This window comes from Narcine bancroftii, chromosome 1, assembly GCF_036971445.1.
Source record: "Narcine bancroftii isolate sNarBan1 chromosome 1, sNarBan1.hap1, whole genome shotgun sequence".
Taxonomy (NCBI): Eukaryota; Metazoa; Chordata; class Chondrichthyes; order Torpediniformes; family Narcinidae; genus Narcine; species Narcine bancroftii.
In genome coordinates this window covers 262,308,016-262,452,194 of record NC_091469.1, presented here as the reverse complement: position 1 = coordinate 262,452,194, position 144,179 = coordinate 262,308,016, and the positions used below count along the sequence as shown (strand labels likewise).

The 144,179-nt window shown below is 47.3% G+C and overlaps 1 long non-coding RNA gene across 1 annotated transcript; it reads right to left on the bottom strand.

Annotated features, from left to right (window-relative positions):
- Window positions 1-43,038: 43,038 nt before the first annotated feature.
- On the bottom strand, window positions 43,039-100,981 carry LOC138742555 (uncharacterized). Its single transcript, XR_011344259.1, has 2 exons — window positions 100,915-100,981; window positions 43,039-44,085 (listed from the first exon to the last, which is right to left on the bottom strand). It is a non-coding gene; the product is annotated as an uncharacterized lncRNA (long non-coding RNA).
- Between the last annotated feature and the right edge of the window lie 43,198 nt (window positions 100,982-144,179).

Sequence of the window (144,179 nt, the reverse complement as noted above, 5' to 3'; positions counted from 1 at the left end):
CTTTTATGTACTGAAGTTAGTTTGCATATTACACAATTTAGACACATTTGGACAAATTCCAAAACTGATGCACCTGAAATGTTTAAAAAAGCTCTCCAAAAAGCTAAATGTCTCGTTTCTAGGCAAATGAACTTTTCGATAAAATAGAAGGAAATATTTACATTTACATTAAATATTTACATTCTTGAAAAAAAGTTCAGAAATATTTGTCCAATTTAACAGTTCATATTGATGGAAGTATTGCTAAACTTAACAGAAGTAGTCAAAGGATATAAGGTTCACAGGGAATGACAGATTTAAGACAGCATAAACAAGGTGATGTTCATTTAGTTATTAGACTTTATTGCACTCCTACCCAGATGATAAGAGCAGCTTGTAAATTTTTCAAAGATCCTTTAGATTGACAGCAGAGTACAGAAATTTACAAAGACAATGTTTACCAGCCTTGCATCAACATCGAAGGCAAACCTTCATTTCTATAAAACCTTAATGGAAAAAAAATTCAAAGAAAATTTAACATTTAGGCAAAACGAATATTCCTGTGTTAAGCAACATCTTTAAGGTGCTTAATTGTGTGTGTGTGTGTGTGTGTGTGTGTGTGTGTGTGTGTGTGTGTGTGTGTGTGCGTGTGTGTGTGTGTGTGTGTGTGTGTTTCTGTGTGTATATGCATGTGTGTGTGTGTCTGTGTGTGTGTGTGTCTGTGTGTATATGTATGTGTGTGTCTGTGTGTGTGTCTGTGTGTGTGTCTGTGTGTGTGTCTGTGTGTGTGTGTCTGTGTGTATATGTATGTGTGTATATGTATGTGTGTGTGTGTCTGTATGTGTGTGTGTATATGTATGTGTGTGTGTGTCTGTATGTGTGTGTGTGTCTGTGTGTGTGTCTGTATGTGTGTGTGTGTGTGTGTATATGCATGTGTATGTGTGTGTGTTTGTGTGTGTCTGTGTCTGTGTGTATATGTATGTGTGTGTGTGTCACTTTTGGAGAAATCAACAGAGAAAAAAAAGAATGGGGCACAAAGAGAAAAAGAAAGGTGGAGATATTTCGGGAGACAATTCCAGAGTTCAGGACCAAGACAGCCAAAAGTACATTATCAAGATAATTAACCCTTCTAGATGAGCAATCCGCAACACCCCAACTTTTCACAGATTCTTTTACAAATTTCCAGAAACATTTAAAAACAATTAAAATTAAAGAACTGCTTAAATCTAGAAATGGTGAAGATGCTTAAAAATACTTCAATCCAATCTTATAACTCATTTTTTTCCTGAAGTGCAATGTGGGAATATTGGAAATTTCTGTCAAAATATTCCCTTTAATACTTGAAACCAACAGGTGATACTCCACATGAAGAATGTATATTGGCATCCATAATTTCACATGGGAAATGTTCCCAATGTGGACCGTACGACAGTTCAGCTAAAGCTCAAACAGAAGGAGAGAGGGAGAGAACAACAAAGCCCACAACTTAATATCAATCCCTTCTAAAAATGGTTTTCTCCTGGCCTCGTATCGTTCTTGGACAAGTGACAATTTTTGCTCCCAGTCCAGGTCTCCTCTTCAAACTCTACGCCAAGCAACAGTCAGGTTTGTGGGTGGACCTATTGAGACCTGGACTGAAAATGATTGAATTTACACAATGAACATGTGGTTAAAGAAGACTTTCACTCAGTGCTAGATTAAGGTATTGTGGGGCTGTAGCACATATTTTAAAGCAGCTCTGATGCATGCATGGTGGTGGGGGGGGGGGGGGGGGGGGAAGCACCTACACTGAAATTACACCCCTCCTCTCCTTCCCCTCCCCTCCCCTCAACAAGCTGCCGGAAATAGTCTGTGTTAATCACCCCGATTAAATTTAAGGTTAGTTGATTTTAGCCAATTATCACCTTTAATCAGACTATCAGTGTGGTTTCATCGCTGCTGGGGCCTGCACAAATTACAACACACCCACAGACTGTATTAATAACCCTGATAAAGGTGATAATTGGCTAAGATCGTTAATCTAAATTTAATTGGGGTGATTAGCCAATTATCACCTTTAAATAGTAACACAGACTATCAGTGGAATCTGATAGCCGCTGCACAAAGATGAAAACGAAAATGTTTCTCATGATTCACAGTACATAAACACGGGGCCCTTGAAATTACGGGGCCCCGTAGTATTTGCTACTCTCACTACCTCGTTGATCCAGTCCTGCTTTCACTGAGGCACCTGGTCTACATTGAAATAAAACAATCAGAGATAACAGCCTTTGTGCCTGACTCTACCATCCCACCCTATAAGCTTTCATTTTAAAAGCAAATATTCAGTCTAGTTTTTTTCCTCTTTCTCTATAATACTCCTTTCACAATGGGGAGAAAAGAACAATTCACTGGAGTAGATTTAAATTACTGTGATCTGCTTGAAAACAAGGAAACAACAAACCTCAATTAAATTTTCTTGTCTGGGTTCCTGTGATAATTTATTTACCATTGATTTAATAGGATTGTGAGTTCTCAGTGTGCTAATGGATTCTGCTGCATTAAAGTTTCATGAATTGAAGTGATCAGTATATCGGAGCGCAAATCGGAAGCTCTTTACATTAAACTCCTTTTGAAAAGTGGGTTTTGTTTCAGCATCTGCTTTGAGAGACCTTTATCTATTTCTTTAAACAATACTCATGGGCCATTGGGGTGTGAACTAGTTTTCCTGTGAATGTGAACTGATTCAATAGCGTTTTGTGGTAGATGTTGGCCTTCTTTGGCATGGCTTCGCGGACGAAGATTTATGGAGGGGTAAATGTCCACGTCAGCTGCAGGCTCGTTTGTGGCTGACAAGTCCAATGCGGGACAGGCAGACAGGGTTGCAGCGGTTGCAAAGGAAAATTGGTGGGTTAGGGTTGGGTGTTGGGTTTTTCCTCCTTTGCCTTTTGTCAGTGAGGTGGGCTCTGCGGTCTTCTTCAAAGGAGGTTGCTGCCCGCCGAACTGTGAGGTGCCAAGATGCACGGTTTGAGGCGATATCAGCCCACTGGCGGTGGTCAATGTGGCAGGCACCAAGAGATTTCTTTAGGCAGTCCTTGTACCTCTTCTTTGGTGCACCTCTGTCACGGTGGCCAGTGTTGGCCTAGTATAAGAGGAAATGGATAGATCCCGACTTAAATAAAATGTTCATTGAAATCCTCAAACAGATAACAGGCAATGAAAGGAAATGTCTGTATTATTTAGCCATCCAGGTGCACATTTTAGTCTTGAAATTAGATCCATTAGTTGCTATTCATTCACAAGTAGATCACTAACCTCAAATAAATTATGAGGCCAATCATTTCTGATTGAAATCACACCCATCAGGAAATTTGCCCAGGCATATCCAGTACAAGCCATCTTAACATGGATGTTGCTTTACAGCATCAGCCTTGTATTTCATGACATCACAGGTTCAGCACCACATGCTTGCTGTCCTAACTTGGAGCTTTTGGATGCAACCCATGAACTCAGAGCGACCAGGTCGTTAAGTCACGAGTCAGATTGCCAGTTAAAGTGTCTGCGCTCTGACATCAATGTCCTGCACTTGGTCTCTGCCAGTCTCTTCATATTTCCACATTTCCTTATTTTCAGCCTATCAGTCCATTTGAAGACCTATCAACTTCACCTATTCATTTCCCCTGCAACTTATTATTCCATCATCTCCCCCAGATGCTACCTCCAATTTATGTCCCAGATATAATATGCAGTGGCAAATTAATTGCCCCACGTCTTTGGGATCTGGGAGGAAACCTGAGCATCAGTTAGTTACAGGGAGAACGTCTAAACTCCATTCTACAGCAGCAAAGATCTGAAATGAATCCAGGTGTAGCAGAACCAGGTGTAACAGAACAGCTTTTCAAATTGCACCATTTGTGCCCCATTTTCAATGCTGGAAGGACAGTGGTTGGCACAACACCTTTACAGTGCCAACGATCGGGACCAGGGTTCGAATCCCATGCTCTCTGGAAGGAGTTGTATTTTCTCCCCGTATCTGCATGGGTTTTCCCCTGGGCCTTTGGTTTCCTCCCACCATTCAAAACATATGAGGGGGCTGAATGTTAATTAGGTATCAATTACTGGGCGACACAGACTCATGGGCTGAAATGACCTGTCACCCATGCTGCATGTCTAAATCTAAAATTTAAATACTTAAAATCTTCTCACTGGCTCTTCCATCAATAATTGCAGGTAGTTTTACCTTCTGTGTATCGAGATTCACGCTGAGATCCCTGCCTCCTCATGGAATGAGGAGGAAGGGGCACACATGCAACAGGGCTCAGTCAGGGCAGTCTATCAGCTAAGAAGTGGGCACACTGTATATACACACACACACATCACTATATAATGTTTTTCTTTCACCTTTGTCTGTGCAGCAGCTCTACAGCTAATAATGAAGAGAATTTCACCAGTGTCTGACCCTTTTCTCAGTACTCAGTGGAGCTAAGACATGCAATTGGAAGCTTTCCATGCAGCTCCCATTAGGAACCACACAGGCCCTGTAATAATACTTCATAATGGGTGTAAACCACGGCTTTTAATGTATTTTTGGCCAACCATGATTTTTTGCAGGGATCTAATTGGGCCTTCGTGCTATATGGAACACATGTTTAGCACATAAAACAACATAAAAAGTAATTTCTAGGCATTTATCCTTTAAATGCAGATGTGAGCGAGCTGGGGAACAGTTAACTCATGTTGAACTTCCGCTGACATCCACAATGCCGTTTCATTTCAGATAATAAAGGAGGACAGGAATTTGTGGCACTGCAATTCATGGTGCAATGCTGCTGTTTAAGTAGGGTGCCAGCACAACCCTTAAGACATAGCTCACAGGCAAGTCAGGCAACCCATCAAAGTCTGGCATCAGAAATGTGACTGCAAAACTGTCCAGGAGATAATGCAAAGCTGAAAGGAAATGCCTTCTATGTGCATGGTTTTTAGTTTATGATGGAAATTCCTTTTTTTAAACCTTTGTTCGTACTTAAAACATTTTTATTGCTGTGTACTTTTGCATAACTTTACCTGGATTATCAACGCATTATGAGTTTAAAATCTTATTTTTAAACAAAGCTTTGGGCATGTGTAATTACTTTCTGCGTTCTTTCTCTGCAGTTACAGGTCCTGAACTGATCTTTTTAGGACATTTATCAGGATTTTTTGGTGTTTTAATGCATATTTATAAAGCTTCCAAGATTTTGTTTTGATCATACTGTTTGTTGGAACTATACAGCATCAATATCTTCTTCTCTTATTTTCTTTAGCAATCGAACTTTCGGTCAAATTATTGTGGGTGAATCAATAGTGTGTTTTAACTATTTGTTTTCAGAATATTTAATTAAATATTAAAAAATATTGAACGGAGTTCACTGTTAATAATATACATATCATCCAGAGGATACATCTCACAAATGCATCGTTAGATTTGTATTCTTTGAACACATAAAAGTTACGTTATTTCTCTGTACGGACAATGCTTAACTATCTTTGCATATTTTGCTTTAAAGCTAGAAAAGCACCTTGGTCTTCCCTAAAACTGTTAGCAATCATAGCAATCCAAAAGCTTCTACATCATTATAAATAAGACAAGTCTTCTAACAGTGAAATCGTTCCAGCTGTCCTTCCGCTAAAGGTTCCTTTGTTTCTAAAGTTCATTATGAAACTCTTACTCACTGTTAATGGTTCAGATGAAGCCTCCTTTGTCAATTAATTCCTGTTCTCTTTGTGGAATGGTTGCTCTCTGATCATTTTCAGCACACAGCATTAACTTTACTTCTAGAATAGCAGCACCTTGAGCAGAACTATATTTGCTCACACAGTATAGTCCAGTGTGCATCCCACTATACTGTAACATCTGGGAAGGCGCTTTAGAAGACTATTAGAATTACAGGGAGGGAGCTGCCCAGCCTTGAAGACATTTTTGCACAGCCAATTGCTGCGCACCTTCATAAGCAGTAAAACCAATCCCCAAATATTGCTCGCATTTCCTATTTCCTGAGGAATAAAGATATATTGACCAAACATAAATAAGTGGATTTAGAATGATAACAAGAGACTCCTTGTGATGCTGAACTAGATTGTGTGGAGAAATATGGGGCAGAACATTGCAAAGGCAAAGTGGGTAAAAGGAGTGAAGAGATTGAAAGCTGATGCAGTGCAAAGTGAGGCAGAATATACTGAATGTTCAATCAGCTATCAAAAACAGTATAAAGGAGGAAGTACTGAAAGAGAGCAAGGAGGTGATCACTCCAGTAATAAACCAGAACTGATGGATTCCCCATGAAAAGCCGAAAGCAACAGGCTCCATTGAAAAAAGGTGGATATGGAGCTCCAAGAGAAGAACCAGAACAGATGGATTTCATTGAAGAGCTAGAGGGATGATCTTTAGTGAATGTGTGAAAGCAAAGGGCTATAGAACAGAGGGAAAAGCAATGGAATCAAGTGTATAACAGACGTAATGTGATCAGATGAAGAGGCAATGGGACCCAATTAAGAACTAGAAGGAATGGGATCTGGTCATGAACCAGAAGGAATAGATTTCAGTAAAGAGCAGGAATGGTTGGGCTCCAGTGGAGCAAGAAGGAAATGTCTTGAATGAAGAGGCAGGAAAATGAGAATTCTGATGAAGAGCAGGAATCAATGCTCTTCAATTGCAGAAGCTACGGTATCCAATGAACAGCCAAAAGCAACAGGCTTCAGTGATTAGCCAGAAGGGATGGATGCCACAGGTGTTCTCCTGGGGATATTTAGTGATGGGTTCACTATAGTAGTGATGGACTGCAATGGATACAATATGCTCCAGAGAAGAAAAAGTAGGCTTCAGTGAAATTGCTTCCAGCGGACATAGTAAGTTCCAGTTCACAGCAGGCAACAATAGGTCTTCTTCCCATTGGAGTGCTGAAAGGCACCAAATTCTTTGGAACTGCGGCTGCAGATAACGTTATTCAATCCATAGCCTCTGATGGGGAAGTCGGTGAAAAGAGTCAATCTATTTAAAATTAGTACTTGGTAAGTGAGGAAAGAGACTGAGAAATATCCTTAAGCTCAGTTGCTAAAACATGGAATGTTCTTGCCATAACAAACAATAATGATAAAACCTATTATTTAATTTTAGAAATTAATGGATTCAGATCTCAAGCAGCAATAATTGTGGGTTTATGGGAAGAGTGTAAGGATTATTCCTCCATTAATCAGTAAAAAGCAGGCATGGTTTTAGGGCACAGATTAGGACATCAAACCTTAAAATAATCTGAGTGAAAGTCTGAAAAAGATTTGAAGACAAATGACATTTTGGGAACTTGTATAAAGGTGAGACTCTGGATATTTTTGTTAACCTTTAAAGTTTTAGACATACAGCATGATAACAGGCCCTTCTGGCCCATGATCCCATGCTGCCCAATTACACCCAATTGAGCTACAACCCCTGTTTGTTTTTGGAGGAAGAGAGGAAACCGGAGCACCCGGAGGAAACCCACGCTGGGCAGACATGGGGAAAACATACAAACTCCTCACAGACAACGCCGAATTTGAACCCTGTCACTGGCGATATAACAGCATTGCTCTAACTGCTATCCATTTGCAAAGGCAAAATGTTAGTCTAAGAACTATTTTGTGATGATCTCAGTGAGTCAAGTGTTCTGGACTCATCATATGGTAATACACTAAGCCTTGCCAAGGTATTTAATCATAAAGAATCAAACATTGCAATACCAACGCTCCTCTATAATGAATATCTACCAAGTTGCAATAACATATAGAGTCACTCAAAAGTGACTGAAAATACCAGTTCCAAATTATACTTACACATATTCCTTGCTTCATTTGTATTACACAAGCACAAGCATGATCAAGTATACCTGGCTACGATGTCATGACACAAGTCATGTTGTCAAATCAGAATAAGCCTTCCCCATGCCTCTCACCCAGTAGAAATATGCCTCGGAATGATGAGTTGAACAAACATCCATCTCCTTTGCAGCTGCTTAAATCTTTGGTTAGGCCGCATTTGGAGAACTGTGGGCCGTCAGGTCACCACATTACAGGAAGGGCCTGAGGGCTATGGGGAGGGTGAAGAAGAGGATGCTCAGAATGGTTCCCAGATTAAAGAGTGTTAGCTAGAAGGAGAACTCGGACAAACTTGGATTGTTTTCCCCGGAGCACCAGAGGCTGAAGGACAACCTGATAGAAGATCAGATAGAATCATGAGAGGGCTAACTGTTGTTGGAAGTTGAATTCCAGAACCCCAGTGGTATCCAAGATCCACTGTGGGATACCGTGCAATCAGGGACAAAGAGCAGAAAAGATGAAGAAAAAGTGGAGAAAATTTTTTTGGAAAGGACCTTGTTGCGACATCTGTAAGAGCTGTCATTCTTACCTTCTGCAAATGCTTGTTGGCTGCAAGTTAAAAGGAAGAGCAGAAAACCGACCCTGACTGCAGAATGGACGTGCACTCTTCCCGGCTCCCAAGGGGCAGATCAAAGGGCGACAGAGAGAGAACTCCCAGCAGCTGCTTTTCCACCATGGAACATCTCCTTCTTAAAGCTGCACCAACCAATTCTTAAAGTAAAATTAAAATGGAAAAGGCAGTGCAAAGTTTCCTAATCGCGAACCAGCGGAGAGTAAAAGTGTCAATACATGGAAGCTCGAGTAATGCAAAATAATTTCATGCGAGAAGAAGCCTGGCAATTTCAAAAAGCATTTCTGGGAGGACATTTGCAAAATACGTGAATCTTCCTTTGAGAGGATGGAGAAACTTTTTAACAACAAATAATTTTCTTGAGTTAGAAGAGAGTATTAAATATTCAGAGTGATATTAGAATAATGACAAATATCAGAAAAATAATTTCTAAAGTATTTGCAAGCTCATAACCTTAGGAATTCTGCAGTAAGCTACAAATATCTCTTTTATAAATGTAATTTGGAGATTGGAAGAATACATCAACCTACAACTAACTCTTTGAGAAGAATGACAGCTATTAATGCAGCATATTCGATTTAAACTTACACAAAAGTACAAACGATTATGGCTCTCGGATGTATTGAAGTATTGAAACTTCGGTGACCTGAATTGTGCAAGGACGAGTTCATGCGTACCTTAGGAGATGAAAAATATCCATTTTTAGGTATTTTAAAAAAACGTGTTTGTTTAAGCATGTAAGCTTGCAGGTTCAATAGAATTGGCAACTAGGAATACCAGGGACCTATTGTCTTGTGCCAGTCACAATGAAACGATACACACAAAGGTCAACTTCAAGCGGTTTTGTCCCAAAACAAAAGCCCCCGTGAAATATGTGGATGTATGGACAAGCATCCATTCTTTTAGAGAGCCCAAACACTCCTCACATCAGAAGGAAAGACACATCAAAGCACCGTGTAAAATGATACACAAAACAACTTGAATTTTCCTTCCTGATGATGCATTCGTAATTTCAAATACACCATCAGCAAGAGAGAACAAGTTTGTTCGGGTAAGACAAGGGAATCTGCACAGTATTATCACCACAGCAGAGAAGTTACAGCCCTGAGTGATAAGAAGTCTTCTGAGAAGCAGACCGACACAACTGCAGACTGTTCCATGAAGGGCATAGATCTAGTCTTTTTTCGAGGGTAGGAAAGTGTCAAACTAGTGGGCACAGATTTAATGTGAGGAGGGAGAAATGTAAAGGAGATACGAGGGGCAAGTCTATTTGATTATATGAAACAAGCTGCCAGAGGAAATAATACTGATGGGTACAATTACAATATTTAAAAGTCTTTTGAACAGGAAATGGGGTTTGAAAGAAATAGAGGGATATAACTTAATGCAGGCAACTGGGATTTATATTTTGATATGCATTACTGGTAGGATAGATCAGATGGGGTGAAGGGTCCACTCCATGAGTTTGTAACATGAAGTATCTTCTCCATGTCCACCTGGTCAAGATTCTGTGGGATCTTACTTGCAGGCAAAGTGCATGCTTGATAATGCTTACTTTAGCACAGTTTACTCCAACCCAACTTCCAAATGGAAGTTTTTTTTAAATTATTTATGGTAACTGGATCAGGAGATTCTTTTCAGAAGTTACAATCATCTTCAAAGCTCAGGCAAGTAATTCTCTCCCTCCTCATTTTGGATGGACTCCAATGGACAAATCAAATCTGGATTACACAACTGAAGTACAGGAGGAACTGACAAATTGTTGAAACGCACTAATTAGAAGATTTCGGGTCAGGAATGGCAAGAAATTAAAAGTGGCACCTCTGGGAGTAAATAAGTATTTAAGCTGGAATGCAAAGAAAAACCCTGCAGATGCTGGCAAGCTGAAACAGAAACTAGAACATTGGAATCATTCATTGTTTGGAAAATGGAGTGGAAGCAACTTAGGGTTTCAGGCTGAGGATTAAATTAATTTAAGTCTACAAATTCTTAGCTACAAATTTGGAATTATTTCTCATCTTAATCCATTGAAAGACAATTAAAGTGCTTATTTAAAATCAGTGTGCTGCTCAGACTTCTGATAATTAAAGGTTACTTTCCACAATCAGCCTCTCTTTCTATTTAACCGAGCTGTACTTAAGCTCATACATTAATTTAATCTTAATGACGCAGGACAGTAGCAGTCCCTTCCAGCCCATGGAACCGATGACGCCCAATTACACCTAATGATCCTCCCAACTCCATATGTTTTGGAGGGTGGGAGAAAACCGGAGCACCTGGATAAAACCCATACAGGTAACAGGGAGAACATACAACCCGCATACAGAGAGTGCCGGATTCAAACCCGGAGGCTGGCATTGTAATAGCTCTAACCACCACACTAACTGCGTCGCCCAATGTGACATAAATTTAATAGTGCTTATTTTATGGTGTTCACGCTTTTGATGTCACTTCATAAGTCTAACTATTCTCACCCTTTTTGGGAACACAAGAAAAACGTTTTGAGTTTTAGTCTGTTGAGTTTGGTCCACCATTCAACATAACTGGCCCATTTAGGAACTCTAGCATCTCAACTTTGTTCCATGTCTCCTATTACCAGCACGTAAGAAAAACCATTCTCAGCTTTAAAATGTCCAGCTGACGTATCCTCAACATCCTTGTGGGTGAGAGAATTTCAGATTTTAATATGCTTTGTTTCAAACTGCCAGTTTTGATTAATCCCCCATTGTTTACTTCAGCATTACCTCTTAGAACCTGATTATGTCACATAATCCTTCAAATTTAAGAATATAAAAAGCCCCTTCAGTTTGTGATGGGTTTGCGGAATCTGCAGTAGAAGTTATTCAGAGATTTAGTTATTCAGTTATCCATCTTTCAGCATTGAGAATTAACTAGTATTTGTTTTAATCAGTGATCACAAGTATTAGCTAACAGCCAGGTACAATTTCCCTCCGAACCACTGTAATTTACCCAAGCAGCTGATGACTTTGGGAATGGGGATGCCCAGTACCAGAGTGGCTGACCTTGCCAGAAAACAGTTAACATGCAGGATGATTGCCCTCTACTCCAAATTTGCTGCTCCTAGTTCTTTTCTTTTACATCAACGATAAGATCACTGATAAGAATGAGAGACATCATTGTAATTGGGTGTCACAGAAGGTAAGGAGGGCAAAAGTCTTGCATCTTGAGGAGGATCTCCCCATTGCCATTTTTTTGTTCTGTTTATTTCCACTATTATTAAGTTGCCTGTCTTCAGCCCTGCCGAGTCCACCAGCTGCTGGATCGCTCATTAATGCGTTCCTCGCATTCTTATGGGAGAATCTAAACCCAGGTGTCATTATTTAAAGATAAAGCGTTATCCATTCAAGACGGATTCTTGGCATAACAGGACTGACATATGAAGAAATACTGGATTTGCTAAATTTCCATTCATAGTAATATGGAAAAATGAGAAGGGATTTGCTGAGACATAAAATTCTGACAAGTTAGATGCAAGAAGAATGTTCCCAGTTGGGGAAGTCCAGAACAAGGGATCACTGTCCAACGATAAGGTGTAAGCTATTTAGGGCAGAGATGAATGAGAAAAATCTTCACTCGGACAATTGTGAACTACACATAAAGTTGCTGAGGCCAGTTCATTGGATATATTCAAAGGGGAGTTGGATGTGGCCTTTGTGGCTCAAGGGATCATGGGAATGGAAAGAAAGCTGGACAAGGGTGCAGTATGGTGGACGGTGGTGCAGCTCAAAGGGCTGAATGATCCTGCATCTATTTTCTATGAGGCAATATTTTTTTTTTCTCCATCAGAATGTTATTGGTCTTTGGAACTCTTTCCTCAAAGGATGTTAAAGCAAGAGAGATAAATACTTGATAAACAATGGGTCAAAAGTTATGGATGGAGATGGATATACAAATTTAAAGGTTTGTTATGATTTTATTACATGGTGGAGCAGTGGGGGTTGTGCTGCAGGCTATTTCTGGTCTTAACTCAAATGTTTTACATATTGGATTACATCTCACTCACCCCATGACTGGCTCCCTCTCTTCTCTCCTGTGGTAGATGTGCCTCAAGGTGCTAAACATAAGGTCATCCAAAATGGTGTTTTCTATGTTCAAGCTCACAGTAAGTCCCTTCCTCGCAAGATAGCTATCTTCCAATTTTAAAATTTTAAAATTTAGACTTGCAGCATGGTAACAGGCCATTTCAGCCCACGAGTTCGTGCCACCCAATTTATACCCAATTAACCTACAACCCCAGTACGATTTGAACAACAGGAGGAAACCGGAGTCCCACACAGACACAATGAGAACATACAAACTCCTTACAGACAGCACGGGACTCGAACCCCTGTGTGGTCCCAATTGCTGGCACTGCAAAGAAGTTTCGCTAACCATGCCGCCCCTCATTCTGATCTTGGCATCTACTGTAAATATCTATATGGTCTGAGCCTCCCAATTTTTAACTCTGTCAATTCCTACAATCCTCTGAGAAATCTTTATCCCTGACATTCATATTTTACCATGGACAGGTGTGCCCATTAGCTGTGGAATACTCTTCTGAAACCTGACAAACTCTCCAAGTTTTTTTTCCAACTTAAAGACACTCCTTAAAGACTCATCCTGATGAAAAATATGCTCATGGATCTCAACAATACAAAATGAGCAGGGATAGGATTGTTTGCTTTTCATTTGATGACACTCCCCTGAGTGTATTTGTACATTGTTGTCCTGGTCAGAACACCATTCAGATGAAAACCATCAAAAATATTTTTTAAATACCTGCTTAAATCTGAAATGAAAAAGAATTTGCTGAAAACACAGCAGGACAGGCACCTTCTGTGGAGAAAGAGTTAATATTTCATTGCCGTTGATTGCTAAAATGTTTTCAGCTGAAACCCAGAAATTTATGGCAAAAAAGAGGGCATCAGCCATTTATATGTGATCTGAAAATTAACTTTAAATTAATGACATTTTCTAACACTTAGTCCATTGCCTTACAGTGTGTGGCTCTTTACATACTAATACAGAAGCATTTTTAAAATGGTGAGAATGCACTAGATGTAGAGTAATGGGAGCCCCATCCAGATGTGGAACCATCCCCAGAATCCTCAGTTAGATGGGTTGTTGCGAGATATGGGGTTATTAGACCTCTTGACAATCCATTCAGTTTTAATCAGTAAACCATGATTGTATTCATTTCCTTAAAGATGGAGCAAACATTGCCCTGTCCACTAATTAATGATGCATCAAAAGTTTCCTGAGAATTAGCCTTCATCAATGGAGACTGGCTCTGAACAGCACCCCCACATCTTGTGACCATCCACCCCGAGCCCCATTCTGCTTCACTTCACAGTGGTTCTGGTTTTCTCTACACAGCCACCAAGGTTTTGTCATTGTGTCGCACACAGTAGTGCAGTGGTTAAGTTATTGGCTGAGTTCAGGACCATCGATTTAGAAGGCGAGTTTGAATTCATCATGGCAGCTGGAAAATTTCAATTGAAGGAGCTAAATAAAACAGGAATAAAAGTCTGCGACAGTAACCGTGAAATTACCAGATTGTCAGGGGAAGAAAAAAACCCTCTAGTTTACTAATGTTCTTCAAGGAAGGGTATTTGCTATATTGTCCTGTTCTGGCCTGCGTGGTACCTCGGTTCAGTGTAATTATGGATGGTCAATAAATTCCAGTATTGCCAATGACACAAATGAATAAATATGTGGGAAACAAAACCTTTCACTGAAGGAAATACCAGAACGCACAACTTGTCTTTCTCAAGTAATGCATAATGGTGAACACATGGAATAGTAATTGTGAGCTCTCAAGTTACAAACCAGACCATTTAACTTGTTGAGTTTTCGTGACTTAAGATGCTCATTCACATTGGTACCTATATCAGTGTTTTCCTGCACCGGAGAACAGGAATAATCTTATCAAATGCAGGCAAGTGGACATTCGCTGTGATTCCCTAACCATCTGACAATGCAATATGGATTCTTTTTATTCAACCCTCCTATTTTCTCTCCCCTTCTCTTCATAATGCGGACTCTGCCAAGTAGTTTCCTTGGCTACAAATGGCACTTCAGTCCTTTGCTGGACTGCCCAGTAATAAAACCTTCTTTTCAAGCGCTCTTTCAGGTTTGAAGATGTCTTGTGAACTCTTACATGCTTGTCAACCACCTCCAATTCAAACAACATCTGATCTTGCTGTTAAAAGTCAGTGTGGTGATACACCACCGGCCTACTGCAAGGGGCAACACCTGTAGCCTGCAGGAGTGTACAGCCAGCCTACTGCAGGGGGTAACCTCTGTACCTGCAGGAGTGAAAGGGGACAGGACAACACCTGGCCGGCTGTCAATCAGTCGGACTGAAAGGATCAAGCCCCACCCGGTCGAGTGTCAATCACCCTCCGGGATATAAGCCTGCATCAGTCTCCCGAAGCTCACTTAGAGTTACTGCAGCTACAGCCAGCTTGGCTCTGAAAAATCTTTGTGGATTAAAGCCTGTTTTACAGTCTTTACCTTGTGTGTGTCTGATTCTGGCTAAAAGCGCACCACAGTCAGCGGAGATTTCCACTTCCCACTTGCGTACTCCATGAGCTTGCCCACTTCATTTTACTTTGGATGCGTTTAAACCATGCAAGGGCAAGAGAGACATGGACATTTGGATCTTTGGGGATGTGGATGGACCCTCACGGTAGTGGTTGGCTGGCTATTGACTGGATAAACTCACTGAGCCTCATTTTGGTCAGTGTTATCATATTCCTGTTTGATGTTTCCTTGCACCCTTGAAGAAGGAAAAGCTTGCACAAAGAATCTCTGCCAGAAAGGAAATGACCACTTAGCATAATTTTAAATTCTTTCCATTTATTTCTCCTGAGTTGGAATAAAACCTTGTGAAAATGGGAATGTGAATGAAATCCGGCAGCTAATAACAATATCGTGTTGACTGGACTGGAGCAGGAATTTATCATACTAGAACAAGGAAAACCATTTCAAGTGAAATTCAGCCAGCATTTGAGCACCTTTCTTGGTCCTGTGGGAAACCTGTGGGGCTGCAGGATAGTGGAGCTCCAGCAGCCAGATTCAATGCTACCCCAGGTGCTGTCTCTGTAGAGATTGTACACCCTCCCAGTCTTCATGCACTCTCATTTTAATCCCACTTCCCAAACATGCTCTGCTTGTTAGATTAATCAGAAATATGAAACCAATAGATGCAGAGTGTTTTGATGGATTATTTTAAAGTTCGCCTACCCCTTACAACCACCATGGTGTGGTACATTATTATTGAGCTCTCATACTCTGCCCTCTTATTCCTAGGGTAACATTCCCCAGGCCAACTCACTTTGCAGGTAAATCCAACCTTGCCATCTATGCACCTTGGCACCTCCTCAGCTGCCCACACACAACTGGCTGCTTTACGCAATGTTTAATGGATCGAGTTTCACTTCTGGGAACTCATTCTAATTACTTAAAAGTTCCACTTTCATACACATTTGTGGTTTTTATTTTTACCAATAGAGGGTAATGTGAGTAGCAATGGGGGAGCAGTGGTAGTGGGGAGGATTGGAATGGAAAACACAGCTGCTTTGTCGACTGATTTTTGTTAGTGTTAGAGAGCAAGGAAAGAGTGTGGCATCTCAATATCAGATGGCTGTACTGACAGAGATGAACCTTGCACCAATTGAGGCAGCAATTCATGCCAATCCTGCAAACATTCTTCCTCCTTCTCTCATTCTCCTGCATGTCTTTCACCCAACCTCCTTGTTCCCAGAGAGGGAACCTTGAGTAGGTCCAAAGCTTTCTGCAGCAAAATATTGTATGAAGCCCCACTTGCCAACACACTCCTGAGCATCCTGCCTAGAATGTTCTAATGATTCCCTGTACATTCTTCAGGAACAATTCTAAACATTCTTATAACATGCCAGATAATCACATCAGGTGCTACTGCTTAAACATTTGAGCTTTGTTTGGACTGTTAGATATGTTTTCAGGGGGTATTGCTTGATCCCAGTCAACACAAGTCTGCATGAAGACATCAAGTAGGTAAAGATGCCACAGAACAAAGGCATCAGACCAGGCACTTAAAGAACTAACTTTCTGTGTTACAAACCAGGTGGCTATTGACAGAGAGGAACACCGTTGCGTGACTAGTGGATGTGTTGCTATCCACATGTGTATGGTCATTAATACCCAACATCAATGGGAGCCACAAAGCTCTGTGCCCATTCAATCCAAATGGCCTCTCAACAAGCAACATGAACATTATTGTTTGCCTTGTTCAACACTTTATCAATCCAGTCTCTTGCTAGATTGAGAGATCTGACAAATAATTCCTGAATGTAGATGGCTGCCGGCTCCTCAATAGGCACAAGTAAACCATCATTTCTAGACCTAGCAGTACAGGCCTTCTTCCAGTAGTGTTCTCATTCTCTCTCTCCCATTCGTTCTCTCTCTCTCTCTCTCTCTCTCTCTCTCATTCTCTCTCATATAAAAATAGTTATTTAAAAGGCATTGATTGTACGGGAGGCTGTTACTCTGCAGTGCTGTACAGTAAGCAATGGGTACCTCAAATCTAGAAGGTGTATAACAAAATTTATAACTTCAATAAACTTTTCTTTAAAGTTTGTTGAACAATCTCCCCAACAATTTACTTCAAGAAAACTTTGATTACTAAAATCACCAGCTGTGAGGCTGTAGTGTTTACCAACAGATTAGCCTATATATTTTAGACCAAACACAATCGCTCAACATGGTTTGTGGGAAGGGGGGAGGGAGGAAAGGGGGGAGAAAAGGGGGAAAATGTCACTGTGTATATTTAATGAGAAACGTCTGTGCATATTTTGGTTGATATGGTTCATAGTGTGATAAATAAAAAAAAACATGGTTTCATTGGTTAAGTTCAGGAAACATGTACACTTAAAAGTTCCAAACTCCTATTAATGCTGTTCTTAATGAGCAATGACAACACTGAAGTTGCCAACCCATCATTCCTAAGGGGATCTCCTGCATGCCACCTGACATGCTCAGGTTAAGTGTGTAAGTCAGGTGTTTGTCACTGAATTTCCAAAGCATTGCCTCTTCATAGCTTTACCACCCCTTCAAGCTCAACTGCCATTTGAACTGTCCTACCTTCCCCTACTATCCATTTAACTTAAAATTTGGAGGAGAGCTTGAACTTTACACCTTCTGGTACCAAGGCAGGAACCAGGAAAGAATGGATTTCCATTGAAAGGAGCCACTCAGAAATACCCACATCATATACAGTATTCAAGCTCCCTCCGTATTCTGGAGCACTTGTTATTATCACTCCCCAATGAAGCAACATTGCCTGACCATATTCCCAGTTGGAACATTGAATTTTGCTGTTTGTGTATGACAGCATACACTAAGAAAAGCAAGTCTGTCAGCTTCCAACAGATGTTAAGAACACTGCAGAAGTATTATTGAACATACTGAGATCACTGATTTAGCTTTCTGTAAGTGTCAATGTTCTGGAAAGCAAATCGCACTCAAATCCTCGAGATATTTTGTAGCTATTGATTTCTTCATTAATCTCTCAACCTTAACTGGATATATTTCAAATTGCTAAGAAAACTACATGGACAAGTCTGGACAATACTAAAGTGTTGAATGCTACATATTGTGAACATATTGTGAGCACATTAAAAATGTAAGAGATTGACCGGCTTTATTTATTTTCTCAACTCAGTGAAATTACCCATCCATACCAACCAACCTGCCTCTCTCCCAATTTTTATGAACCACCCAATGAAGTTAATACAAAGGGAAATTCAGCTAGAAATTTCATCAGGAAGTTCCTGTTCAGTAAACAATGACTTACTGGAAGAAGTCAGTGGGTAAGGCAGCATCCATGGGTAGAAATGGTTGGTCAACATGGGGTCGGGGCACTTTAAGACTAAAAGCAAAATGGGGGTCATATGATGTAACTGAAGGGGGAAAGAAGCTGGGGAGGGGTCAAGAGGTGAGAAGGTTCGAGGCAGAATGTGGAAGAGATAGAGAAAGAGGGAGACACTACAAGGGGGGGGGGAAAGATAGAGAGAAAAGAAAGATCAAGATCAGGTAAAGAAGAAATAGAAATAGTGGAACCAAATAGAGGTAGGAGTTACCTAAAATAGAACTTAGAATGACTGTTCAGAGTCTGTCACCAGTTAGCTGGCTGATAGTAAAAGTTAAACTGCACCTCTTAATGCAAACTGATGCCAGACATATTGTGATAGTACAGATCTATCACCAATGTATATAGGGTATATAGTTACTATATCTAGACTGTGCTTACAGCGATTGGCTGAGAGCTAAGCCACGCCTACTGTCTGGGCCTTAAAGGGTTGTGTCCCTAGCCAGGTCGGATCATTCCGGACTGGTCGGCCACCTGTGAAGAGCTCCTGTCTTTTGCTAATAAAAGCCTTGGTTTGGATCAACAAGTCTTTGGTTCTTTCAACGAGCTCTACACATATATTGTCCATTTGCCGGACAAGCACATATTTCTTTAGAGAATATATTTACTTGTTCATTAGCACCCTCTTTTGGTTTACGCTATCTTCTCTTTCTATCTTTCTATCAATCCCACTTGGAATTCTCTGGCTTTCTAAAAGCTGCTTCTTCCTGATCTTCTTCCAGCTTGTTGTCCTGAAAGAATAAAAAGGTGATCTTATTGAAACACAACATTCTGTGGGGGGCCTTGTCAAGTGAGATGCTCCAAAGAAAGAAGGAATCTAGAACTGGGGGGGGGGGGGGGAGGTGGTGGGGGAAGAAATTCCCGATGAGGGGTTGGCTAATTAAATCAGAGTTGAGGAGCAAATTTCCTCTCAGAGAATGATGATCTACAAACCTACCAAGCACTTCTTGCATTTTTGACTTTCATTTGTTCAGCAGCTACCTATTGAGTGAATCACACTGAAGTGATCAGCTTCAGTGGAAACCTGCAGATGTCGGTAAACTGAAGCAGCACACTAAATGCTGGAGGATCTCATCGGGTCCGGCAGCATCCATAGTTGGCAATGGGCAGTCAATGCCTCAACCCCCAAATATTTATCGTCTATTTCCTTCCATGGATACTGCCTGACGCTGCTGATTTCCTCCAGTCTTTTGGGTGCCCAACTGCTTTCCTCCTGGTATTTTGTACGGAAACCATGTAGCAAAATATTGCTTCTTGTTTCTCCACCATGTCGTTAACAAATTTCACTGTAGTGCACTCAGTCCCACCATCACATTTCTTTTTTAAAAATTTTTTTACTTTTCACACTATGAACCAGTTTAATCAAAATACACATAAACATTTCCCTCTTGAATATTCAGTATCATTTTCTCCCATTTTCCCCCTCCCCTCCCTCCCTCCTTCCCACCCCCCTCCAAACCCATTAAACATTCAACATATACAATACAATAGAGCCATTAAACAATGTCATCACACAATGAATATAAACAAGAAAATTGTGTCATCTACTTTTACACACTGGGTCAGTTCATTTTGTCTTCTTCTCATTCTAGCAATTTAGGGGATGAAGGTCCACGGTAGGACTTCTCTGTTGTGTTCCATGTACGGTTCGCAAATTTGTTCAAATAATGTGACTTTGGGGGCGTGGCAAGATGGCGTAAGGATCAGACGTGCCTTCCAGTCCTCTCCTGACTCTATCTTATTGTTTTGTCTAGAAATGCCCGTTAAAATTCTTTAAAAGTTTAGATAACTTCAGTGGTGTTAATTTAACTTCTGATGGTACAATTGGTGAAAAAGAGCAAAATAATGTGACTTTATTTTTTAAATTATATGTTATTTTTTCCAATGGAATACATTTATTCAATTCCATGTACCATTGCTGTACTCTTAGGCTCTCTTCTGATTTCCAAGTTGACATTATACATTTTTTTGGTACAGCTAAGGCTCTCATAATAAACCTTTCTTGCGCTTCATCCAGTTTGAGGCCTAATTTTTTTCTTCTTATATTACTTAGAGGAAAGATCTCTGGAATTTTTGGTATGTTGCTTTTTGTGATTTTATTTAATACCTGATTTAGATCTTCCCAAAACTTTTCCACTTTCTCACATGCCCAAATTGCATGTACTGTTGTTCCCATTTCCTTCTTACAGCGAAAACATCTATCTGACACTGTTGGGTCCCATTTATTTAATTTTTGGGGTGTGATATATAGCCTGTGTAACCAATTATATTATATCATGCGTAACCTCGTGTTTATTGTATTTCTCATAGTTCTGGAGCATAGCTTTTCCCAGATTTCATTTTTTATCTTTAATGCTTGTAAGTTCATTAACTTAATCCATGCAGTACAAGGAAATAAGACGCCAACAGTGGCTGTTGCTTTAGACACAGAGAAAGCCTTTGACAGGGTAGAATGGAATTATTTATTCAAAGTACTACAGAGGTTCAACCTACCAGATAAATATATTAATTGGATTAAAGCATTATATAAGGCTCCAATGGCAAAGATGACAGTAAATGGGTATATATCAAACCAATTTAAATTAAGCAGGTCAACTAGGCAGGGATGTCCACTATCTCCCTCACTGTTTGCAATAGAACCACTGGCAGAACTGATAAGAACAGAAATAAAATAAAATGGATAAAAATAAAAGAGAGGGAATATAAAATCAGTTTATTTGCAGATGACATCTTAGTATACTTAACAGAACCAGAATTACCAAATAAAAGAATTACATAAGAAATTGAAGGAATATGGAAATAAAAGTGAAGCGATGCCAATGAATAATGCGGATTTCACAAAGTTTACAAAAGAATCACCGTTTAAATGGCAAACACAAGCAATCCAATACCTAGGTATTAGACTAGATAATAATCTAGGCCATCTATATAAATTAAATTATCAGCCATTAATGAAGAAATTACAAGATGACTTAGAACATTGGAAAGATTTACCATTAACACTGATAGGAAGGGTAAATTGCATTAAAATGAATATCTTCCCAAGGATACAATACCTATTTCAATCGTTACCAATTCCCTTAACAGAGAAATTCTTCAATGAGCTAAAGAAAATAATAAGGAAATTCTTATGGAAAGTGGGGGAACAGAGATAGTGCTAAATAAATTTACAGAATGGTACAAACAAGGTGGTTTGGAGCAACCAAACTTTAAGAATTATTATTATATCTATCAGATTTTTATCAAACAAGGGAAAAACCAGATTGGACCAGGATAGAGCTAGATAAAATAGGGGAGAAGGTACCAGAATATATATTTATAAGTGGGATGAGAAACTGGTGCAATATGGAAGTTCACCAGTACTGCACCATCTGCTCAACATTTGGAAGAAGATTCACATAGAAAGGAAAAAAACAAATTACCAACTACCAAAATTATTATTGACGCAAAATCAACTAATCCCTTTCACATAACCTTTCCTTTAGAGAATGGGAGAGAAAAGGGATTAAAAGAATAGAAAATAGTTTTTTTGGGAAATAATTTATTATCATTTGAACAAATAAAGTACAAATATGGAATAACTCACGGTACAATGTTTGCATTCCATCAACTGAAAACTCACTTGAAGGACAAATTGGGAAGCAGACTGAGGTTACCAGAAGGAAGTAGCTTTGAATATGTGATTACAGACACAATGATAATTAAAAGATTTATAACAAACATGTACATCAAGCTGCAAGAGAAAGAAAACGATAAAATAAGCTGTAAACCCAAACAAAAGTGGAAACAAGACCATCACATTTCTTGATGTAGCTTCTGTCTGAGCGCCAAAATGGATCCATTTCAATCACTTATTATAGCAACAGGTCTACTGCAAATGCCATCTCATTGGCTCTACACAAAAGCCCTGGAACATCTGGAATGTATCAATGCATGCATCAGGATGTTCTTTTTTGACTACATTTCTGCATTTAACATCACCATCCCCTCAAAATTGATCAGCAAACTCCAAGATCTGGGACTGAACACCCCACTGTGTTCTTCTATCCTGGATTCCCTCCCCTGCAGACTACAGAGAGTGAGAATTGATAAGAACATCTCCTTCACAATCTCCATCAGTACCTGAGCACCACAGGGCTGTGATCTTAGCCCCCTGCTCTACTTCCCATACACCTGTGACTGTGTGGCTCTGTTCGACAACATCACCATCTACAAATTTGCTGATAATACCACGGTGGTGGGTTGTGTAAAAAGGGGCAATGAGTCAGAGTACAGGAGGGAGATTGAAAACCTGGTTGAATGGTGCACCCCAACAACCTCACCTTCAATGTCACCAAAACCAAGGAGCTGATTGTTGACTTCAGGAAGAGAAAAGCAGAGGTGTACGACCCAGTGATCATTGGGGAAATCAGAGGTAGAGAGGGTGAGCAAATTTAACTATTTTTTGGGGGGGTCACTATCTCGGACAATCTTTCCTGGACCCAACACATGAATGTTACATGAAGAAAGCACGTCAGCACCTCTACTTCTTCAGGAGTTTGTAGAGATTTGATACGACATCAGGAACCCTGGCAGATTTCAACCGATGTGTGGTAGAAATTGCCCTGGCCAGCTGCATCATGATCTGGTATGAGGTTATCAATACTCCTGAGCATATAGCCCTGCAAAAGGTAGTGGACAAAGTCCAGGGTATCATGGGTAATACCCTCCCCACTATTTAGCACATCAACAGGGAGCGTTGCTGTCAGAAAGCCGCAATGATCATCAAGGATCCACAACACCCAGCACACACTCTGTCCTAGTTACTGTGATCAGTAAAGAGGTATGGGTGCCACAAGTCTTGCACCACCAGGTTTAGGGACAGCTGCTACCCCTCCACCCTCAGAAACAAACTTAATCGAGGACTTTTACTTTTGCACTTTATTTTTTTTCCTCTCTGTATTGCACCGCCAGTTTGCTTACATTTCTTTATTTGTTACACGCACATGCTGAGTACAGTTTTTTTTTCCACTACCAGTAAGTAGTAATTCTGCTTCGCCCACAGGAAAAAGAATCTCAGGGCTATATGTGATGTCAGGCCGCAAACATTGGTTCTATACCATTGCTTCCTATGATGTTGCAATGACCTGTTGAGTTTCTGCAGCATTTTTGTGTGTTGCTCTATAATCAGAGCATCTGCACACTTTCCTGCTTAACTCCAAATGAGATACTGCTTTATTAAGAATGGGCAAATTAAATAATATCCATAAAACTACTACAGATAATAGAAACACAAGATATTTGAGTTGCAAGAAACAGCTGAAAATTATGACAAAATACTACAAAACTCTGTGCACTAATCCGACCTCCAACAACCTTATTCACCTTTCACTTTAAATGCATCTGTGACTTTGACTCACTCATTCTGATTCTGACCACAACTCATTCCAGCAATTATTCAAAGAAATCCGTTTTCATCTGTACAGAGGATCACGCTTGCAAGCTGCCCTTTAAATATTCTTCATCTTTCCATTTCCTTTTAACTCTAGAAGATTTTAAATGCAACTTATTCCTGTGATCACTTGAAGGAACCTACACCAAAAGGTAAAGGAAATTAATTTTGTTCACAGCTACCTTGCAAATTCTAAAAGGTTTGCTCTGATACCCTCCATCTTATACAATAAAACGTTCCTACCCATGACAGTGTGATTCATTCGATTGTGCCATCTTCATCTTGCTTCTTTCTCACCCCTGCATCTGCAAATTAGTCTGATTCCCTCGCAGAAATGTCTCCTTTTTTTGATATCTTGATGATTATCACTTAATGAGGAAAGCTTTTGGTTTACTGGAGGATGAATCTGGTTCACCTCAGCCACAAATTAAAATGGCTTTTGAGGATGAAGCCGGAATTGTTGGAGTCGATAATTTCCTATGGATTGTAAATGATGGTCATTCATCAGAGGATGGAGCTCTCAGCTCTCAGACTCCATGCTGACCATTAAGTACCCATTTTACTCTATTCCTATCCAGACTCATTTTATTCCATATTCCATCACACATGACACACCTATGTATCGCAAACAATTGACCTCCCAAATTGTGCATTTTTTGAAGGAAACTCATGTAGTCACAGGCAGAGCATGCAAACTCCACACAGACTGTATCAGAGGTCAGGATTGAATCCTGGTCACCGTGGTAGTGAGGTGGCAGCTCCACGCATACCCATTGAGGGCAGGGCCGGATGAGGTAGTGAAAGTAGTGTATGCTAAGGGTCCCATAATTTCAAGGGTCCCCGCATTTATGTACTATGAATTATGAGAAACTTTTTCATTTTCATCTTTGTAAGTAAGTATTTTATTGTCATTGTGTAAGAAGATGCATCGAAATTTAAAAACTCAACTGCGGTACTCATAATACAATATACAAAATATAAAACTAAAAACTAAAAAGAAAAAAAACACTGCATTAAAACAATACAAAATTCAAATACACTAATTGGCGGAGTTTAATTCGCATATGGCTTTGGGAAAGAAACTGCTCGAGTCTGTTTGTCCATGATTTAATGGACCTATATCGTCTACCCGAAGGCAATACATCAAATAATGATAGCCCAGGTGAGTGGAGTCCTTAAAAATATTGGCTGCCTTCCCAATACAGCAAGATCAAAATAAAATCCCCCAAAGGGGACAAGGAGTACCCCATGATCTTCTGGGCCATATTGATAACCCTATCTGTTGCTGTCCAGCTGGCAAACAATGCAGCAAGTCAACACGTTTTCATTAGAGCAGCAAGAACACCAATAATTTTTGTAGATTAATTTTCCTAAGGATTCTCAGGAAATGGAGATGTTGATGTGTCTTCTTGACTATAACAGTGGTATTAATAGTACAAAAAAGATCCTCAGTCAAATATGTTTCCAGAAACTTGAAAGTCGTGTCCCTTTCCACACAATCCCCATTAATATACAATGGAGCTGGGGCCATACTGTTCCTCCTGAAATCCATTACGAGGTCTCTTGTCTTCAAAGAATTCAATACCAAATTGTTTTCTGAGCACCACACTGACAGTCTATGGACTGTAAGCTGACTCATCACCTCTTGAAATGAGCCCAACCTCAGACGTGTCATCCACAAATTTTATGATGGAATTAGAGGAATACTCGGAGACACAATCGTAGGTTTAAAGATAATACAATATTGAGCTCAACATACAGCACTGGGGAACGAGAGCCAAGTGTGAGAGTAGGGGAATAATGAGCGTCTATCTTTACAGTCTGGGAATGGTTTGTTTAAAAAGTCCTTTATCCATAGACAAATTGATCTGGAAAATCCTAAGTCAGCAAGTTTACCAACCAGTCTGCCTGGAATTAAAAGCAGAACTAAAGTCTATAAAAAGCACCTAACTTAATATCCCTGTTGTTCTAAGTGGGTCACTGCTAAGTGAAGTACAGTGGCAACAGCATCCACAGTAGATCTATTAATCCTGTAAGCAAACTGGTGTGGATCGAAGGTGGATGGGAGACTGGCTTGAATGTGCTGCAAAACCAGCCTCTCGAAGCACTTCATAATAACCGATGTTAAAGCAACCAGATGATAGTCGTTGAGGCCCTTGATAACCTTCTTCTTAGGAATGGTTGTAGCAGACTTTAGGCATTGCGCAATGATAGAATTTGACAGGGACCTGTAGAAAATCTTCGTGAAGACCTCAGAGAGATGGCCCACACACTCCTTCAGCACCTTGCCTTACACATCATCGGGGCCAGCTAACCTTTAATTTAGCAAAACTAACCAATTACCACCTTTAATCAATATCTCATAGCTGCTGCGCAAATATGAAAACGAAAATGTAAACGGGAAACGCGCCTTAGCGGAACAAAAAATAATCCTCACCTCAGCCCCTCAGTCAGGTGGCTGCTTTCGTTTGTTTACATGTCAGGGGAAACTGGATGCATCAGATAGCGATGGGAAATGCAAGGCGGTCCCAGCTGCATCGGGGATTATGGGTAATGACGATGGCCACATTGGTCCCGCATTGAGCCAGTGCTACCGTCGCTGTAAATAAGTTTTGTTTTAACTAAATTTTAACGGGGGGGTGGAGGGGAGGGGGAGAATTTCAGTGTAAGTTTAAGTGCAAAATGTGTAAGTAAGTTTTATGGGGGGGGGAGGCGAATGCAATTTCAGTGTTTGCCATAGGCACTATGTTCCTTAGATACACCACTGGTAATCACTGAATATAGAGTGATCTGAGAAAACTAACATCATTGTATGAAGAATAATAAAGACTATTTCAAACTTATCAAAATGGACATACAGGGTCAGCGGCAGAAACTCTCTCGGGGTGGGAGGGGGTGGGGTGGGCCACAGTCACAATACCCCCTCATTGCCCATGCGCCAACCAGTACTCTGTGCGGTGCTGTCACTCTTCCCTCTCACCGTGAATGTGCCAGCAGGCACTATTTCATGCCCCTTTGAAATAAATGCTACCAGCCCCACAACACCTTAATCCGGCACTGGCTGTGAGCAGCCTGAGCATAGAGGTCCCAAAAAGAAAACAAATTCTCCAGCATTTCCTTCAGTTCCCAACCTGCTTTAAAAGCTCATTTAAAAGCCCCTTCGTTCCTGGTGATATGCTGGGATATGAAGCTGAATCGACCTTTGAATGGCCTTTTATAGTGCAGCTGTTTGAATCCTTTACTATTAGTTTATTGTGTTATGTACACTATTTTTCTTCTATTAGATTGTGTGCAGTAACATCTTACCAACATGAAAATTATGCTTATATTCCAACTTTCTGTTTTCTATTTGCTAATCAACCCTCTGCTTGTGCCTAATATATTTCCTGCGATCCCACGAGATCTTACCTGGTGCTTCACCTCCAGTCACAGCTGGAAGCCTTTCTTTCCCTCACTATGAGAGCCAAAGCTTTTAAAATTATTAAAGCAAGCATGATTGGTTTGTTCTTTGAAAAAAATTATTCTCAAAATTAAGTTTCTTGTCATCTGATTGTACAAGTACAACCCAATGAAACAGCTTCAGTGAAAAACACGCAACCAGACTTAACACACATAGACAAACAATATACAAGCAGAACATGTATACATACATACAGACTTGAATAATATTGTTTCGTGATTGTGAGAGTCTCGGATGGTCAGTGTGAGCAGTTTCTTTGGTTGTTCAACATTCTCAGTGCCCGTGGGAAGAAGCTGTTCCTCATCCTGGTGGTGCTGGCTCTGAGACTCCTGTCTCTTTCTTGACAGGAGCAGCTGAAAGAATCTGTGTGGTCAGGGTGGAAGGGGTACTCAATGATTTTGCACGCCCTCTTTAGGCAATGATCTTGATAGACCACATTGATGTAGGCTGGGGGTTGGGGGGGAAGAGGGAGACTCTCCCTGGGGGGTTAATTTATTGAGTGTACACTTAGCACCAAATGTTCAGGTCTTACCTTACATTAGCATTTTTCGGCAACTCAGCCGTCTTCTTCCTGGCCATAATATTGCTTTTTAAAATCTGGTTCATCGATGGAGCTTTTGACCATTACTCCTAATGATCAGTAATCCTGCTAACTGTGTCTGATCAACTCAAAGAGAACGTTCAGGATTCAACTATGTCTATCCAAGGTCCTGTAGATTGACCTCTGATGCATTTCACTGCAGCAACCACATCACACTGTGATGCAGCTGGCCAGGATGCTCTTGATTGAGAGTCCTGTAGAAGGCTGATATAATGGTGGCCGGTAGCCTTACTCAATTCAGTCTTCTCAGGAAGTGCAGTCACTGTGGTGCCTTCCTGACAAGTGAGGAGATGTTGTGCATCCATGAAAGGTCATTAATTAAGTGAACTCCAAGAAACTTGGTGCTCTCCACTACAGAGGTGATGATGTGTAGTGGAGGGTGGACGTTCCTGGTCCTCCTGAAGTCCATGATCATCTCCTTTGTCTTGCCCACTTTGTGGCTCAGGTTGTTACTCTCGCACCACTTCACGAGATTTTCCACCTCTTCCCATTATTTCTGATGAGGCCAATTACTGTTGTGTCATCTGCAAACTCGATGACTGTTGGGAGCTGGATCAGCTGTTGCAGTCATGGGTCAGTAGCGTGAACAGGAGCCGGTTGAGCACCCGGCTGAGCACCAATGCTCAGCGTGATAGTGCTGGACGTTCTGCTACCAACCCAGGCAGACTCGTTTTTTCAGTTAGGAAGTCTAGGATCCAGTGACAGAGGGGTGTTGATTCCCAACGAGGACAGCTTCTCCACCAGCTGTCTTGGGTAAACTTATACCTCTTACTTTGTTCGTTTTAGATTTGTCACAGTGTTCAAGCTACCGAAAGAAAATAGACACACACACCGAGAGCAGTTCAGGTTATACAAGTCTTTATTACTAAATCTAAAGCTGAATTCACACTACAATATGCAAGCCCTTCCCAATTATACTTATCAATGCCTGGACTGGTCCCAACTGCCAAAGTGAGGCGACGACTGCACACTTGTAGTAGGTTGTCTGGGTGCCGGTTAGTAGCTTCTCCACCTCCCCGGACCGGGACGTCGGATTGGAATCTTGAAGTTCTTCTTCTTGCTGAGAGATGTTGCCACCTCTTGGAGAGTCTCAAACTTCAGCAGTGGGACCATGGCTTATATTACCCAAAAGTTGTTTACTTCATATCTTATCTCTTTGAACAAATGATTTAATTATCTTCAAGGTCTCCTGACAGTCTGTGACCAACAAAAGACAACTGCATCTCTTGGCCTCATGGTGGAAGTTGGATAATGTCTACTGATTCATATGTATCCCTGGGCCCCATAGTGTAAATTTAGATAATGTCTTCCTATTCAACTGCATCCTGGGCCCCTTAGTGGAATTTAGGTGTGTCTACTAAATATGCATCCTGGGCCACATAGTGGAATTGAGATTATGTCTTCTGATGCAACTGCATCCCTTCTTTCATAAGCTACTCTAAATCCTCCATTACACCAGCCTCTGGGAAATCATCATATTAAACTTATTAATTCATAGCATATTGTAAAAATATATTAATTCAAATAAAATTTTAGAATAGCATGAACCTTTCCCATTTTTCAGGAAAAGACTCACTTAGACATGAATGTGACCATCCATTCTACCTCAACCCTGATCACTGTAGAAGAGAGAGCAGCTGGAATCCCCAACGGGTCTAGATAGTTGAATGCTGAACGTTCTCTTTGAGTTGATAAAAGGGCTAGCGTAACATCAGAACTTTTAGTGCTAAATATGTGCTCAATAAATTTACACCGCAAAGTGTAAACTCATCATTAGTTACTTCCTTAATGACCTGTCCTAAGTATTCATGAAAAATTATTCTGTGGGGAGAAAAAAAAGTTGTCTACATACTAGTCAAATATAACTACAGGCAGTATGATCGCAGAGCAGATTCGATGGGCCAATTGGCCTACTCTGCTCATATATCTTGTGTGAGGCAGAACAGAAACTTGCAGCCAGGCAGAACACTTCAAGTGCCCTGACACATGACATTGTGGTCAATCAGCGCAACTCCCTCACCTGAGATTATGCCAGAGAGGGTGATGCGTGCGTCCATAATAGAACGGACTCAACATTGATAATCTCAAGGGAGCTTGAACAGAATGACTCAGAACATAAAGGACAAAGGTATGGCTTGTCATCATTTAATGCCATTGGAGAAGGTCACCCTGGACCACTTTACCTCTGCAGCTGGATGTGAAGAGGCTGAATGGTCCAACTTCTTGGTTAAAGTGCCTCCTTCTACCAATGAACCATTCAACATTCATTAATTTGCTGTTTTGGGAATGTTCCTGTGTGGAATGTGACTCAATTAATTTACTAATTGTTGAGCCCTAAATAATGGCAGAAATTTTTTTCATTTTAATATGTACCAATGAGGATGATAAACTTTCATTTAATAATGTTCAATTAAAAATAGTTTGATTTCTTTGCTAGAACCATCACACCAAACAAATCAGTTACATTTTTACATGTGAAGCATACCAATCTGAAATCTGCTTTTAATGCCATCAGTAATGGATAGCAAATCTTGAAGTTATAAGATGCACAGCCACTTAATACATTCATAAATTGCTTCAAAATATCTGAGCAAATGGTGCTTGATAATGCATGAACTATATTTTTTTCTCTCTTTGCTAACTCAGGGAATCACTGCTTATTAAGGAGTTAGCCCATCCAACAGTAATTGTCACACATCGTGTGTGTGACAAGCTAATCTCACCCATGAGAAATGGGTGTTCGAACTTAGGCAGGTTCATACATGTCAGGATCGAGAAAGCAGCTGCAACAGTTTCAATATTTGTGCAGCCACAAAGTTCACAGCTATGGGGATTAAACAAACGTGTAAGTACAAAACTTGACTGCCATACAAAATACTCTTTTAGCTAAGAAGAAAGCAAGGACCCATGTTTTCGGTATTGCTTTCTTTGCGTCTCTCAGGCTGTTCCAAACGTAGACCCATTATTGTGTAGCTTAAATGAACAGCCAACGTTGCACACAAATGAATGAATAACCGGGGAATCCCTGGTTGAAGAAGTAATGTCGGCCAGAAAAACTGCAAGCACATTTTCATTTCTCCTCAGGGAACTATTTCTCTTCCATCTGCATTAATAAAGTAGCCCACATCAGCCCTTTTTTGTGAGATAACAAAGACTTCTTTCAGTCCCTTCTAATCTGTCTCATCTTATCCACCATCCAAAGTGATCTTGAGATTTTTAAAGGGAAGGCTGCAATGACATGACATCTGGGGTCAAAGGAATGAGTGAGAGGCAGCCACGTTGTTAGGCAATGATGTCGTGTGTCCATCTGTGTGCTTCAAACACAGACTCAGTGTAACAAATCTGGAGGAAATGTGTTACCTTTTTGCCTTTGTCTCTCTATGACAAGCTGTCATTTACACAGCAGTCACAGAGTCGTTAAGGCACAACCTTATGGGCCAAATGGTCATGTGGTGTCAGAGAATTAGAAGGCTCCTGACAGGTTTCAACATTGATACACACCACATCACTGAGAACAATGTGCATTTGGCTGGACTCTTCGGCGTACTCCAATAAAAGGCAGTGCTCATTCGTCGGAGGAAGTAAAGAGAGTCGCGAAACCTCAAGAACCACTGATGCTCCAGCATCCCCACACCAATCATCTGCGTGAAGGGAGCTTTTTAAGCTCGGATTGATCTAATCCACAATCTTAGTCTGCATTGCAGCACCAATGACTAGATGTTATGGTTTTACTTAAGAACAAGTGAAAAACAATGTTGGCCTAGAAATTCATCTTTCACTCAGTTGGCTCAGCTTCAAGTTGCACCCTTCCTCTGGAATTCATTCCATTGGGAAAATCCCAGATTTCTGCAAAAAGGTACAACTGAGTTTTATTATTTACATGGCAGCCAGTCATATAACAGATGGTAGGTTTTATAAATATATAGCTGTTGATAAGATAGTGTGGGTGGTGTGGGTAGGATGAGGAGAGTAGGGGCAAGGTTTAACTACCTTACAAATTCTCCGTTAGTTTTCAGCAGTAATTGACACCAGGTGCTTCGGGAACAACTCGACTTGCCTTAAGGTGAACTTTGTTGAAGTAGGCACCAATTCTGCTAGCACAATTCAGCCAATTTGATTTCAGTTCAATCTTGAAATTTGTTTGACAACTTTGCATAAAAGTTGGGATATTTTGTGAGGATCATCTCCCAATGTAATATGTAAGAGTGGATCTCCCTTCAACTCTATTGCTCTCGCAGGGACCTGTGTTCTCATTCAATGAGGTCAAAGTAGACACTCAGCAAAATACTTAGATAAACAGGATATCTGCCTGATGATCTCTGATTTGGAGTCTTAATGCATCAAACCGAGGGTAGATTTTGATCAACTATTTTGACAGCAGAACTAATTTCTCCAGAATCAATTAAAGCCAATTAAGTAGATTGGTAAAGAAAGAAATGCATGGCTGGAAATTAAATCAGAATGTGCAGAGTTTTGTACATAATTAAATTTAATTTCAGTCAAAGAAAATGTTCACAAAGATATGGATTTGTTGTGAGTACCAGCAACTTTGCAATGTTCCTTCCAGGAACACTGAGTTGTCAAATAGACAAGCAGCTGAAGAAACCCAGGCGTGCAGAATGGGAAGCAACATGTATCTGAAGACCAATTTTGCAATTCTCAGACACGTGCAGATGTTTGCAAATTTATGAGGCCTGTTTTGACACAACTTCAACAGGTCCAGTCTCGGTAGGTCCAGTGAAAGGATTTGATCTCAGGTACAGGTACACAATCCTTTATCCAGAACTTCTGGGGGACAGTGTGTTCCAAATTTCAGATTTTTCCAGATTTCAGAAAGACAGATTTAAGCTCACCCTAATTGTGCTGCTGTCTCCCTCCCACCTCGCCTGTCCGACTCGCGCTGCCAGTCTCCCCCTCGCCCGTCTGACTCGCATTGCCAGTCTCTCACCTGCCTGACTCGCACTGCCGGTCTCTCCCCCTCGCCCGCCTGACTCGCGCTACTGTCTCTATCCCCACTGCCAGATTTTGGAGCTTTCCGGATTTTAGATGTCCGGATAAAGGATTGTGTACCTGTAGTTATTTTGAAAATTGGCTATTTAACCTCTTAACATTTTCCCCTACAGAATACCAAGAATCCTCCATTGTGGCCTCCATAAGGTGACAATCATATAACCTAGATCTCACAGTTCTTGCACAACGAACCTGCACCCCTCCAAACAAATCATCTGAAATTAACAAGCCTTCACAACCCGCTCTGCTGTCACTATTATGTGTCACTCAGTTTCTCTTAAGTCTCCACACTAACAAACACATTCTCTTTTCCCTCCACCACTCCTACTCTGCAATTTAGAATACATATGATTTCCACCTTCCCCTCGTCCTGATGAAAGGACATCAGTCTAATATTTCCCTCTCCATAAAAACTGCCTGACCTGCTGAGTATCACATGCATTTTCTGCATTCACTTCTCATTTCCAATGTCTAGAATTTTAGTTGTGCTTTTCTTCTTATGTGGTTCAGATGGAGATGTGTGATAGAGGACATTGTGTCAACCTTGGGCTCCACGGTGAACAGTTGCTTGCGCCAGTGGATACATTAGTGAGCATTGTCCCGGGATTGCTGAGTTATTGGGTGAATAAATTGCTGCCACAGCATTGCACCTCATAATGCTGCTGTGTCACAGTTCTAGCAACCCAGTTCAATCCTAACCTCCAGTAATATCAGTGTGGAGTTTGCATGTTCTTCCCAGATCTGGATGGTTTCCTCTGGGTGATTCATTTTCCTCCAACATTCCAAAGACTGTCAAATGGACAGGCTAATTGGCCTACAGTAAATGTAGTTGAGTGGTAGAATTTGGGGTAGGTTTTACGTGGCGGAGGGGTATTGGAGAATAAAATGGGATTAGTGTTTATGGGTGCCTGGTTGTTAGCTTTAACCGTGGGCTGAAGGGCCTGTTTCCATGCTGCAAATATCTATAACTCTATGGGAAAACAGAACAAACATGGGTGGTGGAAGAGAGGGGCTTTCTGCATTTGGCTGTGTGCATTCAGGAGGTATATGTCCAGCAGACAATTATCCACCTGAATCTCAGTGGAAACAATATGTGAGACAGCTTTGTTTCAATTGAGGCTGGTCTCATTTAAAAAAAAAACTTTATTTTAAATTCAACACACGCACACACAAAAAGAAAATAAAACAAGACCGAAGAAATCTTCGACTACACCCCCCCCCCCACACCCTACAAATGCAAATGTATATATGGAGACCTATAAGAGAAAGGGAGTGTTTGAGATTCATTTAAGTATTAATACCTACACTTTGTAAATAATGGCACCATATTTTTGAATATATATGGTGTTTATCTCTTAAATTATAAGTAATTTTCATAAGTGGAATGCAACTCTGAACTTCTGCATGCCATCTGTCCATTCCCAAGTCAATATCCAACTTCCAAGTTATAGCAATACATTTTCCAGCTATTGCCAAAACAATATAAACAAATTTCACTTGATCCATATTCATTTTTTATTTGAGTTTAACTCCTCTAATATGTACCGGTAAAAATAGCATTGGATCCTGCGCAAATTTACCCCATTATTCATTCTAATAAATTACCTATTTCAAACCAAAAAAAAAGGTTTAATTGTGGACACTTCCAAGTTGAATGCAAGGTCAGTCTCATTGAAACTTGTTCCTGCTTCAGTCTAACCCCATTTTAGAGGAGGTCAAGGGCAAGTTGAGAGCAACAGTGAAATTTTCATACACCTTCCTCAATGGAGCTGAAATATTTGATGCATAAAGCAAAAAAAATGCTTATGATTCATTCACAAGAGGCAGCATCTGTGGAGGGAGAATTAGAGTTAATGTCTTAGATAGATTAGGGATGCAAGAGATTGCAAATATTGGAATCTGGAGCAAAGACAACCTGCTGGAAGATCTCAGTAGTTTGAGCAGCAACAACAGGAGAAAAAAAAGAATTGTCCTTTCTCTTCTTTATTCCCTGTTGACGCTGCTCAACCTGCTGAGCTCCTTCTGCAGGTTGTTTTAATGTTTCAGATTCATGCCCATCCATCGGAACTGCAGCCAGTGATGAATGATCTGTAGTAGTTGCATGTTTCCCCATGGTGCGGAGGACCATGGACCAGATGCAAAGCACTGAGTCAGTCATATTGGAGCCACTCCTGCCATCACAGGAGTAGCTTCTGCTGATTATCTTTTAATTAAAAAAATTATTTACTATTCAGTAGAAGCTAATCCCAGCCATTTGAACTAGTGCTGCCCAATTACTCCCAATTAATTACTGCCCTCTATAAGTTGGAGGGTGGGAGGAAACAAGAAACTCTGAAGAAAACACACGCAGGACACTGAGAGAATGTACAAACTCCATACAGATTCAAGCACGACTTGCTGGGCAAGTAATAGCATTGAACTAACCTGGCACTCATCATACAAACTTGTTACAATGCATATGGCTGGTAAATCTATTACGTAAACCATATACAATTAAAGTGCATGCATGCAACATTCAGTGAGACCCCAGGAACTTTATAAATTGCAATGAAATAGAATATTGATCAGCGGAAAGAACATTCACACTTTATTGGTAGCTCCAGAAGTATCCAACAGTACATGGCAGAATGGGTGTTATTGGAGAAAAGTGCTGGCCACCAACTCTCCAGGTGGACGGGGGAGAAGGATAGAAGGACTCTGAATAGCCTGTTTCTACCTGAGCTGTGTAGAGTGCATCGAAAGAACCAAAGACTTGTTGATCCAAACCAAGGCTTTTATTAACTAAAAGCATATCACAAATAGGTCGACCTGTCCAGAATGACCTGGTCTGGCTAGGAGCAATCCTTTAAGACCTGCCAGTTGGTGTGGCTACGCTCTCAGCCAATCACAGTCATCCTACACTACCATCTGTACATATACACATTGGTGATAGAATTTGTACTATCACAGGCTGTTCATAAAAAAAACATTGATTTGGGTAACCCATAAGACCATTCTCCAACAACCTAAACTCTTAAGCCTCTCCTGTGAAACTCATAGCAGCCATGTTGCAATTGTGCAGAAATAAATCCACCTCAATTCATGACTGGAATGCAGGAAGAGTCACCGTTATTATCCCGGTCCAATCCTATTCTTAGGAAAGATTGTTGGTCTGAAGCTGTAGGTCTGTTTCCATTCTCCTGATTTTTCCAGCATTTTTCCCCCCTTGTTTTCCAACATCTGAAGTTTTTATTTTGTTGTCTTGGAATAATTGCAGCAAAGGGCATAAGAAAATTAAATTGAGAAGTGGAAGGACTTGCAATGTAATGCTGATGGGAGGTGGGTATCTGTAAAAAAAACTCTGTGTGTAGCCTGCTGGGTCAAATGCTTCTGAGCTGTAAATTCCATCCCAGACAAGGCACTTGCTGAGGGACTACCAGGCAGGAGAAAATGGTTGAATTAAGACAGCTGCTGCCTCTTCAGCAGAGAAAATACTGGAATCTATTTTTCAGGAAGTGGTGACAGGCACTTAGAAAATAATAACAGGACTGGGCAAAATCAACATGATTTATGAAAGGGAGATCACGTTGAATAAATCTGTTGGAAATCATCGGAGTTGCAATTAGCAGAATAGATAAGGATTAAACAGCTGATGTGGTGCGTTTCGGAAGGCCTTGGCTAAGATGCCAAGCAGGACATTATTAATTAAATGAAAAGGCATGATTTGGGGGAATAATATGCTGATGTGGATTGACAGGAATAAATCAGGGAATCAATGGGTAAATTTTTGTTTGCTACAAGTGAGGTGCAGGGATTGCAGCTGGGGCCGGACCTGTTCAATGAGCTGCATGAGGGGATCAAGTGAGTTATGACCGGCACTGTGGGGAGAATATATCAGCCTGAGGGAGATGCAGATAGCTTCTTCGAACTGTTAAGGTTATGGCAGATGGAACATTATGTGGCCAAGACTGTGAGGTCGTCAGCTTTGGTGTTCAAAGTAGGAAGGTAAAGTATTTTGTAAATGATGGGAAGCTGGAGAGCATTGGTGTTCTGAGGGACCCGAGTGTCCTTGTTACCAAATCACTGAAAGTTAACAATAGTACTTCAGCAAACAATGTGGAAGGGAAACAATGGGTCGGCCCATTGAAAGAGGATTGTTTATAAGAGGCGCTTGTACTGCAATTACATCGAACCCTGGTGAGACCACATCTGGAATATTGGGTACACTTCTACTTGACCTACCTAAGAAAGGAGATAATTATAATAGTCAGAGTGGAATGGGTTTGGAAGATTTATTTGTGCGAGGACCAGTGTGTCCTATGTCAAGACATTAAGCAGTCTGACTATAGTTGCTTGAGCTGAATAGAGTGAGAAGTATTTGTATTAAAATACACAAAATTCTAATCCTTCTGCTTCTTTTTCTCATGTTCTAGATTTAAAACTTCTACTGCTATTTCCCCACCTTCAACTCAGCTAACAGATGTTGAGTGGGTAGATATGTAGGTCACATCTGTATATTGCTATGCTTCACAAGATGACAAAGTTGAGGACCATGCAGTCTAAAGATAAACAAAATCCCGCATGTGAATGCACAGGAATTCTGAAAATGTGCTTGGTAATGATCCTGGTGCCTCTCTACAATTGACATTCTGCTGTCCATGACTGATCACAATCAAGAAATGGTCATTTAGCTCCTCTAAAGATGACTAGTTTTGAAGTTGTTGCTTCAGTATTGCAGCCAACAGAAGACATCAATATTGTCCATGCCATTAAAGTCTTTATGGAGAAGGGACTTGCAGATGTGATGCCAGAACCCACAGTTCTAATATACCACAATATGTAAACCTATCTACCTTTGTATCACTACAATTTTTAAAACAGATGTTTTATGTAACTTTGATTAAAGTTTGTTTTATGTAACTTTGACCTGTTCTAAACTTCAGATAGCAATAGATTAATTATGAACTCTGTTTAATATTATATAATATTATATTATATAATTTATATATTCAAAATGTTTTTGCTTTAAATGCAATAACTGTTTTAAATTATGGGTTAAAAGGAGCAGCAATGTTAGTATAGTGGTTGGCACAATGCTATTACAATGCCAGTGACTTGAGTTCAAATCCAGTAAGGAGCTCGTACGTTCTCCTAACGTTTGCATGGGTTTCCTCCAGATGTTCCGGTTTCCTCCCATAATCCAAAGATGCAAGGGTCGGGTAAGTTAAAAGGTCAAATGGGTGTATTTGTCAGCACGGGCTTGTGGGCCAGAAGGACCTGTTACCATGTTGTATCTATATAAAAAATTATAAAATGTGCTCCTTTTTCATACATTCAAATAAATAGAGATCTGAGCATTTAAGTTGTGATTTGAATGCAAAATATTGTCTTTGAATAATCAAACAGTTGCAGGATATTCCAGCATTTCCCTGATTTATGCACATGCCACCTAATGGCAATGGACATGGCAAGGGCATAATGTCAAGTTAAAATAATCCAATTAAACCCCTGGTATCCAGCACCTATGGTGATTGTTAGATGCCGGATGAGTGTATTTTCCAGTTGCTTAAGACTTACTCTTGCAATACCCAACGAATACACCTGCGTTAAGAATCAACAATTAAAAAAAAGATAAAAAGACAAAAACACTATACTTTCACTGAAACTTCACTTGCATGTATATATAAACCAGAAAGGATTTTACTTTATTTTAACTCACATTCTTTGAAAATATTTAACTGTCGCTGCATCTGCAGATTCCTCCACGAGGCTGCCCGAAAGACAAACAATAACATTATAAATAATTGAACCCCCTTCCCTCAAGTTTAGAGATAAAGCATCTGATTGGAGAAACTCTTACTTACTAAGCAGGGATAAGGAGACACTTTAAAAGAGTCACCCCAACGGCGAGCAGCATCAACCTGGGCGACACCATTGCTGTTTCACTCAGCTTTATCCAAACAGTTAACTCAAGCAAAGCACGACCAAGGCACTCCGCTGGCAGAATATTTGCTCCCATCTTGAAAGGTTTACGTGCTACCTCAGAGAATATTTACTTTATCTATTTTAAGCATGCATTTTTTTAACCAATTTTATTTGTATTTATTGTAATTTTTAAAATTTATTTTCCTCAACATTTTTCCAGTTGCTTGAGGCTGCAATTTGCTTGAATTCTAGGAACCATGAGTTTTACTGTCATTCCACCCCCACCCCCCACAAAGAAATAACTAAGTAGATGTTTGCCACAGTCCTGTTTAATCCTCACTACCAACAATTTGTAATTACTTACCAAGAGAGACAATGAAAGATGTCACATTCTTAAAGTCAATCAGAACCAGTTGCAGTGTAAGTTGTACAATGAAGGGAGCTTTGATGTGTAGCTGAAAATGAGTCACAAATGAGAAGCGCCAACTGTTTTATCCCCATTCCAAAAATTAAATGAGACACATACCCTTCTTTGGTTGACAGAATTTAGGAAGAGTTTGTTCAAAATCTTAAAAAATAATAATGTTTTTCACTCATAATGATTAAACCCTGGCATGAGTGTCCTTCACTCACAAACATAAACCAGCCTTTTGCACTCCTACAGGAATTAAAATAAAATCCTACCAAAAAAATAAATAATTGAAAATACAGATGGAAGAATTTGCAATATTATCATGCACCATAACGGTCTGAAGTGTTTTAATGACAGTGAGATAATTTTGAACAGTGGGGATCTGTTGGCAAAGGAGCCTGTGATTGGGCCTTTCACTCATTACAACCCCTTCCCTTAGTCCGAGGCTGTGGATCTCTCAGCTGAACCTGCACCAGGTTAGACCTGAGCACGTGCTGTGGGCCCATTAAAATAGTTTGGAGAAATTAGCTGCATCAGAAGGATCAGTGGACATTTTTATTTGATTGAGTTAACTGAAATATCTCCAGCACAAACAATAATGGCTGAAGGATCTCAGCAGATCATAGGGAGAAATTAACAACTGATGTTTCAGGTCAAAAGCCTGTTTCAGGATAATATTTTAAATTGTTTTTAAAACCATAAATGAGTATGTTTTTCATCATCACTGCTATATTTGCTCATTAAAAAAATGGAATTCTGTTCAGCAGATCCATCGATTTTGAATGTTTATGACCATCAAAGAACATTTTATAAGAGCACCAAGTTTGGCAACCATTGACCATGGGGGCAGGGCATCATCAGATAACAAGGCCGCAGTGGCAGCCAGTTACGCTGGGGGTAGCTCTCATCTGCCTGGGGACATGCCCTTGTACCGGGAACTGGGCTGTGCCCCAGACCACATTGGAAGGCACAGTACGATTCCAAGACAGCAACTTGAGTGACAACAGATCTACCCCTACATAAGAAATCCAGGCCCAGAGTAAAAACACAGAAGTGGGGTGGCAGGTGAGGGCAAAGGGAATTCTGTTCTTGTTGCATATGGAAGTGGAGGGGGCCAAGGTAGATGTATGGGTAATGGAGGATAAGCAAGCAAGGACACACCACACTAACAAAAATGAAATCACCTATCCATGTGATTTGGTTGAATGTTAGTTGTTGGCTGAGGCAGCAAGGAGATGTAGAGCCATGGTTTGTTTTACGTTTACCTGAAAAAGACAGATATAAAGGAACCCTTCCATTTTTATTTCATCTTTAAGATTCGTCAGATCCAGTTGGATAGTGATTTGAAATGAAGACGCTGAAGGCAGCAACTCTGTTCACAGCAAGACCTCCATTGAGTAATTCACCTCAAAGATAAAGTATGAAGCATGTAAATGTATACACCCCAAAGCATCCAGGCATTAAATGCTCACTCTACAGGTGAAATGAAGGAGGCAATAAGGTGCAGGAGAAAGGGAAATGGATCCCAAATTCACTCACTGGAGTGATCATGGCAGGACAGTAGAGTTATGAGATCCGCCAATATCACTAGTAAAAGGGGAGTGGAAATCTCTCCGGAAACCTCTTCCAGGTGTGAAAATCGTCGCTCACTCGAAACAAATCACTTCGCCTAGTTGTCAAGGTGAAGGTCACTATAATTTTTAGCATATTGGCTTCAATAATTGATTGCTGTGACGATCAGTGCAGATATTCCTGCAAAGTAGTGATCGGTTAATATAGACTGTTGGTGATTAACTCATCCAACTACAGTTCCACATCACTGTTCCTCATCATCCACTTAACCCCAACACCAGGATAAAGTAAAAAACAAAATAAACATTCCAAATCTGCGTTGTCAATCAAACCACGCTGAATGCTGTGCAGATCTTCACTAATCAGCTTTATGTGCTTCTTTAGATCCTATCTTTCTTTACTAATCCAATGCAGGACTTGCCTTGTGCCTGCAGAATGCCCAGCGAATTGTGTGGACTTGGAGTGGATCGGAGATGGGCCAAAAGGCCTCTCCAAACAGTCTGGGCCAACTGGCTTCCAAGTGACAGTGAAGGTCACTGTATGCAGAGGCTCTGCTACCACCATTACTCCACTCCCTGTTGCTGCTGGACTGCAAGGAGCTTTGCCCACTGGTACAGAGACCCGTAATGACAACAGTCATGGCAGCTTACAGAACTACGGAGAATACTCAGCATACAAATTGGCCATTTGGTCTAAGCAGTATATGTTGCCATTTGCTCCCTCAAGCCTCTTTCCATCCATCCTTCTATAATTATCAGCATGGTCCCCCATCACTTTCTGCCACAGATGATTAACTCCATGAAACTATACAGGACATGGGCAAATATCTAAATCAGGGCCAAATCTAATAGAGCAAAGACAGATCACTTCTGCATGGGCAGCAGTGGCCAAGAATGAAGGGCTCACATGAATACTAACAGAGAAAGAATCCTAATCCAGTTCATAATGATCACATTGGCAGTGGCCAAGTGCATAATGGTTACCTGGAAATCCAACTGCAGCCTAAGCATTGCATGCTGGATTGCAGAAATGTAAAGCTGTGTTTCCCCCAGAGAAAATTTTACAACTTAAGAAAAAGTAAGACTTTTTTGAAAATTTGGCAACCACACTTAAATTCCATAGGAGCACGATTATAGCTTAGACCATAGTGCCTCGCCACCCTACCTTCCCCATCTATCCTTCAATGGATTGGGGTGGGGGGGGGGGTCCATCCCATCCCAACCAGGAAAAGTCAAGAGAAGAAAACAGCCTGAGCAATGGCTGCCGTGATGGGACAAACCCATAAATCCCTGATATATGTCTTGTACCTTTGCTGTGAGTGTCTTGAATGTTGTGTGTAACTGTGGTCAGTTAAGTGTTAAATGTCTAGGGTATTGTGGGGGTGGGGAGAGGAAGGGGAATGGAAAGAGCATGAACTCTGCAGAAAATCTTGTATAGAATAGATAATTATAATTAATGCTGATTCTGTTAACATTGATACTGATAATGTTGATAACTGAGTTTAGATTTGGAAATTCATAAATAAAATATTTTAAAAATACTAATGGAGATGCCCATCATTTCCCAACCGTAAAAAGATGGGCAACAAATGGTGTGGAAAATCCTATGAAAAAGGGGTGCTCACCTCCATAGGCTTTCTCACAGGCCATGAAATGCACCAATCGTATGGCATTGGAAGTTGCCTTCACTGACCTTGACTCTGCCTGTAACAACATTTTGAAGTTCCTCTCACATTTAAGAGGTCCCGGGTGCAATCTTATTCATGTCATTAATGTCTGAAGCTGCAATCAGAGCATTTGACTGGAGGGACTCCTAACTCTCTGTGCATTCAGGCATCTCCAACTTTTCCAGCTCATCCACCAAGCTCTCCAACGCAGCATTCAAGAAGCATGGAGCCTGTAATCAACTGCATTCTCCATTTCATGGCTCTCTAACTGGATGCAGCTGGAGAACTTCTACCTGCACATTTACCCAGTTATGGGCTTGCTTTAAAATAGTGCAGGGCAGCTTTAATTGGTGCTAATCTTTATAATATTGATCCTCTGCTGAGGTTCACAATGTATCTTCTTCTTCTTTGGCTTGGCTTCGCGGACGAAGATTTATGGAGGGGTGTGTCCACGTCTCCTGCAGGCTCGTTGGTGACTGACAAGTCCGATGCGGGACAGGCAGGCACGGTCAGGCAGATTGTGTTTTATGGCTGTTTTAACCAACACTAATAATTTTTGTGGTTTGTACTCACATTACACAGTGTGGATGTGGATTGCACTTTGCAATTTCTGTTCCTGATCAAATTTAGGACCCAAGCATTTCAATCTATACAGATTAGATTAGATTCAACTTTATTGTCATTGTGCCAAGTGAAATACAAAGCATCCAACCAGAAGTTGGAAAATAGTGCTATTGTAGCAAACAAAGACATAGTAGTCGGTGTGAGTTTATAAGCACAACCCCCATAATACTTTGCTACCCCCAGGACCATTGTGACATCAGCCTGGAGGCCTGGCAACGCTCCTAGTGCCTTGGGGCTCTTGGCCCCACACGAGCCTGCACCTCTGTGACGCAGTTCAGTTGTGGATCGGCACAGTTTGCTACACTATATACCAATAACTACGTGCAAATAAAAACAAGTGCATGCAACAAGCAAACAATTATAAAAGTAATGATAATTCAATGTGAGTGCAGGACCACTCAGTGCTGTGATTTATGGTTCAGCAGGGTGTCAGCCTTAGGGAATAAAAGCTCTTCTTGATCCTGCTTGTTCAAGAGTGAAGGTTCCTGTAGCACTTACTAGATGGGAGAAAAGTTAAAAGTTCGGGTAAGATGCATCCTTGAATCTGCTCTTCACCCTGCTGAGACAGTAGTCCTGATGGATGTTCTCAATGGTGGGCAATTGGATGCCTATAATCCACTGGGCATTTTCACCACCTGCTGAAGTGCTTTATGGTCTGATGCGAAACAAGTTCCATATCACACTGAGATGCCATAGGGAAGTGCGCTCTCAATAGTACAGCAGTAAAAATCCATCAATATTCTGGGACAGAGATGTACTTTCTTCATGTTCTGCAGGAAATAAAGGCGCTGTTGCGCCTTTTTGATCAGGATGGAGGAGCTCAGGAACCAGATGAGATCATTGGAAATGTGGACACCAAGGAATTTAAAGTTTGATGCATGTTCCATCACAACTCCATTGATGTAAATAGGAGCATGAGTGTGGGTTCCAGGACTCCTGAATTCCACAGTGTCCTCCTTGGTCTTCTGCATGTTAAATGCCAAGTTGTTGTCAGCACACCACGCGGTCAGGTGTTGGGAACTCATCCCTATGGGCCGTCTCATCATCCCCTCTGATCAGGCCAACCCTCATGGTGTCATCTGCAAAATTGATTATGGAATTAGAACCATATACAGGAACGCAGTCAAAGGCGAAAAGGGAATACAGGAGAGGGCTCAGCACACAGCCCTGGGGAACACCTGTGCTCAAGGTGAGAATGGAAGAGATTATCTACAGATTGGGGTCTGTTAGTCAGAAAGTCCAAGGTCCAATTGCAGAGGGATGAACTGATATCAAGCTGGTGAAGTTTGGGAATCACAACAGCCTTCTGACATAAGAGTTGGAGCTGTCCAAGTGGGCCAAAGCAGAGTGAAGTGCCGTGGAAGTGGCATCCTCAGTCGACCTGTTGATACGAGAGACAAATTGATGAGAGTCCAGGATGATGGGCAAACAGTCTCTCAAAGCACTTTGCAATGATGGGGGTGAGTCAACTGGATGGAAGTCATTCAGACTCGTGGAGGTGGGACATTTCAGCACTGGCGCGATTGTGACAATCTTGAAGCTTATAGGAGCAACTGCCTGGGCCAGGGACAAATTGAAAATGTCAGTGAAGACCCCGGCCAACTGTTCTGCACAGACCTAAGCCCACACTGCCAGACTGCCTCAATGGGTAGAAATTCAATGTTTTAAGTCTTTGTCAAGACTAAGAATAGATTAAATATATACATTTCTTGATAAAGGGCTCAGACCTCAAACACTGATCATTTCTCCCATGGATGCTGTTTGACCTGCTGACTTCCTCTAGCAATGCTTTGTCTACTCAGGATTCCAGTATCTTCTGCTATTTTAATACCCACCTTTAAAAGTGTGTGAACCAATCAGCTCACCCAATTCCTACACTTGTAGAAATGCACAAGATAGTTGATATTACACCCACTCATTCTTCCATCTTGAGAGTCAAGAGCTCTTTTTTTTAAACTAACACACAAGTTAACTAATTAGTTAAGAATTATTTTTCTTTGAAAGTGGACAAAGATAATCCTCTTGTTGAATGAATGATGAAGTCTCAGTATTAAATCTTTCCTCTCCCAGAAATGTTCCTGCTCAGTTTTAATAGAGATATTGCAAAGGAAAAGGTCTTAAACAGGGTTTCCCACTGTTCCAACCACATAACCAGTTCTTCATGTCGTATGCAGGGCACTAATACCTCGGGTAGTATGAATCTCCTTGCCTTCAAAGGAAAATTTAAAGCTTTACTGAAAAAAACCCCAGCATAAATACCATACTCTAGACCATTTAATAAGGATATAAAATGCTGGTGGGGGCCTGAACAAGCAGCTGCAGTAAGTTAAAGACAGTACAGGAATTGAGCCAAATAAAAGCACAATAAGTTCTTCAGGAACTGAACAGCAAAATTTGGTGCCAAAGAACGGAAAGGCAAGTAATTTTAGAGTAACTAACCACCAGCAAAGAATTTGTAATACAACCCATCCTCACTGCAGTTCTCTCAGTTATAGTGCTCCACCATTAGGGTGGCTGGATCTCAATCCACTGCATTTTCCATCTGGTTACACTTACAATCTGTTAATGGAAGTACTTGCAATCCCCTGAACCTCACTCTTCTCAAAGTGGGATACTAAGTGTCACAGACACCATTAATCAAACACCTGGGACTGACATAACCACATAATGATGCCTCTCGGAGAGGAAAATACAGATCAGAAAGGTCTTCTGCTCTGCTCTTTGATTTTCTATGCTATTTGTGTACAAAGTCAGGAAATTAATGCTCATGTATTATATGATTCATCATATTTGACAAAGTCTTGTATAGCTCAGGGATACTAAGGCTATGTAGATAAACAATATCTAATGAAGAGACGGTAGAGAAAAAGACGGTGAAAGGGAGAATGTGAGGAAAGGGGAAGACAGTGTATGAGAAGAGACTGGAGAATGGAAAGTTGAAAGAGAGCAAAGAGTGGAAAGACAGGGAATTAAGAGAGGAGGCAGAAAGGAGGGAGGGGAAGAGTAGGAGGGAGATCAACAATCAAAAGACATTCAAGGAAGCCAGGAAGTACTTTCGAAATTCACAACCAGTTGGTCTGGAACAAGTTAGCAGCAAATTTCAGGATTTTCCCACAGCTCCTGTAAATTCACCAGCTTGAGATGATTTTACCAATAAGGCAACATGTTCTTCTGGAAAAAATAAAATTTATTTGTGATTTTTTTTTTGCATAATAAAAGAATTAACCTGAATCTCTCAGCAGATTTTTTTCATTCTTATTTAGGACTGGCTGGGTCACTTCTACCAGATGATTGATCCCATATTCTCCTCACAGCCACTAGCTTTAGTTAAATTCAAAGTGCCCATGGTCCACTCTTGAACCGTGTTCAAGTTGTGATGGAAGGAATATCTTCACAACGGAGAATTCCAAAAAACGCTCATGGTTTGCTTTAGTTCTCTGTATAACATTAATCATACAATCATACTTGATTATGATTCCTACCGTACTTGCTCATATTCTTTTACTTCCAATAAATAAATTAAGGAAACAAATGAAAAATGGTCTGAGGACCTTGAAAGAATATGGGTGTAGCCAGTGCATCAAAGCACAAAGGTAAAGTTTTGATGTTGGTAACAATAAAGTTTCAGGAAAGATTCTTTCACATCAAATGTTATTAAACTGAAACTGCCTGCCATAAACCAGTCCTGATGAAGGGTCCTGGCCCAAAATGTTGACCATTCTTTTTCTCTCACTGATGCTGCTTGATCTGCTGAGTTTTGGCTCCAGATTCCAGCATCTGCGATTTCTCATGTGGCACCATAAACCAGCGTTTGTGGCAGTGTCAGTAGAACCTTGTTTCTCTTTAAATTGTGCCAAGCTACTATCTTAAAAAAGTAGTCTCGAGGAATATCAGAATCAGAATTTATTGGCACAAACACGTCACAATGTTCATTTTTTGCGACAGCATCACAATGCTAAACCGCCTTACAAATAAAATAGTGCAAGTAAAAGCCAAAGTAAGGCAGGGTCTGTGGTTCATGGTTCATTCAGGAATCTAATGGCAGCGGGGAAGAAGTGGTCCTCATGCCGCTGAGTGCTCATCTTCAGGCTCCTGTACCTTTTTCTCAATGGTAGCAGAGTGAAGAGGGCATGGCCTGGGTGGTGGAGGTCCATGAGGTTGCTTTCTTAAGACAGGGCCTCTTGTAGATGTCCTCAATCAAGTTAAGACTGGTACCCATGATGTTGCAGGCCTAGTTAATAATCTTCTGGGGGCTTTTCCAGTCCTGGTGTTGGCACTTTTCTGTACCAGTCAGGGATGCAAGGAGCCAGAATGCTCACCATGGTACATCTGTAGAAGGTTTTGAGAGTCTTTGGTGAACATACCGAATCTCCTCAAACTCCTCACAAAGTATAGCCGCTGAAGATCCCTCTGTGTGATTGCATTGACGGAGAGGCTCCAGGACAGGTCCTCAGAGATGATGACAGCCAGAAATTTGAATACAGAGAATGAACAGCAGACTAGAATTAATTTGAATGGTCCTCCTGCACCTGAACAACCAGCTCATGTCACAGGAACACAAGAACTGCATTAGGCCATTCAACTCCTTGAACCTATTCCACCATGCATTTAGGTGACTACTGCCACCACAACAACCCCATTTACAAATCTTTGGTAGCCCATAATAGACTTGCTTAACAAAAGTGTTTTGATCGCAGTCTGAAGATCGCAACTGACCAGAATCTCTAACATCAGGTGTTGCATGAAAGATGTTGAGGCACAGTAAAGTAGCTTGGTGTCCAGCTTGGATTGGGAGGTAGTGAGTAGATCACCCATCTCCGGCAGCAAGATCCTCAGCCTGCTTCAAAGGGCAGACTCACAAGCAAGACCCACAGCTGAAAGGACATTCCACTGCAGCTCATCAGCTTCAAGGACAGACAATGGGCTTATTCCTCTCTAACACACAGCTCTTCACGTCTCTGATGCATTTTACGAAAGTACACAATTGTGTTACATATCTCAGAGGGTTGGGTAGGGCATAAATGAAAGTAATGTAACAATCAGTAGGGTCAATTGTAATTTTGTGTCACAGTACAAATTGTTAATAGGTTGAAAGTCTTTTTGCACATCTCTCCCCATTTCTACTTCTATCCCATTATTTAATGGGAATAAAAGAATGAAATAAGGGAATATGCTGTCAGTACTGGATTTTGCATCAGGCATGTTTTTAATTAACATTTTAAAAAAATACTTTTATTTTGGGATAAGTTTTTTTTTCCCCCAAACCCAGCATTTATTGCCCATCCCCAAGTTCTGTTGAGAAGATCCATTGATAGCAGTCTGTGTGTTGCTGGGAATGGAGTTCCAGGATTTAGATTCAACAACAAGAAAGTATTCGCAATATATATCCAAGACAGGGTGATGTACAGTTCAGAGATGTACAGTGATACAGGTTGCAGATTTGAGAGAGAAGGAATCTTTAGGGTGATGCATGGAGAGCCAATCAGCAGGGCTCTCTTATTTGGATGGTGAAGAGATAGTTGGATGTTATTGGATCTGGGCTTACTAGTTGAGCAGAATATAACCCATGACAGTCATGCCCGATAAGTGATGAAAAGGCCATAGGTAGTTATTCAGAACTGCAGGATCTCCACTTTCTCATCTATTTATACATCTTGTCCAAAGTTCATATTTATTGACAGAGTGCATACATGACTGCCTGTGAGCCAGGCAGAATTCCTACTTATTGGTAACTGAAAACTGTACTCAAGAAAAGAGATACATATACAAAAGAGAAATGTAAGCAAACTGATTCTGCAATATATAGAAAAACAAATCAGCAATGAATAATGTGCAAAATAAGAGTCTTTAAATTAACCTCTGATTGAGTCTGTTCCTTAGGAGTTTGATGGTGGAGAGATATCATCAATTCTTGAACCTGGTTGTATGAGTAATATGGCACCTATACCCCTTTCCTGATGGCATTAGCAAGAACAAAGCGTGCTCTGTGTGGTGCGGATCCTTGATGATTGCTGCTGCTCTCTGATGGCAGTGTTCTACATAGATTTTCATGATGGTGGAGAGAGTTTTGACTGTGATGAATTGGGTTTTTTGCAAGGCTTTCCATTCAGAGGTATTGGTGCCCCCATATCATGCCATGATGCAGCCAGTCGGTACACTTTCCACTACACACCTGTAGAGATTTGCCAAAGTTGCTGATGTCATATCGAACCTCTACAAACTCCCAAGCAAGTAGAGGCTTTCTTCACAATGACATTAGTATGTTGTGTCCCAGTGAGTGTTTGATCAAGAGAACCCATTCAATGGTAATCAGAGTAGATATCCACTATTTATCTTGTTTATCATGGACAATGATAGCCACTTTGGTTGTGCCAATTTTACTTAGCACCAAAGACCCAGCCTGCTGAGTCTAAACACCTCCCTCTGCAAGTGGATTCTTGACTTCCTGCTGGGAAGACCTTAAGCAGTCCAGATTGGAAACAGCGCTTCCAAGATAGGAAACCAACAACTGTCTCCCCAATCAGCTATGCTCCCCAATCCCAATCAACCTAACCCCTTACCCTAACCGGATGCCACCACCCTGATTATACAAGTATATTGTAGGAGCCTTAAAGACTAATCAGAATAAAAATAGACTAGGGATTCCTCACAGCCATCCAGAGGCAAAGAGAGAATAAAATTCATAAAAAATCCATTTTGGAAACTTTTTTTGGATGATTTTTCCAGTTGGTCCGTCACGGGCCTTTTCCAATCTGAAACCACAATCACGGTTCCATGTGTGTCACATGGGCCTTGTTTACGTCATGAAATGGATTCAGTGCCAGAATCAGGCAGGTGTTTTAGACACCCAGCATTAGGCCCCTTTGAAATTGGCAGGAGCTTAAAGCACAGTGTGAAAGGGACAGCAAGGCCAATTCACCCCTGAGACTGGGCCTCTAAAAAAGCAAATGAAAAAAACGTATATATTGAAGAGAAAGCCAAAATATACACAACCCCACTTCAGAAATATAATGAGCTTATGATGTTTCTATATTTTGTTAGACTCTTCAGCATCGATGCGTTAATAACAGGGTCTGCTGTAAGCTATACTTTCACTTCCAAACAATGTTTGGTTCACTTTGACATTTTGGTACAGCACAGAAAATATGACTTCAAACAGAGAGTTATGTCAGAATGGCCAGTCTTAACATTTTCTAAAAATGAATCCAAATGATCATTTACCCAAGAACAAAGACCAAATTAGGGGCTGGTAGAAACATAAAATGATCGAGAACATTTGATCAATCTGAAGAACTCAAATGTTATTTTAATGCTGCTTTCTTATTCCATAATATTAGAATTAGAATTTTTGCATGAAGCAAATAAGTAAATGGCTTTAATTATTTAAGCAGGAGATTGAGGTTGATTGGAGTTGGTGTGTGGAGTTTAGCAGTGATTAGATGCAGTATAAAAGCAGTCAGATCATCTTGGCCTACAACACCATTACCAGATCTTAGGACAGCAAATCAGGGATGTCACAGACTCATGGAAAAATACTTTTGTAATTCCCCATTGAGTAGGGGAATATTGAAGAAGAGAAATTAACCACGGGGAGAATGGTCCAAAGGAGAAGGGAGTAGCAAGAGGACAACACTAAAGTGAAGTAACAAAACATTATGGGAGAACATAGCTACAAGAGTTGCACTATTAATAAAACTTTAATTTCTAGTAATTGGATTGCTACACTCTCATTCATAATTTGAATTAATTTCAATTTAAAATGAAACAAAATATTCAGTTACTTGGTGTTGCTCACCCAAAGTCAACAATTTTTATGGTTCCTTCGTGCATTCAATGCATAAATACACAGGCCCGCATATAACTACTTGGGTTTCCTTCCCCACGTGCGGTTCATGGAAGGTGCAGGAACCGGTCTTCAGCATGCTTTTGTGGCCTGCTGTGGTCTCTGGATGGTGGCGACGGAGGAGATGCAAGATGAAGTGCAGCACCTCCTGCGATCGCAGGGGAGAATAACGGGGTTACCGGAGAGATGGGTTGGGATTAATGGGCAGACAAGGGAGACATGGAGGGAGCAATCCCTGTGGAAGGAAGAAAGGGGTGGATGTGTCTAATAGAATCTGGCTAATCCCCAGTCTTCTAGGACTATGTCTGTGCCTCGAGAGGATACAAAAATCTCTGAAAAGGCCTCAGCAATATCCTCTCTGCCTCTCTCAGTAACCTAGGATGGATCAAATCGGGCCCAGGGGTCTCATCAACTTTAATTTCTTCAATAGACACAATACTTCTTGATATCAACATGTGTTCACTCCTAATGTATGATTGTCTTCTGTTCAAGCTAAGAGATCAGAGCACTATGCTTCACATTTATGTTATTCATATAGAGTAAAACCCCTACTATCCAGAATTAAAGCAACCAGAAAATCCACTTATCTGGCATCTATCAATCCCCATGGGTGCTGGATACTGGAGGTTTTACCGTACTTATTAGTTTATATCAGGTAAACTTCACTCACATGGCAAGGGTTCGATATGTTTCATGCTGCTTCTTATCTGTAACTATTCAAAGATGGCTGGATTAAATCCAGATTGGGTATCATTTCATAATCCAATCATAAATCATGCATTTACAGATAGGAGATTTTTTCCTATGATCATGTAGTGACCTATTTTCTCAATGCTGCTTTAAATGAGCAGTTGCAAACTTTCTCATTCTGTGCCAAGGCCAATATCTATTCTAAGATGCTTGTTCATTGCAAAAGCCCCATTGGTAAAGAATGTGGTCCATCTCACAGATAGACCTTGCTATTTTATTATTCACATTCAACTGTTAAAATTGAACAAGAAAATCTTTAACAATTTAATGATACAAGCAGCATCAAATGCTTCAATCCAAAAGGAGCTAGTCAGCATACAGGATGGAGGTTGAAAACTTGGCTAAATGGTACACCAACAACAATCTTGCACTGGGTCAGCAAAACCAAGGATCTGATTGTTGACTTCAGAAAAGCCAAAGAAATACAATCCGGTGATCACTTGCGGTGGGGGGGTGGGGGGAGAAGAGGGAAACCAGAGGTGGAGAGGTTCAGTAAATTTAGGTTCTTTGAGGTCACCATCTCAGAGGATCTTTCCTCGAACCACTGCACCAATGGCATCGTGAAGAAAGCACATCAGTGCCTCAGAAGTTACCAGAGGTTTGGTATGACACCAGAAAGCCAGGCAAATTTCTACATAGGTGTCGTGGAATATGTGCTGACTGGCTGCATCACGGTCTGGTGTGGGAACACCAATACCCCATGAGCATAAAGCCCTCCAAAAGGTAGTGAACACAGGCCAGGACATCACAGGCAAAACCCTCCCCACTATTGAGTACATCTATAGGGAACACTGCCATCGGAGGGCAGCAGCAATCAGCAAAGACCCACACCACCCAGCACACGCTCTGTTCTCGTGCTGCCATCAGAAAAGAGGTGCAGGCCCCACGTGACTCATACCAACCCCCAGGTTCAGGAACAGCTGCAACCCCTCCACTATCAGAATCCTCAATGATAATCTCAATCAGAGATTCATCTAAGGATTCTTACCAGTGCACTTTGTTGATTTTCTTTGGTGCTCTCTCTATTACACTGTTTGTTTACATTTGTTATCTGCTTACATTTCTTTTATTTGTTTACATGTTTATGCTGTGTACAGTTTATTTTTTTGCACTACCAATTAGTGGTAATTCTGCCACGCCCACAGGAAAAAGGAATTTCAGGGTTGTAATGTGATGTCATGTATGTAGTCTGACAATAAGTCTGAAATCTGAAATGATTTGTAAAGCATGTGACAGACCAACAGGTGTAACTTTAAGTAAAATAAAATATTCCTAATGAGCAACTGCAGAATATCCAATCCTATAAATGGACAAATTATGATTTTATATGTGAAATATTTTTAATTTCCTTTAAATATGCTGGACTGCATTCCATTTGACATCTGAAGGGAAAATGTATAATTTTAAAATGGGTGCGTCCGAGGTTACTTCAGGTCATTCTACTGTAGAAATTAGAGCCAAATGCAGCCTCTAAGCTACTGTGCATCAGAGAATCTGAAAAATAATTATTTTTAAAGCCTTTTTTAAAAAATGTATTAGTTTGGCAGGTTTTCTCAATCATTGCTATTATGGTAGGCTTTCCAAAGTGGTCCATCAGCACAAATCTGTAAGTGATCAACACCAGGTTTAGTTGCTCAGTTTAAAGGCAATTGTTTTCAATCATTGAGGAGAACTTTTTTTTTACTTGCACATTATGCTTGCAAACATTTTCTGTGCAATATAAATATTGACGCTGTAAAAATATAAAATTTAACCTTTTCTTATGCTAAAGGAGACGGGAAAATTTCATTATTTATACTTTATCCCCTTGACAAACCACTTCTCAACTGAGGGCAGGGATCTTCTGATTACCCCGTGCAAATATGATTTTTAAAAAGTCTGCAATTGCTTCCGTAAATTAGATCAGGGGCCAGACAGTAGTTCTATTTTTTTTTTAAAAAGTGTAAACAGAGCTGTAAAAAGAAAAAATACAGGCTTATTTTTAGATCCTTTCAAATATCCCCAAGTTGTTTAGAGGATTGTCTACTTCTGATACGAGTCTTTATAATAAAGTGCTGAGTGCAGCAAAGCAACATGCTATGGGCAAGCACTCAAACAGCAATCCGACTTTTCTTTTTGCACTTCATTAAGGAATAAAGCTCAATTAGAACACAGGGAAGAGTTCTCCTTCAGAATGCTGCCAACAAATTTCATGTATCAATCTTAAATGCCACTTAAGGTACAGTACTGCAATACCTTCAATGTGGCTTTGGAGTAGCAATGAAGATTTTTCTGCTCGACCCAGTCCTCATCAAGGACTCAGTAGTGGAGAGGGTCAAGAATTTCAAATTCTTGGGTGTCAACATCTCCGAGAATCTGTCCTGGAACCTCCATGTTGATCCAATCACAAAGAAGGCTCGGCAGCAGCTATACTTTGTGAGTTGTCTGAAGAGATTCAGTATGTCACTGAAGACTCTTGTAAACATCTACAGGTGCACTGTGGAGAGCATTCTGGATGGCTGCATCTCTTGGTGGCTGCATCACTGTCTGGTGCCAACTCTCAGTACAATAAACTCCAGAAGGTTGTTAACTCGGCCTGCGACATCACAGGCACCAGACTTCACTCCATCAAGTACATCTACATGAGACAGTATCTAAAAAGCAGCCTGTATCCTCCAAGACCCCATCACCCAGGCCATGCCCTCTTCACTTTGCTACCATCAGGGAAAAGGTACAGGAGCCTAAAGATGAGCACTCACCGGCACAAGGACAGCTTCTTCCCCTCTGCCATCAGATTCCTGAATAATCAATGATCCCAAAGACACTGCCTTACTTTTCATGCACTGTATTTTTTTTAATAGTGATGTTGAAAGATGGTTAGAATATGAATGTTTGCACTACGATGCTGCCACAAAGCACAGAATTTCATAACTTGTTCATGACAGTAAATTTTGATTCTGAATCAAACTATCAGCCTTCTGAATCCAGGTGGAGGTGCTCAGCCACAACCACTTAAAAAAAATCCACTGACTGTGGCAACCACTTCTGTAGTATGTACTGCCTCAGTAATGGTGCAATCTCTCCTTCCCCTCCTCCAGCCTTGCCGCCTCCTAATTTTTGCAGTGCCAAGTCCTTGCTGCAGGGAATAGTCATCTGCCATCAGACAAATTAGAAAAAAAGACAAGTCGTTGCAAATCTTATTTCTTGGGTAATTATAGAGTCATTTGGTGGGAAAACCAGGAACATTAGGTTTAATTTCAGCCAAACTGGGACTGAAAATCTTCTCTCTCTACTGGGTATTAGAGTCCCAGAGAGATGCGCAAGGAAACCTGAATCCTCAAGGAAATGAGTTCAACAAACAAAACTGCCCATAATTCAGGACTAATTGATATCAAATTGCCAATTTAATTCAGAAAGGTTGCAAGGATGACTGGTGTACAAAATAGAATATTAAAGCTGAACAATAATAGGCAATCCTGGGGATATATCATTCAAACATTACAGTATTGGGATGAGTTTGTAATATTTACAGATAAATTATTGGTCCATTCCTGCCATGTTTATTGGCAAATTTAACAAAACACCATCCATTTAATGAAAGTGAGAGATCATTGTTTCTAAAAGAACACTCAGTAAAATGCAATAAATAGATGAAAGATTCATTTACAAATTATAACAGTAACCAGCCTTCAAAGTTTGTTGTAAATCATTACAGAATGTCCTGAGTTAATGAAAGATTAAACACAAATTTGAGTATTTAATTTTGCCAACAATCATTTTCAGGTTTATGTGTGAAGGTAGAAGCATGTTAGCTGACCCACCAATCAACAAAAGTACTTAGAAATATTTTCACACTTACAATATCTGTCTCTACTTTTTACAATTCTGATAATAAAAAATATGAATATTTATAAACAAAATAGTTTGCTCATTCTGGCAGATCTCCTGAGGTTCTGCTTCAACTAAGTCACAGTTTTTTAAAAGCAGGATAATTGTATAAAGCAGTTCTCTATTATTAAATTACAGCAGAAAATCTCAGAGGGGTATTTAATGGCTACAAGATATGATTGCTCAAAGTTCCTTGATCAGTAACAATATCAATTTCTTATGAAATGGTGACCTATTACAGAGATAACAGATTGATAAATTGTGCTTCACTCTTCTGCACCACCACTCTCCATTCATTGCTAATTCAAAATAAAAATTCAATTAATGCGTTTTCTAATTTATAATATAAAGTAAGCGATAGATATCTGTTCTGTATGGAGGAAATGTGGCCTCCCTGCCTGTCTGGAATATTGTGGGTGGTCACATGTCCTTCCTGTTTGAAACTTACTCAAAGTCACATCACCTGTCAATTCAAGGTTGGACTCTGGTCATCCTTCAGTGCACACCTTACCATTGACCAATTTAAATCATCAGGGTCATTATTGGCTCGAAGCACAGATTAGCACTGTATATAACACCAACTCTCAGCACAATCCCTCTCTGCCTCGTGGTCCAAGCCCCGGACATCGTTCCATGCCAGGTTGCTACTGTGGACATCATTGTATGTGTCCCAAGTAAGGTGTGCACTACACTGAAGCTGACCCACAAGTTCTGAAATATGTCAGTGCTCACATATGGTCAGGGAACTGGGTAGTGTGTGTGTAAGAGTCCCTGTTTGTAGGGTGTGAGGGGGCTGAGTATAAGTATACCAATGTTGAAGTCCATTTGAAGTCTGAGGTGAATGTCTATATTGTCATTTAAGGGAAATAGTGATCGAGTACCATTTAGCATTCTCCCCTGTTTGTTTCCTGTGTGTTAATAAAAATTACATGTGATTGTAAGATTAGAATCCATACGCATCTCTGTGAACCCATTGACCCTGCTACCCTTCTCAACACGACAATATCTATCATCTTAATGTGCCCTTTCGCTTCCAAATTTGCCTTTTGATTTGTGTGGCCCCATTTGGTGCCACTTTAGTCAGGGGATCAACCACTGGCTTATTAATGTCCACTGCATGCATATAGACTGAAAAATGAATGTAGTCAACCAGTGTGCAATGGAGCCAGCACTCACATTACAGGGTGATCACTCCTCCTCAAACCAAGCACCCTTTAACGCACAGAAAGAAGGTCCCTCCACCCACTATCTAAGCTCATTTTTTTAAAATGTGACCTAGTGCCCTTCTGCTTCATAGTAACTTTTCTACTTTCTGTCAATCTGATTAAAAAGAGCCATTGGTCGAGAGGGCCAGGTACGGTGAACATCCGGGTGAGATTGGAACTGTGGTCTCACAGCACCAGAGATCCAGATTCAATCCTGACCTCGGACGCTGTCCGTGTGAAGTTTGTATGTTCTCATTGTGATTGTATGGGTTTCCTATGGGTGCTTCAATTTCCTCTCACTTCCCAAAGATGAATGGCTGGATAGGTTCATTGATTGCTGCAGGTTTACCCAGGTGTCAATGTGCGGTCGAAACTAGACGACTTGATGAGAATGTGGGAAAATTTATTTAAAAAAAAGTCTTAAGACAGGATGAGTAAGACATGCAATCATAGAAAGTAGGTGTGGGAGAAGGCCATTCAGCCCTTTGTGCCAGCATCCCAATTCAATACCTTAACATAGAAACATAGAAGATAGGAGCAGGAGTAGGTCATTCAACCCTTCGAGCCTGCTCCGCCATTCAACGAGATCATGGCTGATCTTAAAGTTCAGTACCCCGTCCCCGCCTTCTCTCCATAACCTTTAATACCCTTATACTGAAGAAATAGATCTAATTCCCTCTTAAATATATTTAATGAACCTGCCTCTACTGCCCTCTGTGGCAATGAATTCCACAGATTCACCACCCTCTGGGTAAAGAAATTCCTCCTCATCTCGGTCCTAAGTGGTTTGCCTATTATCCTCAAACCATGGCCCCGGGTTCTGGATTTTCCCATCATTGGAAACATCCCATCTGCATCCATTCTGTCCAGTCCTGCCAGAATTTTATATGTCTCTATGAGATCCCCTCTCAATCTTCTAAACTCCAGCAGGTACAATCCCAATTTGCGCAATCTTTCTTCATAAGTCATTCCTGCCATTCCAGGTATCAGCCTGGTGAATCACCTCTGCACTCCCTCCATTGCAAGAACATCCTTCCTTAGATAAGGTGACCAAAACTGCACACAATACTCCAGGTGGGGTCTCACGAAGGCCCTGTACAGCTGCAGTAAGGTATCCTTGTTCCTATACTCAAACCCTCTTGATATGAAGGCCAACATACCATTTGCCTTTTTAACCACCTGCTGTATCTGCATGCTCGCCTTCAGAGACTGGTGTGCAAGTACCCCTAGGTCTCTCTGCACTTCCCCACCTCTTAATCTATTGCCATTCAAATAGTAATCTGCCCTCCGGTTTGTATTACCAAAGTGGATAACCTCACATTTATCCACATTGTAGTGCATTTGCCATGGATCTGCCCAGTCCCTCAATTTATCCAAATCACACTGGAGCTTCCTGACCCCCTCTTCCATGCACACAACCCCTCCTAGCTTAGTGTCATCTGCAAATTCGGAGATATTACATCCAATCACCTCATCCAGATCATTAATGTAAATTGTGAACAGCTGGGGTCCCAGTACAGATCCCTGTGGCACCCCACTGGTCACCACCTGCCACTCAGAAAATGAGCCATTTATCCCAACTCTCTGTCTTCTACCTGCCAGCCAGTTCTCAATCCACATCAATACTTTGCCCCCAATCCCATGAGCCTTGATTTTGGAAGCCAGTCGTTTATGCGGGACCTTATCGAAGGCCTTTTGGAAATCCAGGTACACCACATCCACTGGCTCTCCCCCATCTATTTTACCTGTCACCATCTCAAAGAATTCCAATAGATTTGTCAAGCACGATTTACCTTTTGTAAATCCATGTTGACTATGTCCAATCCCTTCTCTGCTAGTCATATGCTCCGCTATTACATCCTTAATAATGGATTCCATCATTTTGCCCACTACTGATGTAAGGCTCACCGGCCTATAATTCCCCACTTTTTCTCTACCCCCCTTTTTAAATAGTGGGGTAACATTAGCTACCTTCCAATCCATGAGTACTGATCCTGAGTCTATCGAGTTCTGGAAAATAATTCTTAAAGCATCTGCTATCTGAATGGCCACTTCCTTAAGTACCCTAGGATGTAGATTATCAGACCCTTGGGATTTATCTGCCTTCAATCCCACCAATTTCCCCAAGACCAGTCCTTAGAGATACTGATTTCTTTAAGTTCCTCCCTTGCATTAGTCTCTATGTTTCCCAACATCCTTGGGAGGTTATTTGTATCCTCTCTTGTAAAAACAGAACTAAAGTAAGAATTTAATTGGTTTGCCATTTCCTTATTCCCCATTATATATTCCCCTGATTCCGACTGCAAAGGACCTACTCTGGATTTCACCAATCTTTTCCTCGACATATTTATAAAAGCTTTTGCAGTCATGTGACCTCAGTACATACCCTATTTAGGCTTTCTGTCTACACCCCTTTATTCTTTTACCTACAAGGGCCACATCCTTTTTGAACTGGCCTCAACAACTTTCTGTGGTAGGGTGTTCTGTAAGTTCACAACTCCAAGGTTCTCATCTCAGTCGTAAATGGCTTACCCTTTATCCTGAGTATAAGTGGGTGGTTGAGGACAACAATGGGGCAAATAGGTTGCTTCCATGTTGTATAACTCTAGCACTGCTATAGGTGAAACCTGCCGATAAATCTTGCAGTTAACGATAAAAGTCCAGAAACAGGATTTGCAGTCAGCTGAACAAAAAAAGGAGAATGAATGTTTACATGGATTATTAGAACCTAAATGATTAAAAGTTTAAGATTGAAACAAAGCCAGGTTTGCATAAATCATGAGTGAGATGGAAGTCAGATTTAGACACAACAATTGCCAAACAACTCTGGTCAGATCTGTGCCAGGGAAGATTGTTGGCAACTATTGATGTCAGGTATAGATTGGTCAACTATAATTTTTTTCCCATCACCTATGCCTCACCCCACAGAAATTACATCAATACAAACCCGAGTTATCAGAGATGTGCTTTAGGTGTGGTAGAGATGGTTGATTCCTTCTTACAGTCTACCTGGCTCTGCACAAAGGTATGACCTTTGTGACACCCTAACTAAGATCACAGGAGTCATCTTCCAAGTGGACCGGAGCTTTGTCTTCTGGGTTACTTTGCAAGTGTCGCTAAATTCCAAATTAAATTCACAGATATTGCTTTAAGTGTGGCCAGGAAATGTATAGCAATAAGATGGAAATCTAATTCCCCCCCTCCTCATTGATTGATGGTCTTCAGAAATGAACAGCTGCATTCCATTTGAAAAGCTCACATACAGTCGTAAGAGGGGATAAAACACCTTCCTAAAAATCTGGAAGCTTTATTTAGAACATTTAGGCACTTCACTGGTGCCACCTTAAGGTAACAATCACTACTGACCTTTAAAGTTTTTACCATGCTACCATCACATCTCTGCGTTTTAATGTATGCACTGATGATGGGACTTTTCGGTTTCTTTTTTTTCCCTGTTTAATTGGACATATTTAGAGGGGATGGATGTGGAGGGATGGGTTTTTCTTAACATTTGGTATGGTTGTTGATTGTTAAATATATTTAAAATGATAAATAAAATATTACAATAAAGATTGTAATTAAATGATTATGAATTTTGACAATATCAAAAACTGAGATTAACATTAAAAATTAAAAGAGATTTCAGATGATGGAAGTCTTTGTTGCAATCCCTCTATGGCAAGTGGATCCTCTTTTACGTAAGGAGGTCAAAACTTTTGCTAATAATCTATCAAATCTGCACCATTAAACTTGCAGTCTCAGACAGAACACATTGTGGTGTCTTTAATTACAGATTTTCACCTCTTGGAAAGCATTATCTGAGACCTTAACTCATTGTTCACTGTACCTGCCACTAATGTGAAAGGACATTGAACAGGTTTCAGATGTCTGAAAATCAGAAACTTTTAAAAAGCTGTTCAAAGGAGATGCTATTAATTGAAGTTAAAATAAAAGTGTAAACTTAATTATAAGCATGTTAACCTAAACCATTAACAAATAATTTATAACATTAACATTTAGGAAGGTAAGTAAAGTAGCTGTTTTGGCAGGGTTGCCAATCCAATCCAAGTGAGGTCATTGCCAATCATAGGCCAACTCATCCTGACATGAAGCAAATTGCAAATGACCTCTTTTCCTGGCATATTGCTGCTCCATTGCTGGGTTAGTGGAGGGAACATCTGTGAATTCAACAGATATGTGGGTTTTAGAGCTCTCTCCTACTGGCCCGTGACTACAGGTAATGTATCCTTTGATCAATGCTCCAATTCCACTGCACTGAAGCCAAATCAACAAACTAAAGGATGTCTAAAAGGAGATGAAGCCCGTCCTCTGACCAGGGCTCTGTTATCCCTTGTTTAATCCACACACACACACAGGATGCTAAGACAGGGAATTGTGGTTGGAATCACAAGTAGTAATGGAGCTGCTATTTGTCTGCCCTAATGAGAGTGGTAGGCTCCAAGCTCAGTGCAAAGCCTTGATTCTGGGCTCCTCCATGGCCCATGACATTGCATCCAAGACTTCGGGTGGGCCTGAAGCATTTCCTTGTGCATAAACATCAGCCCCCTTCAAGTTCATTTTTCATCTGACTGTACATATACAACCTGACGAAACAGTTTCTGCAGATTACAGTCCACACATAAACGTGCAATATGCATTATAGAATAATCAGATACAAAAAGATGCAATTTCAAATAAATATTTTTACATTACCTGCCCAAATACTCCAATTAACCTTCAATCCCCTAACATTTCGAAGGGTGGGAGGAAACCAGAGAACCCAGAGGAAATCCATGCCGACAAGGGGAGAAAGCAAAACTTCCTTACAGACAGCGTCAAATTCAAACCGGGTTTACTGGCGTTGTAATAGCCTTGTGCTACCATCTATCCTAACTGTGCTACCCAAAGTATATATAAATTATTTTGGGATTACTTACTTGGTTACAGGATATTAATCATCAATCTCATAGCCTGCAGTAAGAAGCTATTTGCCAGCCTGGCAATCGTGATTCTGATGTTCCTGTACAACCTTCTTGATGCTAGTTGGTCAAAGATACAATGCTGGACGGAAAGGGTTTCCTGTAATTATCCAAGCCCAATTTAAGCAACGCTCCCAGTAAATCTCTTCCCACTCCATAACCCAAGTACTTACAATTCCTTTCGCCATTCACTAGCTGTGGATTATTCTCACCAGATATAGAGCTTACACCCAAGCATCCTCTACAAGGTACAGCATTGCTATCTTAGCTGGTGCCCACAAGTTTCTTCACATTCACTCAGAATCAGAATTTATTGTCAGGAACAAGTCATGAAATTAGATGTTTTGCAGCAGCATCATGGGGAAAACATTCATATTATAACCATCTTACAACATTATTATTAAAAAAACAAAAATAATAATGCGTGAAAAGTAAGACAGTGCCTTTGGTTCATTGATTATTCAGGAATCTGATGGCAGCGGGGAAGAAGCTGTCCTTGAGCCATTGAGTGCTTGTCTTTAGGCTCCTGTACCTTTTCCCTGATGGTGGCAGAGTGAAGAGGGCCTGGCCTGGGTGGTAGTAGAAGATTATGTTCTTGATGGAGTGAAGTCTGGTACCTGTGATGTCGCAGGCCGAGTTAACAACCCTCTGGAGTTTATTCTTGTCCTGAGATTTAGCTCCTCCATACCAGGCACTGATGCAACCATCCAGAATGCTCTCCACGGTGCACCTGTAGAGATTTATGAGCATCTTCGGTGACATACCGAATCTCCTCAGATATACCTCAAAAAGTATAGCCGCTGGTGAGTCTTTGAATTGTTGACACCTAGGAATTGAAGATCTTGACCCTCTCCACTACTGAGCCCTCATTGAGGACTGGGTCATGTTCCCCTGACTTCCTCCTGAAATCCACAATCATCTCCTTGGTTTTGCTGACATTGAGTGCAAGGTTGTTGTTGGTATACCATTCAATGAGCTGATCTATCTCCATTATTTTCTACCAGTTTGATAACTAAAAGACAAAAGGTACAAAGTTAAGGTTGTGATAAAGAAAATGAAAATGAGGAAGAGAAGCCATTCATCTCCACATGCTTCCTCTCCATTCAATAAGTTAATTATTATTTCCTTCTGTGCCACTTTCAAATAAAAACCCCATATGCTGTTTGATTTCACTAAATATCTATTGATCACTGAATTGAATATACTGAGTTACTGAATTTTCACAGACCTCTTCATTAGACAGTTCTGAAGATTCAATATCCTCTGGACGAAGAAATTCTAATCTCTGACCTGAATGGCTAACTTGTTATTTTGAGACTGCAGAAAAAACACAAAAATGCTGGAGGAACTCAGCCGGTCTCATAACATCCATTGGAAGTAAAGATATTTTAGCATCATTTCAGCCCTGAACCCTTTTCAAGGTACAGTAAAAAAAAAGTATCCGGTTCATGTGGGGATTGGTAGATGCCAGATAAGTGAAATTTCCAGTTGCTTGAGATTGTGTGTTGCATGCTTGGCAAATTAGGAGCACCAATTTTAAACTTCCTTTTTTTTGAAAAGCCAATTTATTTTCTGCAATTTTTTTGCCAGTTGATTGAATTCCACATAATGGGAATTTTACTGTATGAGCAAAAACCAGGCAGGCATCTTAACTAAATATGAGAAATTAAGGGGGAAGAATGGAGGGGAGGAGTTGACCAACAGCTAAAAGATGTTAATTAGATACAAGAGGAAAGGTTCCAGTGGAATTGCTCTGCCGGGAGACAGGGATCCTCATGGAACTTTCAGATCCTCAGGGTTTCACTTGTGGAATTGACTGGGCCGCCAAAACCGTCAGGCCCCGGTGCCTTGTAAAGATTTGCCTAGTTGGTGTCCTACAGTGGCGTATCTAGGTAAAATAGCACATGTGGCCAGCTCTGAAATTGCACCTCCCTCCCTGTTAAAAAATACCACAAATGTTGACATTTGGGTGATTTTCATGCACAATTGGGCTGGCGCTGACCGCTACACCAACCGTGCCGCCCAACGTATCCTTGTAAATTTCACATGTTCTGCTGTAAATTATTAGAAGTGAACCAGTGGATCAACTTTCACCCAGGCCCCAAGGCTGAGCTTTAGTCATGGAAAGGCCCCACCTCTCACTCCCTCCTCACCTTGCTCCCTCTCCTCCCTTCTCTCACTCCTCCTTCTCCTCTCATGCTCTCCCCCCTCTTTGCTCTCACAGAACTTTTGATTGTGAGCCACACCACACCGTGTTGAGGTTTATTATTCCCACAAGACACGGGACACTCCAGGCTTCAGCCCATGTTGAAGCAACCTATGCCTTGTGTTTATTACCTGCTGTTTCCAGCTGGAAGCTACAACCTCCGCAGGAGGACCTGCGGCTTCCGAGGTCCTGATAACTTCAAGTCGATCAACTTGTGATATCTCAGGTCAGCTGGAACCACTCTACATTTCCCTGGTGCTGGAAAGAGTGGTTCCAGCTGGTGGGAATCATGGGCAAAGAAGATAGCTTTTATTCCAATTGATCCAGCATTGAGCCACCACTGCCACAAAGTGCCCGAGCTTTCCCAAAAGGGGCGCTCCGGCCGGGCGCCAGAGGGGTGCTCCGGTGAGGTGCCAGAGGGGTCCCCCGGTGAGGTGCCAGAGGGACTCTCCCGTGAGGTGCCAGAGGGACTCTCCCGTGAGGTGCCAGAGGGACTCTCCCGTGAGGTGCCAGAGGGACTCTCCCGTGAGGTGCCAGAGGGACTCTCCCGTGAGGTGCCAGCGGGACTCTCCCGTGAGGTGCCAGCGGGACTCTCCCGTGAGGTGCCAGCGGGACTCTCCCGTGAGGTGCCAGCGGGACTCTCCAGTGAGGTGCCAGCGGGACTCTCCAGTGAGGTGCCAGCGGGACTCTCCAGTGAGGTGCCAGCGGGACTCTCCAGTGAGGTGCCAGCGGGACTCTCCAGTGAGGTGCCAGCGGGACTCTCCAGTGAGGTGCCAGCGGGACTCTCCAGTGAGGTGCCAGCGGGACTCTCCAGTGAGGTGCCAGCGGGACTCTCCAGTGAGGTGCCAGCGGGACTCTCCAGTGAGGTGCCAGCGGGACTCTCCAGTGAGGTGCCAGCGGGACTCTCCAGTGAGGTGCCAGCGGGACTCTCCAGTGAGGTGCCGGCGGGACTCTCCAGTGAGGTGCCGGCGGGACTCTCCAGTGAGGTGCCGGCGGGACTCTCCAGTGAGGTGCCGGCGGGACTCTCCAGTGAGGTGCCGGCGGGACTCTCCAGTGAGGTGCCGGCGGGACTCTCCAGTGAGGTGCCGGCGGGACTCTCCAGTGAGGTGCCGGCGGGACTCTCCAGTGAGGTGCCGGCGGGACTCTCCAGTGAGGTGCCGGCGGGACTCTCCAGTGAGGTGCCGGAGGGACTCTCCAGTGAGGTGCCGGAGGGACTCTCCAGTGAGGTGCCGGAGGGACTCTCCAGTGAGGTGCCGGAGGGACTCTCCAGTGAGGTGCCGGAGGGACTCTCCAGTGAGGTGCCGGAGGGACTCTCCAGTGAGGTGCCGGAGGGACTCTCCAGTGAGGTGCCGGAGGGACTCTCCAGTGAGGTGCCGGAGGGATCCCCCAGTGAGGTGCCGGAGGGATCCCCCAGTGAGGTGCCGGAGGGATCCCCCAGTGAGGTGCCGGAGGGATCCCCCAGTGAGGTGCCGGAGGGATCCCCCAGTGAGGTGCCGGAGGGATCCCCCAGTGAGGTGCCGGAGGGATCCCCCAGTGAGGTGCCGGAGGGATCCCCCAGTGAGGTGCCGGAGGGATCCCCCAGTGAGGTGCCGGAGGGATCCCCCAGTGAGGTGCCGGAGGGATCCCCCAGTGAGGTGCCGGAGGGATCCCCCAGTGAGGTGCCGGAGGGATCCCCCAGTGAGGTGCCGGAGGGATCCCCCAGTGAGGTGCCGGAGGGATCCCCCAGTGAGGTGCCGGAGGGATCCCCCAGTGAGGTGCCGGAGGGATCCCCCAGTGAGGTGCCGGAGGGATCCCCCAGTGAGGTGCCGGAGGGATCCCCCAGTGAGGTGCCGGAGGGATCCCCCAGTGAGGTGCCGGAGGGATCCCCCAGTGAGGTGCCGGAGGGATCCCCCAGTGAGGTGCCGGAGGGATCCCCCAGTGAGGTGCCGGAGGGATCCCCCAGTGAGGTGCCGGAGGGATCCCCCAGTGAGGTGCCGGAGGGATCCCCCAGTGAGGTGCCGGAGGGATCCCCCAGTGAGGTGCCGGAGGGATCCCCCAGTGAGGTGCCGGAGGGATCCCCCAGTGAGGTGCCGGAGGGATCCCCCAGTGAGGTGCCGGAGGGATCCCCCAGTGAGGTGCCGGAGGGATCCCCCAGTGAGGTGCCGGAGGGATCCCCCAGTGAGGTGCCGGAGGGATCCCCCAGTGAGGTGCCGGAGGGATCCCCCAGTGAGGTGCCGGAGGGATCCCCCAGTGAGGTGCCGGAGGGATCCCCCAGTGAGGTGCCGGAGGGATCCCCCAGTGAGGTGCCGGAGGGATCCCCCAGTGAGGTGCCGGAGGGATCCCCCAGTGAGGTGCCGGAGGGATCCCCCAGTGAGGTGCCGGAGGGATCCCCCAGTGAGGTGCCGGAGGGATCCCCCAGTGAGGTGCCGGAGGGATCCCCCAGTGAGGTGCCGGAGGGATCCCCCAGTGAGGTGCCGGAGGGATCCCCCAGTGAGGTGCCGGAGGGATCCCCCAGTGAGGTGCCGGAGGGATCCCCCAGTGAGGTGCCGGAGGGATCCCCCAGTGAGGTGCCGGAGGGATCCCCCAGTGAGGTGCCGGAGGGATCCCCCAGTGAGGTGCCGGAGGGATCCCCCAGTGAGGTGCCGGAGGGATCCCCCAGTGAGGTGCCGGAGGGATCCCCCAGTGAGGTGCCGGAGGGATCCCCCAGTGAGGTGCCGGAGGGATCCCCCAGTGAGGTGCCGGAGGGATCCCCCAGTGAGGTGCCGGAGGGATCCCCCAGTGAGGTGCCGGAGGGATCCCCCAGTGAGGTGCCGGAGGGATCCCCCAGTGAGGTGCCGGAGGGATCCCCCAGTGAGGTGCCGGAGGGATCCCCCAGTGAGGTGCCGGAGGGATCCCCCAGTGAGGTGCCGGAGGGATCCCCCAGTGAGGTGCCGGAGGGATCCCCCAGTGAGGTGCCGGAGGGATCCCCCAGTGAGGTGCCGGAGGGATCCCCCAGTGAGGTGCCGGAGGGATCCCCCAGTGAGGTGCCGGAGGGATCCCCCAGTGAGGTGCCGGAGGGATCCCCCAGTGAGGTGCCGGAGGGATCCCCCAGTGAGGTGCCGGAGGGATCCCCCAGTGAGGTGCCGGAGGGATCCCCCAGTGAGGTGCCGGAGGGATCCCCCAGTGAGGTGCCGGAGGGATCCCCCAGTGAGGTGCCGGAGGGATCCCCCAGTGAGGTGCCGGAGGGATCCCCCAGTGAGGTGCCGGAGGGATCCCCCAGTGAGGTGCCAGAGGGATCCCCCAGTGAGGTGCCAGAGGGGGCACTCCAATGAGCTCTGGCAGCACTACACCTCCAAATGGGTTGAAATATATGCATCATACACACACTAAACTGTATACCCAGTAAAATCAACAACCAAGGAAAACCAATACAATACCCACCACACCACCTCTTGACTCAGGAACATGGCACTAAGCTACTACTAGGAACTAGGGTCACTAATGAAATGTTCTTAACCCTTTAACTATACAGTGCCCATCTTAATACCAACAACGACTTACCAACAATTTCTCCAGCAGCAAGTGCCATTCCATGTTTCTAGGCCTGGAGTGAAGCAAGGTGATTCCAATGGCAAAGAGAGTGATTCAAGCACACATAATCCCAAAACTTCCAACAATGGCAAAAGAGGTAATTTAAGCACACATGGCACCCTTTATAGTGCTGGAGGGCTTGGTGGAGGGGTGGGGGGAGGGGTGTTTGTCCAGAGCCCAGTTCATTTACATGAGGCCAATGGTTTGGTGCCAGCAAGTTTAAACCAATTACTACAGCCAATGGCCCAACACCAAGTTGAGGTGGGCTGGGGAGCACAGGCCAGGGTAATTTACAGGGGCCAATGGCTCGGTGCTAGAAAGGTTAAGCTGATTACAATGGCCCAGGGCCAAGTACAAAGGAATTTAAATTGGCCAGTGCAAGGTGTGCACCTAATGAGTGGGATGTGGCCAAACCAAACCTTGATTGGCAGTGCTGGGGAGTGCTGTCACAACCCTTCACAAGACAATAGAGAGTGGTGAAATGGTCATTCAGTTCATCAGATTATATTAACTTTTCCAGCTATACATCAACATACTTTTAATTCACATTTTAAAGATGATACACAGTTCTCTGTCAGTGTCACTAAGATGATACTCTGTGCTTCCATGGCGGTGGCACCGGCAGAGTGGTTCCAGCTGCATAGGGAATTATGGATAAGGAAGATCCCACAATGAGCCGTCACCATCACCATGAGGTTCCAAAATGGCCTTGAAGTGGCCCAAAGAGATGACATGCTGGAGCACCCTGTTGAGGTGCTAGAGTGATGCTCCAGGGCATTCCAATGGGATGAAGAATCTGTGTTGGGCTAGGGACATGGATAGTGGGTGGACAAGGCGAGGACAGTGGCTAATTTGCAAATAGTGCCCAGGGCATGTGCACTGGCTGCCATACCCTAGATATGCCTATGGTGTCCTAGCCCAATATGAGAGAAGCAAGCTTTTTCTCTGCTCTAACTGCAGTGGCAAATATGCAAGGTGCAATGCCTATAAATTGTGGATCCCACTCGCCCAAATTGTATCCCAACTTTCCCATCAGGCTGAACTCCAGAAAGGTTTGCAGGACACTCAACACCTGTCCAAAGAGTGAGTAGCAAGCCCACAGCCCTGGGAAAGCTGCTGATGTGTGGACCCCAGTCAGTTGCACAGTTCATGCCAGGAGCACTGTTCTAATTAGCTGGTTTCAGGAACTGAGTGAGATATCAGCGAAGGAAATAGCAGGTGCATCACAATCTTCAAACCTGCTTCTGGGGTGCTAACATTTCACAGACAAAGGTTCTTCACAAGTGAATTCAGCGCAAAAAAATGGGGAATGTGATTCTAGACCAATAAGAATCAAAAAGCTCTGCTGAGATCCCCCAAATGTGCTTTGATATTCTTAGTTTTCATATATTTCTGTACATTTTTCACACTTTGATTCTTCATCATTTTGTAACCATGTAATTCCTTCAGTGCCACCTTCTTCAATAATTTAAAGCCTGTTGTGCCATGTATCTCACCTTTCGATTTGTCTGACTTACAAAGATTCAAGATTCTTTTATTGTAACATAATAAAACAGAAAAATGTAATATTACACAAAATTTCCTTCCATCATAAGGCAAAGATTCAGCCTGAGCAGCAATAGCCCAGCTGCAAAGTGCCACCTTACAACGGCTCCATCAGTGCCACAATACAAAAGTTCCATAAGTGCCACCTTATAACAGTTCCGGCAGTACCACTTTACAATGCTCCAGCAGTTCCATGTTACAACAGGTCCAGCAGTGCCATCTTATAACAGCTCTGGCAGTGCCTCTTTAAAACAGTGCCTCCTCACAACATTCCAGCAGTCTCTTCTTACAAGAGCTCCAGCAGTTACTCCTTACAACAGCTCTGGCAGTGCCTCCTTACAACAGCTCCGGCAGAGACAGATTACAACAGCTCCGGCCGTGCCACCTTACAGCAGCTCCAGCTGTGACACCTTACAACAGTTCCATCTGTGTCACCTTACGACAGTTCCATCAGTGCGACGTTACAACAGCTCCTGTAGTGCCTCCTTCCACAGCTCCAGCAGAGCTGACTTGCAACAGCTGCGGCAGTGCCACCTTACAACAGCTCCACCTTAGATGAGCTCCAGCTGTGTCTCATTACATCAGCTCTGGCAGTGCCATCTTACAACAGCTCCAACAGTGCCATGTTACAACAGTTCAATCATGCCTCCTAACAATAGCTCCTGCAGTGCCACCTTAGATGAGCTCCAGCTGTGTTTCGTTACATCAGCTTTGGCAGTGCCACCTTACAACAGATCCAGCATTGCCACCTTACAACAATTCGAGCAGCGCCATGTTAAAACAGCTCCGGCAGTGCCTCCATACATCAGCTCCAGAAATGCCTTTTTACAACAGCTCCGGTAGTGCCGCATTACAACAGTTCCATCCGTGCCAACTTACAACAGCTCCATCAGTGCGACATTACAACAACTCCAGCAGTGCCACCTTGCAATAGCTGCAGCAGTGCCTCCTTACGACAGCTCCGGCAGAGCCATGCTACAGAATCGCTGGATGTGCCTCCGGCAGTGCCTTCTTACAACAGTTCTGGCAGAGTCTCCTTACAACACCTCCATCAATGCCTCCTCACAACAGTTCCATCAGTGCCACCTTACAACAACTCTGGGAGCGCCTCGTTAAATCAGCTCCTGCAGAGCCTCCTTACAACAGATCTAGCAGTGCCTCCTTATATCAGCTTCAGAAATTTGTTCTTACAACAACTCCGGCAGCACCATGTTAAAACACCGCCAGCAGTGCCTCTTTTCAACAGCTTCAGAAATTCTTCTTAAAACAGCTCTGGCATGCCACATTACAACATCTCCAGCAGTGCCATCAAACAACAGTTCCAGGAGTCTCTCCTTACAATGCTCCAGCAGTTCCATCTTACAACAGTTCCTGCAGTGCCTCCTAATAGCACCTCCATCAGTGCCTCCTTAAAACAGCTCCGGCACTGCCGCCTTACAACTCCGGCAGTACCTCCTTACCACAGCTCAAGCAGAGCCTCCTTACAACACCTCCAGCGGTGCTGACTTACAACAACTCCAGCAGTGCCTCCTTATAACAGCTCTGTCAGTGCCTCCTTACAACATTCTCAGAGTCTCTCCTTACAACACTTCCAACGGGGCCACCTTACAACTGTTCCAACAGTGCCTTATTACAACATCTCCAGCCGGACCTCCTTACAACAGTTCCATCAGTGCGACGTTACAACAGTTCAAGTAATGCCTCCTTACAACAGCTCCGGCAGTGTCACCTTATGACAGCTCCGGCAGAGCCATGTTACAGCATTTCTGGCAGTGCCACCTTACAACTGCTCCAGTAGTGCCAATTTACAATAGCTTCAGCAGTGCCACCTTACAACACGTCCGGTAGCACCACATTAAAACAGATCAGGCAGTGGTTCCTTAAAACAGCTCCAGCAGTGCTGAAATACAACAGCTCCAGCATTTCCTCCTTATAACATCTCCAGCAGGGCCTCCTTATGACAGCTCCGGCAGAGCCATGTTACAGCAGCTCTGGCAGTGCCCTCTTACAGCATCTCCAGCAGTCCCACGATTCAACACTTCCACGTGTATCATATTACAACTGTTTCAACAATGACTCCTAATAGCAGCTCCGTCAGTGCCTCCTTACAATATTCCAGCAGTCTCTCCTTACAACAGCTACAACAGTGACTCCTTACAATGCTCCAGCAGTTCCATGTTACAACAGGTCCAGCAGTGCCACCTTATAACAGTTCGTGCAGTGCTTCCTAATAGCAGCTCCATCAGTGCCTCCTGACAAAACCTCCGGCAGTGCCTCCTTTAACAGTTATGGCAGTGCCACATTACAACAGCTCCGACAGTGACTTCTTACAACATCTCTGGCAGTGCCACCTTACAACATCTCAGTGCCAACTGATAACGGCACGATAATTCCCTCCTTACAACAGCTCAGGCAGTGCCTCCTGACATCAGCTCCAGAAATGCCTTCTTACAACAGCTCCGGCAGAGCCTCCTTACAAAATCTCCGTCAATGCCCCATTACAACTGCTCCAGCAGTGCTTCCTTATAACAGTTCCAGCAGTGCCTCCTTATAACAGTTCTGGCAATGTCATTTTACAACAATTCCAACAGTGCCACCTTGCAACAGCTCCAGAAGTGCAACATTACAACAGCTCCAGCATTGCCTACTTACAACAGCTCCGTCAGTGCCCATTTACAACTGCTCCAGCAGTGACTCCTTACAACCGATCCAGCAGTGGCACCTATCAACAGATCCGGCAGTGTCTCCTTTAACTGTTCTGGCAGTGCAACATTACAACAGATCCGGCAATGCCTGCTTACATTAGATCCTGCAGTGCCATCTTACAACTGCTCCAGCAGTGCCACAGATCCATCAGTTCCACCTTACAACAATCTGGAAGAGCCACGTCAAAACAGTTCAGGCAGTGCCTCCTGACAACAGCTCAAGAAATGCATTCTTACAACAGCTCTGGAAGAGCCACCTTACAAAATCTCCGTCAGTGCCCCCTTACAACAGCTCAAGCAGTGCCACATTATAAAAACTCCGCCAGTGCCAGCTTTTAACAAGTACGACAGTGCCTCCTTGAAACAGCTCCGGCAGTGTCATGTTTCAACACCCCCGGAAGTGCCTCCTTACAACAGCTCCAGCAGTGCGTCCATACAACAGACCCAGCTGTTCCACCTTATAACATCTCCAGCAGTGCCTCCTTACAACAGCTCCGGCAGTGCCACCTTACAACTATTTCATCAGTGCCACCTTACAACAGCTGCGGCAGTGCCACGTTACAACTGCCCCGACGGTGCCACGTTACAGCAGCTCTGACAGTACCATGTTACAACAGCTGCGGCAATACCACTTTACAACAGCTCCGGCAGTACCACATTACAACTGCTCTGGCAGTACCACCTTATCACAGCTCCAGCAGTGTCACTTTACAACTGATCGATCAGTGCCAGCTTATAACAGTTCCAACAATGCCATGTTAAAACTGCTCCAGCAGTGTCTCCTTACAAAAGCTCCGGCAGTGCTACTTTACAACATTTCCAGCTGTTCCACCTTATAACAGCTCCAGCAGTGCCAAATTATAACAGCTCCAACAGTGCCATCTTATAACAGGACCGGCAGTGCCATATTACAAAATATCCAACAGTGACTCCTTACAACACCTCCGGCAGTGCCACCTTACAACTGTTTGATCAGTGGCACCTTATAACAGTTCCGGCAGTGCCACGTTACAACTGCTCCGGAAGTGCCTCCTTACAACAGCTCCGGCAGTGCCACCTTATTACAGCTCACGCACTGACACCTTACCAAAGCTCTGGCAGTGTAACTTTACAAAAGCCCCAGCAGTGCCATCTTACAACACCTCCACCAGTTCCTCCTTACAACATTTCCATCAGTGCCTCCTTACAGCAGCTCCGGCAGAGACTTCTTACAACAGCTCCGGCAATGCCACGTTACAACTGTTCCAACAGTGCCACATTATAGCAGTTCCAGGAGTGCCACCTTACAACAGCTCTGTCAGTGCCTTCTTACAACAGCTCCATCAAGGCCACGTTACAACAGCTCCAGTAGTAACACCATGAAATAATTCTGGCACTGACTCGTTACAACGGTTCGAGCAGTGCCTCCTTGCAATATCTCCGGCAGTGCCTCCCTACAACAGCTCCGATAGTACCACCTTACAACAGCTCTGGCAGTGCCACTTTACAACAGCGCCGGCAGTTCCACGTAACAACTGTTCGATCTGCGCCACCTTATAACAGTTCCGGCAGTGCCTTCTTACAACAGCTCCTGCAGTGCCACCTTACAACAGTTCCAGCAGTGCTTCAGATCCATCAGTTCCACCTTACAATAATCTGGAAGGGCCACGTCAAAACTGCTCCAGCAGTGCCTCCTTACTACAGTGCCGGCAGTACCACATTACAACTGCTCCGGCAGTGCCTCCTTTCAACAGCTCCGTCAATGCCACGTTACACTTGTTCCAACAGTGCCACATTATAACAGTTCCGGGAGTGCCACATTACAACAGCTCTGTCAGTGCCTTCTTACAACAGCTCCATCAAGGCCACGTTACAACAGCTCCAGCAGTTCCTCCTGACAACAGCTCCAGCAGTGTGATTTTTCAACAGTTCCGGCAGTACCTCTTGCAAAAACTCCGGCAGTGCCTCCTTACAACAACTCAAGCAGTGCCTCCTTGCAATAGCACCGACAGGTCTAAATTATAAATTTTCTGCAGTGCTTCCTTACAACACTCCAACAGTGCCACCTTACAACATCTCCAGCAGTGCCTCCTTACAACAGCTCTGGCAGTGCCACCTTATAACATCTCCAGCAGTGCCTCCTTACAACAGCTCTGGCAGTGCCACCTTATAACATCTCCAGCAGTGCCTCCTTACAACAGCTCTGGCAGTGCCACCTTATAACATCTCCAGCAGTGCTTCCTTACAACACTCCAGCAGTACCACCTTACAACTGCTCTGTCAGTGCCACCTTACAACAGCTCCGGCAGTGCCACCTTATAACATCTCCGGCAGTGCCACCTTATAACATCTCCGGCAGTGCCACCATATAACATCTCCGGCAGTGCCACCTTATAACATCTCCGGCAGTGCCACCTTATAACATCTCCGGCAGTGCCACCTTATAACATCTCCGGCAGTGCCACCTTATAACATCTCCGGCAGTGCCTCCTTACAACAGCTCCGTCAGTGCCACCTTATAACATCTCCGGCAGTGCCACCTTATAACATCTCCGGCAGTGCGACCTTATAACATCTCCGGCAGTGCCACCTTATAACATCTCCGGCCGTGCCTCCTTACAACAGCTCCAGCAGTGCCACCTTATAACATCTCCAGCAGTGCCTCCTTACAACAGCTCCAGCAGTGCCTCCTTACAACAGCTCCAGCAGTGCCTCCTTACAACAGCTCCGGCAGTGCCACCTTACAACATCTCCAGCAGTGCCTCCTTACAACAGCTCCGTCAGTGCCACCTTATAACATCTCCAGCAGTGCCTCCTTACAACAGCTCCGTCAGTGCCACCTTATAACATCTCCGGCAGTGCCACCTTATAACATCTCCGGCAGTGCCACCTTATAACATCTCCGGCAGTGCCACCTTACAACAGCTCCGTCAGTGCCACCTTATAACATCTCCAGCAGTGCCTCCTTACAACAGCTCAGTTAGTGCCACCTTATAACAACTCCGTCAGTGCCTCCTTACAACAGCTCCGTTAGTGCCACCTTATAATATCACCAGCAGTGCCTCCTTACAACAGCTCCGGCAGTGCCACCTTATAATATCACCAGCAGTGCCTCCTTACAACAGCTCCGGCAGTGCCACCTTATAATATCACCAGCAGTGCCTCCTTACAACAGCCCCGGCAGTGCCACCTTATAATATCACCAGCAGTGCCTCCTTACAACAGCTCCGTCAGTGCCACCTTATAACATCTCCAGCAGTGCCTCCTTACAACAGTCCGTCAGTGCCACCTTATAACATCTCCAGCAGTGCCTCCTTACAACAGCTCCGTCAGTGCCACCTTATAACATCTCCGGCAGTGCCACCTTATAACATCTCCAGCAGTGCCTCCTTACAACAGCTCAGTCAGTGCCACCTTATAACAACTCCGTCAGTGCCTCCTTACAACCGCTCCGTCAGTGCCACCTTATAATATCACCAGCAGTGCCTCCTTACAACAGCTCCGGCAGTGCCACCTTATAATATCACCAGCAGTGCCTCCTTACAACAGCTCCAGCAGTGCCACCTTATAATATCACCAGCAGTGCCTCCTTACAACAGCCCCGGCAGTGCCACCTTATAATATCACCAGCAGTGCCTCCTTACAACAGCTCCGGCAGTGCCACCTTATAATATCACCTGCAGTGCCTCCTTACAACAGCTCCGGCAGTGCCACCTTATAATATCACCAGCAGTGCCTCCTTACAACAGCTAAGGCAGTGCCACCTTACAACATCACCAGCAGTGCCTCCTTACAACAGCTCCGGCAATTCCTCGTTACAACAGCTCCGTCAGTGCCACCTTAAAACAGCTCTAGCAGTGCCCCCTTAAAACAGCTCCTTCAGTGCCTCCATACAACATCTCCAGCAGTGCCTCCTTGCAACAGCTCCTGAAGTGCCATGTTTCAACACCCCCGGAAGTGCCACCTTACAAAAGCTCCGGCAGTGCCACATTAAAACAGCTCCTGCAGTGCCTCCATACTACAGTGCCGGCAGTACCACATTACAACTGCTCCGGAAGTGCCTCCTTACAACAGCTCCGGTAGTGCCACCTTATTACAGCTCACGCACTGACACTTTACCAAAGCTCCGGCAGTGTAACTTTACAACAGCCCCAGCAGTGCCATCTTACAACAGCTCCACCAGTTCCTCCTTACAACAGCTCCGGCATGCAACCTTACAACAGCTCCGGCAGTGCCCCCTTACAACAGCTCCAGCAGTAACACCTTAAAATAGTCCGGCACTGCCTCATTACAACGGTTCCAGCAGTGCCTCATTTCAATATCTCCGGCAATGCCTCCTTACAACAGCTCCGGCAGTGCCCCCTTACAACAGCTCCGGCAGTGCCATGTTTAAATACATCCAGAGGTGCCACCTTACAACAGCTCTGTCAGTGCCACCTTTTACAACTACGACAGTGCCTCCTTACAACAGCTCCAGCAGTGCTACTTTACAACTTTTCCAGCTGTTCCCCCTTATAACAGCTCCACCAGTGCCATCTTATAACAGCACCGGCAGTGCCACCTTACAACTGTTTGATCAGTGGCACCTTATAACAGTTCCGGCAGAGCCATGTTAAAATTGCTCCAGAAGTGCCTCAGCAGGGCCACATTAAAACAGCTCCTGCAGTGCCTCCATACAACAATCCCAGAAGTACCACCTTACAACAGCTCCAGCAGTACCTCCGTACAACAGCTCCGGTCGTCACAAGTTAATGTATATCAGGCAGTGCCAACTTACCACTGCTCTGGCAGTGCCACTTTACAACTGTTCAATCAGTGCCAGCTTATAACAGTTCCAACAATGCCATGTTAAAACTGCTCCAGCAGTGTCTCCTTACAAAAGCTCCGGCAGTGCCCCTTTACTACAGCTCCAGCAGTGCCATGTTTAAATACCTCCAGCAGTCCCTCCTTACAACAGCTCCGGCAGTGCCACCTTACAACTGTTTGATCAGTGGCACCTTATAACAGCTCCGGCAGTGCCACGTTACAACTGCTCCGGAAGTGCCTCCTTACAACAGCTCCGGCAGTGCCACCTTATTACAGCTCACGCACTGACACCTTACCAAAGCTCTGGCAGTGTAACTTTACAAAAGCCCCAGCAGTGCCATCTTACAACAGCTCCACCAGTTCCTCCCTACAACATTTCCATCAGTGCCTCCTTACAACAGCTCCGGCAATGCCACGTTACAACTGTTCCAACAGTGCCACATTATAGCAGTTCCAGGAGTGCCACCTTACAACAGCTCTGTCAGTGCCTTCTTACAACAGCTCCATCAAGGCCACGTTACAACAGCTCCAGTAGTAACACCATGAAATAATTCTGGCACTGACTCGTTACAACGGTTCGAGCAGTGCCTCCTTGCAATATCTCCGGCAGTGCCTCCCTACAACAGCTCCGATAGTACCACCTTACAACAGCTCTGGCAGTGCCACTTTACAACAGCGCCGGCAGTTCCACGTAACAACTGTTCGATCTGCGCCACCTTATAACAGTTCCGGCAGTGCCTTCTTACAACAGCTCCTGCAGTGCCACCTTACAACAGTTCCAGCAGTGCTTCAGATCCATCAGTTCCACCTTACAATAATCTGGAAGGGCCACGTCAAAACTGCTCCATCAGTGTCTCCTTACAAAAGCTCCGGCAGTGCCACCTTATAACATCTCCAGCAGTGCCTCCTTACAACAGCCCCGGCAGTGCCACCTTATAATATCACCAGCAGTGCCTCCTTACAACAGCTCCGGCAGTGCCACCTTATAATATCACCAGTAGTGCCTCCTTACAACAGCTCCGGCAGTGCCACCTTATAATATCACCAGCAGTGCCTCCTTACAACAGCTCCGGCAGTGCCACCTTATAATATCACCAGCAGTGCCTCCTTACAACAGCTAAGGCAGTGCCACTTTACAACATCACCAGCAGTGCCTCCTTACAACAGCTCCGGCAATTCCTCGTTACAACAGCTCCGTCAGTGCCACCTTAAAACAGCTCTAGCAGTGCCCCCTTAAAACAGCTCCTTCAGTGCCTCCATACAACATCTCCAGCAGTGCCTCCTTGCAACAGCTCCGGAAGTGCCATGTTTCAACACCCCCGGAAGTGCCACCTTACAACAGCTCCGGCAGTGCCACATTAAAACAGCTCCTGCAGTGCCTCCATACTACAGTGCCGGCAGTACCACATTACAACTGCTCCGGAAGTGCCTCCTTACGACAGCTCCGGTAGTGCCACCTTATTACAGCTCACGCACTGACACTTTACCAAAGCTCCGGCAGTGTAACTTTACAACAGCCCCAGCAGTGCCATCTTACAACAGCTCCACCAGTTCCTCCTTACAACAGCTCCGGCATGCAACCTTACAACAGCTCCGGCAGTGCCCCCTTACAACAGCTCCAGCAGTAACACCTTAAAATAGTTCCGGCACTGCCTCATTACAACGGTTCCAGCAGTGCCTCATTTCAATATCTCCGGCAATACCTCCTTACAACAGCTCCGGCAGTGCCCCCTTACAACAGCTCCGGCAGTGCCCCCTTACATCAGCTCCAGCGGTGCCCCCTTACAAATGGCTCGGGCAGTGCCATGTTTAAATACATCCAGAGGTGCCACCTTACAACAGCTCTGGCAGTGCCACCTTTTACAACTACGACAGTGCCTCCTTGAAACAGCTCCGGCAGTGCCTCCTTACAACAGCTCCAGCAGTGCTACTTTACAACATTTCCAGCTGTTCCCCCTTATAACAGCTCCACCAGTGCCATCTTATAACAGCACCGGCAGTGCCACCTTACAACTGTTTGATCAGTGGCACCTTATAACAGTTCCGGCAGAGCCATGTTAAAATTGCTCCAGAAGTGCCTCAGCAGGGCCACATTAAAACAGCTCCTGCAGTGCCTCCATACTACAGTGCCGGCAGTACCACATTACAACTGCTCCGGAAGTGCCTCCTTACGACAGCTCCGGTAGTGCCACCTTATTACAGCTCACGCACTGACACTTTACCAAAGCTCCGGCAGTGTAACTTTACAACAGCCCCAGCAGTGCCATCTTACAACAGCTCCACCAGTTCCTCCTTACAACAGCTCCGGCATGCAACCTTACAACAGCTCCGGCAGTGCCCCCTTACAACAGCTCCAGCAGTGCTACTTTACAACATTTCCAGCTGTTCCCCCTTATAACAGCTCCACCAGTGCCATCTTATAACAGCACCGGCAGTGCCACCTTACAACTGTTTGATCAGTGGCACCTTATAACAGTTCCGGCAGAGCCATGTTAAAATTGCTCCAGAAGTGCCTCAGCAGTGCCACATTAAAACAGCTCCTGCAGTGCCTCCATACTACAGTGCCGGCAGTACCACATTACAACTGCTCCGGAAGTGCCTCCTTACGACAGCTCCGGTAGTGCCACCTTATTACAGCTCACGCACTGACACTTTACCAAAGCTCCGGCAGTGTAACTTTACAACAGCCCCAGCAGTGCCATCTTACAACAGCTCCACCAGTTCCTCCTTACAACAGCTCCGGCATGCAACCTTACAACAGCTCCGGCAGTGCCCCCTTACAACAGCTCCAGCAGTAACACCTTAAAATAGTTCCGGCACTGCCTCATTACAACGGTTCCAGCAGTGCCTCATTTCAATATCTCCGGCAATGCCTCCTTACAACAGCTCCGGCAGTGCCCCCTTACAACAGCTCCGGCAGTGCCCCCTTACATCAGCTCCAGCGGTGCCCCCTTACAAATGGCTCGGGCAGTGCCATGTTTAAATACATCCAGAGGTGCCACCTTACAACAGCTCTGGCAGTGCCACCTTTTACAACTACGACAGTGCCTCCTTGAAACAGCTCCGGCAGTGCCTCCTTACAACAGCTCCAGCAGTGCTACTTTACAACATTTCCAGCTGTTCCCCCTTATAACAGCTCCACCAGTGCCATCTTATAACAGCACCGGCAGTGCCACCTTACAACTGTTTGATCAGTGGCACCTTATAACAGTTCCGGCAGAGCCATGTTAAAATTGCTCCAGAAGTGCCTCAGCAGGGCCACATTAAAACAGCTCCTGCAGTGCCTCCATACAACAATCCCAGAAGTACCACCTTACAACACCTCCAGCAGTACCTCCGTACAACAGCTCCGGTCGTCACAAGTTACTGTATATCAGGCAGTGCCAACTTACCACTGCTCTGGCAGTGCCACTTTACAACCTTTCAATCAGTGCCAGCTTATAACAGTTCCAACAATGCCATGTTAAAACTGCTCCAGCAGTGTCTCCTTACAAAAGCTCCGGCAGTGCCCCTTTACTACAGCTCCAGCAGTGCCATGTTTAAATGCCTCCAGCAGTGCCTCCTTACAACAGCTCCTGCAGTGCCACCTTACAACATCTCCAGCAGTGCCTCCTTGCAACAGCTCCGGAAGTGCCATGTTTCAACACCCCCGGAAGTGCCACCTTACAACAGCTCCGGCAGTGCCACATTAAAACAGCTCCTGCAGTGCCTCCATACTACAGTGCCGGCAGTACCACATTACAACTGCTCCGGAAGTGCCTCCTTACAACAGCTCCGGCAGTGCCACCTTATTACAGCTCACGCACTGACACTTTACCAAAGCTCCGGCAGTGTAACTTTACAACAGCCCCAGCAGTGCCATCTTACAACAGCTCCACCAGTTCCTCCTTACAACATTTCCAACAGTGCCTCCTTACAACAGCTCAGGCAATGCCACGTTACACCTGTTCCAACAGTGCCACATTATAGCAGTTCCAGGAGTGCCACATTACAACAGCTCTGTCAGTGCCTTCTTACAACAGCTCCATCAGGGCCACGTTACAACAGCTCCAGTAGTAACACCATGAAATAGTTACGGCGCTGCCTCATTACTACGGTTATAGCAGTGACTCCTTGCAATATCTCTGGCAGTGCCTCCCTACAACAGATCCGATAGTACCACCTTACAACTGCTCCAGCAGTGCCTCCTTACACCAATTCCAGCAGTGCCACAGATTCATCAGTTCCACCTTACAACAATCCGGAAGAGCCACGTCAAAACAGCTCATTCAGTGCCTCCTGACATCAGCTCCAGAAATGATTTCTTACAACTGCTCCGGCAGTGCCTCCTTACAAAAGCTCCGGCAGAGCCAGCTTACAATGCTCCGGCAGTGCCACCTTGTAACAGCTCAGCGAATGCCACCTTACAACAGTTCCATCAGTGCCACCTTACGACAGTTCCATCAGTGCCACGTTACAACTGTTCCGGCAGAGATAACTTACAAAAGCTCCAGCAGTGTTACCTTACAACAGTTCCTGCAGTGCCACGCTACAACAGAACCATCAGTTCCACCTTACAACAACTCCAGCAGAGCCACGTCAAAACAGCTCAGGCAGTGCCTCCTGACAACAGTTCAAGAAATGCCTTCTTACAACAACTCTGACAGAGCCACCTTACAAAAGCTCCGTCAATGCCCCCTTACAACTGCTCCAGCAGTGCCTCATTTATCTGTTCTGGCTGTGCAACATTACAACAGCTCCTGCAGTGCCACAGATCCATCAGTTCCACCTCACAACAACTTCGGCAGAGCCACTTCAAACAGCTCAGGCAGTGTCTCCTGACATCAGCACCAAAAATGCCTTCTTACAACAGCTCCGGCATTGCCTCCTTATAATATCACCAGCAGTGCCTCCTTACAACAGCTCAGGGAATGCAACTTACAACAGTTCAATCAGTGCCACGATACAACAGCTCCGTCAGTGCCAATTTACAATTGCTCCAGCAGTGCCTCCTTACAACATCTCCAGCAGTGCCTCCTTACAACAGCTCCGGCAGTGCCTCCTTACAAAAGCTCCAGCAGTGCCTCCTTACAACAGCTCCGGCAGTGCCTCCTTACAACAGCTCCAGCAGTGCCTCCTTACAACAGCTCCGTCAGTGCCACCTTATAACATCTCCAGCAGTGCCTCCTTACAACAGTCCGTCAGTGCCACCTTATAACATCTCCAGCAGTGCCTCCTTACAACAGCTCCGTCAGTGCCACCTTATAACATCTCCGGCAGTGCCACCTTATAACATCTCCAGCAGTGCCTCCTTACAACAGCTCAGTCAGTGCCACCTTATAACAACTCCGTCAGTGCCTCCTTACAACCGCTCCGTCAGTGCCACCTTATAATATCACCAGCAGTGCCTCCTTACAACAGCTCCGGCAGTGCCACCTTATAATATCACCAGCAGTGCCTCCTTACAACAGCTCCAGCAGTGCCACCTTATAATATCACCAGCAGTGCCTCCTTACAACAGCCCCGGCAGTGCCACCTTATAATATCACCAGCAGTGCCTCCTTACAACAGCTCCGGCAGTGCCACCTTATAATATCACCTGCAGTGCCTCCTTACAACAGCTCCGGCAGTGCCACCTTATAATATCACCAGCAGTGCCTCCTTACAACAGCTAAGGCAGTGCCACCTTACAACATCACCAGCAGTGCCTCCTTACAACAGCTCCGGCAATTCCTCGTTACAACAGCTCCGTCAGTGCCACCTTAAAACAGCTCTAGCAGTGCCCCCTTAAAACAGCTCCTTCAGTGCCTCCATACAACATCTCCAGCAGTGCCTCCTTGCAACAGCTCCTGAAGTGCCATGTTTCAACACCCCCGGAAGTGCCACCTTACAAAAGCTCCGGCAGTGCCACATTAAAACAGCTCCTGCAGTGCCTCCATACTACAGTGCCGGCAGTACCACATTACAACTGCTCCGGAAGTGCCTCCTTACAACAGCTCCGGTAGTGCCACCTTATTACAGCTCACGCACTGACACTTTACCAAAGCTCCGGCAGTGTAACTTTACAACAGCCCCAGCAGTGCCATCTTACAACAGCTCCACCAGTTCCTCCTTACAACAGCTCCGGCATGCAACCTTACAACAGCTCCGGCAGTGCCCCCTTACAACAGCTCCAGCAGTAACACCTTAAAATAGTTCCGGCACTGCCTCATTACAACGGTTCCAGCAGTGCCTCATTTCAATATCTCCGGCAATGCCTCCTTACAACAGCTCCGGCAGTGCCCCCTTACAACAGCTCCGGCAGTGCCATGTTTAAATACATCCAGAGGTGCCACCTTACAACAGCTCTGGCAGTGCCACCTTTTACAACTACGACAGTGCCTCCTTACAACAGCTCCAGCAGTGCTACTTTACAACATTTCCAGCTGTTCCCCCTTATAACAGCTCCACCAGTGCCATCTTATAACAGCACCGGCAGTGCCACCTTACAACTGTTTGATCAGTGGCACCTTATAACATTTCCGGCAGAGCCATGTTAAAATTGCTCCAGAAGTGCCTCAGCAGGGCCACATTAAAACAGCTCCTGCAGTGCCTCCATACAACAATCCCAGAAGTACCACCTTACAACAGCTCCAGCAGTACCTCCGTACAACAGCTCCGGTCGTCACAAGTTACTGTATATCAGGCAGTGCCAACTTACCACTGCTCTGGCAGTGCCACTTTACAACTGTTCAATCAGTGCCAGCTTATAACAGTTCCAACAATGCCATGTTAAAACTGCTCCAGCAGTGTCTCCTTACAAAAGCTCCGGCAGTGCCCCTTTACTACAGCTCCAGCAGTGCCATGTTTAAATACCTCCAGCAGTGCCTCCTTACAACAGCTCCGGCAGTGCCACCTTACAACTGTTTGATCAGTGGCACCTTATAACAGTTCCGGCAGTGCCACGTTACAACTGCTCCGGAAGTGCCTCCTTACAACAGCTCCGGCAGTGCCACCTTATTACAGCTCACGCACTGACACCTTACCAAAGCTCTGGCAGTGTAACTTTACAAAAGCCCCAGCAGTGCCATCTTACAACAGCTCCACCAGTTCCTCCTTACAACATTTCCATCAGTGCCTCCATAAAGCAGCTCCGGCAGAGACTTCTTACAACAGCTCCGGCAATGCCACGTTACAACTGTTCCAACAGTGCCACATTATAGCAGTTCCAGGAGTGCCACCTTACAACAGCTCTGTCAGTGCCTTCTTACAACAGCTCCATCAAGGCCACGTTACAACAGCTCCAGTAGTAACACCATGAAATAATTCTGGCACTGACTCGTTACAACGGTTCGAGCAGTGCCTCCTTGCAATATCTCCGGCAGTGCCTCCCTACAACAGCTCCGATAGTACCACCTTACAACAGCTCTGGCAGTGCCACTTTACAACAGCGCCGGCAGTTCCACGTAACAACTGTTCGATCTGCGCCACCTTATAACAGTTCCGGCAGTGCCTTCTTACAACAGCTCCTGCAGTGCCACCTTACAACAGTTCCAGCAGTGCTTCAGATCCATCAGTTCCACCTTACAATAATCTGGAAGGGCCACGTCAAAACTGCTCCAGCAGTGTCTCCTTACAAAAGCTCCGGCAGTGCCACCTTATAACATCTCCAGCAGTGCCTCCTTACAACAGATCAGTCAGTGCCACCTTATAACAACTCCGTCAGTGCCTCCTTACAACAGCTCCGTCAGTGCCACCTTATAATATCACCAGCAGTGCCTCCTTACAACAGCTCCGGCAGTGCCACCTTATAATATCACCAGCAGTGCCTCCTTACAACAGCTCTGGCAGTGCCACCTTATAAAATCACCAGCAGTGCCTCCTTACAACAGCCCCGGCAGTGCCACCTTATAATATCACCAGCAGTGCCTCCTTACAACAGCTCCGGCAGTGCCACCTTATAATATCACCAGCAGTGCCTCCTTACAACAGCTCCGGCAGTGCCACCTTATAATATCACCTGCAGTGCCTCCTTACAACAGCTCCGGCAGTGCCACCTTATAATATCACCAGCAGTGCCTCCTTACAACAGCTAAGGCAGTGCCAACTTACAACATCACCAGCAGTGCCTCCTTACAACAGCTCCGGCAATTCCTCGTTACAACAGCTCCGTCAGTGCCACCTTAAAACAGCTCTAGCAGTGCCCCCTTAAAACAGCTCCTTCAGTGCCTCCATACAACATCTCCAGCAGTGCCTCCTTGCAACAGCTCCTGAAGTGCCATGTTTCAACACCCCCGGAAGTGCCACCTTACAAAAGCTCCGGCAGTGCCACATTAAAACAGCTCCTGCAGTGCCTCCATACTACAGTGCCGGCAGTACCACATTACAACTGCTCCGGAAGTGCCTCCTTACAACAGCTCCGGTAGTGCCACCTTATTACAGCTCACGCACTGACACTTTACCAAAGCTCCGGCAGTGTAACTTTACAACAGCCCCAGCAGTGCCATCTTACAACAGCTCCACCAGTTCCTCCTTACAACAGCTCCGGCATGCAACCTTACAACAGCTCCGGCAGTGCCCCCTTACAACAGCTCCAGCAGTAACACCTTAAAATAGTTCCGGCACTGCCTCATTACAACGGTTCCAGCAGTGCCTCATTTCAATATCTCCGGCAATGCCTCCTTACAACAGCTCCGGCAGTGCCCCCTTACAACAGCTCCGGCAGTGCCACCTTATAATATCACCAGCAGTGCCTCCTTACAACAGCTAAGGCAGTGCCACCTTACAACATCACCAGCAGTGCCTCCTTACAACAGCTCCGGCAATTCCTCGTTACAACAGCTCCGTCAGTGCCACCTTAAAACAGCTCTAGCAGTGCCCCCTTAAAACAGCCCCGGCAGTGCCACCTTATAATATCACCAGCAGTGCCTCCTTACAACAGCTCCGGCAGTGCCACCTTATAACATCTCCAGCAGTGCCTCCTTACAACAGCTCTAGCAGTGCCACCTTATAACATCTCCAGCAGTGCCTCCTTACAACAGCTCCGGCAGTGCCTCCTTACAAAAGCTCCAGCAGTGCCTCCTTACAACAGCTCAGGCAGTGCCTCCTTACAACAGCTCCAGCAGTGCCTCCTTACAACAGCTCCGGCAGTGCCACCTTATAACATCTCCAGCAGTGCCTCCTTACAACAGCTAAGGCAGTGCCACCTTACAACATCACCAGCAGTGCCTCCTTACAACAGCTCCGGCAATTCCTCGTTACAACAGCTCCGTCAGTGCCACCTTAAAACAGCTCTAGCAGTGCCCCCTTAAAACAGCCCCGGCAGTGCCACCTTATAATATCACCAGCAGTGCCTCCTTACAACAGCTCCGGCAGTGCCACCTTATAACATCTCCAGCAGTGCCTCCTTACAACAGCTCTGTCAGTGCCACCTTATAACATCTCCAGCAGTGCCTCCTTACAACAGTCCGTCAGTGCCACCTTATAACATCTCCAGCAGTGCCTCCTTATAATATCACAAGCAGTGCCTCCTTACAACAGCCCCGGCAGTGCCACCTTATAATATCACCTGCAGTGCCTCCTTACAACAGCTCCGGCAGTGCCACCTTATAATATCACCAGCAGTGCCTCCTTACAACAGCTAAGGCAGTGCCACCTTACAACATCACCAGCAGTGCCTCCTTACAACAGCTCTGGCAATTCCTCGTTACAACAGCTCCGTCAGTGCCACCTTAAAACAGCTCTAGCAGTGCCCCCTTAAAACAGCCCCGGCAGTGCCACCTTATAATATCACCAGCAGTGCCTCCTTACAACAGCTCCGGCAGTGCCACCTTATAACATCTCCAGCAGTGCCTCCTTACAACAGCTCTAGCAGTGCCACCTTATAACATCTCCAGCAGTGCCTCCTTACAACAGCTCCGGCAGTGCCTCCTTACAAAAGCTCCAGCAGTGCCTCCTTACAACAGCTCCGGCAGTGCCTCCTTACAACAGCTCCAGCAGTGCCTCCTTACAACAGCTCCGTCAGTGCCACCTTATAACATCTCCAGCAGTGCCTCCTTACAACAGTCCGTCAGTGCCACCTTATAACATCTCCAGCAGTGCCTCCTTACAACAGCTCCGTCAGTGCCACCTTATAACATCTCCGGCAGTGCCACCTTATAACATCTCCAGCAGTGCCTCCTTACAACAGCTCAGTCAGTGCCACCTTATAACAACTCCGTCAGTGCCTCCTTACAACCGCTCCGTCAGTGCCACCTTATAATATCACCAGCAGTGCCTCCTTACAACAGCTCCGGCAGTGCCACCTTATAATATCACCAGCAGTGCCTCCTTACAACAGCTCCAGCAGTGCCACCTTATAATATCACCAGCAGTGCCTCCTTACAACAGCCCCGGCAGTGCCACCTTATAATATCACCAGCAGTGCCTCCTTACAACAGCTCCGGCAGTGCCACCTTATAATATCACCTGCAGTGCCTCCTTACAACAGCTCCGGCAGTGCCACCTTATAATATCACCAGCAGTGCCTCCTTACAACAGCTAAGGCAGTGCCACCTTACAACATCACCAGCAGTGCCTCCTTACAACAGCTCCGGCAATTCCTCGTTACAACAGCTCCGTCAGTGCCACCATAAAACAGCTCTAGCAGTGCCCCCTTAAAACAGCCCCGGCAGTGCCACCTTATAATATCACCAGCAGTGCCTCCTTACAACAGCTCCGGCAGTGCCACCTTATAACATCTCCAGCAGTGCCTCCTTACAACAGCTCCGGCAGTGCCTCCTTACAACAGCTCCAGCAGTGCCTCCTTACAACAGCTCCGTCAGTGCCACCTTATAACATCTCCAGCAGTGCCTCCTTACAACAGTCCGTCAGTGCCACCTTATAACATCTCCAGCAGTGCCTCCTTATAATATCACCAGCAGTGCCTCCTTACAACAGCCCCGGCAGTGCCACCTTATAATATCACCTGCAGTGCCTCCTTACAACAGCTCCGGCAGTGCCACCTTATAATATCACCAGCAGTGCCTCCTTACAACAGCTAAGGCAGTGCCACCTTACAACATCACCAGCAGTGCCTCCTTACAACAGCTCCGGCAATTCCTCGTTACAACAGCTCCGTCAGTGCCACCTTAAAACAGCTCTAGCAGTGCCCCCTTAAAACAGCCCCGGCAGTGCCACCTTATAATATCACCAGCAGTGCCTCCTTACAACAGCTCCGGCAGTGCCACCTTATAACATCTCCAGCAGTGCCTCCTTACAACAGCTCTAGCAGTGCCACCTTATAACATCTCCAGCAGTGCCTCCTTACAACAGCTCCGGCAGTGCCTCCTTACAAAAGCTCCAGCAGTGCCTCCTTACAACAGCTCCGGCAGTGCCTCCTTACAACAGCTCCAGCAGTGCCTCCTTACAACAGCTCCGTCAGTGCCACCTTATAACATCTCCAGCAGTGCCTCCTTACAACAGTCCGTCAGTGCCACCTTATAACATCTCCAGCAGTGCCTCCTTACAACAGCTCCGTCAGTGCCACCTTATAACATCTCCGGCAGTGCCACCTTATAACATCTCCAGCAGTGCCTCCTTACAACAGCTCAGTCAGTGCCACCTTATAACAACTCCGTCAGTGCCTCCTTACAACCGCTCCGTCAGTGCCACCTTATAATATCACCAGCAGTGCCTCCTTACAACAGCTCCGGCAGTGCCACCTTATAATATCACCAGCAGTGCCTCCTTACAACAGCTCCAGCAGTGCCACCTTATAATATCACCAGCAGTGCCTCCTTACAACAGCCCCGGCAGTGCCACCTTATAATATCACCAGCAGTGCCTCCTTACAACAGCTCCGGCAGTGCCACCTTATAATATCACCTGCAGTGCCTCCTTACAACAGCTCCGGCAGTGCCACCTTATAATATCACCAGCAGTGCCTCCTTACAACAGCTAAGGCAGTGCCACCTTACAACATCACCAGCAGTGCCTCCTTACAACAGCTCCGGCAATTCCTCGTTACAACAGCTCCGTCAGTGCCACCTTAAAACAGCTCTAGCAGTGCCCCCTTAAAACAGCCCCGGCAGTGCCACCTTATAATATCACCAGCAGTGCCTCCTTACAACAGCTCCGGCAGTGCCACCTTATAACATCTCCAGCAGTGCCTCCTTACAACAGCTCCGGCAGTGCCTCCTTACAACAGCTCCAGCAGTGCCTCCTTACAACAGCTCCGTCAGTGCCACCTTATAACATCTCCAGCAGTGCCTCCTTACAACAGTCCGTCAGTGCCACCTTATAACATCTCCAGCAGTGCCTCCTTACAACAGCTCCGTCAGTGCCACCTTATAACATCTCCGGCAGTGCCACCTTATAACATCTCCAGCAGTGCCTCCTTACAACAGCTCAGTCAGTGCCACCTTATAACAACTCCGTCAGTGCCTACTTACAACCGCTCCGTCAGTGCCACCTTATAATATCACCAGCAGTGCCTCCTTACAACAGCTCCGGCAGTGCCACCTTATAATATCACCAGCAGTGCCTCCTTACAACAGCTCCAGCAGTGCCACCTTATAATATCACCAGCAGTGCCTCCTTACAACAGCCCCGGCAGTGCCACCTTATAATATCACCAGCAGTGCCTCCTTACAACAGCTCCGGCAGTGCCACCTTATAATATCACCTGCAGTGCCTCCTTACAACAGCTCCGGCAGTGCCACCTTATAATATCACCAGCAGTGCCTCCTTACAACAGCTAAGGCAGTGCCACCTTACAACATCACCAGCAGTGCCTCCTTACAACAGCTCCGGCAATTCCTCGTTACAACAGCTCCGTCAGTGCCACCTTAAAACAGCTCTAGCAGTGCCCCCTTAAAACAGCCCCGGCAGTGCCACCTTATAATATCACCAGCAGTGCCTCCTTACAACAGCTCCGGCAGTGCCACCTTATAACATCTCCAGCAGTGCCTCCTTACAACAGCTCCGGCAGTGCCTCCTTACAACAGCTCCAGCAGTGCCTCCTTACAACAGCTCCGTCAGTGCCACCTTATAACATCTCCAGCAGTGCCTCCTTACAACAGTCCGTCAGTGCCACCTTATAACATCTCCAGCAGTGCCTCCTTACAACAGCTCCGTCAGTGCCACCTTATAACATCTCCGGCAGTGCCACCTTATAACATCTCCAGCAGTGCCTCCTTACAACAGCTCAGTCAGTGCCACCTTATAACAACTCCGTCAGTGCCTCCTTACAACCGCTCCGTCAGTGCCACCTTATAATATCACCAGCAGTGCCTCCTTACAACAGCTCCGGCAGTGCCACCTTATAATATCACCAGCAGTGCCTCCTTACAACAGCTCCAGCAGTGCCACCTTATAATATCACCAGCAGTGCCTCCTTACAACAGCCCCGGCAGTGCCACCTTATAATATCACCAGCAGTGCCTCCTTACAACAGCTCCGGCAGTGCCACCTTATAATATCACCTGCAGTGCCTCCTTACAACAGCTCCGGCAGTGCCACCTTATAATATCACCAGCAGTGCCTCCTTACAACAGCTAAGGCAGTGCCACCTTACAACATCACCAGCAGTGCCTCCTTACAACAGCTCCGGCAATTCCTCGTTACAACAGCTCCGTCAGTGCCACCTTAAAACAGCTCTAGCAGTGCCCCCTTAAAACAGCTCCTTCAGTGCCTCCATACAACATCTCCAGCAGTGCCTCCTTGCAACAGCTCCTGAAGTGCCATGTTTCAACACCCCCGGAAGTGCCACCTTACAAAAGCTCCGGCAGTGCCACATTAAAACAGCTCCTGCAGTGCCTCCATACTACAGTGCCGGCAGTACCACATTACAACTGCTCCGGAAGTGCCTCCTTACAACAGCTCCGGTAGTGCCACCTTATTACAGCTCACGCACTGACACTTTACCAAAGCTCCGGCAGTGTAACTTTACAACAGCCCCAGCAGTGCCATCTTACAACAGCTCCACCAGTTCCTCCTTACAACAGCTCCGGCATGCAACCTTACAACAGCTCCGGCAGTGCCCCCTTACAACAGCTCCAGCAGTAACACCTTAAAATAGTTCCGGCACTGCCTCATTACAACGGTTCCAGCAGTGCCTCATTTCAATATCTCCGGCAATGCCTCCTTACAACAGCTCCGGCAGTGCCCCCTTACAACAGCTCCGGCAGTGCCATGTTTAAATACATCCAGAGGTGCCACCTTACAACAGCTCTGGCAGTGCCACCTTTTACAACTACGACAGTGCCTCCTTACAACAGCTCCAGCAGTGCTACTTTACAACATTTCCTGCTGTTCCCCCTTATAACAGCTCCACCAGTGCCATCTTATAACAGCACCGGCAGTGCCACCTTACAACTGTTTGATCAGTGGCACCTTATAACAGTTCCGGCAGAGCCATGTTAAAATTGCTCCAGAAGTGCCTCAGCAGGGCCACATTAAAACAGCTCCTGCAGTGCCTCCATACAACAATCCCAGAAGTACCACCTTACAACAGCTCCAGCAGTACCTCCGTACAACAGCTCCGGTCGTCACAAGTTACTGTATATCAGGCAGTGCCAACTTACCACTGCTCTGGCAGTGCCACTTTACAACTGTTCAATCAGTGCCAGCTTATAACAGTTCCAACAATGCCATGTTAAAACTGCTCCAGCAGTGTCTCCTTACAAAAGCTCCGGCAGTGCCCCTTTACTACAGCTCCAGCAGTGCCATGCTTAAATACCTCCAGCAGTGCCTCCTTACAACAGCTCCGGCAGTGCCACCTTACAACATCTCCAGCAGTGCCTCCTTGCAACAGCTCCGGCAGTGCCACCTTACAACATCTCCAGCAGTGCCTCCTTGCAACAGCTCCGGAAGTGCCATGTTTCAACACCCCCGGAAGTGCCACCTTACAACAGCTCCGGCAGTGCCACATTAAAACAGCTCCTGCAGTGCCTCCATACTACAGTGCCGGCAGTACCACATTACAACTGCTCCGGAAGTGCCTCCTTACAACAGCTCCGGCAGTGCCACCTTATTACAGCTCACGCACTGACACTTTACCAAAGCTCCGGCAGTGTAACTTTACAACAGCTCCACCAGTTCCTCCTTACAACATTTCCAACAGTGCCTCCTTACAACAGCTCAGGCAATGCCACGTTACACCTGTTCCAACAGTGCCACATTATAGCAGTTCCAGGAGTGCCACATTACAACAGCTCTGTCAGTGCCTTCTTACAACAGCTCCATCAGGGCCACGTTACAACAGCTCCAGTAGTAACACCATGAAATAGTTCCGGCGCTGCCTCATTACTACGGTTCGAGCAGTGACTCCTTGCAATATCTCTGGCAGTGCCTCCCTACAACAGATACGATAGTACCACCTTACAACTGCTCCAGCAGTGCCTCCTTACACCAATTCCAGCAGTGCCACAGATTCATCAGTTCCACCTTACAACAATCCGGAAGAGCCACGTCAAAACAGCTCATTCAGTGCCTCCTGACATCAGCTCCAGAAATGATTTCTTACAACTGCTCCGGCAGTGCCTCCTTACAAAAGCTCCGGCAGAGCCAGCTTACAATGCTCCGGCAGTGCCACCTTGTAACAGCTCAGCGAATGCCACCTTACAACAGTTCCATCAGTGCCACCTTACGACAGTTCCATCAGTGCCACGTTACAACTGTTCCGGCAGAGATAACTTACAAAAGCTCCAGCAGTGTTACCTTACAACAGTTCCTGCAGTGCCACACTACAACAGAACCATCAGTTCCACCTTACAACAACTCCAGCAGAGCCACGTCAAAACAGCTCAGGCAGTGCCTCCTGACAACAGTTCAAGAAATGCCTTCTTACAACAACTCTGACAGAGCCACCTTACAAAAGCTCCGTCAATGCCCCCTTAAAACTGCTCCAGCAGTGCCTCATTTATCTGTTCTGGCTGTGCAACATTACAACAGCTCCTGCAGTGCCACAGATCCATCAGTTCCACCTCACAACAACTTCGGCAGAGCCACTTCAAACAGCTCAGGCAGTGTCTCCTGACATCAGCACCAAAAATGCCTTCTTACAACAGCTCCGGCATTGCCTCCTTATAATATCACCAGCAGTGCCTCCTTACAACAGCTCAGGGAATGCAACTTACAACAGTTCAATCAGTGCCACGTTACAACAGCTCCGTCAGTGCCAATTTACAATTGCTCCAGCAGTGCCTCCTTACAACATCTCCAGCAGTGCCTCCTTGCAACAGCTCCGGAAGTGCCATGTTTCAACACCCCCGGAAGTGCCACCTTACAAAAGTTCCAGCAGTGCCACAGATCCATCAGTTCCACCTTACAACAGCTCCGTCAGTGCCATGTTACAACAGTTCGATCAGTTCCTCCTTAAACAGCTCTGGCAGTGCCACATTAAAACAGCTCCAACAGTGCCATGTTACAACAGCTCCGGCAGTGCTTCCTTACAACACTCCAGCAGTACCACCTTACAACAGCTCGATCAGTGCCACATTACAACATCTCCAGCAGTGCCTCCTTACAACTGCTCTGTCAGTGCCACCTTACAACAGCTCTGGCAGTGCCACCTTATAATATCACCAGAAGTGCCTCCTTACAACAGCTCCGTCAGTGCCACCTTATAACATCTCCGGCAGTGCCACCTTATAACATCTCCGGCAGTGCCACCTTATAACATCTCCAGCAGTGCCTCCTTACAACAGCTCCAGCAGTGCCACCTTATAACATCTCCAGCAGTGCCTCCTTACAACAGCTCCGGCAGTGCCTCCTTACAACAGCTCCAGCAGTGCCTCCTTACAACAGCTCCAGCAGTGCCTCCTTACAACAGCTCCAGCAGTGCCTCCTTACAACAGCTCCGGCAGTGCCTCCTTACAACAGCTCCAGCAGTGCCTCCTTACAACAGCTCCAGCAGTGCCTCCTTACAACAGCTCTGGCAGTGCCACCTTATAACATCTCCGGCAGTGCCTCCTTACAACAGTCCGTCAGTGCCACCTTATAACATCTCCAGCAGTGCCTCCTTACAACAGTCCGTCAGTGCCACCTTATAACATCTCCAGCAGTGCCTCCTTACAACAGCTCCGTCAGTGCCACCTTATAACATCTCCGGCAGTGCCACCTTATAACATCTCCGGCAGTGCCACCTTATAACATCTCCAGCAGTGCCTCCTTACAACAGCTCAGTCAGTGCCACCTTATAACAACTCCGTCAGTGCCTCCTTACAACAGCTCCGGCAGTGCCACCTTATAATATCACCAGCAGTGCCTCCTTACAACAGCTCCGGCAGTGCCACCTTATAATATCACCAGCAGTGCCTCCTTAGAACAGCTAAGGCAGTGCCACCTTACAACATCACCAGCAGTGCCTCCTTACAACAGCTCCGGCAATTCCTCGTTACAACAGCTCCGTCAGTGCCACCTTAAAACAGCTCTAGCAGTGCCCCCTTAAAACAGCTCCTTCAGTGCCTCCATACAACATCTCCAGCAGTGCCTCCTTGCAACAGCTCCGGAAGTGCCATGTTTCAACACCCCCGGAAGTGCCACCTTACAACAGCTCCGGCAGTGCCACATTAAAACAGCTCCTGCAGTGCCTCCATACTACAGTGCCGGCAGTACCACATTACAACTGCTCCGGAAGTGCCTCCTTACAACAGCTCCGGTAGTGCCACCTTATTACAGCTCACGCACTGACACTTTACCAAAGCTCCGGCAGTGTAACTTTACAACAGCCCCAGCAGTGCCATCTTACAACAGCTCCACCAGTTCCTCCTTACAACAGCTCCGGCATGCAACCTTACAACAGCTCCGGCAGTGCCCCCTTACAACAGCTTCAGCAGTAACACCTTAAAATAGTTCCGGCACTGCCTCATTACAACGGTTCCAGCAGTGCCTCATTTCAATATCTCCGGCAATGCCTCCTTACAACAGCTCCGGCAGTTCCCCCTTACAACAGCTCCGGCAGTGCCCCCTTACATCAGCTCCAGCGGTGCCCCCTTACAAATGGCTCGGGCAGTGCCATGTTTAAATACATCCAGAGGTGCCACCTTACAACAGCTCTGGCAGTGCCACCTTTTACAACTACGACAGTGCCTCCTTGAAACAGCTCCGGCAGTGCCTCCTTACAACAGCTCCAGCATTGCTACTTTACAACATTTCCAGCTGTTCCCCCTTATAACAGCTCCACCAGTACCATCTTATAACAGCACCGGCAGTGCCACCTTACAACTGTTTGATCAGTGGCACCTTATAACAGTTCCTGCAGAGCCATGTTAAAATTGCTCCAGAAGTGCCTCAGCAGGGCCACATTAAAACAGCTCCTGCAGTGCCTCCATACAACAATCCCAGAAGTACCACCTTACAACAGCTCCAGCAGTACCTCCGTACAACAGCTCCGGTCGTCACAAGTTACTGTATATCAGGCAGTGCCAACTTACCACTGCTCTGGCAGTGCCACTTTACAATTGTTCAATCAGTGCCAGCTTATAACAGTTCCAACAATGCCATGTTAAAACTGCTCCAGCAGTGTCTCCTTACAAAAGCTCCGGCAGTGCCCCTTTACTACAGCTCCAGCAGTGCCATGTTTAAATACCTCCAGCAGTGCCTCCTTACAACAGCTCCGGCAGTGCCACCTTACAACATCTCCAGCAGTGCCTCCTTGCAACAGCTCCGGACGTGCCATGTTTCAACACCCCCGGAAGTGCCACCTTACAACAGCTCCGGCAGTGCCACATTAAAACAGCTCCTGCAGTGCCTCCATACTACAGTGCCGGCAGTACCACATTACAACTGCTCCGGAAGTGCCTCCTTACAACAGCTCCGGCAGTGCCACCTTACAACATCTCCAGCAGTGCCTCCTTGCAACAGCTCCGGAAGTGCCATGTTTCAACACCCCCGGAAGTGCCACCTTACAACAGCTCCGGCAGTGCCACATTAAAACAGCTCCTGCAGTGCCTCCATACTACAGTGCCGGCAGTACCACATTACAACTGCTCCGGAAGTGCCTCCTTACAACAGCTCCGGCAGTGCCACCTTATTACAGCTCACGCACTGACACTTTACCAAAGCTCCGGCAGTGTAACTTTACAACAGCCCCAGCAGTGCCATCTTACAACAGCTCCACCAGTTCCTCCTTACAACAGCTCCGGCATGCAACCTTACAACAGCTCCGGCAGTGCCCCCTTACAACAGCTTCAGCAGTAACACCTTAAAATAGTTCCGGCACTGCCTCATTACAACGGTTCCAGCAGTGCCTCATTTCAATATCTCCGGCAATGCCTCCTTACAACAGCTCCGGCAGTTCCCCCTTACAACAGCTCCGGCAGTGCCCCCTTACATCAGCTCCAGCGGTGCCCCCTTACAAATGGCTCGGGCAGTGCCATGTTTAAATACATCCAGAGGTGCCACCTTACAACAGCTCTGGCAGTGCCACCTTTTACAACTACGACAGTGCCTCCTTGAAACAGCTCCGGCAGTGCCTCCTTACAACAGCTCCAGCATTGCTACTTTACAACATTTCCAGCTGTTCCCCCTTATAACAGCTCCACCAGTACCATCTTATAACAGCACCGGCAGTGCCACCTTACAACTGTTTGATCAGTGGCACCTTATAACAGTTCCTGCAGAGCCATGTTAAAATTGCTCCAGAAGTGCCTCAGCAGGGCCACATTAAAACAGCTCCTGCAGTGCCTCCATACAACAATCCCAGAAGTACCACCTTACAACAGCTCCAGCAGTACCTCCGTACAACAGCTCCGGTCGTCACAAGTTACTGTATATCAGGCAGTGCCAACTTACCACTGCTCTGGCAGTGCCACTTTACAATTGTTCAATCAGTGCCAGCTTATAACAGTTCCAACAATGCCATGTTAAAACTGCTCCAGCAGTGTCTCCTTACAAAAGCTCCGGCAGTGCCCCTTTACTACAGCTCCAGCAGTGCCATGTTTAAATACCTCCAGCAGTGCCTCCTTACAACAGCTCCGGCAGTGCCACCTTACAACATCTCCAGCAGTGCCTCCTTGCAACAGCTCCGGACGTGCCATGTTTCAACACCCCCGGAAGTGCCACCTTACAACAGCTCCGGCAGTGCCACATTAAAACAGCTCCTGCAGTGCCTCCATACTACAGTGCCGGCAGTACCACATTACAACTGCTCCGGAAGTGCCTCCTTACAACAGCTCCGGCAGTGCCACCTTACAACATCTCCAGCAGTGCCTCCTTGCAACAGCTCCGGAAGTGCCATGTTTCAACACCCCCGGAAGTGCCACCTTACAACAGCTCCGGCAGTGCCACATTAAAACAGCTCCTGCAGTGCCTCCATACTACAGTGCCGGCAGTACCACATTACAACTGCTCCGGAAGTGCCTCCTTACAACAGCTCCGGCAGTGCCACCTTATTACAGCTCACGCACTGACACTTTACCAAAGCTCCGGCAGTGTAACTTTACAACAGCTCCACCAGTTCCTCCTTACAACATTTCCAACAGTGCCTCCTTACAACAGCTCAGGCAATGCCACGTTACACCTGTTCCAACAGTGCCACATTATAGCAGTTCCAGGAGTGCCACATTACAACAGCTCTGTCAGTGCCTTCTTACAACAGCTCCATCAGGGCCACGTTACAACAGCTCCAGTAGTAACACCATGAAATAGTTCCGGCGCTGCCTCATTACTACGGTTCGAGCAGTGACTCCTTGCAATATCTCTGGCAGTGCCTCCCTACAACAGATACGATAGTACCACCTTACAACTGCTCCAGCAGTGCCTCCTTACACCAATTCCAGCAGTGCCACAGATTCATCAGTTCCACCTTACAACAATCCGGAAGAGCCACGTCAAAACAGCTCATTCAGTGCCTCCTGACATCAGCTCCAGAAATGATTTCTTACAACTGCTCCGGCAGTGCCTCCTTACAAAAGCTCCGGCAGAGCCAGCTTACAATGCTCCGGCAGTGCCACCTTGTAACAGCTCAGCAAATGCCACCTTACAACAGTTCCATCAGTGCCACGTTACAACTGTTCCGGCAGAGATAACTTACAAAAGCTCCAGCAGTGTTACCTTACAACAGTTCCTGCAGTGCCACGCTACAACAGAACCATCAGTTCCACCTTACAACAACTCCAGCAGAGCCACGTCAAAACAGCTCAGGCAGTGCCTCCTGACAACAGTTCAAGAAATGCCTTCTTACAACAACTCTGACAGAGACACCTTACAAAAGCTCCGTCAATGCCCCCTTACAACTGCTCCAGCAGTGCCTCATTTATCTGTTCTGGCTGTGCAACATTACAACAGCTCCTGCAGTGCCACAGATCCATCAGTTCCACCTTACAACAGCTCCGTCAGTGCCATGTTACAACAGTTCGATCAGTTCCTCCTTAAACAGCTCTGGCAGTGCCACATTAAAACAGCTCCAACAGTGCCATGTTACAACGGTTCCAGCAGTGCCTCCTTACAACAGCTCCGGCAGTGCTTCCTTACAACACTCCAGCAGTACCACCTTACAACAGCTCGATCAGTGCCACATTACAACATCTCCAGCAGTGCCTCCTTACAACTGCTCTGTCAGTGCCACCTTACAACAGCTCCGGCAGTGCCACCTTATAATATCACCAGAAGTGCCTACTTACAACAGCTCCGTCAGTGCCACCTTATAACATCTCCGGCAGTGCCACCTTATAACATCTCCGGCAGTGCCACCTTATAACATCTCCAGCAGTGCCTCCTTACAACAGCTCCAGCAGTGCCACCTTATAACATCTCCAGCAGTGCCTGCTTACAACAGCTCCGGCAGTGCCTCCTTACAACAGCTCCAGCAGTGCCTCCTTACAACAGCTCCGGCAGTGCCTCCTTACAACATCTCCAGCAGTGCCTCCTTACAACAGCTCCAGCAGTGCCTCCTTACAACAGCTCCGTCAGTGCCACCTTATAACATCTCCAGCAGTGCCTCCTTACAACAGCTCCGTCAGTGCCACCTTATAACATCTCCAGCAGTGCTTCCTTACAACAGCTCCGTCAGTGCCACCTTATAACATCTCCGGCAGTGCCACCTTATAACATCTCCGGCAGTGCCACCTTATAACATCTCCAGCAGTGTCTCCTTACAACAGCTCCACCAGTGCCACCTTATAACATCTCCAGCAGTGCCTCCTTACAACAGCTCCGGCAGTGCCTCCTTACAACAGCTCCAGCAGTGCCTCCTTACAACAGCTCCGGCAGTGCCTCCTTACAACATCTCCAGCAGTGCCAACTTATAACATCTCCAGCAGTGCCTCCTTACAACAGCTCCAGCAATGCCTCCTTACAACAGCTCCGGCAGTGCCACCTTACAACAGCTCCGTCAGTGCCACCTTATAACAACTCCGTCAGTGCCACCTTACAACAGCTCCGGCAGTGCCACCTTATAATATCACCAGCAGTGCCTCCTTACAACAGCTCCGGCAGTGCCACCTTATAATATCACCAGCAGTGCCTCCTTACAACAGCCCCGGCAGTGCCACCTTATAATATCACCAGCAGTGCCTCCTTACAACAGCTCCGGCAGTGCCACCTTATAATATCACCAGCAGTGCCTCCTTACAACAGCTCCGGCAGCGCCACCTTATAATATCACCAGCAGTGCCTCCTTACAACAGCTCCGGCAGCGCCACCTTATAATATCACCAGCAGTGCCTCCTTACAACAGCTCCGGCAGCGCCACCTTATAATATCACCAGCAGTGCCTCCTTACAACAGCTCCGGCAGTGCCACCTTATAATATCACCAGCAGTGCCTCCTTACAACAGCTAAGTCAGTTCCACCTTACAACATCACCAGCAGTGCATCCTTACAACAGCTCCGGCAATTCCTCGTTACAACAGCTCCGTCAGTGCCACCTTAAAACAGCTCTAGCAGTGCCCCCTTAAAACAGCTCCTTCAGTGCCTCCATACAACATCTCCAGCAGTGCCTCCTTACAACAGATCCAGCAGTGCTACCTTACAGCAAATCCGGCAACGCCACGTTAAAAGAGCTCCTGCAGTGCCTCCTTACATCATCTTCAGAAATTCCTTCTTACAACAGCTCCAGCAGTGCCTCATTACAACTGCTCCTGCAGTGCCAACTTACAACAGTTCCATCAGTGCCACGTTACATTAGCTCCAGAAGTGCCTCCTTACAATGGCTCCGGCCGTGCTAGCTTAGAACAGCTTCAACATGCCTCCTTCCCACAGCTACATCAGTGCCTCCTTTCAACAGTTCCAGCACTGCCTCCTTACAACAGCTGCAGTAGTGCCACCTTACAACTACTCTGGGAGGACCACGTTAAATCAACTCATGCAGTGCCTCATGACTTCATCTTCAGAAATTCCTTCTTACAACAGCTCCGGCAGTGCTACATTACAACAGCTCCGGCAGTGCCAACTTACAACAGTTCAAGCAGTGCCACCTTACAACAACTCCAGGAGAGCTATGTTAAATCAACTCTTGCAGTACCTCCTTTCATCAGCTTCCGAAATTCCTTCTTACAACATCTACGGGCAGTGCCACTTTACAACAGCTCCGGCAGTCCCAACTTACAACTGTTCCATCAGTGCCACGTTAAAGCAGCTCCTGCAGAACCTCCATTCAATAACTCCAGCAGTGCCACCTTACAACAACTCCAGCAATGCCTCCTTACAACATCTCCGTCAGTGCCACCTTGTAACATATCCAACAGTGCCTCCTTACAACAGCTCCGGCAGTGCCAACTTACAACAGTTCCATCAGTGCCACCTTATAACAACTCCGGGAGCCCTACGTTAAATTGACTCCTGCAGTGCCTCCTTACATCAGCTTCCGAAATTCCTCCTTACAACGGCTCCAGCAGTGCCAGCTTAGAACAGCTTCAACAGTGCCTCCTTCCCACAGCTCTGGCAGTGCCTCCATTCAACAGTTCCAGCAGTGCCTCCTGACAACAGCTGCAGCAGTGCTTCCTTGTAACAGTTCTGGCAGTGCCACATTATAACAGTTCCATCAGTGCCACCTTAAACAACTCCGGCAGTGCCCCGTTAAAACAGCTCCAGCAGTGTCTCCTTACTTCATCTTCAGAAATTCCATCTTGCAACAGTTCTGGCAGTTACGTTAGCTACAGAAGTGTGTCCTTACAACAGCTCCGGCAGTCCCTCCTTACAACAGTTCCATCGTTGCCATGTTACAGCAGCTCCGGAAATGCCAACTTACAATTGCTCCAGCAGTGCTCCTTACAACAGCTCCTGCAGTGCATCCGAAGAACAACTCCAGCAGTGCCACCTTACAACAGCTCCGGCAGAGCCTCCTATTAGCTGCTCCTTCAGTGCCTCCTAAAAACAGCTACGGCATAGCCTCCTTACAACTGCTCCAGCAGTGCTGCCTTACAAGATCTCCAGCAGTGCGTCCTTACAGCAGTTCTGGAAGTGCCTCCTTACATGAGATCCGTCAGTACCTCCTTACAAAAGATTAAGTAGTGCCTCCTTACAACAGCTTCGTCAGTGCACACTAGCAACTGCTTCAGAAGTGCCATGTTACAACAGCTCTAGAAGTGCCACCTTATAACAGTTCTGGCAGTGCATCCTTCCAACAGGTCCAGCTGTGCAAACACATAACAGTTCCGGAAGTGTCTCCTTACAGCAGCTCCGGCAGTAACTCCTTACAACAGTTCCGGCAGTGCCATGTGACAACAGCTCCTGCAGTGCTAAATTACAAAAGCTCCAGCAGTGTCATATTACAACAGGTCCGTCAGTGCCTCCTTACAACTGCTCTGGCAGTGCCACCTTACAACAACTCCAGCAGTGCCTCCTTACAACAGCTCCGGCAGTGCCACCTTACAACAGCTCCGTCTGTGCCACCTTAAAACATCTCAAGCCGTGCCTCCTTACAACACCTCCGGCAGTGCCACCTTATAACATCAACAGCCGTGCCTCCTGACAGCAGCTCCGGCAGTGCCTCCTTACAACAGCTCCGTTAGTGCCACCTTATAACATCTCCAGCAGTGCCTCCTTACAACAGCTCCGGCAGTGCCACCTTACAACAGCTCCGTCTGTGCCACCTTATAACATCTCCAGCAGTGCCTCCTTACAACAGCTCCGGCAGTGCCACCTTACAACAGCTCCGTCTGTGCCACCTTATAACATCTCCAGCAGTGCCTCCTTACAACAGCTCCGGCAGTGCCACCTTATAACATATCCAGCAGTGCCTCCTTACAACAGCTCCGGCAGTGCCATCTTACAACAGCTCCAGCAGTGCCACCTTAAAACATCTCAAGCCGTGCCTCCTTACAACACCTCCGGCAGTGCCACCTTATAACATCAACAGCCGTGCCTCCTGACAGCAGCTCCGGCAGTGCCTCCTTACAACAGCTCCGTTAGTGCCACCTTATAACATCTCCAGGAGTGCCTCCTTACAACAGCTCCGGCAGTGCCACCTTACAACAGCTCCGTCTGTGCCACCTTATAACATCTCCAGCAGTGCCTCCTTACAACAGCTCCGGCAGTGCCACCTTACAACAGCTCCGTCTGTGCCACCTTATAACATCTCCAGCAGTGCCTCCTTACAACAGCTCCGGCAGTGCCACCTTACAACATATCCGTCAGTGCCTCCTTACAACAGCTCCGTTAGTGCCACCTTATAACATCTCCAGCAGTGCCTCCTTACAACAGCTCCGGCAGTGCCACCATACAACATGTCCGTCAGTGCCTCCTTACAACAGCTCCGGCAGTGCCACCTTATAACATATCCGTCAGTGCCTCCTTAAAACAACTCGGGCAGTGCCTCCTTACAACAACTCCAGCAGTGCCTCCTTACAACATCTCCGTCAGTGCCACCTTATAACATATCCAGCAGTGCCTCCTTACAACAGCTCCGGCAGTGCCATCTTACAACAGCTCCAGCAGTGCCACCTTAAAACATCTCAAGCCGTGCCTCCTTACAACAGCTCCGGCAGTGCCACCTTATAACATCAACAGCCGTGCCTCCTGACAACAGCTCCGGCAGTGCCTCCTTACAACAGCTCCAGCAGTGCCTCATTACAACACCTCCGGCAGTGCCACCTTACAACAGCTCCGTTAGTGCCACCTTATAACATCTCCAGCAGTGCCTCCTTACAACATCTCCGTCAGTGCCACCTTACAACATATCCGTCAGTGCCTCCTTACAACAGCTCCGGCAGTGCCTCCTTACAACATCTCCGTCAGTGCCACATTATAACATCTCCAGCAGTGCCTCCTAACAACAGCTCCGGCAGTGCCATCTTACAACAGCTCCAGCAATGCCACCTTAAAACATCTCAAGCCGTGCCTACTTACAACAGCTCCGGCAGTGCCACCTTACAACATATCCGTCAGTGCCTCCTTACAACAGCTCCGGCAGTGCCACCTTACAACAAATCAAGCAGTGCCTCCTTACAACATCTCCGTCAGTGCCACCTTATAACATATCCAGCAGTGCCTCCTTACAACAGCTCCGGCAGTGCCATCTTACAACAGCTCCAGCAGTGCCACCTTAAAACATCTCAAGCCGTGCCTCCTTACAACAGCTCCGGCAGTGCCACCTTATAACATCAACAGCCGTGCCTCCTGACAACAGCTACGGCAGTGCCTCATTACAACAGCTCCAGCAGTGCCACCTTATAACATCAACAGCCGTGCCTCATTACAACAGCTCCGGCAGTGCCACCTTACAACAGCTCCGTTAGTGCCACCTTATAACATCTCCAGCAGTGCCTCCTTACAACAGCTCCGGCAGTGCCACCTTACAACAGCTCCGTTAGTGCCACCTTATAACATCTCCAGCAGTGCCTCCTTACAACAGCTCCGTCAGTGCCTCTTTACAACAGCTCCGGCAGTGCCACCTTACAACAACTCAAGCAGTGCCTCCTTACAACATCTCCGTCAGTGCCACCTTATAACATATCCAGCAGTGCCTCCTTACAACAGCTCCGGCAGTGCCATCTTACAACAGCTCCAGCAGTGCCACCTTAAAACATCTCAAGCCGTGCCTCCTTACAACAGCTCCGGCAGTGCCACCTTATAACATCAGCAGCCGTGCTTCCTGACAACAGCTACGGCAGTACCTCATTACAACAGCTCCGGCAGTGCCACCTTACAACAGCTCCGTTAGTGCCACCTTATAACATCTCCAGCAGTGCCTCCTTACAACAGCTCCAGCAGTGCCTCATTACAACAGCTCCGGCAGTTCCACCTTACAACAACTCCGTTAGTGCCACCTTATAACATCTCCAGCAGTGCCTCCTTACAACAGCTCCGGCAGTGCCACCTTACAACATATCCGTCAGTGCCTCCTTACAACAGCTCCGGCAGTGCCACCTTATAACATATCCGTCAGTGCCTCCTTACAACAGCTCCGGCAGTGCCACCTTACAACAGCTCCGTTAGTGCCACCTTATAACATCTCCAGCAGTGCCTCCTTACAACATCTCCGTCAGTGCCACCTTACAACATATCCGTCAGTGCCTCCTTACAACAGCTCCGGCAGTGCCACCTTACAACAACTCCAGCAGTGCCTCCTTACAACATCTCAGTCAGTGCCACCTTATAACATCAACAGCCGTGCCTCCTGACAACAGCTCCGGCAGTGCCTCCTTACAACAGCTCCAGCAGTGCCTCCTTACAACAGCTCCGGCAGTGCCATCTTACAACAGCTCCAGCAGTGCCACCTTAAAACATCTCAAGCCGTGACTCCTTACAACAGCTCCGGCAGTGCCACCTTATAACATCAACAGCCGTGCCTCCTTACAACAGCTCCAGCAGTGCCTCATTACAACAGCTCCGGCAGTGCAACCTTATAACAATTCCAGCAGTGCCTCCTTACAACATCTCCGTCAGTGCCACCTTACAACATCTCCAGCCGTGCGTCCTTACAACAGCTCCAGTAGAGCCTCCTTACAACAGCTCCAGCAATGCCACCTTACAACAGCTCCATCAGTGCCACCTTACCACATATCCAGCAGTGCCTCCTTACAACATCTCCGTCAGTGCCACCTTACACCATATCCAGCAGTGACTCCTTACAACAACTCCGTCAGTGCCACCTTATAACATGTCCAGCCGTGCCTCCTTACAATTCCGTCAGTGCCACCTTATAACATGTCCAGCTGTGCCTCCTTACAACAGCTCCAGCAGTGCCACCTTATAACATCTCCAGCAGTGCATCCTTACAACAGCTCCAGCAGTGCCACCTTAAAACATCTCAAGCCGTGCCTCCTTACAACAGCTCCGGCAGTGCCACATTATAACATCAACAGCCGTGCCTCCTGACAACAGCTCCGGCAGTGCCTCCTTACAACAGCTCCAGCAGTGCCTCATTACAACAGCTCCGGCAGTGCCACCTTACAACAGCTCCGTTAGTGCCACATTATAACATCTCCAGCAGTGCCTCCTTACAACAGCTCCGGCAGTGCCACCTTACAACATATCCGTCAGTGCCTCCTTACAACAGCTCCGGCAGTGCCACCTTATAACATATCCGTCAGTGCCTCCTTACAACAGCTCCGGCAGTGTCACCTTACAACAGCTCCGTTAGTGCCACCTTATAACATCTCCAGCAGTGCCTCCTTACAACATCTCCGTCAGTGCCACCTTACAACATATCCGTCAGTGCCTCCTTACAACAGCTCCGGCAGTGCCACCTTACAACAACTCTAGCAGTTCCTCCTTACAACATCTCCGTCAGTGCCACCTTATAACATATCCAGCAGTGCCTCCTTACAACAGCTCCGGCAGTGCCATCTTACAACAGCTCCAGCAGTGCCACCTTAAAACATCTCAAGCCGTGCTTCCTTACAACAGCTCCGGCAGTGCCACCTTATAACATCAACAGCCGTGCCTCCTGACAACAGCTCCGGCAGTGCCTCCTTACAACAGCTCCAGCAGTGCCTCATTACAACAGCTCCGGCAGTGCCACCTTACAACAGCTCCGTTAGTGCCACCTTATAACATCTCCAGCAGTGCCTCCTTACAACAGCTCCGGCAGTGCCACCTTACAACACCTCCAGCAGTGCCTCCTTACAACAGCTCCAGCAGTGCCTCCTTACAACAGCTCCAGCAGTGCCTCCTTACAACAGCTCCGTTAGTGCCACCTTATAACATCTCCAGCAGTGCCTCCTTACAACAGCTCCGGCAGTGCCACCTTACAACATATCCGTCAGTGCCTCCTTACAACAGCTCCGGCAGTGCCACCTTATAACATATCCGTCAGTGCCTCCTTACAACAGCTCCGGCAGTGTCACCTTACAACAGCTCCGTTAGTGCCACCTTATAACATCTCCAGCAGTGCCTCCTTACAACATCTCCGTCAGTGCCACCTTACAACATATCCGTCAGTGCCTCCTTACAACAGCTCCGGCAGTGCCACCTTACAACAACTCCAGCAGTTCCTCCTTACAACATCTCCGTCAGTGCCACCTTATAACATATCCAGCAGTGCCTCCTTACAACAGCTCCGGCAGTGCCATCTTACAACAGCTCCAGCAGTACCACCTTAAAACATCTCAAGCCGTGCCTCCTTACAACAGCTCCGGCAGTGCCACCTTATAACATAAACAGCCGTGCCTACTGACAACAGCTCCGGCAGTGCCTCCTTACAACAGCTCCAGCAGTGCCTCATTACAACATCTCCGGCAGTGCCACCTTACAACAGCTCCGTTAGTGCCACCTTATAACATCTCCAGCAGTGCCTCCTTACAACAGCTCCGGCAGTGCCACCTTACAACATGTCCGTCAGTGCCTCCTTACAACAGCTCCGGCAGTGCCACCTTATAACATATCCGTCAGTGCCTCCTTAAAACAACTCGGGCAGTGCCTCCTTACAACAACTCCAGCAGTGCCTCCTTACAACATCTCCGTCAGTGCCACCTTATAACATATCCAGCAGTGCCTCCTTACAACAGCTCCGGCAGTGCCATCTTACAACAGCTCCAGCAGTGCCACCTTAAAACATCTCAAGCCGTGCCTCCTTACAACAGCTCCGGCAGTGCCACCTTATAACATCAACAGCCGTGCCTCCTGACAACAGCTCCGGCAGTGCCTCCTTACAACAGCTCCAGCAGTGCCTCATTACAACACCTCCGGCAGTGCCACCTTACAACAGCTCCGTTAGTGCCACCTTATAACATCTCCAGCAGTGCCTCCTTACAACATCTCCGTCAGTGCCACCTTACAACATATCCGTCAGTGCCTCCTTACAACAGCTCCGGCAGTGCCACCTTATAACATATCCGTCAGTGCCTCCTTACAACAGCTCCGGCAGCGCCTCCTTACAACAACTCCAGCAGTGCCTCCTTACAACATCTCCGTCAGTGCCACATTATAACATCTCCAGCAGTGCCTCCTTACAACAGCTCCGGCAGTGCCATCTTACAACAGCTCCAGCAATGCCACCTTAAAACATCTCAAGCCGTGCCTACTTACAACAGCTCCGGCAGTGCCACCTTACAACATATCCGTCAGTGCCTCCTTACAACAGCTCCGGCAGTGCCACCTTACAACAAATCAAGCAGTGCCTCCTTACAACATCTCCGTCAGTGCCACCTTATAACATATCCAGCAGTGCCTCCTTACAACAGCTCCGGCAGTGCCATCTTACAACAGCTCCAGCAGTGCCACCTTAAAACATCTCAAGCCGTGCCTCCTTACAACAGCTCCGGCAGTGCCACCTTATAACATCAACAGCCGTGCCTCCTGACAACAGCTACGGCAGTGCCTCATTACAACAGCTCCAGCAGTGCCACCTTATAACATCAACAGCCGTGCCTCCTGACAACAGCTCCAGCAGTGCCTCATTACAACAGCTCCGGCAGTGCCACCTTACAACAGCTCCGTTAGTGCCACCTTATAACATCTCCAGCAGTGCCTCCTTACAACAGCTCCGGCAGTGCCACCTTACAACAGCTCCGTTAGTGCCACCTTATAACATCTCCAGCAGTGCCTCCTTACAACAGCTCCGTCAGTGCCTCTTTACAACAGCTCCGGCAGTGCCACCTTACAACAACTCAAGCAGTGCCTCCTTACAACATCTCCGTCAGTGCCACCTTATAACATATCCAGCAGTGCCTCCTTACAACAGCTCCGGCAGTGCCATCTTACAACAGCTCCAGCAGTGCCACCTTAAAACATCTCAAGCCGTGCCTCCTTACAACAGCTCCGGCAGTGCCACCTTATAACATCAGCAGCCGTGCTTCCTGACAACAGCTACGGCAGTACCTCATTACAACAGCTCCGGCAGTGCCACCTTACAACAGCTCCGTTAGTGACACCTTATAACATCTCCAGCAGTGCCTCCTTAGAACAGCTCCAGCAGTGCCTCATTACAACAGCTCCGGCAGTGCCACCTTACAACAGCTCCGTTAGTGCCACCTTATAACATCTCCAGCAGTGCCTCCTTACAACAGCTCCGGCAGTGCCACCTTACAACATATCCGTCAGTGCCTCCTTACAACAGCTCCGGCAGTGCCACCTTATAACATATCCGTCAGTGCCTCCTTACAACAGCTCCGGCAGTGCCACCTTACAACAGCTCCGTTAGTGCCACCTTATAACATCTCCAGCAGTGCCTCCTTACAACATCTCCGTCAGTGCCACCTTACAACATATCCGTCAGTGCCTCCTTACAACAGCTCCGGCAGTGCCACCTTACAACAACTCCAGCAGTGCCTCCTTACAACATCTCAGTCAGTGCCACCTTATAACATCAACAGCCGTGCCTCCTGACAACAGCTCCGGCAGTGCCTCCTTACAACAGCTCCAGCAGTGCCTCCTTACAACAGCTCCGGCAGTGCCATCTTACAACAGCTCCAGCAGTGCCACCTTAAAACATCTCAAGCCGTGACTCCTTACAACAGCTCCGGCAGTGTCACCTTATAACATCAACAGCCGTGCCTCCTTACAACAGCTCCAGCAGTGCCTCATTACAACAGCTCCGGCAGTGCAACCTTATAACAATTCCAGCAGTGCCTCCTTACAACATCTCCGTCAGTGCCACCTTACAACATCTCCAGCCGTGCGTCCTTACAACAGCTCCTGTAGAGCCTCCTTACAACAGCTCCAGCAATGCCACCTTACAACAGCTCCATCAGTGCCACCTTACCACATATCCAGCAGTGACTCCTTACAAAAACTCCGTCAGTGCCACCTTATAACATGTCCAGCCGTGCCTCCTTACAATTCCGTCAGTGCCACCTTATAACATGTCCAGCTGTGCCTCCTTACAACAGCTCCAGCAGTGCCACCTTATAACATCTCCAGCAGTGCCTCCTTACAACATCTCTGTCAGTGCCACCTTACACCATATCCAGCAGTGACTCCTTACAAAAACTCCGTCAGTGCCACCTTATAACATGTCCAGCCGTGCCTCCTTACAATTCCGTCAGTGCCACCTTATAACATGTCCAGCTGTGCCTCCTTACAACAGCTCCAGCAGTGCCACCTTATAACATCTCCAGCAGTGCATCCTTACAACAGCTCCGGCAATGCCACCTTACAACAGCTCGATCAGTGCCACCTTAAAACATCTCCAGCCGTGCCTCCTGACAACAGCTCCGGCAGTGCCACCTTACAACATATCCGTCAGTGCCACCTTATAACATCTCCAGCAGTGCCTCCTTACAACAGCTCCAGCAATGCCACCTTACAACAGCTCGATCAGTGCCACATTACAACATCTCCAGCAGTGCCACCTTAAAACATCTCCAGCCGTGCCTCCTGACAACAGCTCCGGCAGTGCCACCTTACAACAGCTCCGTCAGTGCCACCTTATAACATCTCCAGCAGTGCCTCCTTACAACAGCTCCAGCAATGCCACCTTACAACAGCTCGATCAGGGCCACATTACAACATCTCAGGCAGTGCCACCTTAAAACATCTCCAGCCGTGCCTCCTGACAACAGCTCCGGCAGTGCCACCTTACAACAGCTCCGTCAGTGCCACCTTATAACATCTCCAGCCGTGCCTCCTGACAACAGCTCCGGCAGTGCCACCTTATAACATTTCCAGCAGTGCCTCCTTACAACTGCTCCGGCAGTGCCACCTTACAACATATCCAGCAGTGCCTCCTTACAACAGCTCCGGCAGTGCCTCCTTATAACATCTACAGCCGTGCGTCCTTACAACAGCTCCGTCAGTGCCACCTTATAACATATCCAGCAGTGCCTCCTTACAACAGCTCCGGCAGTGCCATCTTACAACATCTCCAGCAGTGCCACCTTAAAACATCTCAAGCCGTGCCTCCTTACAACAGCTCCGGCAGTGCCACCTTATAACATCAACAGCCGTGCCTCCTGACAACAGCTCCGGCAGTGCCTCCTTACAACAGCTCCAGCAGTGCCTCATTACAACACCTCCGGCATGCCACCTTACAACAGCTCCGTTAGTGCCACCTTATAACATCTCCAGCAGTGCCTCCTTACAACATCTCCGTCAGTGCCACCTTACAACATATCCGTCAGTGCCTCCTTACAACAGCTCCGGCAGTGCCACCTTATAACATATCTGTCAGTGCTTCCTTACAACAGCTCCGGCAGTGCCTCCTTACAACAACTCCAGCAGTGCCTCCTTACAACATCTCCGTCAGTGCCACCTTATAACATATCCAGCAGTGCCTCCTTACAACAGCTCCAGCAATGCCACCTTAAAACATCTCAAGCCGTGCCTCCTTACAACAGCTCCGGCAGTGCCACCTTACAACATATCCGTCAGTGCCTCCTTACAACAGCTCCGGCAGTGCCACCTTACAACAACTCCAGCAATGCCTCCTTACAACATCTCCGTCAGTGCCACCTTGTAACATATCCAACAGTGCCTCCTTACTACAGCTCCGGCAGTGCCACCTTAAAACATCTCAAGCCGTGCCTCCTTACAACAGCTCCGGCAGTGCCACCTTATAACATCAACAGCCGTGCCTCCTGACAACAGCTCCGGCAGTGCCTCCTTACAACAGCTCCGGCAGTGCACATTACAACAGCTCCGGCAGTGCCACCTTACAACAGCTCCGTTAGTGCCACCTTATAACATCTCCAGCAGTGCCTCCTTACAACAGCTCCGGCAGTGCCACCTTACAACATATCCGTCAGTGCCTCCTTACAACAGCTCCGGCAGTGCCACCTTATAACATCTCCAGCAGTGCCTCCTTACAACAGCTCCGGCAGTGCCATCTTACAACAGCTCCGGCAGTGCCACCTTATAACATCAACAGCCGTGCCTCCTGACAACAGCTCCGGCAGTGCCTCCTTACAACATCTCCAGCAGTGCCTCATTACAACAGCTCCGTCAGTGCCACCTTACAACAGCTCCGTTAGTGCCACCTTATAACATCTCCAGCAGTGCCTCCTTACAACAGCTCCGGCAGTGCCACCTTACAACAGCTCCGTCTGTGCCACCTTATAACATCTCCAGCAGTGCCTCCTTACAATAGCTCCGGCAGTGCCACCTTACAACAGCTCCGGCAGTGCCACCTTGCAACAGCTCGATCAGTGCCACCTTACAACAGCTCCGGCAGTGCCACCTTACAACATCTACTGCAGTGCCTCCTTACAACAACTCCATCAGTGCCACCTTATAACAACTCCAGCAATGCCACCTTACAACAGCTCGATCAGTGCCACCTTACAACAGCTCCGGCAGTGCCACCTTACAACATCTACAGCAGTGCCTCCTTACAACAGATCCGTTAGTGCCACCTTATAACAGCTCCAGCAGTGCCTCCTTACAACAGCTCCGGCAGTGCCACCTTACAACATCTACAGCAGTGCCTCCTTACAACAGCTCCGTCAGCGCCACCTTATAACAGTTCCAGCAGTGCCTCCTTACAACAGCTCCGTCAGTGCAACCTTACAACAGCTCCGGCAGTGCCACCTTACAACATATCCATCAGTGCCTCCTTACAACAGCTCCAGCCGTGCACCCTAACAACTGCTCCAGCAGTGCCTCCTTACAACAGCTCGATCAGTGCCACATTACAACATCTCCAGCAGTGCCACCTTAAAACATCTCAAGCCGTGCCTCCTTACAACAGCTCCGGCAGTGCCACCTTAAAACATCTCAAGCCGTGCCTCCTTACAACAGCACCAGCAGTGCCACCTTAAAACATCTCAAGCCGTGCCTCCTTACAACAGCTCCGGCAGTGCCACCTTAAAACATCTCAAGCCGTGCCTCCTTACAACAGCTCCAGCAGTGCCACCTTAAAACATCTCAAGCCGTGCCTCCTTACAACAGCTCCGTCAGTGCCACATTACAACATCTCCAGCAGGGCCACCTTAAAACATCTCAAGCCGTGCCTCCTTACAACAGCTCCGGCAGTGCCACCTTAAAACATCTCAAGCCGTGCCTCCTTACAACAGCTCCAGCAGTGCCACCTTAAAACATCTCAAGCCGTGCCTCCTTACAACAGCTCCGGCAGTGCCACCTTATAACATCTCCAGCCGACCCTCCTGACTACAGCTCCGGCAGTGCCACCTTACAACAGCTCCGTCAGTGCGACCTTATAACATTTCCAGCAGTGCCTCCTTAAAACAGCTCCGGCAGCAACACCTTACAACATCTCCAGCCGTGCGTCCTTACAACAGCTCTGGCAGTGCCTCCTTACAACAGCTCCAGCAATGCCACCTTACAACAGCTCCATCAGTGCCACCTTACCACATATCCAGCAGTGCCTCCTTACAACATCTCCGTCAGTGCCACCTTACACCATATCCAGCAGTGACTCCTTACAACAACTCCGTCAGTGCCACCTTATAACATGTCCAGCCGTGCCTCCTTACAATTCCGTCAGTGCCACCTTATAACATGTCCAGCCGTGCCTCCTTACAACAGCTCCAGCAGTGCCACCTTATAACATCTCCAGCAGTGCATCCTTATAACATCTCCAGCAGTGCCTCCTTACAACAGCTCCAGCAATGCCACCTTACAACAGCTCGATCAGTGCCACATTACAACATCTCCAGCAGTGCCACCTTAAAACATCTCCAGCCGTGCCTCCTGACAACAGCTCCGGCAGTGCCACCTTACAACAGCTCCGTCAGTGCCACCTTATAACATCTCCAGCAGTGCCTCCTTACAACAGCTCCAGCAATGCCACCTTACAACAGCTCGATCAGGGCCACATTACAACATCTCCAGCAGTGCCACCTTAAAACATCTCCAGCCGTGCCTCCTGACAACAGCTCCGGCAGTGCCACCTTACAACAGCTCCGTCAGTGCCACCTTATAACATCACCAGCCGTGCCTCCTGTCAACAGCTCCGGCAGTGCCACCTTATAACATTTCCAGCAGTGCCTCCTTACAACTGCTCCGGCAGTGCCACCTTACAACATATCCAGCAGTGCCTCCTTACAACAGCTCCGGCAGTGCCTCCTTATAACATCTACAGCCGTGCGTCCTTACAACAGCTCCGTCAGTGCCACCTTATAACATATCCAGCAGTGCCTCCTTACAACAGCTCCGGCAGTGCCATCTTACAACATCTCCAGCAGTGCCACCTTAAAACATCTCAAGCCGTGCCTCCTTACAACAGCTCCGGCAGTGCCACCTTATAACATCAACAGCCGTGCCTCCTGACAACAGCTCCGGCAGTGCCTCCTTACAACAGCTCCAGCAGTGCCTCATTACAACACCTCCGGCATGCCACCTTACAACAGCTCCGTTAGTGCCACCTTATAACATCTCCAGCAGTGCCTCCTTACAACATCTCCGTCAGTGCCACGTTACAACATATCCGTCAGTGCCTCCTTACAACAGCTCCGGCAGTGCCACCTTATAACATATCTGTCAGTGCCTCCTTACAACAGCTCCGGCAGTGCCTCCTTACAACAACTCCAGCAGTGCCTCCTTACAACATCTCCGTCAGTGCCACCTTATAACATATCCAGCAGTGCCTCCTTACAACAGCTCCAGCAATGCCACCTTAAAACATCTCAAGCCGTGCCTCCTTACAACAGCTCCGGCAGTGCCACCTAACAACATATCCGTCAGTGCCTCCTTACAACAGCTCCGGCAGTGCCACCTTGTAACATATCCAACAGTGCCTCCTTACAACAGCTCCGGCAGTGCCATCTTACAACAGCTCCAGCAGTGCCACCTTAAAACATCTCAAGCCGTGCCTCCTTACAACAGCTCCGGCAGTGCCACCTTATAACATCAACAGCCGTGCCTCCTGACAACAGCTACGGCAGTGCCTCCTTACAACAGCTCCAGCAGTGCCTCATTACAACAGCTCCGGCAGTGCTACCTTACAACAGCTCCGTTAGTGCCACCTTATAACATCACCAGCAGTGCCTCCTTACAACAGCTCCGGCAGTGCAACCTTACAACATATCCGTCAGTGACTCCTTACAACAGCTCCGGCAGTGCCACCTTATAACATATCCGTCAGTGCCTCCTTACAACAGCTCCGGCAGTGCCACCTTACAACAGCTCCGTTAGTGCCACCTTATAACATCTCCAGCAGTGCCTCCTTACAACAGCTCCGGCAGTGCCACCTTACAACATATCCAGCAGTGCCTCCTTACAACATCTCCGTCAGTGCCACCTTACACCATATCCAGCAGTGCCTCCTTACAACAACTCCGTCAGTGCCACCTTATAACATGTCCAGCCGTGCCTCCTTACAATTCCGTCAGTGCCACCTTATAACATGTCCAGCCGTGCCTCCTTACAACAGCTCCAGCAGTGCCACCTTATAACATCTCCAGCAGTGCATCATTACAACAGCTCCGGCAATGCCACCTTACAACAGCTCAATCAGTGCCACCTTATAACATCTCCAGCAGTGCCTCCTTACAACAGCTCCAGCAATGCCTCCTTACAACAGCTCCAGCAGTGCCACCTTAAAACATCTCCAGCCGTGCCTCCTGACAACAGCTCCGGCAGTGCCACCTTACAACAGCTCCGTCAGTGCCACCTTATAACATCTCCAGCAGTGTCTCCTTACAACAGCTCCAGCAATGCCACCTTACAACAGCTCGATCAGTGCCACAATACAACATCTCCAGCAGTGCCACCTTAAAACATCTCCAGCCGTGCCTCCTGACAACAGCTCCGGCAGTGCCACCTTACAACAGCTCCGTCAGTGCCACCTTATAACATCTCCAGCAGTGCCTCCTTACAACAGCTCCAGCAATGCCACCTTACAACAGCTCGATCAGTGCCACATTACAACATCTCCAGCAGTGCCACCTTAAAACATCTCCAGCCGTGCCTCCTGACAACAGCTCCGGCAGTGCCACCTTACAACAGCTCCGTCAGTGCCACCTTATAACATCTCCAGCCGTGCCTCCTGACAACAGCTCCGGCAGTGCCACGTTATAACATTTCCAGCAGTGCCTCCTTACAACTGCTCCGGCAGTGCCACCTTACAACATACCCGGCAGTGCCTCCTTAAAACAGCTCCGGCAGCAACACCTTACAACATCTCCAGCAGTGCCTCTTTACAACAGCTCCGGCAGTGCCACATTATAACATCTCCAGCCGTGCGTCCTTACAACAGCTCCGTCAGTGCCACCTTATAACATATCCAGCAGTGCCTCCTTACAACAGCTCCAGCAGTGCCATCTTACAACAGCTCCAGCAGTGCCACCTTAAAACATCTCAAGCCGTGCCTCCTTACAACAGCTCCGGCAGTGCCACCTTATAACATCAACAGCCGTGCCTCCTTACAACAGCTCCGGCAGTGCCACCTTATAACATCAACAGCCGTGCCTCCTGACAACAGCTCCGGCAGTGCCTCCTTACAACAGCTCCGTTAGTGCCACCTTATAACATCTCCAGCAGTGCCTCCTTACAACATCTCCGTCAGTGCCACCTTACAACATATCCGTCAGTGCCTCCTTACAACAGCTCCGGCAGTGCCACCTTATAACATATCTGTCAGTGCCTCCTTACAACAGCTCCGGCAGTGCCTCCTTACAACAACTCCAGCAGTGCCTCCTTACAACATCTCCGTCAGTGCCACCTTATAACATATCCAGCAGTGCCTCCTTACAACAGCTCCAGCAATGCCACCTTAAAACATCTCAAGCCGTGCCTCCTTACAACAGCTCCGGCAGTGCCACCTAACAACATATCCGTCAGTGCCTCCTTACAACAGCTCCGGCAGTGCCATCTTACAACAGCTCCAGCAGTGCCACCTTAAAACATCTCAAGCCGTGCCTCCTTACAACAGCTCCGGCAGTGCCACCTTATAACATCAACAGCCGTGCCTCCTGACAACAGCTACGGCAGTGCCTCCTTACAACAGCTCCAGCAGTGCCTCATTACAACAGCTCCGGCAGTGCTACCTTACAACAGCTCCGTTAGTGCCACCTTATAACATCACCAGCAGTGCCTCCTTACAACAGCTCCGGCAGTGCAACCTTACAACATATCCGTCAGTGACTCCTTACAACAGCTCCGGCAGTGCCACCTTATAACATATCCGTCAGTGCCTCCTTACAACAGCTCCGGCAGTGCCACCTTACAACAGCTCCGTTAGTGCCACCTTATAACATCTCCAGCAGTGCCTCCTTACAACATCTCCGTCAGTGCCACCTTACAACATATCCGTCAGTGCCTCCTTACAACAGCTCCGGCAGTGCCACCTTACAACAACTCCAGCAGTGCCTCCTTACAACATCTCCGTCAGTGCCACCTTATAACATATCCAGCAGTGCCTCCTTACAACAGCTCCGGCAGTGCCACCTTACAACAGCTCAAGCCGTGCCTCCTTACAACAGCTCCGGCAGTGCCACCTTATAACATCAACAGCCGTGCCTCCTGACAACAGCTCCGGCAGTGCCTCCTTACAACATCTCGAGCAGTGCCTCATTACAACAGCTCCGGCAGTGCCACCTTACAACAGCTCCGTTAGTGCCACCTTATAACATCTCCAGCAGTGCCTCCTTACAACAGCTCCGGCAGTGCCACCTTACAACAGCTCCGTCTGTGCCACCTTATAACATCTCCAGCAGTGCCTCCTTACAACAGCTCCGGCAGTGCCACCTTACAACAGCTCCGGCAGTGCCACCTTACAACAGCTCCGGCAGTGCCACCTTACAACAGATCGATCAGTGCCACCTTACAACAGCTCCGGCAGTGCCACCTTACAACATCTACAGCAGTGCCTCCTTACAACAACTCCGTCAGTGCCACCTTATAACAACTCCAGCAATGCCACCTTACAACAGCTCGATCAGTGCCACCTTACAACAGCTCCGGCAGTGCCACCTTCCAACATCTACAGCAGTGCCTCCTTACAACAGCTCCAGCTGTGCGTCCTAACAACAGCTCCAGCAGTGCCTCCTTACAACAGCTCCGGCAGTGCCACCTTACAACATCTACAGCAGTGCCTCCTTACAACAGCTCCGTCAGTGCCACCTTATAACAGCTCCAGCAGTGCCTCCTTACAACAGCTCCGTCAGTGCAACCTTACAACAGCTCCAGCCGTGCACCCTAACAACAGCTCCAGCAGTGCCTCCTTACAACAGCTCGATCAGTGCCACATTACAACATCTCCAGCAGTGCCACCTTAAAACATCTCAAGCCGTGCCTCCTTACAACAGCTCCAGCAGTGCCACCTTAAAACATCTCAAGCCGTGCCTCCTTACAACAGATCCGGCAGTGCCACATTAAAACATCTCAAGCCGTGCCTCCTTACAACAGCTCCAGCAGTGCCACCTTAAAACATCTCAAGCCGTGCCTCCTTACAACAGCTCCGTCAGTGCCACATTACAACATCTCCAGCAGGGCCACCTTAAAACATCTCAAGCCGTGCCTCCTTACAACAGCTCCGGCAGTGCCTCCTTACAACAGCTCCGGCAGTGCTACCTTAAAACATCTCAAGCCGTGCCTCCTTACAACAGCTCCAGCAGTGCCACCTTAAAACATCTCCAGCCGACCCCTCCTGACTACAGCTCCGGCAGTGCCACCTTACAACAGCTCCGTCAGTGCGACCTTATAACATTTCCAGCAGTGCCTCCTTAAAACAGCTCCGGCAGCAACACCTTACAACATCTCCAGCTGTGCCTCCTTACAACAGCTCCGGCAGTGCCACCTTAGAACAGCTCCAGCAATGCCACCTTACACAGCTCGATCAGTGCCACCTAACAACATATCGAGCAGTGCCTCTTTACAACAGCTCCGGCAGTGCAACCTTATAACAATTCCAGCAGTGCCTCCTTACAACATCTCCGTCAGTGCCACCTTACAACATCTCCAGCCGTGCGTCCTTACAACAGCTCTGGCAGTGCCTCCTTACAACAGCTCCAGCAATGCCACCTTACAACAGCTCGATCAGTGCCACCTTACAACATATCCAGCAGTGCCTCTTTACAACAGCTCCGGCAGTGCAACCTTATAACAATTCCAGCAGTGCTTCCTTACAACATCTCCGTCAGTGCCACCTTACAACATCTCCAGCCGTGCGTCCTTACAACAGCTCCAGTAGTGCGTCCTTACAACAGCTCCAGCAATGCCCCCTTACAACAGCTCGATCAGTGCCACCTTACAACATATCCAGCAGTGCCTCCTTACAACATCTCCGTCAGTGCCACCTTACAACATATCCAGCAGTGCCTCCTTACAACAACTCCGTCAGTGCCACCTTATAACATGTCCAGCCGTGCCTCCTTACAACAGCTCCAGCAGTGCCACCTTATAACATCTCCAGCAGTGCATCATTACAACAGCTCCAGCAGTGCCACCTTATAACATCTCCAGCAGTGCATCTTTACAACAGCTCCGGCAATGCCACCTTACAACAGCTCGATCAGTGCCACCTTATAACATCTCCAGCAGTGCCTCCTTACAACAGCTCCAGCAATGCCTCCTTACAACAGCTCCAGCAGTGCCACCTTAAAACATCTCCAGCCGTGCCTCCTGACAACAGCTCCAGCAGTGCCACCTTACAACAGCTCCGTCAGTGCCACCTTAAAACATCTCCAGCAGTGCCTCCTTACAACAGCTCCAGCAATGCCACCTTACAACAGCTCGATCAGTGCCACATTACAACATCTCCAGCAGTGCCACCTTAAAACATCTCCAGCCGTGCCTCCTGACAACAGCTCCGGCAGTGCCACCTTACAACAGCTCCGTCAGTGCCACCTTATAACATCTCCAGCAGTGCCTCCTTACAACAGCTCCAGCAATGCCACCTTACAACAGCTCGATCAGTGCCACATTACAACATCTCCAGCAGTGCCACCTTAAAACATCTCCAGCCGTGCCTCCTGACAACAGCTCCGGCAGTGCCACCTTACAACAGCTCCGTCAGTGCCACCTTATAACATCTCCAGCCGTGCCTCCTGACAACAGCTCCGGCAGTGCCACGTTATAACATTTCCAGCAGTGCCTCCTTACAACTGCTCCGGCAGTGCCACCTTACAACATACCCGGCAGTGCCTCCTTAAAACAGCTCCGGCAGCAACACCTTACAACATCTCCAGCAGTGCCTCCTTACAACAGCTCCGGCAGTGCCACCTTATAACATCTCCAGCCGTGCGTCCTTACAACAGCTCCGTCAGTGCCACCTTATAACATATCCAGCAGTGCCTCCTTACAACAGCTCCGGCAGTGCCATCTTACAACAGCTCCAGCAGTGCCACCTTAAAACATCTCAAGCCGTGCCTCCTTACAACAGCTCCGGCAGTGCCACCTTATAACATCAACAGCCGTGCCTCCTGACAACAGCTCCGGCAGTGCCTCCTTACAACAGCTCCAGCAGTGCCTCATTACAACACCTCCGGCAGTGCCACCTTACAACAGCTCCGTTAGTGCCACCTTATAACATCTCCAGCAGTACCTCCTTACAACATCTCCGTCAGTGCCACCTTACAACATATCCGTCAGTGCCTCCTTACAACAGCTCCGGCAGTGCCACCTTATAACATATCTGTCAGTGCCTCCTTACAACAGCTCCGGCAGTGCCTCCTTACAACAACTCCAGCAGTGCCTCCTTACAACATCTCCATCAGTGCCACCTTATAACATATCCAGCAGTGCCTCCTTACAACAGCTCCAGCAATGCCACCTTAAAACATCTCAAGCCGTGCCTCCTTACAACAGCTCCGGCAGTGCCACCTTACAACATATCCGTCAGTGCCTCCTTACAACAGCTCCGGCAGTGCCACCTTGTAACATATCCAACAGTGCCTCCTTACAACAGCTCCGGCAGTGCCATCTTACAACAGCTCCAGCAGTGCCACCTTAAAACATCTCAAGCCGTGCCTCCTTACAACAGCTCCGGCAGTGCCACCTTATAACATCAACAGCCGTGCCTCCTGACAACAGCTACGGCAGTGCCTCCTTACAACAGCTCCAGCAGTGCCTCATTACAACAGCTCCAGCAGTGCCACCTTACAACAGCTCCGTTAGTGCCACCTTATAACATCACCAGCAGTGCCTCCTTACAACAGCTCCGGCAGTGCCACCTTACAACATATCCGTCAGTGACTCCTTACAACAGCTCCGGCAGTGCCACCTTATAACATATCCGTCAGTGCCTCCTTACAACAGCTCCGGCAGTGCCACCTTACAGCAGCTCCGTTAGTGCCACCTTATAACATCTCCAGCAGTGCCTCCTTACAACATCTCCGTCAGTGCCACCTTACAACATACCCGTCAGTGCCTCCTTACAACAGATCCGGCAGTGCCACCTTACAACAACTCCAGCAGTGCCTCCTCACAACATCTCCGTCAGTGCCACCTTATAACATATCCAGCAGTGCCTCCTTACAACAGCTCCGGCAGTGCCACCTTACAACATCTCAAGCCGTTCCTCCTTACAACAGCTCCGGCAGTGCCACCTTATAACATCAACAGCCGTGCCTCCTGACAACAGCTCCGGCAGTGCCTCCTTACAACATCTCCAGCAGTGCCTCATTACAACAGCTCCGGCAGTGCCACCTTACAACAGCTCCGTTAGTGCCACCTTATAACATCTCCAGCAGTGCCTCCTTACAACAGCTCCGGCAGTGCCACCTTACAACAGCTCCATCTGTGCCACCTTATAACATCTCCAGCAGTGCCTCCTTACAACAGCTCCGGCAGTGCCACCTTACAACAGCTCCGGCAGTGCCACCTTACAACAGCTCGATCAGTGCCACCTTACAACAGCTCCGGCAGTGCCACCTTACAACATCTACAGCAGTGCCTCCTTACAACAACTCCGTCAGTGCCACCTTATAACAACTCCAGCAATGCCACCTTACAACAGCTCGATCAGTGCCACCTTACAACAGCTCCGGCAGTGCCACCTTCCAACATCTACAGCAGTGCCTCCTTCCAACAGCTCCAGCTGTGCGTCCTAACAACAGCTCCAGCAGTGCCTCCTTACAACAGCTCCGGCAGTGCCACCTTACAACATCTACAGCAGTGCCTCCTTACAACAGCTCCGTCAGTGCCACCTTATAACAGCTCCGGCAGTGCCACCTTACAACAGCTCTGTTAGTGCCACCTTATAACATCTCCAGCAGTGCCTCCTTACAACAGCTCCGGCAGTGCCACCTTACAACAGCTCCGTCTGTGCCACCTTATAACATCTCCAGCAGTGCCTCCTTACAACAGCTCCGGCAGTGCCACCTTACAACAGCTCCGGCAGTGCCACCTTACAACAGCTCGATCAGTGCCACCTTACAACAGCTCCGGCAGTGCCACCTTACATCATCTACAGCAGTGCCTCCTTACAACAACTCCGTCAGTGCCACCTTATAACAACTCCAGCAATGCCACCTTACAACAGCTCGATCAGTGCCACCTTACAACAGCTCCGGCAGTGCCACCTTCCAACATCTACAGCAGTGCCTCCTTCCAACAGCTCCAGCTGTGCGTCCTAACAACAGCTCCAGCAGTGCCTCCTTACAACAGCTCCGGCAGTGCCACCTTACAACATCTACAGCAGTGCCTCCTTACAACAGCTCCGTCAGTGCCACCTTATAACAGCTCCAGCAGTGCCTCCTTACAACAGCTCCGTCAGTGCAACCTTACAACAGCTCCAGCCGTGCTCCCTAACAACAGCTCCAGCAGTGCCTCCTTACAACAGCTCGATCAGTGGCACATTACAACATCTCCAGCAGTGCCACCTTAAAACATCTCAAGCCGTGCCTCCTTACAACAGCTCCAGCAGTGCCACCTTAAAACATCTCAAGCCGTGCCTCCTTACAACAGCTCCGGCAGTGCCACCTTAAAACATCTCAAGCCGTGCCTCCTTACAACAGCTCCAGCAGTGCCACCTTAAAACATCTCAAGCCATGCCTCCTTACAACAGCTCCGTCAGTGACACATTACAACATCTCCAGCAGGGCCACCTTAAAACATCTCAAGCCGTGCCTCCTTACAACAGCTCCGGCAGTGCCACCTTAAAACATCTCAAGCCGTGCCTCCTTACAACAGCTCCAGCAGTGCCACCTTAAAACATCTCCAGCCGTCCCTCCTGACTACAGCTCCGGCAGTGCCACCTTACAACAGCTCCGTCAGTGCGACCTTATAACATTTCCAGCAGTGCCTCCTTAAAACAGCTCCGGCAGCAATACCTTACAACATCTCCAGCTGTGCCTCCTTACAACAGCTCCGGCAGTGCCACCTTAGAACAGCTCCAGCAATGTCACCTTACTCAGCTCGATCAGTGCCACCTTACAACATATCCAGCAGTGCCTCTTTACAACAGCTCCGGCAGTGCAACCTTATAACAATTCCAGCAGTGCCTCCTTACAACATCTCCGTCAGTGCCACCTTACAACATCTCCAGCCGTGCGTCCTTACAACAGCTCTGGCAGTGCCTCCTTACAACAGCTCCAGCAATGCCACCTTACAACAGCTCGATCAGTGCCACCTTACAACATATCCAGCAGTGCCTCTTTACAACAGCTCCGGCAGTGCAACCTTATAACAATTCCAGCAGTGCTTCCTTACAACATCTCCGTCAGTGCCACCTTACAACATCTCCAGCCGTGCGTCCTTACAACAGCTCCAGTAGTGCGTCCTTACAACAGCTCCAGCAATGCCACCTTACAACAGCTCGATCAGTGCCACCTTACAACATATCCAGCAGTGCCTCCTTACAACATCTCCGTCAGTGCCACCTTACAACATATCCAGCAGTGCCTCCTTACAACAACTCCGTCAGTGCCACCTTATAACATGTCCAGCCGTGCCTCCTTACAATTCCGTCAGTGCCACCTTATTACATGCCCAGCCGTGCCTCCTTACAACAGCTCCAGCAGTGCCACCTTATAACATCTCCAGCAGTGCCTCCTTACAACAGCTCCGGCAATGCCACCTTACAACAGCTCGATCAGTGCCACCTTATAACATCTCCAGCCGTGCCTCCTGACAACAGCTCCAGCAATGACTCCTTACAACAGCTCCAGCAGTGCCACCTTAAAACATCTCCAGCCGTGCCTCCTGACAACAGCTCCAGCAGTGCCACCTTACAACAGCTCCGTCAGTGCCACCTTATAACATCTCCAGCAGTGCCTCCTTACAACAGCTCCAGCAATGCCACCTTACAACAGCTCGATCAGTGCCACATTACAACATCTCCAGCAGTGCCACCTTAAAACATCTCCAGCCGTGCCTCCTGACAACAGCTCCGGCAGTGCCACCTTACAACAGCTCCGTCAGTGCCACCTTATAACATCTCCAGCAGTGCCTCCTTACAACAGCTCCAGCAATGCCACCTTACAACAGCTCGATCAGTGCCACATTACAACATCTCCAGCAGTGCCACCTTAAAACATCTCCAGCCGTGCCTCCTGACAACAGCTCCGGCAGTGCCACCTTACAACAGCTCCGTCAGTGCCACCTTATAACATCTCCAGTCGTGCCTCCTGACAACAGCTCCGGCAGTGCCACCTTATAACATTTCCAGCAGTGCCTCCTTACAACTGCTCCGGCAGTGCCACCTTACAACATATCCGGCAGTGCCTCCTTAAAACAGCTCCGGCAGCAACACCTTACAACATCTCCAGCAGTGCCTCCTTACAACAGCTCCGGCAGTGCCACCTTATAACATCTCCAGCCGTGCGTCCTTACAACAGCTCCGTCAGTGCCACCTTATAACATATCCAGCAGTGCCTCCTTACAACAGCTCCGTTAGTGCCACCTTATAACATCTCCAGCAGTGCCTCCTTACAACATCTCCGTCAGTGCAACCTTACAATAGCTCCGGCAGTGCCACCTTACAACATATCCGACAGTGCCTCCTTACAACAGCTCCGGCAGTGCCACCTTATAACATATCTGTCAGTGCCTCCTTACAACATCTCCGGCAGTGCCACCTTACAACATATCCGTCAGTGCCTCCTTACAACAGCTCCGGCAGTGCCACCTTATAACATATCTGTCAGTGCCTCCTTACAACAGCTCCGGCAGTGCCTCCTTACAACAACTCCAGCAGTGCCTCCTTACAACATCTCCGTCAGTGCCACCTTATAACATATCCAGCAGTGCCTCCTTACAACAGCTCCGGCAGTGCCTCCTTACAACAACTCCAGCAGTGCCTCCTTACAACATCTCCGTCAGTGCCACCTTATAACATATCCAGCAGTGCCTCCTTACAACAGCTCCGGCAGTGCCATCTTACAACAGCTCCAACAATGCCACCTTAAAACATCTCAAGCCGTGCCTCCTTACAACAGCTCCGGCAGTGCCACCTTACAACATATCCGTCAGTGCCTCCTTACAACAGCTCCGGCAGTGCCACCTTACAACAACTCCAGCAGTGCCTCCTTACAACATCTCCGTCAGTGCCACCTTATAACATATCCAACAGTGCCTCCTTACAACATCTCCGGCAGTGCCATCTTACAACAGCTCCAGCAGTGCCACCTTAAAACATCTCAAGCCGTGCCTCCTTACAACAGCTCCGGCAGTGCCACCTTATAACATCAACAGCCGTGCCTCCTGACAACAGCTACGGCAGGCCTCCTTACAACAGCTCCAGCAGTGCCTCATTACAACAGCTCCGGCAGTTCCACCTTACAACAGCTCCGTTAGTGGCACCTTATAACACCTCCAGCAGTGCCTCCTTACAACAGCTCCGGCAGTGCCACCTTATAACATATCCGTCAGTGCCTCCTTACAACAGCTCCGGCAGTGCCACCTTACAACAGCTCCGTTAGTGCCACCTTATAACATCTCCAGCAGTGCCTCCTTACAACATCTCCGTCAGTGCCACCTTATAACATATCCAGCAGTGCCTCCTTACAACAGCTCCGTTAGTGCCACCTTACAACTCCAGCAGTACCTCCTTACAACATCCCCGTCAGTGCCACCTTATAACATATCCAGCAGTGCATCCTTACAACAGCTCCGGCAGTGCCATCTTACAACAGCTCCAGCAGTGCCACCTTAAAACATCTCAAGCCGTGCCTCCTTACAACAGCTCCGGCAGTGCCACCTTACAACATATCCGTCAGGGCCTCCTTACAACAGCTCCGGCAGTGCCACCTTATAACATATCCGTCAGTGCCTCCTTACAACACTCCAGCAGTGCCTCCTTACAACAACTCCAGCAGTGCCTCCTTACAACATCTCCGGCAGTGCCACCTTATAACATATCCAGCAGTGCCTCATTACAACAGCTCCGGCAGTGCCACCTTACAACAGCTCCGTTAGTGCCACCTTATAACATCTCCAGCAGTGCCTCCTTACAACAGCTCCGGCAGTGCCACCTTACAACATATCCGTCAGTGCCTCCTTACAACAGCTCCGGCAGTGCCACCTTATAACATATCCGTCAGTGCCTCCTTACAACAGCTCCGGCAGTGCCTCCTTACAACATCTTCGTCAGTACCTCCTTATAACATATCCAGCAGTGCCTCCTTACAACAGCTCCGGCAGTGCCATCTTACAACAACTCCAGCAGTGCCACCTTAAAACATCTCAAGCTGTGCCTCCTTACAACAGCTCCGGCAGTGCCATCTTATAACATCAACAGCCATGCCTCCTGACAACAGCTCCGGGAGTGCCTCCTTACAACAGCTCCAGCAGTGCCTCATTACAACAGCTACGGCAGTGCCACCTTACAACAGCTCCGTTAGTGCCACCTTATAACATCTCCAGCAGTGCCTCCTTACAACAGCTCCAGCAATGCCACCTTACAACAGCTCGATCAGTGCCACATTACAACATCTCCAGCAGTGCCACCTTAAAACATCTCCAGCCGTGCCTCCTGACAACAGCTCCGGCAGTGCCACCTTACAACAGCTCCGTCAGTGCCACCTTATAACATCTCCAGTCGTGCCTCCTGACAACAGCTCCGGCAGTGCCACCTTATAACATTTCCAGCAGTGCCTCCTTACAACTGCTCCGGCAGTGCCACCTTACAACATATCCGGCAGTGCCTCCTTAAAACAGCTCCGGCAGCAACAGCTTACAACATCTCCAGCAGTGCCTCCTTACAACAGCTCCGGCAGTGCCACCTTATAACATCTCCAGCCGTGCGTCCTTACAACAGCTCCGTCAGTGCCACCTTATAACATATCCAGCAGTGCCTCCTTACAACAGCTCCGTTAGTGCCACCTTATAACATCTCCAGCAGTGCCTCCTTACAACATCTCCGTCAGTGCAACCTTACAATAGCTCCGGCAGTGCCACCTTACAACATATCCGTCAGTGCCTCCTTACAACAGCTCCGGCAGTGCCACCTTATAACATATCTGTCAGTGCCTCCTTACAACATCTCCGGCAGTGCCACCTTACAACATATCCGTCAGTGCCTCCTTACAACAGCTCCGGCAGTGCCACCTTATAACATATCTGTCAGTGCCTCCTTACAACAGCTCCGGCAGTGCCTCCTTACAACAACTCCAGCAGTGCCTCCTTACAACATCTCCGTCAGTGCCACCTTATAACATATCCAGCAGTGCCTCCTTACAACAGCTCCGGCAGTGCCTCCTTACAACAACTCCAGCAGTGCCTCCTTACAACATCTCCGTCAGTGCCACCTTATAACATATCCAGCAGTGCCTCCTTACAACAGCTCCGGCAGTGCCATCTTACAACAGCTCCAACAATGCCACCTTAAAACATCTCAAGCCGTGCCTCCTTACAACAGCTCCGGCAGTGCCACCTTACAACATATCCGTCAGTGCCTCCTTACAACAGCTCCGGCAGTGCCACCTTACAACAACTCCAGCAGTGCCTCCTTACAACATCTCCGTCAGTGCCACCTTATAACATATCCAACAGTGCCTCCTTACAACATCTCCGGCAGTGCCATCTTACAACAGCTCCAGCAGTGCCACCTTAAAACATCTCAAGCCGTGCCTCCTTACAACAGCTCCGGCAGTGCCACCTTATAACATCAACAGCCGTGCCTCCTGACAACAGCTACGGCTGGCCTCCTTACAACAGCTCCAGCAGTGCCTCATTACAACAGCTCCGGCAGTTCCACCTTACAACAGCTCCGTTAGTGGCACCTTATAACACCTCCAGCAGTGCCTCCTTACAACAGCTCCGGCAGTGCCACCTTATAACATATCCGTCAGTGCCTCCTTACAACAGCTCCAGCAGTGCCACCTTACAACAGCTCCGTTAGTGCCACCTTATAACATCTCCAGCAGTGCCTCCTTACAACATCTCCGTCAGTGCCACCTTATAACATATCCAGCAGTGCCTCCTTACAACAGCTCCGTTAGTGCCACCTTACAACTCCAGCAGTACCTCCTTACAACATCCCCGTCAGTGCCACCTTATAACATATCCAGCAGTGCATCCTTACAACAGCTCCGGCAGTGCCATCTTACAACAGCTCCAGCAGTGCCACCTTAAAACATCTCAAGCCGTGCCTCCTTACAACAGCTCCGGCAGTGCCACCTTACAACATATCCGTCAGGGCCTCCTTACAACAGCTCCGGCAGTGCCACCTTATAACATATCCGTCAGTGCCTCCTTACAACACTCCAGCAGTGCCTCCTTACAACAACTCCAGCAGTGCCTCCTTACAACATCTCCGGCAGTGCCACCTTATAACATATCCAGCAGTGCCTCTTTACAACAGCTCCAGCAGTGCCACCTTAAAACATCTCAAGCCGTGCCTCCTTACAACAGCTCCGGCAGTGCAACCTTATAACATCAACAGCCGTGCCACCTTATAACATATCTGTCAGTGCCTCCTTACAACATCTCCGGCAGTGCCACCTTACAACATATCCGTCAGTGCCTCCTTACAACAGCTCCGGCAGTGCCACCTTATAACATATCTGTCAGTGCCTCCTTACAACAGCTCTGGCAGTGCCTCCTTACAACAACTCCAGCAGTGCCTCCTTACAACATATCCGTCAGTGCCTCCTTAAAACAGCTCCGGCAGTGCCACCTTATAACATATCTGTCAGTGCCTCCTTACAACATCTCCGGCACTGCCACCTTACAACATATCCGTCAGTGCCTCCTTACAACAGCTCCGGCAGTGCCACCTTATAACATATCTGTCAGTGCCTCCTTACAACAGCTCCGGCAGTGCCTCCTTACAACAACTCCAGCAGTGCCTCCTTACAACAGCTCCGGCAGTGCCACCTTATAACATATCTGTCAGTGCCACTTTATAACATATCTGTCAGTGCCTCCTTACAACAGCTCCGGCAGTGCCTCCTTACAACAACTCCAGCAGTGCCTCCTTACAACATCTCCGTCAGTGCCACCTTATAACATATCCAGCAGTGCCTCCTTACAACAGCTCCGGCAGTGCCATCTTACAACAGCTCCAACAATGCCACCTTAAAACATCTCAAGCCGTGCCTCCTTACAACAGCTCCGGCAGTGCCACCTTACAACATATCCGTCAGTGCCTCCTTACAACAGCTCCGGCAGTGCCACCTTACAACAACTCCAGCAGTGCCTCCTTACAACATCTCCGTCAGTGCCACCTTATAACATATCCGTCAGTGCCTCCTTACAACAGCTCCGGCAGTGCCACCTTACAACAGCTCCGTTAGTGCCACCTTATAACATCTCCAGCAGTGCCTCCTTACAACATCTCCGTCAGTGCCACCTTATAACATATCCAGCAGTGCCTCCTTACAACAGCTCCGTTAGTGCCACCTTACAACATCTCCAGCAGTACCTCCTTACAACATCCCCGTCAGTGCCACCTTATAACATATCCAGCAGTGCCTCCTTACAACAGCTCCGGCAGTGCCATCTTACAACAGCTCCAGCAGTGCCACCTTAAAACATCTCAAGCCGTGCCTCCTTACAACAGCTCCGGCAGTGCCACCTTACAACATATCCGTCAGTGCCTCCTTACAACAGCTCCGGCAGTGCCACCTTATAACATATCCGTCAGTGCCTCCTTACAACACTCCAGCAGTGCCTCCTTACAACAACTCCAGCAGTGCCTCCTTACAACATCTCCGGCAGTGCCACCTTATAACATATCCAGCAGTGCCTATTTACAACAGCTCCAGCAGTGCCACCTTAAAACATCTCCAGCCGTGCCTCCTGACAACAGCTCCAGCAGTGCCACCTTACAACAGCTCCGTCAGTGCCACCTTAAAACATCTCCAGCAGTGCCTCCTTACAACAGCTCCAGCAATGCCACCTTACAACAGCTCGATCAGTGCCACATTACAACATCTCCAGCAGTGCCACCTTAAAACATCTCCAGCCGTGCCTCCTGACAACAGCTCCGGCAGTGCCACCTTACAACAGCTCCGTCAGTGCCACCTTATAACATCTCCAGCAGTGCCTCCTTACAACAGCTCCAGCAATGCCACCTTACAACAGCTCGATCAGTGCCACATTACAACATCTCCAGCAGTGCCACCTTAAAACATCTCCAGCCGTGCCTCCTGACAACAGCTCCGGCAGTGCCACCTTACAACAGCTCCGTCAGTGCCACCTTATAACATCTCCAGCCGTGCCTCCTGACAACAGCTCCGGCAGTGCCACGTTATAACATTTCCAGCAGTGCCTCCTTACAACTGCTCCGGCAGTGCCACCTTACAACATACCCGGCAGTGCCTCCTTAAAACAGCTCCGGCAGCAACACCTTACAACATCTCCAGCAGTGCCTCCTTACAACAGCTCCGGCAGTGCCACCTTATAACATCTCCAGCCGTGCGTCCTTACAACAGCTCCGTCAGTGCCACCTTATAACATATCCAGCAGTCCCTCCTTACAACAGCTCCGGCAGTGCCATCTTACAACAGCTCCAGCAGTGCCACCTTAAAACATCTCAAGCCGTGCCTCCTTACAACAGCTCCGGCAGTGCCACCTTATAACATCAACAGCCGTGCCTCCTGACAACAGCTCCGGCAGTGCCTCCTTACAACAGCTCCAGCAGTGCCTCATTACAACACCTCCGGCAGTGCCACCTTACAACAGCTCCGTTAGTGCCACCTTATAACATCTCCAGCAGTACCTCCTTACAACATCTCCGTCAGTGCCACCTTACAACATATCCGTCAGTGCCTCCTTACAACAGCTCCGGCAGTGCCACCTTATAACATATCTGTCAGTGCCTCCTTACAACAGCTCCGGCAGTGCCTCCTTACAACAACTCCAGCAGTGCCTCCTTACAACATCTCCATCAGTGCCACCTTATAACATATCCAGCAGTGCCTCCTTACAACAGCTCCAGCAATGCCACCTTAAAACATCTCAAGCCGTGCCTCCTTACAACAGCTCCGGCAGTGCCACCTTACAACATATCCGTCAGTGCCTCCTTACAACAGCTCCGGCAGTGCCACCTTGTAACATATCCAACAGTGCCTCCTTACAACAGCTCCGGCAGTGCCATCTTACAACAGCTCCAGCAGTGCCACCTTAAAACATCTCAAGCCGTGCCTCCTTACAACAGCTCCGGCAGTGCCACCTTATAACATCAACAGCCGTGCCTCCTGACAACAGCTACGGCAGTGCCTCCTTACAACAGCTCCAGCAGTGCCTCATTACAACAGCTCCAGCAGTGCCACCTTACAACAGCTCCGTTAGTGCCACCTTATAACATCACCAGCAGTGCCTCCTTACAACAGCTCCGGCAGTGCCACCTTACAACATATCCGTCAGTGACTCCTTACAACAGCTCCGGCAGTGCCACCTTATAACATATCCGTCAGTGCCTCCTTACAACAGCTCCGGCAGTGCCACCTTACAGCAGCTCCGTTAGTGCCACCTTATAACATCTCCAGCAGTGCCTCCTTACAACATCTCCGTCAGTGCCACCTTACAACATACCCGTCAGTGCCTCCTTACAACAGATCCGGCAGTGCCACCTTACAACAACTCCAGCAGTGCCTCCTCACAACATCTCCGTCAGTGCCACCTTATAACATATCCAGCAGTGCCTCCTTACAACAGCTCCGGCAGTGCCACCTTACAACATCTCAAGCCGTTCCTCCTTACAACAGCTCCGGCAGTGCCACCTTATAACATCAACAGCCGTGCCTCCTGACAACAGCTCCGGCAGTGCCTCCTTACAACATCTCCAGCAGTGCCTCATTACAACAGCTCCGGCAGTGCCACCTTACAACAGCTCCGTTAGTGCCACCTTATAACATCTCCAGCAGTGCCTCCTTACAACAGCTCCGGCAGTGCCACCTTACAACAGCTCCGTCTGTGCCACCTTATAACATCTCCAGCAGTGCCTCCTTACAACAGCTCCGGCAGTGCCACCTTACAACAGCTCCGGCAGTGCCACCTTACAACAGCTCGATCAGTGCCACCTTACAACAGCTCCGGCAGTGCCACCTTACAACATCTACAGCAGTGCCTCCTTACAACAACTCCGTCAGTGCCACCTTATAACAACTCCAGCAATGCCACCTTAGAACAGCTCGATCAGTGCCACCTTACAACAGCTCCGGCAGTGCCACCTTCCAACATCTACAGCAGTGCCTCCTTCCAACAGCTCCAGCTGTGCGTCCTAACAACAGCTCCAGCAGTGCCTCCTTACAACAGCTCCGGCAGTGCCACCTTACAACATCTACAGCAGTGCCTCCTTACAACAGCTCCGTCAGTGCCACCTTATAACAGCTCCGGCAGTGCCACCTTACAACAGCTCCGTTAGTGCCACCTTATAACATCTCCAGCAGTGCCTCCTTACAACAGCTCCGGCAGTGCCACCTTACAACAGCTCCGTCTGTGCCACCTTATAACATCTCCAGCAGTGCCTCCTTACAACAGCTCCGGCAGTGCCACCTTACAACAGCTCCGGCAGTGCCACCTTACAACAGCTCGATCAGTGCCACCTTACAACAGCTCCGGCAGTGCCACCTTACATCATCTACAGCAGTGCCTCCTTACAACAACTCCGTCAGTGCCATCTTATAACAACTCCAGCAATGCCACCTTACAACAGCTCGATCAGTGCCACCTTACAACAGCTCCGGCAGTGCCACCTTCCAACATCTACAGCAGTGCCTCCTTCCAACAGCTCCAGCTGTGCGTCCTAACAACAGCTCCAGCAGTGCCTCCTTACAACAGCTCCGGCAGTGCCACCTTACAACATCTACAGCAGTGCCTTCTTACAACAGCTCCGTCAGTGCCACCTTATAACAGCTCCAGCAGTGCCTCCTTACAACAGCTCCGTCAGTGCAACCTTACAACAGCTCCAGCCGTGCTCCCTAACAACAGCTCCAGCAGTGCCTCCTTACAACAGCTCGATCAGTGCCACATTACAACATCTCCAGCAGTGCCACCTTAAAACATCTCAAGCCGTGCCTCCTTACAACAGCTCCAGCAGGGCCACCTTAAAACATCTCAAGCCGTGCCTCCTTACAACAGCTCCGGCAGTGCCACCTTAAAACATCTCAAGCCGTGCCTCCTTACAACAGCTCCAGCAGTGCCACCTTAAAACATCTCAAGCCATGCCTCCTTACAACAGCTCCGTCAGTGACACATTACAACATCTCCAGCAGGGCCACCTTAAAACATCTCAAGCCGTGCCTCCTTACAACAGCTCCGGCAGTGCCACCTTAAAGCATCTCAAGCCGTGCCTCCTTACAACAGCTCCAGCAGTGCCACCTTAAAACATCTCCAGCCGTCCCTCCTGACTACAGCTCCGGCAGTGCCACCTTACAACAGCTCCGTCAGTGCGACCTTATAACATTTCCAGCAGTGCCTCCTTAAAACAGCTCCGGCAGCAATACCTTACAACATCTCCAGCTGTGCCTCCTTACAACAGCTCCGGCAGTGCCACCTTAGAACAGCTCCAGCAATGTCACCTTACTCAGCTCGATCAGTGCCACCTTACAACATATCCAGCAGTGCCTCTTTACAACAGCTCCGGCAGTGCAACCTTATAACAATTCCAGCAGTGCCTCCTTACAACATCTCCGTCAGTGCCACCTTACAACATCTCCAGCCGTGCGTCCTTACAACAGCTCTGGCAGTGCCTCCTTACAACAGCTCCAGCAATGCCACCTTACAACAGCTCGATCAGTGCCACCTTACAACATATCCAGCAGTGCCTCTTTACAACAGCTCCGGCAGTGCAACCTTATAACAATTCCAGCAGTGCTTCCTTACAACATCTCCGTCAGTGCCACCTTACAACATCTCCAGCCGTGCGTCCTTACAACAGCTCCAGTAGTGCCTCCTTACAACAGCTCCAGCAATGCCACCTTACAACAGCTCGATCAGTGCCACCTTACAACATATCCAGCAGTGCCTCCTTACAACATCTCCGTCAGTGCCACCTTACAACATATCCAGCAGTGCCTCCTTACAACAACTCCGTCAGTGCCACCTTATAACATGTCCAGCCGTGCCTCCTTACAATTCCGTCAGTGCCACCTTATTACATGCCCAGCCGTGCCTCCTTACAACAGCTCCAGCAGTGCCACCTTATAACATCTCCAGCAGTGCCTCCTTACAACAGCTCCGGCAATGCCACCTTACAACAGCTCGATCAGTGCCACCTTATAACATCTCCAGCCGTGCCTCCTGACAACAGCTCCAGCAATGACTCCTTACAACAGCTCCAGCAGTGCCACCTTAAAACATCTCCAGCCGTGCCTCCTGACAACAGCTCCAGCAGTGCCACCTTACAACAGCTCCGTCAGTGCCACCTTATAACATCTCCAGCAGTGCCTCCTTACAACAGCTCCAGCAATGCCACCTTACAACAGCTCGATCAGTGCCACATTACAACATCTCCAGCAGTGCCACCTTAAAACATCTCCAGCCGTGCCTCCTGACAACAGCTCCGGCAGTGCCACCTTACAACAGCTCCGTCAGTGCCACCTTATAACATCTCCAGCAGTGCCTCCTTACAACAGCTCCAGCAATGCCACCTTACAACAGCTCGATCAGTGCCACATTACAACATCTCCAGCAGTGCCACCTTAAAACATCTCCAGCCGTGCCTCCTGACAACAGCTCCGGCAGTGCCACCTTACAACAGCTCCGTCAGTGCCACCTTATAACATCTCCAGTCGTGCCTCCTGACAACAGCTCCGGCAGTGCCACCTTATAACATTTCCAGCAGTGCCTCCTTACAACTGCTCCGGCAGTGCCACCTTACAACATATCCGGCAGTGCCTCCTTAAAAAAGCTCCGGCAGCAACACCTTACAACATCTCCAGCAGTGCCTCCTTACAACAGCTCCGGCAGTGCCACCTTATAACATCTCCAGCCGTGCGTCCTTACAACAGCTCCGTCAGTGCCACCTTATAACATATCCAGCAGTGCCTCCTTACAACAGCTCCGTTAGTGCCACCTTATAACATCTCCAGCAGTGCCTCCTTACAACATCTCCGTCAGTGCAACCTTACAATAGCTCCGGCAGTGCCACCTTACAACATATCCGTCAGTGCCTCCTTACAACAGCTCCGGCAGTGCCACCTTATAACATATCTGTCAGTGCCTCCTTACAACATCTCCGGCAGTGCCACCTTACAACATATCCGTCAGTGCCTCCTTACAACAGCTCCGGCAGTGCCACCTTATAACATATCTGTCAGTGCCTCCTTACAACAGCTCCGGCAGTGCCTCCTTACAACAACTCCAGCAGTGCCTCCTTACAACATCTCCGTCAGTGCCACCTTATAACATATCCAGCAGTGCCTCCTTACAACAGCTCCGGCAGTGCCTCCTTACAACAACTCCAGCAGTGCCTCCTTACAACATCTCCGTCAGTGCCACCTTATAACATATCCAGCAGTGCCTCCTTACAACAGCTCCGGCAGTGCCATCTTACAACAGCTCCAACAATGCCACCTTAAAACATCTCAAGCCGTGCCTCCTTACAACAGCTCCGGCAGTGCCACCTTACAACATATCCGTCAGTGCCTCCTTACAACAGCTCCGGCAGTGCCACCTTACAACAACTCCAGCAGTGCCTCCTTACAACATCTCCGTCAGTGCCACCTTATAACATATCCAACAGTGCCTCCTTACAACATCTCCGGCAGTGCCATCTTACAACAGCTCCAGCAGTGCCACCTTAAAACATCTCAAGCCGTGCCTCCTTACAACAGCTCCGGCAGTGCCACCTTATAACATCAACAGCCGTGCCTCCTGACAACAGCTACGGCAGGCCTCCTTACAACAGCTCCAGCAGTGCCTCATTACAACAGCTCCGGCAGTTCCACCTTACAACAGCTCCGTTAGTGGCACCTTATAACACCTCCAGCAGTGCCTCCTTACAACAGCTCCGGCAGTGCCACCTTATAACATATCCGTCAGTGCCTCCTTACAACAGCTCCGGCAGTGCCACCTTACAACAGCTCCGTTAGTGCCACCTTATAACATCTCCAGCAGTGCCTCCTTACAACATCTCCGTCAGTGCCACCTTATAACATATCCAGCAGTGCCTCCTTACAACAGCTCCGTTAGTGCCACCTTACAACTCCAGCAGTACCTCCTTACAACATCCCCGTCAGTGCCACCTTATAACATATCCAGCAGTGCATCCTTACAACAGCTCCGGCAGTGCCATCTTACAACAGCTCCAGCAGTGCCACCTTAAAACATCTCAAGCCGTGCCTCCTTACAACAGCTCCGGCAGTGCCACCTTACAACATATCCGTCAGGGCCTCCTTACAACAGCTCCGGCAGTGCCACCTTATAACATATCCGTCAGTGCCTCCTTACAACACTCCAGCAGTGCCTCCTTACAACAACTCCAGCAGTGCCTCCTTACAACATCTCCGGCAGTGCCACCTTATAACATATCCAGCAGTGCCTCATTACAACAGCTCCGGCAGTGCCACCTTACAACAGCTCCGTTAGTGCCACCTTATAACATCTCCAGCAGTGCCTCCTTACAACAGCTCCGGCAGTGCCACCTTACAACATATCCGTCAGTGCCTCCTTACAACAGCTCCGGCAGTGCCACCTTATAACATATCCGTCAGTGCCTCCTTACAACAGCTCCGGCAGTGCCTCCTTACAACATCTTCGTCAGTACCTCCTTATAACATATCCAGCAGTGCCTCCTTACAACAGCTCCGGCAGTGCCATCTTACAACAACTCCAGCAGTGCCACCTTAAAACATCTCAAGCTGTGCCTCCTTACAACAGCTCCGGCAGTGCCATCTTATAACATCAACAGCCATGCCTCCTGACAACAGCTCCGGGAGTGCCTCCTTACAACAGCTCCAGCAGTGCCTCATTACAACAGCTACGGCAGTGCCACCTTACAACAGCTCCGTTAGTGCCACCTTATAACATCTCCAGCAGTGCCTCCTTACAACAGCTCCAGCAATGCCACCTTACAACAGCTCGATCAGTGCCACATTACAACATCTCCAGCAGTGCCACCTTAAAACATCTCCAGCCGTGCCTCCTGACAACAGCTCCGGCAGTGCCACCTTACAACAGCTCCGTCAGTGCCACCTTATAACATCTCCAGTCGTGCCTCCTGACAACAGCTCCGGCAGTGCCACCTTATAACATTTCCAGCAGTGCCTCCTTACAACTGCTCCGGCAGTGCCACCTTACAACATATCCGGCAGTGCCTCCTTAAAACAGCTCCGGCAGCAACACCTTACAACATCTCCAGCAGTGCCTCCTTACAACAGCTCCGGCAGTGCCACCTTATAACATCTCCAGCCGTGCGTCCTTACAACAGCTCCGTCAGTGCCACCTTATAACATATCCAGCAGTGCCTCCTTACAACAGCTCCGTTAGTGCCACCTTATAACATCTCCAGCAGTGCCTCCTTACAACATCTCCGTCAGTGCAACCTTACAATAGCTCCGGCAGTGCCACCTTACAACATATCCGTCAGTGCCTCCTTACAACAGCTCCGGCAGTGCCACCTTATAACATATCTGTCAGTGCCTCCTTACAACATCTCCGGCAGTGCCACCTTACAACATATCCGTCAGTGCCTCCTTACAACAGCTCCGGCAGTGCCACCTTATAACATATCTGTCAGTGCCTCCTTACAACAGCTCCGGCAGTGCCTCCTTACAACAACTCCAGCAGTGCCTCCTTACAACATCTCCGTCAGTGCCACCTTATAACATATCCAGCAGTGCCTCCTTACAACAGCTCCGGCAGTGCCTCCTTACAACAACTCCAGCAGTGCCTCCTTACAACATCTCCGTCAGTGCCACCTTATAACATATCCAGCAGTGCCTCCTTACAACAGCTCCGGCAGTGCCATCTTACAACAGCTCCAACAATGCCACCTTAAAACATCTCAAGCCGTGCCTCCTTACAACAGCTCCGGCAGTGCCACCTTACAACATATCCGTCAGTGCCTCCTTACAACAGCTCCGGCAGTGCCACCTTACAACAACTCCAGCAGTGCCTCCTTACAACATCTCCGTCAGTGCCACCTTATAACATATCCAACAGTGCCTCCTTACAACATCTCCGGCAGTGCCATCTTACAACAGCTCCAGCAGTGCCACCTTAAAACATCTCAAGCCGTGCCTCCTTACAACAGCTCCGGCAGTGCCACCTTATAACATCAACAGCCGTGCCTCCTGACAACAGCTACGGCTGGCCTCCTTACAACAGCTCCAGCAGTGCCTCATTACAACACCTCCGGCAGTTCCACCTTACAACAGCTCCGTTAGTGGCACCTTATAACACCTCCAGCAGTGCCTCCTTACAACAGCTCCGGCAGTGCCACCTTATAACATATCCGTCAGTGCCTCCTTACAACAGCTCCAGCAGTGCCACCTTACAACAGCTCCGTTAGTGCCACCTTATAACATCTCCAGCAGTGCCTCCTTACAACATCTCCGTCAGTGCCACCTTATAACATATCCAGCAGTGCCTCCTTACAACAGCTCCGTTAGTGCCACCTTACAACTCCAGCAGTACCTCCTTACAACATCCCCGTCAGTGCCACCTTATAACATATCCAGCAGTGCATCCTTACAACAGCTCCGGCAGTGCCATCTTACAACAGCTCCAGCAGTGCCACCTTAAAACATCTCAAGCCGTGCCTCCTTACAACAGCTCCGGCAGTGCCACCTTACAACATATCCGTCAGGGCCTCCTTACAACAGCTCCGGCAGTGCCACCTTATAACATATCCGTCAGTGCCTCCTTACAACACTCCAGCAGTGCCTCCTTACAACAACTCCAGCAGTGCCTCCTTACAACATCTCCGGCAGTGCCACCTTATAACATATCCAGCAGTGCCTCTTTACAACAGCTCCAGCAGTGCCACCTTAAAACATCTCAAGCCGTGCCTCCTTACAACAGCTCCGGCAGTGCAACCTTATAACATCAACAGCCGTGCCACCTTATAACATATCTGTCAGTGCCTCCTTACAACATCTCCGGCAGTGCCACCTTACAACATATCCGTCAGTGCCTCCTTACAACAGCTCCGGCAGTGCCACCTTATAACATATCTGTCAGTGCCTCCTTACAACAGCTCTGGCAGTGCCTCCTTACAACAACTCCAGCAGTGCCTCCTTACAACATATCCGTCAGTGCCTCCTTACAACAGCTCCGGCAGTGCCACCTTATAACATATCTGTCAGTGCCTCCTTACAACATCTCCGGCACTGCCACCTTACAACATATCCGTCAGTGCCTCCTTACAACAGCTCCGGCAGTGCCACCTTATAACATATCTGTCAGTGCCTCCTTACAACAGCTCCGGCAGTGCCTCCTTACAACAACTCCAGCAGTGCCTCCTTACAACAGCTCCGGCAGTGCCACCTTATAACATATCTGTCAGTGCCACTTTATAACATATCTGTCAGTGCCTCCTTACAACAGCTCCGGCAGTGCCTCCTTACAACAACTCCAGCAGTGCCTCCTTACAACATCTCCGTCAGTGCCACCTTATAACATATCCAGCAGTGCCTCCTTACAACAGCTCCGGCAGTGCCATCTTACAACAGCTCCAACAATGCCACCTTAAAACATCTCAAGCCGTGCCTCCTTACAACAGCTCCGGCAGTGCCACCTTACAACATATCCGTCAGTGCCTCCTTACAACAGCTCCGGCAGTGCCACCTTACAACAACTCCAGCAGTGCCTCCTTACAACATCTCCGTCAGTGCCACCTTATAACATATCCGTCAGTGCCTCCTTACAACAGCTCCGGCAGTGCCACCTTACAACAGCTCCGTTAGTGCCACCTTATAACATCTCCAGCAGTGCCTCCTTACAACATCTCCGTCAGTGCCACCTTATAACATATCCAGCAGTGCCTCCTTACAACAGCTCCGTTAGTGCCACCTTACAACAACTCCAGCAGTACCTCCTTACAACATCCCCGTCAGTGCCACCTTATAACATATCCAGCAGTGCCTCCTTACAACAGCTCCGGCAGTGCCATCTTACAACAGCTCCAGCAGTGCCACCTTAAAACATCTCAAGCCGTGCCTCCTTACAACAGCTCCGGCAGTGCCACCTTACAACATATCCGTCAGTGCCTCCTTACAACAGCTCCGGCAGTGCCACCTTATAACATATCCGTCAGTGCCTCCTTACAACACTCCAGCAGTGCCTCCTTACAACAACTCCAGCAGTGCCTCCTTACAACATCTCCGGCAGTGCCACCTTATAACATATCCAGCAGTGCCTATTTACAACAGCTCCAGCAGTGCCACCTTAAAACATCTCAAGCCGTGCCTCCTTACAACAGCTCCGGCAGTGCCACCTTATAACATCAACAGCCGTGCCTCCTGACAACAGCTCCGGCAGTGCCTCCTTACAACAGCTCCAGCAGTGCCTCATTACAACAGCTCCCGCAGTGCCACCTTACAACAGCTCCGTTAGTGCCACCTTATAACATCTCCAGCAGTGCCTCCTTACAACATCTCCGTCAGTGCCACCTTACAACATATCCGTCAGTGCCTCCTTACAACAGCTCCGGCAGTGCCACCTTATAACATATCCGTCAGTGCCTCCTTACAACAGCTCCGGCAGTGCCTCCTTACAACAACTCCAGCAGTGCCTCCTTACAACATCTCCGTCAGTGCCACCTTATAACATATCCAGCAGTGCCTCCTTACAACAGCTCCGGCAGTGCCATCTTACAACAGCTCCAGCAGTGCCACCTTAAAACATCTCAAGCCGTGCCCCCTTACAACAGCTCCGGCAGTGCCACCTTATAACATCAACAGCCGTGCCTCCTTACAACAGCTCCGGCAGTGCCACCTTATAACATCAACAGCCGTGCCTCCTTACAACAGCTCCAGCAGTGCCTCATTACAACAGCTCCGGCAGTGCCTCCTTACAACATCTCCGGCAGTGCCACCTTATAACATATCCAGCAGTGCCTCCTTACAACAGCTCCGGCAGTGCCATCTTACAACAGCTCCAGCAGTGCCACCTTAAAACATCTCAAGCCGTGCCTCCTTACAACAGCTCCGGCAGTGCCACCTTATAACATCAACAGCCGTGCCTCCTGACAACAGCTCCGGCAGTGCCTCCTTACAACAGCTCCAGCAGTGCCTCATTACAACAGCTCCGGCAGTGCCACCTTACAACAGCTCCGTTAGTGCCACCTTATAACATCTCCAGCAGTGCCTCCTTACAACAGCTCCGGCAGTGCCACCTTACAACATATCCGTCAGTGCCTCCTTACAACAGCTCCGGCAGTGCCACCTTATAACATATCCGTCAGTGCCTCCTTACAACAGCTCCGGCAGTGCCTCCTTACAACATCTTCGTCAGTACCTCCTTATAACATATCCAGCAGTGCCTCCTTACAACAGCTCCGGCAGTGCCATCTTACAACAACTCCAGCAGTGCCACCTTAAAACATCTCAAGCTGTGCCTCCTTACAACAGCTCCGGCAGTGCCATCTTATAACATCAACAGCCATGCCTCCTGACAACAGCTCCGGGAGTGCCTCCTTACAACAGCTCCAGCAGTGCCTCATTACAACAGCTACGGCAGTGCCACCTTACAACAGCTCCGTTAGTGCCACCTTATAACATCTCCAGCAGTGCCTCCTTACAACGGCTCCGGCAGTGACACCTTACCACAGCTCCGTCTGTGCCACCTTATAACATCTCCAGCAGTGCCTCCTTACAACAGCTCCGGCAGTGCCACCTTACAACAGCTCCGGCAGTGCCACCTTACAACAGCTCGATCAGTGCCACCTTACAACAGCTCCGGCAGTGCCACCTTACAACATCTACAGCAGTGCCTCCTTACAACAACTCCGTCAGTGCCACCTTATAACAACTCCAGCAATGCCACCTTACAACAGCTCGATCAGTGCCACCTTACAACAGCTCCGGCAGTGCCACCTTACAACATCTACAGCAGTGCCTCCTTACAACAGCTCCGTCAGTGCCACCTTATAACAGCTCCAGCAGTGCCTCCTTACAACAGCTCCGGCAGTGCCACCTTACAAGATCTACAGCAGTGCCTCCTTACAACAGCTCCGTCAGTGCCACCTTATAACAGCTCCAGCAGTGCCTCCTTACAACAGCTCCGTCAGTGCAACCTTACAACAGCTCCGGCAGTGCCACCTTACAACATATCCATCAGTGCCTCCTTACAACAGCTCCAGCCGTGCGTCCTAACAACAGCTCCAGCAGTGCCTCCTTACAACAGCTCCGGCAATGCCACCTTACAACATCTACAGCAGTGCCTCCTTACAACAGCTCCGTCAGTGCCACCTTATAACAGCTCCAGCAGTGCCTCCTTACAACAGCTCCGTCAGTGCAACCTTACAACTGCTCCGGCAGTGCCACCTTACAACATATCCGTCAGTGCCTCCTTACAACAGCTCCGGCAGTGCCACCTTATAACATATCCGTCAGTGCCTCTTACAACAGCTCCGGCAGTGCCTCCTTACAACAACTCCAGCAGTGCCTCCTTACAACATCTCCGTCAGTGCCACCTTATAACATATCCAGCAGTGCCTCCTTACAACAGCTCCGGCATTGCCATCTTACAACAGCTCCAGCAGTGCCACCTTAAAACATCTCAAGCCGTGCCTCCTTACAACAGCTCCGGCAGTGCCACCTTATAACATCAACAGCCGTACCTCCTGACAACAGCTCCGGCAGTGCCTCCTTACAACAGCTCCAGCAGTGCCTCATTACAACAGCTCCGGCAGTGCCACCTTACAACAGCTCCGTTAGTGCCACCTTATAACATCTCCAGCAGTGCCTCCTTACAACAGCTCCGGCAGTGCCACCTTACAACATATCCGTCAGTGCCTCCTTACAACAGCTCCGGCAGTGCCACCTTATAACATATCCGTCAGTGCCTCCTTACAACAGCTCCGGCAGTGCCTCCTTACAACAACTCCAGCAGTGCCTCCTTACAACAGCTCCGGCAGTGCCACCTTACAACATCTACAGCAGTGCCTCCTTACAACAACTCCGTCAGTGCCACCTTACAACAGCTCCGTCAGTGCAACCTTACAACAGCTCCGGCAGTGCCACCTTACAACAGCTCCAGCAGTGCCACCTTACAACAGCTCCAGCAGTGCCTCCTTACAACAGCTCGATCAGTGCCACCTTACAACAGCTCCAGCAATGCCACCTTACAACAGCTCGATCAGTGCCACCTTACAACAGCTCCGTCAGTGCAACCTTACAACAGCTCCGGCAGTGCCACCTTACAACATATCCATCAGTGCCTCCTAACAACAGCTCCAGCAGTGCCTCCTTACAACAGCTCCGGCAGTGCCACCTTATAACAGCTCCAGCGGTGCCTCCTTACAACAGCTCCGTCAGTGCAACCTTACAACAGCTCCGGCAGTGCCACCTTACAACATATCCATCAGTGCCTCCTTACAACAGCTCCAGCCGTGCACCCTAACAACAGCTCCAGCAGTGCCTCCTTACAACTGCTCGATCAGTGCCACATTACAACATCTCCAGCAGTGGCACCTTAAAACATCTCAAGCCGTGCCTCCTTACAACAGCTCCGGCAGTGCCACCTTAAAACATCTCAAGCCGTGCCTCCTTACAACAGCTCCAGCAGTGCCACCTTAAAACATCTCAAGCCGTGCCTCCTTACAACAGCTCCGGCAGTGCCACCTTAAAACATCTCAAGCCGTGCCTCCTTACAACAGCTCCAGCAGTGCCACCTTAAAACATCTCAAGCCGTGCCTCCTTACAACAGCTCCGTCAGTGCCACATTACAACATCTCCAGCAGGGCCACCTTAAAACATCTCAAGCCGTGCCTCCTTACAACAGCTCCGGCAGTGCCACCTTAAAACATCTCAAGCCGTGCCTCCTTACAACAGCTCCAGCAGTGCCACCTTAAAACATCTCAAGCCGTGCCTCCTTACAACAGCTCCGGCAGTGCCACCTTATAACATCGCCAGCCGTCCCTCCTGACTACAGCTCCGGCAGTGCCACCTTACAACAGCTCCGTCAGTGCGACCTTATAACATTTCCACCAGTGCCTCCTTAAAACAGCTCCGGCAGCAACACCTTACAACATCTCCAGCTGTGCCTCCTTACAACAGCTCCGGCAGTGCCACCTTACAACAGCTCCAGCAATGCCACCTTACTCAGCTCGATCAGTGCCACCTTACAACATATCCAGCAGTGCCTCCTTACAACATCTCCGTCAGTGCCACCTTACAACATCTCCAGCCGTGCGTCCTTACAACAGCTGCGGCAGTGCCTCCTTACAACAGCTCTAGCAATGCCACCTTACAACAGCTCGATCAGTGCCGCCTTACAACATATCCAGCAGTGCCTCTTTACAACAGCTCCGGCAGTGCAACCTTATAACAATTCCAGCAGTGCCTCCTTACAACATCTCCGTCAGTGCCACCTTACAACATCTCCAGCCGTGCGTCCTTACAACAGCTCCAGTAGTGCCTCCTTACAACAGCTCCAGCAATGCCACCATACAACAGCTCGATCAGTGCCACCTTACAACATATCCAGCAGTGCCACCTTACAACATCTCCGTCAGTGCCACCTTACAACATATCCAGCAGTGCCTCCTTACAACAACTCTGTCAGTGCCACCTTATAACATGTCCAGCCTTGCCTCCTTACAATTCCGTCAGTGCCACCTTATAACAGCTCCAGCAGTGCCTCCTTACAACAGCTCCGTCAGTGCAACCTTACAACAGCTCCTGCAGTGCCACCTTACAACATATCCATCAGTGCCTCCTTACAACAGCTCCAGCCGTGCGTCCTAACAACAGCTCCAGCAGTGCCTCCTTACAACAGCTCCGTCAGTGCCACCTTATAACAGCTCCAGCAGTGCCTCCTTACAACAGCTCCGGCAGTGCCACCTTACAACATCTACAGCAGTGCCTCCTTACAACAGCTCCGTCAGTGCCACCTTATAACAGCTCCAGCAGTGCCTCCTTACAACAGCTCCGTCAGTGCAACCTTACAACAGCTCCAGCAGTGCCACCTTACAACATATCCATCAGTGCCTCCTTACAACAGCTCCAGCCGTGCACCCTAACAACAGCTCCAGCAGTGCCTCCTTACAACAGCTCGATCAGTGCCACATTACAACATCTCCAGCA